General features: G+C 37.7%; 5 protein-coding genes and 1 pseudogene across 6 annotated transcripts; 1 reads left to right on the forward strand and 5 right to left on the reverse strand.

Moving 5' to 3' along the window:
• Window positions 1–5,499: 5,499 nt before the first annotated feature.
• LOC113648751 (interferon-induced GTP-binding protein Mx2-like) lies at window positions 5,500–21,500 on the reverse strand. Its single transcript, XM_047803128.1, has 15 exons — window positions 20,889–21,500; window positions 18,670–18,738; window positions 18,498–18,553; window positions 18,225–18,421; window positions 16,864–17,001; window positions 16,419–16,573; window positions 16,185–16,323; window positions 15,851–16,049; window positions 15,686–15,764; window positions 14,262–14,384; window positions 14,055–14,187; window positions 13,249–13,407; window positions 12,492–12,568; window positions 6,526–6,744; window positions 5,500–6,188 (listed from the first exon to the last, which is right to left on the reverse strand). Exons 3-15 carry the CDS (start codon window positions 18,551–18,553, stop codon window positions 5,964–5,966), a joined length of 1,899 nt encoding a protein of 632 aa, XP_047659084.1. The 5' UTR covers window positions 18,670–18,738; window positions 20,889–21,500; the 3' UTR covers window positions 5,500–5,963.
• Window positions 21,501–33,660: 12,160 nt separating this feature from the next.
• Window positions 33,661–41,603, reverse strand: LOC113648750 (annotated as a pseudogene).
• A 10,748-nt stretch (window positions 41,604–52,351) lies between these two features.
• On the reverse strand, window positions 52,352–61,726 carry LOC113648748 (interferon-induced GTP-binding protein Mx2-like). Of its 2 annotated transcripts, XM_027156083.2 has the most exons (14): window positions 61,635–61,726; window positions 61,463–61,518; window positions 60,598–60,794; window positions 60,030–60,167; window positions 59,581–59,735; window positions 59,352–59,490; window positions 59,026–59,224; window positions 58,861–58,939; window positions 55,189–55,311; window positions 54,978–55,110; window positions 54,558–54,716; window positions 54,150–54,226; window positions 53,812–54,030; window positions 52,352–53,429 (listed from the first exon to the last, which is right to left on the reverse strand). In XM_027156083.2, the coding sequence occupies exons 2-14, from the start codon at window positions 61,516–61,518 to the stop codon at window positions 53,205–53,207; spliced, it is 1,899 nt and encodes a 632-aa protein (XP_027011884.2). In that variant the 5' UTR covers window positions 61,635–61,726; the 3' UTR covers window positions 52,352–53,204. The 2 variants fall into 2 exon arrangements, with proteins under 2 accessions (XP_027011884.2, XP_027011885.2); XM_027156084.2 differs by lacking the exon at window positions 61,463–61,518 and having other exon boundaries at window positions 61,635–61,701.
• Window positions 61,727–64,631: 2,905 nt separating this feature from the next.
• Window positions 64,632–70,420, reverse strand: LOC113648747 (interferon-induced GTP-binding protein Mx1-like). Its single transcript, XM_027156082.2, has 14 exons — window positions 70,108–70,420; window positions 69,893–69,961; window positions 69,564–69,778; window positions 68,732–68,869; window positions 68,497–68,651; window positions 68,263–68,401; window positions 67,974–68,172; window positions 67,799–67,877; window positions 67,577–67,699; window positions 67,360–67,492; window positions 66,516–66,671; window positions 65,855–65,931; window positions 65,440–65,697; window positions 64,632–65,246 (listed from the first exon to the last, which is right to left on the reverse strand). The coding sequence occupies exons 2-14, from the start codon at window positions 69,952–69,954 to the stop codon at window positions 65,022–65,024; spliced, it is 1,959 nt and encodes a 652-aa protein (XP_027011883.2). The 5' UTR covers window positions 69,955–69,961; window positions 70,108–70,420; the 3' UTR covers window positions 64,632–65,021.
• Window positions 70,421–81,522: 11,102 nt separating this feature from the next.
• On the forward strand, window positions 81,523–87,989 carry fdx1 (ferredoxin 1). Its single transcript, XM_027156521.2, has 4 exons — window positions 81,523–82,070; window positions 84,330–84,454; window positions 84,648–84,777; window positions 86,924–87,989. Exons 1-4 carry the CDS (start codon window positions 81,901–81,903, stop codon window positions 87,027–87,029), a joined length of 531 nt encoding a protein of 176 aa, XP_027012322.1. The 5' UTR covers window positions 81,523–81,900; the 3' UTR covers window positions 87,030–87,989.
• A 596-nt stretch (window positions 87,990–88,585) lies between these two features.
• Window positions 88,586–114,824, reverse strand: arhgap20 (Rho GTPase activating protein 20). The gene is made up of 15 exons (XM_047803641.1): window positions 114,385–114,824; window positions 110,806–110,891; window positions 106,680–106,850; window positions 104,651–104,800; window positions 103,032–103,073; window positions 102,809–102,893; window positions 102,633–102,707; window positions 100,984–101,050; window positions 99,901–100,089; window positions 99,561–99,742; window positions 98,072–98,236; window positions 96,651–96,766; window positions 96,353–96,542; window positions 94,674–94,779; window positions 88,586–94,582 (listed from the first exon to the last, which is right to left on the reverse strand). The coding sequence occupies exons 1-15, from the start codon at window positions 114,478–114,480 to the stop codon at window positions 92,910–92,912; spliced, it is 3,393 nt and encodes a 1,130-aa protein (XP_047659597.1). The 5' UTR covers window positions 114,481–114,824; the 3' UTR covers window positions 88,586–92,909.
• Window positions 114,825–120,140: the final 5,316 nt, after the last annotated feature.

The raw sequence follows: 120,140 nt of genomic DNA on the forward strand, positions 1-120,140 counted from the left end.
AAGTTACACGCCAAAGTATTGTCCGGAAGAGTATGCAGGATAGTAATAATGTTGCTTTGCAAGCACCATTAATTAAAATTTGATCTATTCTGATTAGCTTTAGTGGCCTTTTTTTTCCCCCTCCTTGAACCGCCACCTTATTGTGGTGGAGGGGTTTCCGTGCCTGAATGATCCTAGGAGCTATGTTGTCTGGGGCTTTTTGCCCCTGGTAGGGTCTCCCAAGGCAAACAGGTTCTGGGTGACAGGCCAGACAAAGAGCGGTTCAAAAAACCCTTATGAGTAAAGCTAAACCAAGATCCGTGACGTCGCCCGGTAAGGGTTGGGGCTTGTATGCGAGCGCCTGGTGGCCGGGTCTTGCCCCACAGGACCCGGCCAGGCTCAGCCCGAAAGAGCGACGTGGGGCCGATCTCCTGTGGGCCCACCACCTGCAGGGGAAACCGTAAGGGGCCGGTGCAATGTGGATTGGGTGGCAGTCGAAGGCGGGGGCCTCGGCGACCCAATCCCCAGACACGGAATCTGGCACTAGGGACATGGAATGTCACCTCGCTGGGGGGGAGCTGGTGCGGGAGGTTGAGAAATACCGACTAGACATAGATGGGCTCACCTCCACACACAGCTTGGGCTCTGGAATCCAACTCCTTGAGAGAGGCTGGACTCTCTACTACTCTGGAGTTGCCCATGGTGAGAGGTGGCGGGCTGGTGTGGGCTTGCTCATAGCCCCCCAGCTCAGCAACCATGTGTTGGAGTTCGAACGAGAGGGTCGTTTCCCTGCTCCTTCGGGTCGGGGATAGGTCTCTCATGGCTATTTGTGCTTATGGGCCAAATGGCAGTGTAGAGTACCCGATCTTCTTGGCATGTCTGGAAGGGGTGCTGGAAAGTGCTTCGACCGGGGACTCCGTCGTTCTACTGGGGGACTTCAACGCTCACGTGGGCAGTGACAGTGACACCTGGAGGGGCGTGATTGGGAGGAACGGCCCCCCCGACCTGAACCCGAGTGGTGTTCTGTTATTGGACTTCTGTGCTAGTCACAGTTTGTCCATAACGAACACCATGTTCAAGCATAAGGGTGTCCATCAGTACACATGGCACCAGGACACCCTAGGTCAGAAGTCGATAATCGACTTTGTGGTTGTTTCATCTGACCTCTGATCACCACCTGGTGGTGAGTTGGATCCGATGGCGGGGGAGGAAGTTGGACAGACTTGGCAGACCCAAACGTACTGTGATGGTCTGCTGGGAACGTTTGACAGAGTCTCCAGTCAGAGAGATCTTCAACTCCCACCTCTGGCAGAGCTTCAACCAGATCCCGAGGGAGGTTGGAGACATTGAGTCCGAGTGGACCATGTTCTCCACCTCCATTGTCGACGCGACCGCTCGGAGCTGTGGCCGTAAGGTCTCCGGTGCCTGTCGTGGTGGCAACCCCTGAACCCGGTGGTGGACCCCGGAAGTAAGGGATGCCGTCAAGCTGAAGAAGGAGTCCTATCGAGCCTGGTTGGCTCAGGGGACTCCGGAGGCAGCTGATAGGTACCGAAGGGCCAAGCGAGCTTCAGCCCAGGTGGTTATGGAGGCAAAAACTTGGGTCTGGGAGGAGTTCGGTGAGGGCATGGAGAAGGACTATCGGTTGGCCTCGAAGAAATTCTGGCAAACTGTCCGGCGCCTCAGGAGGGGGAAGCAGTGCCCTGCTCACACTGTTTACAGTGGGAGTGGGAATCTGCTGACTTCGACTGGGGACATCCTCGGACAGTGGAAGGAATACTTCGAGGTTCTCCTCAACCCCACCGTCATGTCTTCCACTGAGGAAGCAGAGGGCGGGGGCTCAGTTGTGGACTCGTTGATTCCCCAAGCTGAGGTCACTGAGGTAGTTGAGAAGCTCCTCAGTGGCAAGGCACCGGGGGTGGATGAGATCCGCCCTGAGTACCTCAAGTCTCTGGATGCTGTGGGGCTGTCTTGGACACGCCTCTGCTACATCGCGTGGAGGTTGGGGACAGTGCCTCTGGACTGGCAGACTGGGGTGGTGGTCCCTCTGTTTAAAAAGGGGGAACGGAGGATGTGTTCCAACTATAGGGGGATCACACTCCTCAGCCTCCCCGGAAAAGTCTATGCCAGGGTACTGGAGAGGAGAATTGGCCGATAGTCGAACCTCGCATCCAGGAGGAACAATGCGGGTTTCGTCCTGGTCATGGAACACTGGACCATCTCTATACCCTCGCCAGGTTGCTGGAGGGTTCATGGGAGTTTGCCCAACCAGTTCACATGTGTTTTGTGGATCTGGAGAAGGCTTTCGACTGTGTCCCTCGTGGTGACCTGTGGGGGGTGCTCTGGGAGTATGGGGTCTGGGGCCCTCTGTTAAGGACTGTCCGGTCCCTATATGACCGGAGCAGGAGTTTGGTTCGCATTGCCGGCAGTAAGTCAGACTTGTTCCCGGTGCATGTTGGACTCCGGCAGGGCTGCCCTTTGTCACCGGTCCTGTTCATTACTTATATGGACAGGATTTCTAGGCGCATTATGGGGCCGGAGGGGGGCCGGTTTGGGGACCACAGGATTTCATCTCTGCTTTTTGCAGATGATGTTGTCCTGCTGGCTTCCTCAAACCAGGACCTTCAGCGTGCACTGGGACGGTTTGCAGCCGAGTGTGAAGCGGCGGGGATGAGAATCAGCACCTCGAAGTCCGAGGCCATGGTTCTCAGTCGGAAAAGGGTGGCTTGCCCCCTTCAGGTTGGTGGAGAGCTCCTGCCTCAAGTGGAGGAGTTTAAGTATCTTGGGGTCTCGTTTACGAGTGAGGGAAGGATGGAACGGGAGATCGACAGGCGGATTGGTGTATCTTCGGCAGTGATGCGGTCGATATACCGATCTGTTGTGGTGAAGAAAGAGCTGAGCCACAAGGCGAAGCTCTCTATTTACCGGTCGATCTACGTTCCTACCCTCACTTATGGTCATGAGCTTTGGGTCATGACCGAAAGGACGAGATCCCGGATACAGGCGGCCGAAATGAGTTTCCTCCATAGGGTGGCTGGGCGCTCCCTTAGAGATAGGGTGAGGAGCTTGGTCACTTGGGAGGAGCTCAGAGTAGAGCCACTGCTCCTCCACATCGAGAGGAGTCAGCTGAAGTGGCTCGGGCATCTGTTTCGGATGCCTCCTGGACGCCTCCCTGGGGAGGTGTTCCGGGCATGTCCAACCGGGAGGAGGCCCCGGGAAGACCTAGGACACGCTGGAGGGACTATGTCTCTCGGCTGGCCTTTGGAACACCTCGGTATTCCCCCGGAAGAGCTGGAGGAAGTGTCTGGGGAGAGGGAAGTCTGGGAATCCCTGCTTAGACTGCTGCCCCCGCGACCCGGCCCCGGATAAGTGGTAGAAGATGGATGGATGGATGGATGGATGGATGGATGGATGATTTGCTTTATAAAAGAAAATTGGTTCAACCTTCAACATCCCAATTAGACTTTAAAGTGTGGTACAACAGATGCTGGATTTTTATGTATCAAGCAATAAAACGAAAATTTAACTTTAACCTAAAAGGTGCTAAAAATCCATTATAGGATATAATGTTTGATATTGGGTAAAATGTTCTGTTCTGTTTTCTGTATACAGTATACATATACAAAGATATTATTATTTTGTCAGTAGTCTTTGTATTGCTGCACTGCACATCCTATTGTTTTATACAAAGAACAGTTTTATCAACCATCTTTGCAGCATGTTAAGGAATAAAGTTATAATTTTGTAAATCCTTTAAAATGACCAGGCAAAGAATACTGCATAGAAAATTGCTCAAAGTGAACAGAATAACATTTATGTATCAGGATTATTCAAAGAACCAATTAATATTTTAAATATTTACAAATTAATTGATATCCTGAAAAAAATAGCAGACAATTTACACGGTTTGTAGTGTTTTGGTCTTTTGTTTTTGAGGTTGTGGTCCAAGATGGTACTGTTGCTTCTGCCATTACTGTTGCTTCTGCCACATGCAGCATCCCAGATTGCATACATTTGACCTGTTGAATTAAATGCTGCATACCATGAATACTGAGTGTATTTTAATGTTGTTTGTGTATAATTCATCCACAGTAAAAAAAAAAAAGACAGATTTAGAATATAACCACACAAATAAATCTTTCATTTTTTTTATTATTTGAATAATTACAATTCACATTGTCTCAAAGTATAGAAACAGAAAAATATTAATAAAAAAAAGAATAAAAATAAATACAACCATACATACATTCAAGTTTAAAATAATATAAAAATCTCTCTATCACGAATGTGCAAGTTGGAGGTGATGGTGGAAAGAAAAAACTCCCTGAGATGATATGAGAAAGAAACCTTGAGAGGAACCAGACTCAGAAGGGAACCTCATCCTTATTTGGGTGACACTAGACAGAAAAACAGTTCCTTCCTTTATCCATACTCTTTCCATTATTCTGGATTGTTTTCATAGCTATAATCTGGTCTTTTCATTTCAAATCAATTTAATTTAATTTGTGTAGCGCTTTTAACAATGGACACTGTCTCAATGCAACTTTACAGAAAAAAATTATGTGAATAAAAATTATAATTACATTTATCACACATTTACATTTATCATCATATATTTATCACATATCATAAATCCTGAACTTCTTATAAGCTTGACATGAATACAATTAAACATGCATTATAATCCAGAAACTTTCAGATTGCATACATTTGACCTGTTGAATTAAATGCTGCATACCGTGAATACTGAGTGCATGTTAATATTGTCTTTGTATAATGCACCCACAAGAGATCTTCAAGAGATCCAAGATGGCGGCGCAGCAGTAGCACACAGCGGCCACTCTGGATTCAATACTGATCTGTACTGAACACAACACACACGTACATCAACTGTATGGACTGCACAAACCTACACTAAACACACACACACTTCCAATATATATCCTTCAAACTGTTTACATGCTGTTTTTGCACATTAATGAGATTGAACATCCAGATAAATGAGTGAGGAAAAACGAACAGTGAAACCTGGCCATTAACCTTTAATAGCTCTATGAAAATTGTTCTTCCAGTAAACACTACTGCATCTTCCTTAATAACTGAACTGAACTGTACTGAGCACAACACACACATGCACATCAACTGTATGGACTGCACAGACCTACACTAAACACACCTCCAATATATATCCATCAAATTGTTTACATTCTGCTTTTGCACATGCTGTCTCACATTTCACATTTGCCGTTTTGCACAATATACTACAATATCTCATATAACTGCTGCTATAACACTGTGTTCATTCCAGTATTTCTGAACATACAGTAATTACACTGGTCTTCGCTGCTTCTATTTATTGTCTTTTGTGTATTGCCTTGTAATTTTTTGTTTGCACTGTTTTTTGTCCTGCACTGTCTTGTTTGTCTTTTTTTGTCCTGCACTGTCTTGTTTGTCTTGTCCTGTACTGTGTACACCAGGTTGCACAGCTGCACTTTATGTGACTAGGACTAACTTACTAAGTCCTTATAGCCCTGTTTTTGTTTTATGTAGCACCATGATCCTGGAGAAACGTTGTCTCATTTCACTGTGTACTGTAACAGCTATATATGCTTGAAATGACAATAAAAGCTTCTTGACTTGACAATAAAAAATTTAGACAGCAAATATTGATTGATCATGTCTTTCTTATCATTTGTTTTCTATGATTGTTCTTCTGTACTGATTCAATATTTAGAATTAGAATTGCCATGTTGCAGTTGTTGTCTAAGTTTAATTTTATATTATACATAAATACATTTCGAGTTCTTTATGGTTATTATCAGAACAGCTATAATATTTGGATTCCTTTAAAATCAGTGGTGACAGTCAGTGGGTCTACAAGCCAACAGATCTGTAGTATTTAAAATCATATTTATTAATTGAAAGGTTAATCAGGTGCTAACCTTCAAAAAAGATGCAAAACTCTGATCTACAGCAGCCCTGTAGCTTCAAATAAAGTTGCTGAGTTTCCCTTGAGCAATGTTAAGACGTTCCAAACGGTTCTGCAGCTCAATGCGGTGTCTGCTGATATTCGACTCTTCACGCAAGACATCGGACACGTTGGCACCATCAATTAAACCCAACATCTCGGTGCGCAGCAACTGAGCAGATTCCTTCAGCATGAAGTATCTGATCAACATGGGTACCTGATCAGCCAAGCGCTGCACCACGATCTGTCAGGAGACGGAAAAATCTCTAACTCGTACAATTTCAAGGTTTGAAAGTAAATGTTTAATAGATATTTTTCTCTATATTTATACTGTATTTAGTAGATATCTAGTTTACTTTATCAGTAGATCTTTAGTAGATCATCATTTACTCACAATGACACACAGCATTATTGCACACAATGAATGCAATAAGTATTTGTAAGAATTTTCTTAATAATTACAAATGATCTTAATACTTATATATAAATAGAATAATCATCATTATCATCATCATCATTTTGAATGAAGCCAAAATAAAATTTACTTTTGGTTCCTTAACAAATTAACTACTAAACTCTACCTCGTAATAAGCCTGCAGCATTTCAGGATATTTGCTTCTGCTATCAAATCCAGCAAAGTTTTCTTCTGAAGCTGTCTGTTCCTCAGTACAATGAATCTCATTCAAGGTTTTGAAGTAGATGCCATCTTGAGTGTAGACCAGTTGCTCCATCTCAAACTGCTCCGTGATCCTCTTCTTCACCTTGGATTCCTGCTTTGACTGAATGTTGTCTATCTTGTTCTGGAATGTTGATTTGAAGTATGATATTACACCACGACTGGATTTAACTACACTCTAAAACCTGCTGGGTAAAAAACAACCCAATTTGGGTTATTTTGGCAACCCAGTGCTGGGTCAAAAAGGGACGAACCCAACGCTGGGTTATTTTAACCCAACTTGTTGGGTTATCATGTTTAACCCAGCATGCTGGGTTGTGACTTTTAACCCAACTATTAGTTAAACATGACTACACTGCTGAGCTGAATTTAACCCAAAATGGGTCAGAAATTTATGTCATAATAATAATGAATGTACAGCAATACTTACTTTGGTAATCCAAACCCCCCAAATCCAAGAGTGACGTCAGAAGTCACGTCCATATCAAATACGTCACCTTGTGATTCACCATATGGAACCATGGAAGTATGTGGAAGCAATTTAGGTGATCTAAATACAATGTCGTCCTTCGTTTTATTAATACACGTTTTCTTATTTTTGTAAAGAATGTATAGGATAAAATAGCAAACCCTCTAATATATAATGTCTAATATACGGAGCTGATTTCGTCATAACAGCATGTAAAACGCTTGCATTGATAACAAAAATACCTTTAAAGCTTACCTTGTTCATTTATGTAATGAGATAAATTCACAATTTTTATTATGATCGATTTTGCCCTGACTAAGACAAATTTTGAATGCATCAAATTTAAAAGGGACAATTTTGAAAAAATAATGAATAGTATAAATGTCACACACATTTGGACACATTTTTGCCCATCTCAGCATTAAGACAATTTCTATGAAAATGTATCAATAAGAATCATCAGTAAGAATCATCAATTGCAATGAAATTGCAGAGTAGAAAAGTATGTAGATGTAATAAGGAAACAGCATAAAACTGACTTAATCAGAATAATTAACTTTAAGAAAATACAAATTTGAAATATGAAAACATTTCATAACATTTACACAAACAATCATAAAAGTCAATATCCGAAGATATAAGAATCATCAGTAAGAATCATCAATTGCAATGTAATTGCAGTGTTGTATAAGAAAAATAGAAGAATTTAGAATAATGAACATGCATCAAACTGACTGCAGTCAGGAAAATTTACTTCCAATTATATATGTATGTGAAATATGAATATGAAACATTTCATGTAACAGTGTACAAGTTAAAGAACACAGAATCCAATGAAGCAGTCAGGTCACAGAAATAATAATAAAAAAACAAAAAAATAACTTACAGTTTGTCTGCAAAAATGAATGCTTGTAGAACTCTTACTGCCGGTGTCTCCTCCCCAGGAAGTCCATACACCACAGTCTGTGGAAACTGCCACACCAGGGAACACTGCTTGGGGCAAATTGGCATTTGTTCTCTAATCTCTCAGTTTAAAGTGTTTAAGTGGCTAATGGCCATTACAATGAACAGAGTAAAATATTACTACATACCTTCAAATATGGGAATTAACTCTTTGAGATTCCATTCTCTTAGCTTGGTTTTCACATATTCATCCATCTGGAATAAAATAACAGAAAATACATTTTAGCATTATGATCTAATTTTAATTTATATTCCAATTACAAAGAGTTTAAAAGATTAGCAGTCTGACATTACCCTGGTGAACCTTAATTGAACAAGGTTTGATGTCTTAATGTCTTAAAGTTTAGTCAGGTATAGATATACAAGTTACATGAAAATCAGCAAAACATCTCATTGCTCTCCACTAATCATGAAATCAGAGTTGATATCATCAAACATAAGACTTAAAAAGTTAAAAAGAGTTAAAAAATTACATCTGAATGAAAAGCAGGAAACACTTCGAAACACCTAGACATAACTACATTTATACTTCAGAGAAAACACAATGCTTGCTACTATTACATTATGTAAACAGATCATGTCAGTCAAAAGGAATTTTATAACAGAAAAAACTCCTAAATTATCCTAATTATCCTGGGTGTGTCACGAATAAAATGGCGGTTGAACATTAGTTTCAAACCTTAATTAGCCTGAGCTGACCTCAGACATTCCCGCCTGTTTCAAACTAACCATAGGCTGTACAGGAGTATCTTCTTCTTCTTTGGGCTTTTCCCTTCAGGGGTTGCCACAGCGAATCATCTCTCTCCACCTACAGTATCCCTATCTTCTGCATCCTCACCACTTGCACCTACTAGCTTCATATCCTCATTAATTACATCCATATACAATACCTCCTCTTTGGCCTTCCACTTTGCCTCATGCCTGGCAGCTCCATGTCTAACATTCTCCTACCAATATACTTACTCTACCTCCTCTGAACATGTCCAAACCATCTTAATCTGGCCTCCCTAACTTTTGTCCCCCAAACGTCCAACATGAGCTGTCCCTCTGATGTACTCGTTCCTAATCCTGTCCAATCTTGTCACTCCCAAAGAGAACCTCAACATCTTCAGTTAGGCTACCTCTAGCTCTGACTCCTGTCTCTTCTTCAATGACTCTAAATCATACAGAATGGCCGGTCTCACCTCTGTCCTCTACACCTTCCCCTTGATTCTTTCTGATATTTTCCTATCACACAGAACTCCTGACACCTTTCTCCACCCACTCCAACCTGCGTGCACTCGCTTCCTTACTTCTTTCCCACTTTCTCCATTACTCTGGACTGTTGACCCCAAGTACTTAAACTCCTTTACCTTCTGCACCTCTTCCCCATGTAACCTTACTGTTCCACTTCCCTCCCTTTCATTCACACACATGTACTCAGTCTTGCTATGACAGACTTTCATTCCTCTTCTCTCCAGCGCAAACCTCCACCTCTCCAGGATTTCCTCCACCTGCTCCCTGCTCTCACTACAGATCACAATGTCATCTGCAAACATCATCGTCCAAGGAGACTCCTGTCTGACCTTCTCTGACAACTGGTCCATCACTATAGCAAACAGGAAGGGGCTCAGAGCTGATCCCTGATGCAGTCCCACCTCCACTTTGAACTCCTCTGTCTGACCTACAGCACACCTCACCATTGTCCTGCTCCTCTCATACATGTCCTGCACCACTCTAAAATACGTCTCTGCTACTCCTGACTTCCTCATACAGTACCACAGCTCTTCTCTTGGCACCCTGTCATACGCTTTCTGTAAGTCTACAAACACACAGTGCAACTCCCTCTGACCATCCCTATACTTCTCCATCAACATTCTCAGAGCAAAAATTGCATCTGTTGTGCTCTTTCTGGGCATGAAGCCATACTGCTGTTCACAAATTTCCACCATCTTCCTTAACCTAGCTTTCACTACTCTTTCCCACAGCTTCATTGTATGGCTCATCAACTTTATCCCCCTATAGTTGCTGCAACTCTGCACGTTATCCTTATTCTTAAAGATCGGCACTAACACACCCCTTCTCCATTCCTCAGGCATCCTCTCACTCTCTAAAACCCTGTTGAACAAACTAGTTAAAAATTCCTCTGCTGCCTCTCCTAGACATTCCAGACCTCTACCAGGATGTCGTCAGGACCAACTGCCTTTCCACTTTTCATCCTCTTCAAAGCCTTTCTGATTTTATCCTTTCTGACTTCCTGTTCCACAGAGTTCACCCCTTTCTACTCGTTTTTCCCACTCATTTTCCTCATTCATCAGCTTCTCAAAGTATTCCTTCCATCTCCTCTGTATACTCTCCTCACTTGTGAGCACCCTTCCATCTCTATCATTAATAATTCTAACTTGCTGCACATCCTTCCCATCTCGATCCCTCTGCCTAGCTAACCTGTACAAGTCCTTCTCTCCTTCAATAGTGTCTAACCTAGTGTACAACTCGTCATATGCCTTCTACTTGGCCTTAGACACCTCCCTCTTCACTCTGCGCTGTAACTCCTTGTATTCCTGTCTATTCTCTTCAGTGCTGTCCATATCCCACTTCTTCTTGGCTAATCTCTTCCGCTGGATACTATCCTAAACTTCCTCATTCCACCACCAAGTCTCCTTATCTCCTTTCTTCCTTCCAGTTGACACACCCAGCACCTTTCTCCCTGTCTCCCTGATCACTTCTGCTGTAGTTTCCCAGTCATCTGGCAGCACTACCTGACCACCCAGAGCCTGTCTCTTCTTCGGTCTAAATTCCTCATAACATTCCTCCTTTTTCAGCTTCCACCACTTAGTTTTCTTCTCTATCTTTGACCTCTTCCTCTTACGGACCTTCAGAGTCATCCTACACACCACCATCCTATGCTGTCTGTCTACACTCTCTCCCACTACCACTTTACAGTCACTGATCTCTTTCAGATTGCCTCTTCTACATAGGATGTAGTCTATCTGTGTTCTCCTACCTCCACTCTTGTAAGTCACTCTATGTTCCTCCCTCTTCTGAAAATAAGTGTTAACCACAGCCATGTCCATCCTCTTAGCAAAGTCCACTACCATCTGTCCTTCAAGATTCCTTTCCTTAACTCCAAACTTGCCCATCACCTCCTCGTCACCTGTGTTCCCCTCACCAACATGTCCATTAAAATCTGCTCCTATCACCACTCTCTCACCCGTGGGAATACTCTCCATCACCTCATCTACTTCACTCCAGAATCTCTCTTTCTCCTCTAACTCACAACCTACCTGCAGGGCATAACCACTAACAACATTCAACATCACCCCTTCAATCTCTAACTTTAGACTCATCACCCTGTCTGACACTCTCTTCACCTCCGTAACATTCCTCACAAACTCCACCTTCAGGACCACACCTACCCCATTTCTCTTACTATCCACACCATAATAAAACAGCTTGAATCCTGCTCCTATACTACGAGCCTTGCTACCCTTCCACTTGGTCTCCTGTACACACAGTATATCCACCTTCCTTGTTAACCCAGGCCTCGACCAATCCGGGATGAAATTCGTGCTGACGATTCGCATGGTTACATTTGGCAATGTTTTATGCCGGATGCCCTTCCTGACGCAACCCTCTCTATTTATCCAGGCTTGGGACCGGCACAGAAGTCACTGGACTGTGACCCCCATGGCTAGATTCTGTACAGGAGTATAGGAATTTAAATTTAATCCTGAAATCCTGTATGCTCGTAGTGAATGAAGCTCATTTGCTGTTGAATGTACCTTACAATGAAGTTAAACAAAATGTAGAAGCAGAGTGGGAAATTGGATGTCCTAACAAAATACATTACCATCAAGTAAACTCTGCCGTATCAAAAATGTATCTAACACAGAAATAATTTATAATAAAGTATATTTAACATGTACAAAAGTAATATTTAAAAAGCATTTACCCTATTCCTTCCAAGCTCCAATGAAGATACCACGCGTGCTCTCCTGTTCACTGAACAAGGAATCTGTCGTGAGTCGGATCACGGCTGTCACTCGGCCGTGAGGTAAGGTAACCGACTAAAAGCCTAAATTGTGCATATAACATTAGTTTATACAGTAAAGCAGATTTTTTTATGGCTATGAACATTGTTAAATACATATTGAATAACTTACGTTTCAGACAGAATTTCACTCGCTTTCATCTGAAGACGCAAAGAAAATTGCGGCTTCTCGCACAGGTGTCGTCCGATTTTCACGTTGACGTGCATACTCTCACGTTTGTGTTCCCAACCCGGTGCCACTGGATTATAGCTCAAGACAATTTTCAACCCAAACTTGGGTTAAAACAACCCAAATACCCAGCGGCCTCAACCCAGCATTTGGGTTCAAAAAACAACCCAGCATTTTTTAGAGTGTATTTCTGAAACATTTCACACTTTCAAGATAAAAATTAAAACTTAATATATTTACCACTGCAACAGAGTGGAGGTAAGGGTAGTGGAGAAAGCAGGTTTTGGACACATCTGAAAACTGTTGCTGAATGGTGTCTGAAACACACATGTTTATACATTATATATACAAAAGTACTACATTTATGAATGCCTTCTGTAAAGCTGTGGTATAATAGTAATAAAACACTTCGGGTTGAAGACTTTTTATTTCAATGGTGGTAACAGTAGCTTTGCTTTGTATCAGACCGCATTAGAAGCGTACATTTGATTACTTTTCTATAATAACAATATTCTGTCTTTCATTTCTTTACATAATATACACCATTGTGGTGAATGTTTTAAAGCTCTTCAGAAGCATGTTGTATATGTAATTATTGAATCCTTGTGTACATGCCATAAATGCCTACATATTCCAGTGTGGGATGGTAAAGATTATATTATTTATTATTTAGTATAAATTATTCTCAAACTTCTTGACAGCTCTTCTACCAGCATATTGTACATTAGTCAAGTGCTAATTACCTGGCTCATATAATTTAGAATTTTTTCTATCATACAGCAAGCCACTGTATGATAAATTCCTAATTTGCAAATATGACTGGTCTTATTAACGAGCTGTCAGTTACTTTTCTTTGGTTGTGGTATGTTCCATGTACCTTTCAGATAAATGCTGATAAATGAACTGAGTTAACTTCAGTTGTTTATGTTATTGGTTTAATAAACTTCTTAAAAGTTGTTAAAATGGATGTTCTGAAGGTTAAATAGTGAACGCCTACCTCTGATGACCCTGAGTGTGTCAATCGCTGGTTCTGTTAGCTGGATCACAAGGTTCTGCACCACAATCTCAAACACCTTGTAGTCACTGAAGCCGGGCAACTCTCGTCCTCTGTGTTTCAGGTCATATTCATTCACCACTTCCTGGACCGTTTTGTGAACTGTATTGGTTGTAAAATATGTCCAAAATTCATTTTACCCATGAGTTCCCACCAAAAGGCTTCATTTAATTGGCTAATTTTAGCTGCCCTAGACTAATAATACTGTAGCTAAGTAGCATTAGAAGCACTTGTTCCTCTACACCAGGGGTGTCAAACTCAAATTCACAGTGGGCCAAAATATAAAACTGAGATAAAGTCACGGGCCAAACTGAATATTTATTGAAAAATTAACTGCAACTGCAAATTAACTGCAACTGATATGTAATGTTCACCCTTTTTCACCCTTTTGTGGAGGGTGGAATTAACTTGCCCGATGTGACTGTAACATGGTTGTTAACGACTGTCAACAGAGAATGAGGGGCGCTTGCTGTTCGTGACTAGTCATCAATACAGTGGCAAGGCATTCTGGGATTTGTAGTATTAGCGGAGCATGCGGCTAGCCAGCTGTAATGCACATTTGATATGATCTCGCGGGCCAAATATACAGTAATTACACCAGTTTGACACCCCTGCTCTACACCAATGGTCTGTGTATGGAGGCAGTGTACTTTCAAACAAAATATATCTTGGCATTTAAACATTACTGAAATGATTTGACATGGCTATGTACTCAGCTGTGTACTTTGACATATGGATCGTGTACTCACATGATGGCTTTGTGTTGTCAAGATGCTCTTTCCACTTTCTGAATTCAGACCGAAGCTTCACAAACAAGTTATCATTGTTGATCACTTCCCCAGATGCCAAGCGATTGATCTTATCACTAAATTTCATCAAGGTCTGAAAGAAAAAAGTGACCATGAACATGGTTTAGGCAGGCTGCTATTGGGAAATTAAAAAATAATGTTACCAACATCAATAAAGAAGGTCTTCCTCTTCTGTGGATCCAGTGGTGGTCCAGCTTCACACTGACTAAGCTCTTTTCTCAACCACCACAGCTGCTTCTTGATCTCTTCAGAGATCAGTGGTAATGATTTCTAAAAATAAAATCAAACAAAGAAAAACAACAACAACAACCAAAAACAGTGAAATTAGATCAGAAACACTACAATTAATTAACTAATATTTTGTAACACTACCTTTGACAAATATGTCCATTGACAACCAGAATTCTGTAAAAGTTGGGACATTTTTTAAAATCTGAATAAAATGAAAACTAAAACATCCATGCTGTTGTAATAGCTGCAGTATGTGGTATTGCATAGTCCCGCTGAAATTCTTTCAGAGCATATGTTGCTCTAAAACCTTTATATACCTTTGAGAAATCATAGTGCCTTCCAAACATGCAAGCTGATTATACCGTATGCACCATACCATCAGAGATGCTGGCTTTTGAACGCTTATAACACGATGGAAGGCCTCCCTCCTTTTTAGCCCGGAGGACATGGTGTCAGTGATTTCAAACAAGACTGGTAAATTTATACTCGTCTGACCATAGAACACTTCTCCACTTTGAAACAGTCCAAAAAATCAGCCCTGGCCCACAGGACATGACAGCACTTTTTGACCATGTTCACATATGGCTTCCTTTTTGCATGATAGAGCTATAGTTAGCATCTGCAGATGGCATGGTGTATTGCGTTTACCAACAGTGGTTTCTGGAAGTATTCCTGGGCCCATTTAATAATGTTGCAATGATTGACACAATCATGCCGATGAGTGATGCAGTGTCATCTGATGGTCAGAAGACCACAAACATCCAATAAAGGTCTTTTTTCTTGTCCCTTAAGAACAGAGATTTTTCCAGTTTCTCTGAATCTTTTGATGATGTTATACACCGCAGATGATGAGATTTTACATTGAGGAACATTGTTTCTAGTCTTTAAGTTTTCATATTTTTCAAATCTAAAAACGTCGCAACATTTCCGAAATTCAGGTTGAAATTATATAAAGCTTTCTTGTTTCCAAGTCTGCATTTTCACCTAAATTAATTTAAACTCAGACCACAGAGTCATGCAGTTTCACGTGTTTATGTCTGTCAAATGATTGCAGTTAATGTATTAACTCCCCATAATTGAGTTGCATTTGGCTTCTATGTTTCAGTCAAATTCACAGACACATACTCAGCAATAAATGAATGAATGGTATAATGAACATGAATGAACATGAATATTAAATTTTCACCCTTCCATATACTACATGAGCAGCTGGTATAATGGATTACTTTTGTGTCATCTACCAACCGCCCTTGTGATTTTCTGAGCATAATACTACACCACTCCTAAGTATGCTGAAAAATAATATTAAATAACAAATTGTAAAAAGACTGGAAACATACTTTGATGTGATCAACCAGGTCTTGAGTCAGTTTGGTAGCAAGACACTGAATCGTTGCTTTCTCCTCACTCAACAGGCAACTGGCAGTAAGACAATTACAGTAAGTTCCCAGTTACATCTAGTGGGTCATAAATTACAAATGAGGGTCATATGTTAGAAATAATACCTGAAGTATTCATGACGTCTGAAGAATTCCCTTTCTACTCGAGTGGCCTCAGTCAGAGAGATCTTATCATCAATTTGCTTTTGGCTACGACACTTAACAATGACATAGCCTTTGCTTAAAGGAATGACCTGATTTCTGACAATATCCATGATGTTCTTTTCTGTTCCCTTGTCTATAAGGTCTGGCTTTGTAAGAATCGCTGTTAGAATAAAAAGTATAATAATAATAATAATAATAATAATAATAATAATAATAATAATAATAATAATAATAATAATAATAATAATAATAATAATGTTATTGTTTTTGTTAATGAACTTAGCTGATTCTTTACCAAGAGTCCTTTTTCCTTCAGGATCCACTTCCTGTGCCATTTTTAGAGCTTCTGTTGTTGCTATGTCAACATTACATGGGACTACGACCAAATTTATTGTTTGATCCTTCTCTATATAGTTCAGAATAAGTTTTTTGATCTAGAGAAATATAAGATAAGCAATGTTACAATTTCAATTAACGGATGTACAGTAGTCTGGTTAGCGAAAAGAGTCAAGCTACAGTTTACACTCACTTGATGTCCAATGTCTTCAGGTTGACCTTTTACAGGAACTCGCGCAATCCCAGGGAGATCGATCAGTGTGAGGTCACATACATCAGGAGCCATGATCTCCAAAGTGATGAGATCATCACAAATTCCAACTCCGTCTCCAGCCAGATCATTCTGGGCTGTTACAGTGATGGAGTAAGTGTTATAAAAATTAAACATATATCCTTTCTTTTAGACAAGGCATTATTAGGACTGTTAAATGTTTAGTTGCAAGATTATAAAAAAATATACACATAGTTCTAATAATCTATGATAATGATGCAATACATTTTTGGTTAACAAAGAAGTTTTTGTTAAAACACACAAATTCTAAAGCAGAACCTGAAAGCAAGATTCACCTTTCAGAACCATGAGAAATAAAGTTTATGCTTTATCTTTTTATTTTATTATAAAAAGGAATGTTACAAACCTTTCTTAACGAAACCCTCAACCTCTGATGGGTCAGTGAAGGCAGCACACTCATCTTTGTAATAAATTACGGCTCGCCATTGAACACCACATTTTATCTTCCTCAGCTTCAGCTCCAGTGGACATCTTGTCACAATACCTGAAGTTGAAAAAGCACATTATACATCAGCTTCTCTTAATGTCATACAGTGAAAAATCACTAACTTTGTGTGTGTGTTTGTGTGTGTAAGAAGTTAGATGTTTAAATTGGAATTGAATTGATTACATTTTTTAACTGTTATATCCCATAAAATCCTAAAATACAAGTGATAATCTCTGTAAACTGTTATACAGTGGTCTGAAAAAGTGTTGGCCCCTTTCCTGATTTTTTATTTTTTTGCATGTTTGTCACACTTTAATGTTTCGAATCATCAAACAAATGTAAATATTAGTCAAAGATAACACAAGTAAACACAACATGCAGTTTTTAAATGAAGGGTTTTTTTATTATTAAAGGAAAACAAAATCCAAACCTACATGTTCCTGTGTGAAAAAGTGCTAGCCCTCTAAACCTAATAACTGGTTGGACCAACCTTAGCAGTGTTGAAATGCAGTCCTGAAATGCAGTCCTGAAATGCAGTGTTACTTTTATGCCAGATGTAATGGGACATATACTGGGGATAATCAAGATGTTTTCTGGCTAATCTGAGACGTGCCTTTATGTTTTTTTGCTCAGCAGTTGTTTTTGTCTTGGAACTCTAACTGAGGCAAGTGAGGCCTGCAGTTCTTTGGATATTGTTGTGGGGTCTTTTGTGACATCTTGGATAAGTGGTCGCTGCGCTCTTGGAGTATTTTTGGTAAGCCAGCCACTCCTGGGAAGGTTCACCACTGTTCCATGTTTCTGGCATTTGTGGATAATTGCTCTCACTGTGGTTTGCTGGAGTCCCAAAGAAATGGCTCTCAATTACTTTCTTTCTCATTTGTTCCTGAATTTCTTTGGATCTCGGCATGATGTGTAGCTTTTGAAGATCTTTAGGTCTACTTCACTTTGTTGGTCAGGTCTTTAAGTGATTTCTTGATTTACCAACTGTTGTGGCAGCAATCAGGCCTTGGTATGGCAAGAGAAATTGAACTCAGGTGTGATAAACCACAGTTAAGTTTGGTTTTTATGGGGTGGGGGGCTGGCAAACACACTTTCACACAGGGCCATGTTGGTTTGGATTTTGTTTTCTTTACTTGTGTTGTCTTTGACTAATATTTAAATTTGTTTGATGATCTGAAACATTAAAGTGTAAAAAATGTGCAAAATAAAAAAACAGGAAGGGGGCAAACACTTTAACAACATTGTATTTATTGTTTGTGATAGAAATAGGAAACACTCACCACTCCCTCTGGGCAATGCCACCCCAGATAGTGCTTCCAACACAGAGCTTTTACCAGAACTCTGATCTCCAATTACAGCAATAGTTGGCAAAGCCAAATCTTTTTCAATACCAATCAACCTCAAAGAGTCAATCAGATCAATATAAGGACGAACTCTCTCCTCTAAATGGCTGTGGAAAACTCCTTCCATTGGCTTACTGTGAATAAAAAAGGCAGTGAGTTTTACATATGACACTCACACAACTGATGACTGATCATTCAATTTATACTGACCTGTTCTGACCATTGTGAGCAGTGTCTTTATAACTACTTTTTTCACTCTCCATCATCTAGGAAACAAATTCCATTTGTGTTGCTATTGTAGCTTTTCTTTATTGCTTCTTCACATGTAAAAATATTTACTTTTAGTATTTTCACATCATAGAAATAAAGGTATTTTACTTACCTGGCTGGAAAGATCAACTTAACGTCACAAGGGAAGGGATGTGCATAACCGAAAGTGATTCACGTGGCTCTATTTAAGCACACATACACACACACACACACACACACACACACACACACACACACAGATGGAAAACAACAATAAATATGCACACGTGTGCAATAAAATAAGAAACTGAAGGGGAAACATTGTTTTTCCATGTGCATTTACTTATGCCTCTTTTAAAGCCTCTCAGTAATCTGAGGCCACATGTCAAAAACAGGCCAATTTTATTTAATCTTTGTTCAAAACCTATGACTAACTCAGTTATACAAACAATAAGACCCCTAACAGTAACACTTTATAATAACTTTCAGCACAGTTGAATTGAAATAGCATTTTGATTTACATTATCTAATGATCTTTTAATAATTTTATGATGTACTGTTAATGAGTTAATTGAGTCTATGCTAGTAATGTACAGTAAATATTTTGAAATATGATAATGTGCTCATTAATGTTTAATAATTAATTTTTTGAACATATAATTATTAACAGATATTTATATAACGTAAATTAAAATGCTTACACGTGTGATTTTACTTTCAATTCATCCATCACTCATGCATCACGCACTTAAAAAAATAAAAAATAAAAGAAACATCAACCCAGTAACCTAATTAATAACAATGTATCTGGCATGTGTAATCTGGCATGGAAATATTGCCTTTCCAATCATTTTAAATGTTATTAAACTGTTATGAATTATAATTCATAGATCATTTTAATTTCCTTAAATATGTACTAACATCTTGATTCCACTCCAGCCCAAAACTTTACCCACATTAACAGCAAATTAAAATATCTCTGTAGTCTAAGTAAGTGCTTTAAATTGTAAATAAAATGGGTAACATTTATGAATAATGAAACATTTCCTAGATGATAATTCTGAACCTTCAAATTTTAGTTAGTTACAGTGCAGTATGTAACAAGCTATTGTAAGCAAGCTAACGCTAGATAAGTAATATTTTAATCGCTAATATAGCAGATTCATGGAACATTACATCGGTAATCAGCATTTTTGCCGCAACTAATTTATGAATGTATCTGCATCAACTACATTAAAGAGAATCGCTTAATTTAAAGTGAATAAAATCCCCTACTTAATGGAGTTCAACATTAATTGAGCCGCAGCCACACACCTGACTCGTGTGTGTAGAGTAGGTGAGATGAACTGGGAAAGCAGGCAGTGGGTCAAACCACTGTGAGGAAGAGGAAGGGGGACTCAAAGCATTTTTTGTTATTTTTGAAAAGCATCTAAATGCATTTTTTGCGTATTTTCTTTCTACGTACACAATTATTTAGGTATACATACATATATTTTGCACAATAGAGAGTGCGATATTTTTTAAATAATCTTTTTGGGGTGGACAATCCTCGGATGGTGGAGGTGGTGGTGGTGGGGGCGGCGCTGCATTGGGGATTTGGGGGGGTGGGGAGACATGTCCACTCCGTCCCCCCCCCCGTCCCCCCCCGTCCCCCTGGGATTTACGCCCATGGGTATCTTACTAGCGGAAATTAAATTCAGCAAAACTGGACTGCTGGTCATCTCAGGTGATTAATTCCCATGTCTTGCGATTTCAGTAACTGGGGGCAACCTTGGACAATCAACTATCTTTTTCCTCACACATTACTAATTTAACAACCTCATGTCAATTTTTACAGTCTCCTTTACAAAATCAGACAGATTCAGGTATTTTTATCCACACAAGGTCCTCAGGTGCTTGTTCAGTCTGTTGTCATTTTAAAACTGGACTATTGCAACTCTCTGCTGGCATGTCTGCAATGATCTGAAATCCAGCTGTATGACATAATTTCAACCTTCCAAATTTCTCACACACCACCTCATTTCTGAACACCCCGCAACCTCAAAGATCTCATCACTCCTGCATTATTCTCCCTAAGATCCTCTAGCATTGCTTGACTTGTCCCACCATCTGCCAGTGTACAATGTAGGTATGTGTTGCAGTAATGTCCCTCTAGAGAAATGATGGGGTGTGGTTTTAATTTGGGATCTTGTTCTGAGGCTATAAAAATATATAGTGTTGTCAATGCCGACAAACTCTTTAACTAGTGGAAATCGACAGCTAACTGGTGTCATTCTTAATATGTATTTTTTTTAACTAGAATATTTAATATTAAATATTTAATCTATATTAAAATCTGTAATTGGTACTTACCCAGTTAACGTGTGGCTAAGAGACGTTTTGCATTTTGTACGACCATTTCGGACGTTTACGACTGACTTCGTCTTGAAGGAAGAATTCACAGGACATCGGAGACTTTGATCCGTTCTTCAGTGACTGATTTTTCTGTTTTAATCCCTCCGATTTGCGGAACTGGACTGACCAATCCTGATGCTTGGTGCATTAAGATCCTCCAAATACATCAATGAACGGTAATCTGGAAGCGGCACGTGCCGCTTAGTTAATGTTTATTATTGCTGTGTACCTGCTGTTGTTGGCTGAGGCGATTCCAGCGTCTGTATATGATCCCGTGTATTTGTTTTTGCTGTGCTGATTAACGTGATGTTTTTGTTTGTATGAGATTTTTATTTACTCTTTAACACCTATTAATTTAGTAAAGATGTTATATAATGATATACATTAATAGCTATGTACCTCTAGGTCATAAAATCTGTCCAATAATTCAAGGGTGTGGTAGCTCATGACTATCATTTTTAATGGTTGCAGAAACTCTATCCATACTGAAAAAATAATTGTATTGAAGGGCTAAATGTGTTCCATAGGCAAATAATAATAATAATGCAGTTTGAAGATGACAACTTTATTTCTAGAAAATGAACGTCAAATATTATTAGCCCTGTATTCTGTTAAACAATTTCCTAAAGCTTCAGGTTTAATGTTGAATCTAATCAAATATGAAATGTTAACTCTACATAACTACCCACTAATGTCTTTATGTAAGAGGATCGGATTTAAAAAAATATGAAGATGGGAGTATAAATGCAATTGATTTCAATATTATAAATGGTGTTTTAACATGTAAATGCCTTCATCCAAAATAGTCATTCTTTTTGGTATGTTGTCACCAGTGCAGATTTTTAAAAAAATAGGAGGAATACATTTTTTGTTATGATGTAATTTTGATTGCTCTTTTTTTTTTCTTTTTTTTTTTTAACCAGTAAAGCTTTCAGCTTTCCAAAAGCAGGTACCTCTTTTTCTGGAAAAGGTTGTTTTAAGCATAATTTATACCTCATAACACTCCAGTTTGGAATAATAGATATATAAAGTTTACGGTAAACATGGATAGCAGAATGGTAAGAGCAGTACCAATAGTTTTGAGACTACTGGATAAAGAAGATATTATGTACTCCTAGGCCTTCCTAGTACTTAGACAGCTCTCCATAGAAGGTATTGATCTCATTTACAAGAATTTCACCCAAACCCTATTTGATATGTTAGAAATTACAGAAATTAGGAACATGTATCTATTTTTTCCTCTTCCTCTGTAGGCTAAGAAATTATATGAAATAATAAGTTAATTTTAAATTAGATTTATCCCACAAACGAGAGTTTTTTCTGAATTGGTGCAACCCTTTTGGAGAGATATACAAAACTGATTGCAATTCAGAGAGATTATACTTCCACCCCTTACAGTGCAGCTAATCATGTTTGAGATTTTTTTGGTGAACAAACATTTAGATTTTGTTATTAACTTTTTGATTTGAATGGCAAAGTTTTTTTTCCCCATTCATACTGTAACTGTAAAGTTTAGCTTTGATTTAAATCACCTAATCAGTGGTTGAATGAGATAAAACAGATGTATAAAACATTAAAATGTGTTAATAATACAAAATACCTTACTTTTATTTTATTTTTTATTTGTCTTTCTGATTGTTTGTTAATTATTGGTATGCTCAACCAAAGATGTTAATTTGTTTATATTTTGAAATAAGATTGTATGCCTATTTTGTTTGTACATTTGATACAGAAGAAATTAAATAAATAAATAAATAAACTCTTTAACATAGTGTAATGACAGTCAATCTCCCAGCTGCTCTGAGAGGCTGCTGTAGCTCTGGGACAGATGTCTCAAAATACAGACAGGAAGCCTTTTATTCAATTCACATCCCAACATCCCATTGATTATTTTCCTATAATAGCAATTTCTAGTGTGTTATGCCTTATGACAAAAAACGCCATTATATAAATAGCACTGCCTGATCTGCTGTCATTTTGCCACATTCTTCAGATGTCGTATATATAATTATTGAATCTTTGTGTACATGCCATAGATGTGTACACATGCTGTGTGTGTGGTGGTACTCTACTATAATAGTACAATATTATAGTAACACTACAATATTCTAAATGGTTTTTGGTCTAAATCAGATATTCCTATTCCCACACCTGTTCTTGACGACCCTTGTTCCATACAGTACATTAGTCAGAAAAAACATAATGGGCTTTGGGCTATATCTGGACTGAAAGGTTGTAATGCAGTAAACCAAATGAATCCATGAATGTAATAAGGCATGTTAATGAGTCTTCTTTCCTAAAGACATTTTGGTGTCACAAGAACTAAAGTAATGGCTTTTACTAAATACTGACACTGAAGATGTTTCACTCATAGGAAATTTCACCATATGATTGATTACACCTGTTTATTTATGAAGGTTTATATGAAATGTTCATCATACTATCTAGAACTACTCCATTCCTCCTTTACACACCACAGTTTCAGCTCTTATCTTAGCATACAGCATACTCTTATCAAGCAGATATATGATTATAGATGTATCCATGGGTGTAAATTTCATTTACCAGTGGGGTGGGGGGCAATAACTATGAAATTTCTCATGAGCAATTTTTGAAGGGGGACACAAATAATAGCCTAATTGTACTTATAAAGATATGTCCCCACAGTGAAAAAATTTGCTTTTATCATTATTATTGTAGCATGGAGACTGCGTCATTATGGTTATTTTCAAAGTTTTTCTTCAAAGAAAGTAAAACTATCAAAAAAATAATCACAACAATAAAAACAAGGAATTAAAAAAAGTTTAAAATGTTATTTAAAATTAATTAAGACACTTAACAACAATAGAAATTGATTATACAAAAAAAATACAATGGGGTCAGTACGGACGTAGCACAGTGCTCATTTAGTAAATGCACAGCTAAACAATATGCTAATTGTGGCCGTTAATGTTAACATTATACCAAGTCGTCCCAAATAAAACAATGTATGGGAAACGGTTTTGGCGTGTTAGTTACAGTGCAGTATGTAACAAGCTATTGTAAACAAGCTAACGCTAGATAAGTAATATTTTAATCGCTAATATAGCAGATTCATGGAACATTACATCGGTAATCAGCATTTTTGCCGCAACTAATTTATGAATGTATCTGCATCAACTACATTAAAGAGAATCGCTTAATTTAAAGTGAATAAAATCCCCTACTTAATGGAGTTCAACATTAATTGAGCCGCAGCCACACACCTGACTCGTGTGTGTAGAGTAGGTGAGATGAACTGGGAAAGCAGGCAGTGGGTCAAACCACTGTGAGGAAGAGGAAGGGGGACTCAACTGTTTCTAAATGCATTTTTTGCGTATTTTCTTTCTACGTACACAATTATTTAGGTATACATACATATATTTTGCACAATAGAGAGTGCGATATTTTTTAAATAATCTTTTTGGGGTGGACAATCCTCGGATGGTGGAGGTGGTGGTGGTGGTGGCGGCGCTGCATTGGGGATTTGGGGGGGTGGGGAGACATGTCCACTCCGTCCCCACTCCGGGATTTACGCCCATGAGTATCTTACTAGCGGAAATTAAATTCAGCAAAACTGGACTGCTGGTAATCTCAGGTGATTAATTCCCATGTCTTGCGATTTCAGTAACCGGGGGCAACCTTGGACAATCAACTATCTTTTTCCTCACACATTACTAATTTAACAACCTCATGTCAATTTTTACAGTCTCCTTTACAAAATCAGACAGATTCAGGTATTTTTATCCACACAAGGCACTCAGGTGCTTGTTCGGTCTGTTGTCATTTTAAAACTGTACTATTGCAACTCTCTGCTGGCATGTCTGCAATGATCTGAAATCCAGCTGTATGACATAATTTCAACCTTCCAAATTTCTCACACACCACCTCATTTCTGAACACCCCGCAACCTCAAAGATCTCATCACTCCTGCATTATTCTCCCTAAGATCCTCTAGCATTGCTTGACTTGTCCCACCATCTGCCAGTGTACAATGTAGGTATGTGTTGCAGTAATGTCCCTCTAGAGAAATGATGGGGTGTGGTTTTAATTTGGGATCTTGTTCTGAGGCTATAAAAATATATAGTGTTGTCAATGCCGACAAACTCTTTAACTAGTGGAAATCGACAGCTAACTGGTGTCATTCTTAATATGTATTTTTTTAACTAGAATATTTAATATTAAATATTTAATCTATATTAAAATCTGTAATTGGTACTTACCCAGTTAACGTGTGGCTAAGAGACGTTTTGCATTTTGTACGACCATTTCGGACGTTTACGACTGACTTCGTCTTGAAGGAAGAATTCACAGGACATCGGAGACTTTGATCCGTTCTTCAGTGACTGATTTTTCTGTTTTAATCCCTCCGATTTGCGGAACTGGACTGACCAATCCTGATGCTTGGTGCATTAAGATCCTCCAAATATATCAATGAACGGTAATCTGGAAGCGGCACGTGCTGCTTAGTTAATGTTTATTATTGCTGTGTACCTGCTGTTGTTGTTGACTGAGGCGATCCCAGCGTCTGTATATGATCCCGTGTATTTGTTTTTGCTGTGCTGATTAACGTGATGTCTTTCTTTGTATGAGATTTTTATTTACTCTTTAACACCTATTAATTTAGTAAAGATGTTATATAATGATATACATTAATAGCTATGTACCTCTAGGTCATAAAATCTGTCCAATAATTCAAGGGTGTGGTAGCTCATGACTATCATTTTTAATGGTTGCAGAAACTCTATCCATACTGAAAAAAATAATTGTATTGAAGGGCTAAATGTGTTCCATAGACAAATAATAATAATAATAATAATGCAGTTTGAAGATGACAACTTTATTTCTAGAAAATGAACGTCAAATATTATTAGCCCTGTATTCTGTTAAACAATTTCCTAAAGCTTCAGGTTTAATGTTGAATCTAATCAAATATGAAATGTTAACTCTACATAACTACCCACTAATGTCTTTATGTAAGAGGATCAGATTTAAAAAAATATGAAGATGGGAGTATAAATGCAATTGATTTCAATATTATAAAACGGTGTTTTAACATGTAAATGCCATCATCCAAAATAGTCATTCTTTTTGGTATGTTGTCCCCAGTGCAGATTTTTTTTAAAAAATAGGAGGAATACATTTTTTGTTATGATGTTGCTTTGATTGCTTTTTTTTTTTTTTTTCTTTTTTTTTTTTACTAGTAAAGCTCTCAGCTTTCCAAAAGCAGGTACCTCTTTTTCTGGAAAAGGTTGTTTTAAGCGAGTGAATGAGAGTGTGTGTGCGCTGGGTTGGCACTCCGTCCAGGGTGTATCCTGCCTTGATGCCCGACGACGCCTGAGATAGGCACAGGCTCCCCGTGACCCGAGGTAGTCCGGATAAAGCGGTAGAAAATGAGAGAATGAGGTTGTTTTAAGCATAATTTACACCTCATAACACTCCAGTTTGGAATAATAAATATATAAAGTTCGGTCAAAAGTCTGATTATTGGGTGAATTGCAAAACAAAATTGCTTTGGGTTGTTGCCCTTTTTTAAAAAATTATAATAGGAATCTGTATTGCTTCAGTTTACGGTAAACATGTATAACAGAATGGTAAGAGCAATACCAATTGTTTTGAGACTACTGGATAAAGAAGATATTATGTACTCCTATGCCTTCCCAGTACTTAGACAGCTCATGGATTTTTGTGACGAATGTACAAATAGAGTTGTAAGAAATCTCATTTACAAGAATTTTACAGAACCCCTATTTGATTTGTTAGAAATTACAGAAATTAGGAACATGTATGTATTTTCACCTGTTTTTTTATGTAGGTTTATATGAAGTGTTCACCATAGAACTACTGTCTAATGCTCATCTCATCTTCTCCTTTCCTCCTTTACACACCACAGTTTCAGCTCTTAGCATACAGCATACTCTTATCAAGCAGATATATTATTATAGATGTATCTTACTAGCGGAAATTAAATTCAGCAAAACTGGACTGCTGGTCATCTCAGGTGATTAATTCCCATGTCTTGCGATTTCAGTAACTGGGGGCAACCTTGGACAATCAACTATCTTTTTCCTCACACATTACTAATTTAACAACCTCATGTCAATTTTTACAGTCTCCTTTACAAAATCAGACAGATTCAGGTATTTTTATCCACACAAGGCACTCAGGTGCTTGTTCAGTCTGTTGTCATTTTAAAACTAGACAATTGCAACTCTCTGTCTGCAAATGATCTGAAATCCAGCTGTATGACCTGTTTTCAACCTTCCAAATTACTCACACACCACCTCATTTCTGAACTCTTCCACTGGCTTTCTCTTCCTGTATCAGATATAAAATACTGATTTATTATTGCTGTGTACCTGCTGTTGTTGTTGGCTGAGGCGATTCCAGAGACTGTATATGTTCGTGTGTGTTTGTTTTTGCTGTGCTGATTAACGTGATGTTTTTGTTTGTATGAGATTTTTATCTACTCTTTAACACCTATCAATTTATTAAAGATGTTATATAATGATATATATCAATGTAGCTCTAGGTCAGTGGTCCCAAACCCCCGGGCTGCGGACCGGTACCGATCCGTGGACCAAATGGTACCGGGCCGCCAAAAGGAACAATAAATTATTTCCATTTTATTTACTGTGGTGTATTTCTCTGGTGTTTGTGCGACTTTCCACGGACAAGAGGTTAACCGAGAGCTGAGAGACGTCACCTAAAGCCGCACCAATACCACGCATGCGCAAAATATCATGATATCGGGCCGGGTTTAGGTGACGTCTGGAGCTGAGCGGCTGACAGCGGAAGTGGCGTTGTATTAATTATTAATTTTAATTTAATTGTATAGCCGCCGCCCACGTAAATGTAAATGCCTTCATCCAAAATAGTCATTTTTGGAATGTTGTCCCCAGTGCAGTTTTTTAAAAAATAGGGGGAATGCATTTTTTGTTATGATGTCATTTTGATTGCTCTATTTTTTTCTTCTTTTTTTTTTTAACCAGTAAAGCTTTCAGCTTTCCAAAAGCAGGTACCTCTTTTTCTGGAAAAGGTTGTTTTAAGCATAATTTACACCTCATAACACTCCAGTTTGGAATAATAGATAAAGTTCGGTCAAAAGTCTGATTTTTGGGTGAATTGGAAAACAAAATTGCTTTAGGTTGTTGCACTTTAAAAAAAAAAAATTAATAGGAACCTGTATTGCTTCAGTTTACGGTAAACATGTATAACAGAATGGTAAGAGCAGTACCAAATGTTTTGAGACTTCTGGATAAAGAAGATATTATGTACTCCTATGCCTTCCCAGTACTTAGACAGCTCTCCATAGAAGGTATTGATTTTTGTGATGAATGTACAAATAGAGTTGTAAGAAATCTCATTTACAAGAATTTTACCCAAACCATAAAACATTAGGAACATGTATCTATTTTCTGCTTTCTCTGTAGGCTAAGAAATTATATGAAATAATAAGTTAATTTTAAATTAGATCTATCCCACAAATGAGATTTATTTCTGAATTGGTGCAACCCTTTTGGAGAGATGTACAGAACTGATTGCAATCCAGAGAGATTATACTTCCACCCCTTACAGTGCAGCTAATCATTTTTGAGATTTTTTGGAGAACAAACATTTAGATTTTATTAACTTTTTGATTTGTATGGCAAAGTTATTTTTTCCATTCATACTGTAACTGTAAAGTTTGGCTTTGATTTAAATCACCTAATCAGTGGTTGAATGAGATAAAACAGATGTATAAAAACGTGTTAATAATACAAAATACCTTTTATTTTATTTTATTTTTCTTTCTGATTGTTTGTTAATTATTGGTATGCTCAACCAAAGATGTTAATTTGTTTATATTTTGACATAAGATTGTATGCCTATTTTGTTTGTACATTTGATACAGAAGAAATTAAATAAATATATAAACTCTTTAACATAGTGTAATGACAGTCAATCTCCCAGCTGCTGCGAGAGGCTGCTGTAGCTCTGGGACAGACGTCTCAAAATACAGACAGGAAGCCTTTTATTCAATTCACATCCCACCATCCCATTGATTTTTTTCCTATAATAGCAATTTCTAGTGTGTTATGCCTCATGTAAAATACACCATTGTATAAATAGCAATTTCTAGTGTGTTATGCCTTATGTAAAATACACCATTGTATAAATAGCACTGCCTGATTTGCTGTCATCTTGCCATCATGGGCATAAATTTCATTTAACAGTGGGGACGCAATTTTTGAAGGGGGACACAAATAATACAGTCAAATTGTACTTATAAAGATATGTCCACACAGTGAAAAACTTTGCTTTTATCATTATTATTGTAGCATGGAGACTGCGTCATTACGATTATTTTCAAAGTTTTTCTAAGGTTGAAATTTTCCTTTTCTCCGTCATTTGATCTAGTCTATGACACTGCAAGGCAAGGCAAGTTTATTTATACTGTAGCACATTTCATACACAATGGTAATTCAAAGTGCTTTACATAAAGTAAAACTATCATAAGAAAATCACAACAATAAAAACAAGGAATTAAAAAAGGTTTAAAATTTTATTTAAAATTAATTGACACTTAAGAACAGAATAGAAATTGATCATACAAAAAAATACAATGAGGTCGGTTCGGACGTTGCACAGTGCTCATTGAGTAAATGCACAGCTAAGCAATATGCTAATTGTGGCCGTTAATGTTAAGTTAACATTATGCCAAGTCGTCCCAAATAAAGCAATGCATGGGAAATGGCTTTGGCGTGTTAGTTATGCAACAAGCTATTGTAAACAAGCTAACGTTAACTAGATTCAGGAACAAATCCAAAGGGGCCAGACACGGGCCTGCAACACCCCCTGCGGACAGGAAGTGGGGCGGCGTCCTCCACGGAAACTGGATGTGAATCGACAATCCTCGGATTTGGGGGGTGGGGGTTTGGGAGACAATCCTCGGATGGGGGGGCACAATCCTCGGATGTCCCCCACGTCCCCCCCGGGATTTACGCCCATGCTTGCCATATTCTTCAGATGTGGTATATATAATTATTGAATCTTTGTGTACATGCCATAGATGTGTACACATGCTGTGTGTGTGGTGGTACTCTACTATAATAGTACAATATTATAGTAACACTACAATATTCTAATTGGTTTTTGGTCTAAATCAGATATTCCTATTCCCACACCTGTTCTTGACAGCCCTTGTTCCATACAGTACATTAGTCAGAAAAAAGGGCTATATCTGGATTGAAAGGTTGTAATGCAGTAAACCAAATGAATTCAAATGTAATCTGAAATCATCTTGTTCACTTTAACTGAATTAAAAGATTCTGAAAACAAATGTCTGTTATTTCATAACACATTTAAATCGAGTTGTTTATTGGTCTACAAACTTATTGAAAGTTGTTCAATGGATGTTGTGATGGTAAAATTGTGAAAGCCTACCTCAGATGACCCTGAGTGTGTCAATTGATGGTTCTGTTAGCTGGATCACAAGCTTCTGCACAACCATCTCAAACACCTTGTAGTCACTAAAGCTGGCCAACTCTCGTCCTCTGTGCTTCAGGTCATATTCACTCACCACTTCCTGGACCATTTTGTGAAAGTTTGACCAAAAATCAGTTTTCCCATGAAAACCTATAAAAAGGCATTATTAATTGGATTTTTGACAAGACAAATATTAGCTGCTAAGGACTAATACTAGCTAAATTTTATTAGATGATGCCTGAGATAAGCTCCAAGTGACCCGAGAATTTCGGATAAGCGGTAGAAAATGAATGAATGAATGAATGGATCTTACTCAACATGATTGAGTGATGAAGATTGGGTGTCCAATCTTATCCAGAAATAGCCGGTGTGGTTGCAGGTTTTCATTCCAACAAAGCAGAAGCCACACCAGAGTCTATTGAAAGTCAAGAACAACTGATTAAACAGGATTAATCATGTGTGGCTCCTGCTTGATTGATATGAAAATCTGCACAGACACAAGCCCTTTGTGAGTAACACAAAAGAAGAGGTCTAAAAGAAAAAGTGAACATGATTTATTCAGGTTGCTAAGGATTAACATAATAATGAGAAAGTTACATTAATAAATCAGAATCAGAATCAGATTTATTGGCCAAGTGTGTTGACACACACAAGGAGTTTGGTTCCAGCAGTTTGTGACTCTCAAAAGTACAGACATAAATAACACAATACTATACAAACTACAGTATACAAGAAAACAATGCAGACAATGAGATACAATATAGACAGAATGAGTATACATTATGAATATAGATTGAATAAAATCTATAAAATATGAATATAGAATATGAATGATCAGTAATGTACATGTAGTGTGGGAGTGCAAATAATATTTTCCAATAAAATTTGTTTTTTAAGCTCAGACCTTGTGCCCCTCAGTGCCCCCTTTTGTGTACTTCAGTTCACAGTGATATATGTTTGTGTTGAAGTATAGAAAAGAAAGTTGCTGATAAGTGAAAGTAAAGAAAAAGGAAAATAAAGGATCTGTTTGTTTTCTCAAGCCTGTTCCTTCTCCTCATTCCCCATTCATTGTAAGAAAAGTGTTACATGAGTCATTTGCAACCCTCTGTAGTCTCAACCTTCCGGAGTGAATTTCATGGCTGCTTTTTATCATTTTTCTGATTATAAAACCACACTGTTATTACATAGGGTAAAAATAATAACAACTAATATATAAAAAGAGTGGAAACATACTTTGATGTGATCAATCAGGTCTTGAATCAGTTTGGTGGCAAGGAACTGGATAGTTACTTTCTAGTCACGCAACAGGCGATTAGCAATAAGAAAATTACAGTAAATTCCAGTTACCACTAGTGGGTCATAAATAGAAGGACATATGTTAGAAATAATACCTGAAAAATTCATGATGTCTAAAGATTTCTCTTTCTACCTGAGTGACCTCAGTTAGAGAAATCTTATCAATTTGCTTTTGGTATCAATTTGTATTATAATAAAATGAAACATATGTCCTTTAAGCATGACAAGGATTTGGACAAGTTTTTTTTTAAAACACATAACCACTGGATAGACATTTTCCTTTAGAATCATAAGAATGGAATATTAAATCAAGTGCAAGTTTTGTAATATGCAACAGCTGTGAAGCAGTCTTTGTATATGACCACCACATGACAGGTACTGTACCTCAAATGTGGTACATCATGTGTGTGTTTAACCGAAAGGTGAGTCAAATCAGATAAACACCTTAAGTAATTTCATCTGTCGGGACAGCAGAAATTACCATTAGTAGAGCCTGCCTAGAGAGGGTTTCATCATGAAGGGCATCCTGTGTAAAACGTGCCAAATTTAAACATGCAAGTCGTCAGTGTGGATTCCATACTGGATCGGTCGAGGCCCAGGTTAACAACGACCACCAACGGTGCTGTCAACCTACAGGGTGCCAGTGGAAATTGGGCTACTGTTGGTCGAGGAAGGAAAGGAGGGAGAAGGGTTCATAGACAGAGAGAGAAGAGGAAAGGTAAGAGTATAGGTCGGGCTCTAAATAGAGACTCTTAACGTTGGTACAATGACAGGGAAAGGTAGGTGGCCATGATGGAGGGAAGAAAGGTACTGTAGATATACTGTGTGTGCTGGAGTCCAGGTGGAAGAGGAGCAAATTACGTAGTATTGGATGGGGATACAAACTGTTGTCATGGATAGGAAAATGTAGGAATGACATGGAGTGATCTTGAAGGATGAGTTTGTGAGGAATGTTTTAGAGGTGAAAATAGCATAAGACAGGGTAATCAATTAAAAATTAGACAGTGAAGGGGTAATGTTGAATGTCGTCAGTGTGTGGGTGGAAAAAAGTGTCAAGAGTGACAGAAGAGTGTCAGCAAGTATCAACGGAAAGGTGTAAAAGACAGTATTAAGACCAGCTATGCTGTAGGGGTTAGAGACTGTAGCAGTGAGGAAAAAACATGAGGCAGAGATGGAGGTAGCAGAGATGAGGATGTTGAGGTTCTCTTCAGGAGTGAGGAGGATGTACAGGATTAGGAATGAGCACATCAGAGGGACAGCTCAGGTTGGCTGTTTTGAGGACAAGGTCAGAGAGAATAGATTGAGATGTTTTGGACATGTGCAGAGGAGGGAGAGTGGTTATAATGGTAGAAGGATGTTGGAGATGGAGCTGCTAGGTAAGAGGTTAAGAGGAAAGAGAAAGAGGAGATCTTTATATGTGTAAAACGAGGAAGTTAAATGGTGCGACAGTAGAGGATGCCGGGGAGAGAGCTAGGTGAAAACTGATGATTTGCTGTGGCGACCACTAACGGGAAAAGCTAAAAGTGGAGTAGAGTATAGAGTACAGTAGAGTGAATTTGTGTTCGTGTATGTGCATTCGCCTGTTCAGGAACATAAATGGTGGCATTACAGCTAAAGTCTGAAACGAAGCAAAGCCTGTGTTTATGCTATTAATAAAATGTAGCTTAATCTGGCCAAAAAATAACATTTTGTTTCATTAAGAAATGAATAAATAATGTTAATTTAAAAGCAGCATCCGTTCAGCATATTATCAATCGCATATAGAACTGCACCAAATGAGTTGTTAATAAAAGAATCATCCAATGACTATCATCACATGAAAACTAATAATGAGAATAATTGTAATGTGACTATTGTTTGCGGATATCTTGTGAAATATCAGTGAAATTTATTTTGCGGGTGGGTGGTGGGTAGATGAATGATCAATCCACAGAAATAAATCCTCTAGTCATGAATAGTTCCATTCTTTATTCATAATTTGCCCATTATTTTGATGAAATGTGTCTCATCTTTCCATAAATTTTGCGAATATGGGATTTTTTTTTTTTTTTTTAAGATTTTTCTATTTTTTTAAGCTATAATCCGGTCTTTTTAATTCAATTAATTTTAAATCACTTTATTTGTATATCACATGTAACAATGGACATTGTCCCAAAGCAGCTTTACAGAACATAGAATACAAAATTATAATTAGATTCATTACATCATCATCCTAAGCTAAATATGACAGTATTCCACATTTTCTTGTATTTCTTGTAAGTTATCGTGCATCATCATAAATCCAAAACTCTTAGAAACTCCTGAACTTCCTATAAGCTTGACATGAATACAAAACATGGATTACTATCCAAAAAAGCACTAGATTGCATACATTTGACCTGTTGAATTAAATGCTGAATATTGTGAATATTGAGTATATTTTAATACTGTCTATGTATAATGCATTCACAATAAATGTATTTTGTATAATTTGTATTCTGATTGTTCTTCTTTACTTATTTAATATATGTTACAATTTTAAATTGCCATGTTGCACTTGTTGTCTAAGTTAAATTTAAGATTACACATAAATATATAATTAAACTGATAAGAAAAAAGACATAAAACATTTGTGAGAACTCAACTATTTTGTTGAGTTCTTTATGGAAAACTTGATGGAGTTTGTAAAACCCTGATCTACAGCAGCCCTGTAGCTTCAAACAAAGTTGCTGAGTTTCCCTTGAGCAATGGTAAGACGTTCCACACGGTTTTGCAGCTCAATGCGGTGTCTGCTGATATCCGTATCTTCACGCAAGGCATCGGCCACGTTGGCACCATCCATTAAAGCCAACATCTCGGTGCACAGCAGCTGAGCAGATGTCTTTAGCATTAAGTATCTGATCAACATGGGCACCTGATCAGCCAAGCGCTGCACCACGATCTGTCAGGAGATGGAAAAATCTCTAACTCATACAATTTCCAGGTTTGAATGTAAATGTCTAATAGATATATTTTTCTCTATATTTATATTTAATAGATATCTAGTTTACTTTATCAGTAGATCTTTAGTAGATCATCATTTACTCACAATGACACACAGCATTATTGCAGACCATGAATGCAAAAAGTATTTGTAAGAATTTTCTTAATAATGCCAGAATATTTTAGACAACAAACTTGATTTGCATATTACTCACACTATATGGTTTAAATATAATAATGAAAATAATAATTATAATAATCATCCTCACCATCATCATCATCAAAATTTTGAATAAAGCCAAAGTAAAATGTACATTTAGTTCATGAAACAATTACTGTAACTAATAAGCCCTACCTCGTAATAAGCCTGCAACATTTCAGGATATTTGCTTCTGCTGTCAAAACCAGCAAAGTTGTCTTCTGAAGCTTTCAGCCCATCAGTACAGTGAGTCTCATTCAAGGTTTTGAAGTAGATGCTGTCTTGAGTGTAGACCAGTTGCTCCATCTCAAACTGCTCCACGATCCTCTTCTTCACCTTAGCTTCCTGCTTTGACTGAATGTTGTCTATCTTGTTCTGGGATGTTGATTTGAAGTATGTTATTACACGATGACTGGATTGAACTATTTCTGATTTCACACTTTTAGGATATAAATTCTTCAAAACTTAGAAATAACTACAAAATATTTACCATTGCAACAGACTGGAGGTAAGGGTAGTGGGGAAAGCAGGATCTGGACACATCTAAAAACTGTTCCTGAATAGTGTCTGAAACACACAGGATTAATCACCGAATTACTACATTTATGAATGCCTTGTTTTTTTATGGTCCCTAAATTGACTTCATATTTTTCTCGTTCAGCTGAAGAGAATAAAAAAAGGGTGTTTCAATAAATATATATTATGATTGCTAATAAAATACTTTGTGTGTGTGTTTTTCTTTGGTTGTGGTATGTTCCATGTACCTTTCAGATAAATGCTGATAAATATAATTAGTTAACTTTAGTTGTTTATGTTATTTTTCTACTAAATGTATTAAAAGTTGTTAAATAGATGTTGTGAAGGTTAAATAGTGAAATCCTACCTCTGATGACCCTGAGTGTGTCAATGGCTGGTTCTTTTAGCTGGATCACAAGCTTCTGCACCACCATCTCAAACACCTTGTAGTCACTGAATCCAGGCAACTCTTGTCCTCTGTGTTTCAGGTCATATTCATTCACCACTTCCTGGACCGTTTTGTGAACTGTATTGGGTGTAAAATTTGTCCAAAAATCATTTTGCCCATGAGTTCCCATCAAAAGGCTTCATTTAACTGGAGTTTCCACAAGATTAATAATTGCCAAGTTGCATTAGAAACACTCGTTCCTCTACACCAAAGTTCTATGCATGGAGACAGTGTGATTTTAAAGAAAATATAAGGCATTGGCCTTTATAAATTGCTGCAATGACATGGCATGGCATCTGCATATGGACTGTGTACTCACATGATGGCTTCATGTTGTCAAGATGCTCTTTCCACTTTCTGAATTCAGATCGAAGCATCACAAACAAGTTATCTTTGTTGATCACTTCCCCAGATGCCAAGCGATTAATCTTATCATTAAATTTTGTCAAGGTCTGAAAGAAAAAGTGATCATGATTTATTCAGGTTGCTATAGGACTATGGATAAACGTAATAATTAGAAAGTTACAAACCATAATAAAGAAGGTCTTCCTCTTCTGTGGATCCAGTGGTGGTCCAGCTTCACACTGACTCAGATCTTTTCTCAAGCTCCACAGCTGCTTCTTGATTTCTTCTGAGATCAGCGGTAATGATTTCTAAAAATAAAATCAAACAATTGGAAAACAACAAACTTCTTAAGATCAGATCACAGAGTCTGCAATGTCACATGTTCATGTCCGTCAAATGATTGCAGTGAACAGTGGCGTGCGTTGGGGCGGGAGGGGAGGGTCTTTTGTCTAAAAGTGTAAAGTTCCCCTCTCTTATTAGTAGTAGTATTATTATAAATAACAATACACTTCTATACCATTTGCCAGTAACAATAATAATTAACACACAAAACAAACAAACAAACAAACAAACAAATAAATAAATAGAATTTAGGCGGACGTATTTACGCGGAGGTGGAGCGGACTTACCTTTACAGCGCTTTGCAGCCGCATTAGCCACGAGTCTTAAAAAAATTGCAGCAGACAGGTAACGTGGAAAATGGACATTCATCCTACCATAATGTTATTGTAAACTTAGCAAATGAATAAACTTTTTTTTTATCTAAGGCCATTAATAGGCGCTAGCATAGTTTAGAATGCGCTCATGTCATTAGCTTGAGGAAATGCATTTAGTGACATTAAATCTAATTCCACGTCCAACTCTAACGTAAAACACATTTATATCTTTGACCACATTGAGCGTATTTCCCAAACTGCTTCTCGATTGGTCAGAATAAACGTGCGGGAATTTCCAACGAAACTCCGGAGGTAAACAAAAAGAGGAAAATACAGCATACGGTCCACCATGGAGAGACGTCTGCACGCTGCAATTATGTTCGTGGTTGTAATCTACTACATCGCTTGTATACAGCATTCTATGCAAAGTCTTGATTTTCAGAATGAAGCGCGGATGCGGCTTGAAAATATCATTTTAATGCACTGCAAACGGCGAAGACGCATCGCAAGACACTTCAGGAGGCGGCGAGCATTACTTTTGCGAAACTGTGACATGCTCATCTTCCGAAAATATTGCCAACGACCCACTACGGCAGCTGGTTTAGTCCAAAATGCGCAATACTTTTTGCAGTTAGGTCTATTCGATCTTGGATCTTGTTCTCACCACAAACGAACCGTACCAGAGTTTGTTTGAAAGCGTACAGAGACCACCTATTCAAGGAGGTCTCGGTACGCTCGTTTGGTCCGCTTTTGGTGCGCACCAGATTTCGATTGCTGCATTCTCACCTGCCCAAGGGAACCGCACCAAATGAGCAATCCAACTTTGGTACGATTCAACCGAACTAAACAAGGCAGGTGTGAAAGCACCCTAACTTATTGATTCTCACTGTTATCATCATCTCCTTATTTTGGAAGAGAGATGGAGATGTAAAGGGAGGTACAAGAAGAGATGAGTCAAGAAAAGCATAGAGAGATAACAGCAAGGAGCTGCAGGAGCAGATATTGATTACCAGATTCAGGGTACAAGTGAACAAGACATTAACCAATCCTTGTTGGCCTTACAGTTTCCAACAGACCAAGCTCATGTTGATAAGCTTAAAATACAGGTTAATAGCGACTACATACAGTTCTGCTGCTCTCTTGGGCCATGTCAGCCAGTAGCTGTCTTTCCAAAAAATCCACAAGGATGGTCAACTGCTAGAACAGTTAGTAAGTTTTACGGGATTGAGGAAGAGAAGATCTTCACAGAACCTAAAGTGTTTCATGATCACTCAATCCCAAAAAAATAAGGCACAGGTGACACTATCCTAAACATTTATGCAACATTGCCTGTCTCCACGTCTACAGTTGAGAGGTCATTTTCTAAGTTAAAACTTGTGAAATGCAGTCTTCAATGTCTGTGTAATGAAGAGAGGCTTTCTGACCTACTGCTGCTCTCCATTGAGCGAGACATTCCAATAAATCGTAATGAAGTCATTCAAATATTTAAAGACAGCAGATAGACGAATACCGATTTAAATAAAGGCAATTTCATAAATAAGTTAAAATCTGTACAAAAATACATTTGGTTATGTTTATTGAAGTAATATTTTTGTCTTTTTTTTTTTTTTTGTGCCCTTTTTGGTCCTTCCGCCACTGCCCCACTGCAGGTCTGTGCACCCCACTGGTAGTTAACAACCCCTAATTTGGAGATGCCTTTGGGCTTATATTTTTCAGCCACCTTCACTGAAACATACATAACTTATCTTTGCCAATAAATGAATGAATGGGTGTAATGAACATGAATGTTGATTAGTTACTCTGTCATCCTAGCTATTGATATTAAATTTTAGCCCTTCCATGTACTACAGTGACCAGCTGGTACAAGGGATTACTTTTGTGTCATCTACTGTAGATGTGTTCATCTGTGTGATTTTCTGAGCATAATACTACACCACTCCTAAGTACACTAAAAAATAATATTAAATAAAAAATTGTAAAAAGACTGGAAACATACTTTGATGTGATCAACCAGGTCTTGAGTCAGTTTGGTAGCAAGACACAGAATCGTTGCTTTCTCCTCACTCAACAGGCAACTGGCAATAAGACAATTACAGTAAGTTCCCAGTTACAACTACAGTAGTGGGTCATAAATTACAAATGAGGGTCATATGTTAGAAATAATACCTGAAGTATTCATGACGTTTGAAGAAGTCCCTTTCTACTCAAGTGGCCTCAGTCAGAGAGATCTTATCATCAATTTGCTTTTGGCTACGACATTTAACAATGACATAGCCTTTGCTTAAAGGAATGACCTGATTTCGGATTATATCCATGATGTTCTTTTCTGTTCCCTTGTCTATAAGGTCTGGCTTTGTAAGAATTGCTGTTAGAATAAAAAAATATAATAATAATAATAATAATAATAATAATAATAATAATAATAATAATAATAATAATAATAATAATAATAACAACAACAACAATAATAATGTTATTGTTTTTGTTAATGAACTTGATTCTTTACCCAGAGTCCTTTTTCCTTCAGGATCCACTTCCTGTGCCATTTTCAGGGCTTCTGTTGTTGCTATGTCAACGTTACATGGGACCACCACCAAATTTATTGTTTGATCCTTCTTTACATATTTCCAAATGAGATTTTTGATCTAGACAAAAATATGAGAAACAATGTTACAATTTCAGTAAAAGGCTGTAATCTGGTCAAGTTACAGTATACACTCACTTGATGTCCAATGTCTTCAGGTTGATCTTTTACAGGAACTCGTGCAATCCCAGGGAGATCGATCGAAGTGTGAGGTCACATATATCAGGAGCCATGATCTCCAAAGTGATGAGATCATCACAAATTCCAACTCCGTCTCCAGCCAGATCATTCTGGGCTGTCACAGTGATGGAGTAAGTGTTATAAAAATTCAAATGAAACATATGTCTTTTAAGCATTACAAGGCTTTGAACAAATTTTTGTTAAAACACATTACCACTGGATAGACATTCCTCTTTTTAGAATCATAAGAAAGGGGTATTATCTGCTTGTCTTTATCTGTACAGTTATTTTTACTCACAAATTTTACCAACCTTCCTTAACGTAATTCTCAACCAGTGAAGGGTCATCAAACTCAATGAACTGTTCTTTGTAAGACATTACAGCTTGCCATTGAACACCATATTTTATCTTCCTCAGCTTGAGCTCCAGTGGACATCTTGTCACAATACCTGAAGTTGAAAAAGCACATTATACATCAGTTTTTGTTTCCCTACTTCTCTCTAAATACATCACATAATTGTAAAAAACTGATCACTCATAATGCACGCTAAGTGATGATGATGTAGGAGAACTTATGGATGTAACGAGAGCCACGCTAGATGTTATGTTTGCTCTGCCTTCTTGCTATAGTTTTGTTTCTTCATCTCTATATTTGTGACGCTTAGAGCTAAACCCCTCATGTGTGAAGCGAGTTTCCTGTAACTCTTCCTCTTAGAGCTCTTTCATTTCCTGCAAATAGTGAGTTATCTTGGTCAAAGAGTTACAGTGTGTGTAAAATGTGAAAATTGAGATTTAAATTTGAATTAAATTGAATAAATTTAATTCATTCTATAACCTATGTAAAAGTGTTATACTTATTATATTCTCTGTACTAGAAATAGGAAACACTCACCACTCCCTCTGGGCAATGCCACCCCAGATAGTGCTTCCAACACAGAGCTTTTACCAGAACTCTGATCTCCAATTACAGCAATAGTTGGCAAAGCCAAATCTTTTTCAATGCCAATCAGCCTCAAAGAGTCAATCAGATCAATATATGGACGAACTCTCTCCTCTAAAGGGGTGTGGAAAACCCCTTCCATTGGCTTACTGTGAATAAAAAAAGGCATTGAGTTTTACATATGACACTCACACAACCGATGACTGTTTGATACCTGCACAACGATCTGATTTCCCCTTCAGTCACAGCTCGCAACCTTGGAGTAACCATGAACAATCAACTGTCCTTTTCCTCGCATATTGCTAATGTGACACGCTCATGTCGGTTCCTTCTCTACAACATCAGAAGGATTCTGTCATTTTTTTCCACACAGGCTGCTCAGGTTTTGTTCAGTCTCTTGTCATTTCAAGACTGGACTACTGTAACTCACTGCTGGCAGGTCTACCTATGAATGCAATTTTTTTTCACACACCATCCTGTGTCTGCGCTCCCTCCACTGGTTTCCTGTAGCTGCACACATCAGATTTAATACACTGTTGCTTGCCTACAAAGACAGAAATGGACCATCTCCCTCTTATCTCAAAGCCCTTACTTAAAATACTTAAACTAGCACTTTCTCCTCTGTTTGTTGTATTTAAAAAAAAAAAAAAAAAAAAAAAAAAAAAAACTTTTTCTGAAACTTTGAACAGTTTTAGGCTCATTGTATATTGTATATTAAGTCTGTAACCTAGTAACCTAGTGATAGAGACTTAAAAGCACTTTTGTATGTTGTTCTGGATAAGGGCATATGCCAAATGCTGTAAAAGTAAATGATCATTCAATTTATACTGACCTGTTCTGACCATCATAAGCAATATCTTCATATTTACATTTTACACTCTCCATCATCTAGGAAACAAATTCCATTTGTGTTGCTACTGTAGCTTTCAGTTAATGCTTCTGCACATGTAGAAATATTTACTTTTAGTATTCTCACATCATAGAAATAAAGGTATTTTTCTTACCTGGCAGGGAAGAGCAACTCAGTATCACAATTGAGGATGTGAATAAACTGAAAGTAATTCACTTGCTTCTATTTAAGCACACACACACACACACACACACACACACACACACACACACACACACACACACACACACACACACACACACACACACACACACACACACACAAACAGGATGGAACAATGACGATAAATAATGAAACCAAAAGTTAAAGATGCTCCATTTGCTCTGTTTCACCTTTCAAAATTGTACTTATGCCTCTGTAAAGCCTCATTAATCTTAGGCCACATGTGAGAGACAAACACTTTATAATAACTTTCAGTACACTTGAATTTAAAGTATAATAACATTCTGTAACCATTTCACTTTACTGATGTCATGTTAATGAGTTTAATTTTATGATGTTCTGTTAATGAGTTAAATGAGTTTATGAGCAAATAGCTAGAAATATGATAATGTGCTCATTAATGTTTAATAACTAATTTGTTAAACATCATATAATGATTAAAATATTGTTAGATAATGTCAATTAAAATGCTTAAAAATGCGACTTTACTTTAAATTCATCTATCACTCATGTACTTAATAATAATAATAATAAATAATAAAAGAAAAATTGCCCAGTAACCTAAAGAATTCCAGCTCAAAACCTGATGAAATAGTCATGTTAATTACACCTTCACTATCTCTGTGGTCTAAGCAAGTGCTTTAAATTGTAAATAAAATGGGTAGCATTTATGAAACATTTCTTAGATTATAATACTGAAACTTATGATTTACCTTGTGATTTTTTCTAGTTGTTCCCATTTCCTTTTGTTCTTAATCTGAGATAGATGAGGAAGAATAATTTGAGGTATAACTTGAGGTGCTGGAACTGTACTGATGCCTGCATTTTTTTGACTGAAACATAACATACATACATCCATCCATCCATCCATCCATCCAGCAGCGATGCCCAGACTTCCCTCTCCCCAGACACTTCCTTCAGCTCTTCCGGGGGAATACCCAGGCGTTCCCTGGCCAGCCGAGAGACATAGTCCATCCAGCGTGTCCTAGGTCCTCCCCGGGGCCTCCTCCCGGTTGGACATGCCCGGAACACCTCCCCTGGGAGGCGTTCAGGAGGCATCCCGAACAGATGCCCGAGCCACCTCAGCTGACTCCTCTCGATGTAGAGGACAAGCGGCTCTACTCTGAGCTCTTCCTGAGTGACCGAGCTCCTCACCCTATCTCTAAGGGAGCGCCCAGCCACCCTACGGAGGAAACTCTTTTCGGCCGCCTGTATCCGGGATCTTGTCCTTTCAGTCATGACCCAAAGCTTACATAACACAGTTCACCAAATTGTACGAATACATAGTGTGTTATTTGCAGTGTAACTCTGAAATAAAGGTCATGTAACTAAATTATTTAACTCTTAGGTTTATCTAATGAAGTGTTGAAGTAATTCTTTGTGTAATTAGTAATATTTAATTCTATCAATAGGTTCCTATTTTTTTCTTGGTGAAACATTTAAAGTGCCTGAAAAACATAAAAAGTAATGAAATCAGCCCCCCTGTCTGTGATCTCAGCCACCTTAAAACTAAAAGAATAATGTTTACTTTCATAAATAAACAATAAAAAATATGTTAAAATGCAGAACATGTCATCGATGGGAAAGAAAATAATTTATCAGTTTGATCCAAGAGCGTTTTTTTTTACGTGCTTTGTAGTCTTTCAGAAGTGTGTCATCAGCTATCGGCAAATACGGCAACCAAAAGCAGTGAAATTTCACTATTCTTATACCAGAGTTGATAGCACAAACAAAATATTATTGCAAACAATCTATTCAATACTAAATAAAAATAAAAATTTTTGATTTGGTTTTGTGAATTTTTTTTTATTAATGACTGCATTCATTGGACACACTGTTTGTAGAGAATGCACACATACATGAAGTGATTTGATTTAAGACTAGCATCATTACATCATGCATAAAATTTTGGTGTCCACTTTTGCCATTTTAAATAATACCATAACTTTTTGCCTACTATGTAGTTATATAATATATAATATAAAACTCTTCATGTTTTAAATTCTCACTGAGGGCTAAAACCCCTAAAGATGAAATCCTAGAACCGCCCCTGCATAAGAAGCACTTCATCCGGTAGGAAGAATCTTTCATTTCAATGTACAGAAACTTTTCTTGCAAATACGGCCACGGATGTATAACGTTATCTTCTTCATCGAGTTCACCTCTATCGTCGGGCTGGTCGTCTACAACAGTTGTGGCCAACCCGCGGCTTTGTAAGATTTATAATATAGATATTTATAATATATATTTATATATAGATTTATTTTCTTTCTTTCTTTCTTTCTTTCTTTCTTTCTTTCTTTCTTTCTTTCTTTCTTTCTTTCTTTCTTTCTTTTATTATTAACAAAAAGCATCAACATACAAAACTCTCGTTGGGGAACAGGATATACATGTGTATATACAATACAAATATTGTCACTATACAAAAAGAATTTCTTAAAAAAAGACAATAACAAAAAATAATACAAAAACAAAAAAGGGGGAGACGCTTAAATACACAAGTCAAAAAAGGCTAAAGAAGGCTAAAGACAATTTTGATGAGTCTCTACAGAAAACAAATATTTAGAACAGTACATAAGGAGAGACTCATCAAAATAGTAGTTTCCTAGATACAGTATGGCACTATATGATTTGATCTTTTTCAGTGACGAAAAAAACAGTTTAAAGTCATTCATAAACCAAACAAAAGAAGGCTTAGAACACCTCCACTTACTGCAATGAATATGATATTTACCCATCATAATAATCATATTGAGTAAATCAGATACTGATGAATCTATATGGTCCATATAAAAGAGTATGTGTGACAGGTTGAAAGTAGGGATATTATCCATCTTAATGACAGCCAATTCCAATGTATCTCAGCCAATGTATCTCAGATGTATCTTGAGAGCCAATGTATCTTAATAGCCAATGTATCTCAGACCAGAAGCTGTTAGATACGGGCAAAAAAAGAACATGTGTTCGAGAGTCTCATCAGCCACCTCACAAAAAACACAAAGGTCTACATCAAATTTAAATCTTCTTCTAAGAAAGTCAGCAACCTGATATATTTTATAGATTTTTTTAAAAGTGGGTCTCTTTAACTTTTGGGCAAATGGGCCATTTAATGAAATTAAAATGTGATTTTTCTATGGACAATGTATCCATGTTCAGGATCTGTACACACAATCCTCTGTTGTAACCAAAGAACAATATAGATTTCAAAGCATCACTAATAAATGTATTATTACATTTATTGTGAAATAAAATGTGATCATTAATAACTAAATTTGGTAGTGTTGGTAAGGGTCCTGTACATGCATTAAACAATGTGTTTTGAATGAACTGTAATAATGGTGCAGGTATTGCTTTACAGATCATATTGTATTTTCTATATGTACAGTTCAAATTATATTTGTCTAGGAAGGCTTTGTATTCCAATAGGTTATCCTTGTCATCTATAATATCATTCACAAAACAATTCCCTTTTCATACCAATCATACCTGAACAGTGATTTCCTATAAATCCCAATTATAATGACCCCATTGTTCCATAATCATTTCAGTCAGGACCACTTGAGTCAAGACAATTCTTTGACATATTTAAATTTTTATTTGCAAGCTTATGAAATTTACACATTTAGCGGTATGCCTCTGTTCTGAATTCCCCATCCTTTTCATGAGCTCCATGAAAGCTAGTCAGGGAACAGTAGCAGCTTCGTGGGGGGGCAATCTCCCATTTAACTCCCATTCATTCTCCAATAGTCTATTAGATTTGCCTTTGTGATCAAGTCAAGTATTATTTCATTATGTGTGTTGTAACGTCGCCTTGACAGTAAGTGGTCTAACCAAAGACCAGGGCTAGGTTGAAATCTCCTCCAATTACTACTCTATTCGTTGAAAAATGCATTTTCCATTCCTCAAAGTACTCGCTTAAGGATGAAAAGAGATTTTTGTTCTGTGCTCTCATTATAGCCATACACACATAAATGTAGTTTACACCGTTAACTTCTGTCACAACCATTAACCAATAGCCGGTAGAGTCACTTTTATGGTCAATAATTTTCCCAGGAAATCTATTAAATAAAATCTTGACTCCAGCAGAGTGTGACATACCATGACTGAAAAGGATGGAGTCTCCCCATTGCAATTTCCAAAATTTTGTATCAGCCTCAGCTTTTTTTTTTCTTGTAAAAATACACAATTAGCCTTTTGTTCCTTGTCATGCACGTGAAACAGGTTAGATCCAAATGCTGGTTTATTAGGCAATATCCCAAGACAGGCATGTGTCAAACATCAGGCAAACCACAACATCAAATGCAATCCAAAAACAGTAAATATATAATCCAGGCATAGGTCAGGGCAGGTAGCAAACATTCATAAACACAATAAACAAGCAGGGTCAAAACTAGGCAAAGCACGGAACAGAATGACAGCTACTACGCTCAGAATGCAGACAGTGCTTAACAATACTTCACGAGTTCTGAGTGAGCTTAAATAGACCAGGTGATTGCAAACAGGAAACAGGTGTGCTGAGCTGGTGGTGCAATGGATTGTGGGAAGTAGAGTCCTGATGATAAAGTGCAGCAAAGTCCTCGGCCAGCAGAGGGAGCCATCATGGCTCTCACAACAGTTACAGAAAAGAAAAATATCCTTACGATTTGCATTATCTTTCATCCCCCTAGTATTTAAAGAAATACAGGAAAACATTTAAGTAATAAATATATAATCTACGAACAATGCACAAGGAATGTAACGATGCACAGGAATGAGTATTTAGTCCTTAAACAGTATGTTTTATGTAACTAACCTTCTAAAACTATTTGTGGTCGGACATGAAAACCACAAAACCTCCCGGACTGATGTAGTATCTTACTTTTGTCACTTAACTTTGATCCTACATATAATAGCTGTTTAATAGAGGGGTGTTACACTAGTTTATCGTAATTCTAGGACTAAAAAAAACTTTTTACCAGAGCCTGCATTCACCCACTCACCCCGCCATCTTGAAAATCCCCCTGGAGCAAGATCATTTGAGTAAACAATTTGTGTTAAGTTCGCTCTCAAAATGGCAGGGAAAAAAAAGGTGATGATCATGTGTGCCCATGTGTATGATGTGGCCCTTTGCGGTAACACAGTAAAAAATGTGGCTCTTGGTCTCTGACTGGTTGGCCACTCCTGGTCTATGATAACGGGAGGTTCTCCAGTAGGTGCTTCCATGGAGGTTTCAGTTGTGCTTCCACCTCCTTTTGGCAACATTACGCTGAAATAGAGCGTGCGGAGCTGCGTAATGCAATCTAGATTCGCCAAACCTCCCTTATTGCAGTCACACACATTTCTTCTGATTTTATTTTATAGTAACGAGTAGAGAAAATGCCTAGTGGAAATATAACGGAGTAAAAGTGTCTAGTAAATGTAGTGGAGTAAAAGTGAAAGTTGACATAAATTTAAATAGCGAAGTAAAGTACAGATACATGAAATTTCTACTTAAGTACAGTAACGAAGTATTTGTACTCTGTTACATTACAACACTGCTTTGGGCTTATATTTTTCAGCCAACTTCACTGACACATACATAACATATCTGTTCTGTCATTTAATAGGTACAACATAAACCTTTCATAAATGGACCACGCGACAGCCAGCCATGACTTCTTACCAGAACTTTTATTCTTTCTCCTAACAGTACCGTAACACCCCAATATGGGTTCCTAAGCATACTGTATATGCCTCATAACATTACCGTAAGTACCATAATACTACAATATCTTTGACAATAAATGAATGGGTGTAATGAACATGATAGTTACTCTATCATCCTAGCTATTGATGTTAACATGTGTCCATGTGGGTTTCCTGAGTTCCCTGGTTTTCTACCACATCCCAAAACATCCCAGTAGATGGAGTGACTAGCCTAAAGTGTCCCTAGGTGTTATTGGCATCCCACCCCGCTTCATGCCATGTGACCCTGATTAGGATAAAGTGCTCACTGAAGTTGAATTAATGAATATTGTCAACTGTATAACATATGTGTGTAACATTGTTGTGAATAAAATATTTCTTTTACCTATAGAACTTATAAAAAATACACACTTTTTATTTTAGTTTATTTAGTAAAAAACAAAAAAAAAGCATATTTATCCATTCACTAATGTAACTTGCAGTATTTGTGTAATGTTACATGAGAGTTGATTCCAAGTGTAGCTGAAGACTCTTACCAACTTCAAGTATGTCAAACCTTTCTAACTTTATATGATTTTTTTTTTGTAGATGAGAAACAGCTTTCTAGTAATAAAGCATATGTGTAGCAGTATGTTGTGCATGGTTAATCAACAGCCTACATAAACATTGCCGTCCATATTTGAAATATTATTTTTATTTTGATGGGATGAACTATACTACTATAACAGAGGAATATTAAAAAATGCTCTAAAAGGTTTTTGGCATACAAACGCATCAGCGAGGGTTACTTTGGAGGTGTGAACCTCGGATATCACAGCCTATTCCCCTCTCTAGTGTCGTCATGGCCCAGCTGTATTATAGTGCATCTGGGAGAATATCAGAGTGTGTCTGTGGAGCAGAGAAAGTGCTGCTATTAGGCATATGCTACTGTTCATTTAGTCCAACTCAATGAGTCTAGGTGTTCTTGGCAGAAAACATTAAACAATATCTGAGCAGTCTGGTTGGCATTTTTTTCTGGATGCAAACAGAACAAACCCAAATGCAAAAACTAAGGTATTTTTTCACTACATAAGAGAAATATTTGCCTGAAATTGTAAAAATGCCTGCAGATCTTATTGTCATTGTCTACAGAGGGTGTGACTGTGTGTGAGTGTAAAAGAAAGAATACTGCTGCAGAATGAATGAAGCACTGTCGTAATGGAAAATATATTGTGCTGTATGCAGATGATTGATTCAGAATTGGCAAAACCCTTAGATAAACTATTATTGATTACACTTTTACTGCATCATTTAGCTCTTATTTAATAGTATCAGGCTTATGGGATGCAGCGTGTTTTTACAGTGTTATTGGTCAGACTTTTCTTGCCTTCAGACTAATACTTATTTTGGAAACACATCAGGGTAAAATTGTTAAATTCATTCAGTTAACAGTCATTTGTATTTACGACTAGAAAATTGGATTATATGTATGGTTTGTATTAAAAGCAAATGTTAGATTAAATCTACATACAGTATAATAGAAAATCAATGTAAACAAACATGCTAAATCAATACATTGGGAGTGTGATATTGATTTCACCTTGAGTTGTTTGCTTTAAGTTAAGCGTGAAAAAATGTCTCCAGGTGCTTGGTAAAACACTATTATTTCTTCCCTTTGAAAACAAGTGCCTCAGTTTAAAACTGCGCCCTCCAAAAATTCTATTTTAGTTTTGCTTATAGCAGAAATCAAAAAACAGTATCGTAAAGTGAGCTGTCCAGTCCTATCATGTAGCTAGACAACAGGAGCTTGCTGTTCTGCCTCCTGATACGAGTGCCTGAGATGAAAAAACACACTGCTGGTGCTGTCAGTTTTCCCTGTGGACAAAAAACAAGCCCAGGAACAGAGTATTTGTGCTCTCCAAGGCCTGCATAATACTCAAGGGACCTTGCCACTGATTTATACCGCTCTCCTCTCCAAATCTTCTCTGGGGAACGATACAGTTTATGCGTCCTGGAATGTTCTTTAGTTTACAATCTAGATTGATTGGTGCCGGCCAGTGTAAATGTAAATGAGGGAGACACGTTAAATGATTGGGTAACTGGTCTCTTGAGTTTGACTGATAACAGAGCAGGGTATCTGGCTTTTGCCCAATAATTCATCTGACTTCTGCCCAATAATTTATAAATACATTCAATAAATAAAGTTAAAAGCATCCTTCTTTTCATCAGCTGTGCAAGCAGTGTTTACTCTTGTGCTTTTCAAAACTAATAGTCCTCAATTGATGACAAGTCAAAACAGTTATACCACCGACATTAATACTGATATTTATTCAGAAATCATCCAGCGTAAAAACAAGAGATCAGAGATCAGCCAGTCTAACATAGCCTAGCATAACATAACAGCCTAGCGAGGCATAACAGCGCAAAGTAACCTAACCTGGACTAGCGAGGCATAGCATAACGTAACATAGCCTAGCAAGGCAAGCCTAACCTAGCATAATGCAACATACCCTAGCAAGGCGTAGCCTACCTAGCATAACATAACCTAGCATACCATAACGAGCTGGCATAGCAATGCATATCGAGGCATGGCATTACCTAGCATAAGGTAATCTAGCCTAGTATAGCAAGCATGGCATGACCTTATCTTATAACATAGCGTAACATACAATAATATAAACTCGCATAGCATAACCTGCATAGCATAGCAAAACATAGCCTAACGTAGAGTAGCATAACGGACTGTACAACATGCCAGCCCTAAGGACACTTCCGGCTAAACAAACGCACCATTATACACGAACATGCAGGTCGTATCAATTTAGCATAAGTTCAAAGCGTCTTCAAAACTTCCCTTTCGGCTAAATATACTAAAAGTAATCACGACCTCTTATAGTTCCATATCGTGAACACAAAAGGAGATATCTTGTTTTTTAAACTCCATATAGCCGCAGAGTTTAAATCGCAGTTGCAGCAATGCCGAGGAAACAGCCAAGCAGACAGACTGGGGGAAAAAAAAGGCATTTAAATAGGGCGCCCTGTTTGAAAGGGACCAATAGCGAGCTTAGGAATCAGATCAGCTGATGGGCGGGGTTAGAAAATTTACATCAGCTGATAGCCGAGCTTGACTATGTGGCCTGCCTGAACTGATGCTGAACGCTATATAAAATAAAAAAAATAAAGACTGTTGCCCTTGGGTGTTTATTCACACGAATGTTCACGCAATAAATTGTTGTGTGACAGACAGACAGGCCAAGAGATGCACTGGCAGCACTGCACAGCTAATTTATCTAGTCAGATAGAGACTAGAGAAAGAATCACATCAACTTAACTTTACTGTTATTTGCTCTTGCTGACATCAAACTTGAAGAGAACAAAAGTTTACCTGATTGCTGTTCTGACATTTCAGTCTCATTTTGTTTCTTTTTTCACTTTTCATGGCCAGATGGATAGCTCTGCTTCAGGGGCAATTCTAGGGCAATGCTAAGGTCCTTTTTAGGGGTGCTGAAGCTAAGGATATGATCAAAAGGCACACAGAGGCGTGTCATTTTAAATGTCTTTAGTATTATTATTATTATTATTATTATTATTGGGCTTTTAACTTTTTATAAAGCCTGGTTCAGGTTAAATCCTCTGTGTGTGAGGATTGAATAAATAAATACAGCAAAAGAAAAACATTAAACTTTCTTTTATTGTCTAGTTTCATAGTCAGCCACAACTGAAAAATAACAGATATAAATCTAGGAATGAATAACAATTCATTTAAAAAGCCACAGTGAGTGTTTTCACACATACTGGTGGTATACAGTGATATGGCGTTTATTTTCACTCTGGTCCAAGCGCCAGGGCTTCATGTTTCCATGACGACTGACCAGAAAAGACGCATGTGGCCTCACGTTTACATGACTCCCTATTGTTAAGATGAGTATCAAATTAACGGTAAACTTTAACAACAGAGACACACGTAAGCACTACACAGGCACACAGTTTATTGTCACGCTGCTGTTTTTGATTCACGCTCTAGCAGTTATTAAACAGAACTGCATGCGCCTTGCGGAAGAACATTGTAACCGGCACTTCTCTCCGTTTATGACTATGGACGAGTCACTCAGGTCCTGTGCTACTCCACAGCGGCGGCGACTCCCTGGACTAAAATATTAATAAAAATTTTAGGGGTGCTGAGCTCCTTTTTAGGGGTGCTAGCTTTGCCCATGCTACACAGTAAACATTAACACGCACTGTAAAATGAGGCAGGGGGAGGCAAGGCCTTGCGTAATTTGCGGGGCCCTACACAACTTGCGTAGTGTGCGTATAGGGCTGATCGGCTCTGATCAGTTATGTACATAAAGTGTGGGAGTGCAAATAATATTGTGCAATATCATGCTTTTTGTACAATGTACAGCAGCAGTAGTGTGTAATATATACAGATGATGTGATGGCTGACAGTCCTGATAATGAAATGTTGGAGATGGAGCTGCTAGGTAAGAGGTCAAGAGGAATGAGAAAGAGGAGATCTATATATGTGTAAAACAAGGACATGAAGATAATTGGTGCGACAGTAGAGGATGCCGAGGAGAGAGCTAGGTGAAAACTGATGATTTGCTGTGGAGACCCCTAACGGGAAAGGCTAAAAGTGGAGTAGAGTAAAGTAGAGTAGAGTAGAGTACAGTAGAGAGTACAGTAGAGCGAATTTGTGTTCATGTATGTGCATTCGCCTGTTCGGGAACATACTGTAAATGGTGACATTACAGCTGAAGTCTGAAAGGAAGCTGAGCCTGTATTTATGCTATTAATAAAAAGTAGCTTAATCTGGCCAAAAAAGAACCTTTTGTTTCATTAAGAAATGAATAAATAAATGTTAATTTTAAAGCGGCATCCATTCAGCATATTATCAATCGCATCTAGAACTGCACCAAATGAGTTGTTAATAAAAGAGTCATCCAATGACTATCATCATGCTGAAAACTAATAATTTCAATAATTGTAATGTGACTATTGTTTGCTGATATTTTGTGAAATATCAGTGAAAATGATTGTGCGGTTGGGTGGTGGGTAGATGAATGATAAATCCACACAAATAAATCTTCTAGTCATGAATAGTTCCATTCTTTATTCATAATTTGCCCATTATTTTGATGAAATGTGTCTCATCTTTCCATAAATTTTGCGAATATGGGATTTTCTATTTTTATTTTTTAAGATTGATTTTTTTAAAGATTTTTTTAAAGATTTTTTAAGATTCTTTTTTATAGCTATAATGTGATCTTTTTAATTCAATTCATTTTAAATCACTTTATTTGTATATCGCATGTAACAATGGACATTGTCCCAAAGCAGCTTTACAGAACATAGAATACAAAATTCTAATTAGATTCATTACATCATCATCCTAAGCTAAAGATGACAGTATTCCACATTTCCTTATATTTCTTGTAAGTTATCGTGCATCATCATAATTCCAAAACTCTTAGAAACTCCTGAACTTCTTATAAACTTGACATGAATACAAAACATGGATTACTATCCAAAAAAGCACTAGATTGCATACATTTGACCTGTTGAATTAAATGCTGAATATTGTGAATTTTGAGTATATTTTAATACTGTCTATGTATAATGCATTCACAATAAAAAAAAATTTAGACAGCAAGTATTGATTTGAAATTGATTTGAAATGACTACACTGTAGTTAAATCAAGTCTTTTGTATAATTTGTATTCTGATTGTTCTTCTGTACTGATTTAATATGTATTACAATTTTAAATTGCCATGTTGCACTTGTTGTCTAAGTTAAATTTTAGATTATACATAAATATATAATTAAACTGATAAGAAAAAGACATAAAACATTTATGAGAACTCAACTATTTTGTTGAGTTCTTTATGGAAAACTTTAAATAAAACTTGATGGAGTTTGTAAAACCCTGATCTACAGCAGCCCTGTAGCTTCAAACAAAGTTGCTGAGTTTCCCTTGAGCAATGGTAAGACGTTCCACACGGTTTTGCAGCTCAATGCGGTGTCTGCTGATATCCGTATCTTCACGCAAGGCATCGGCCACGTTGGCACCATCCATTAAAGCCAACATCTCGGTGCACAGCAGCTGAGCAGATGTCTTTAGCATTAAGTATCTGATCAACATGGGCACCTGATCAGCCAAGCGCTGCACCACGATCTGTCAGGAGACAGAGAAATCTCTAACTCATACAATTTCCAGGTTTGAAGATAAATGTCTCATAGTTATATTTTTCTCTATATTTATATTTAGTAGATATCTAGTTTACTTTATTAGTAGATCTTTAGTAGATCATCATTTACTCACAATGACACACAGCATTATTAAGACAATGAATGCAAAAAGTATTTGTAAGGATTTTCTTAATAATACCAGCATACTTGTTTTGCATATTAGCATATTGCCCACACTGATTTTTTTTAAATATAATAATGAAAATAAAAATTATAATAATCATCATCACCATCATCATCAAAATTTTGAATAAAGCCAAAGTAAAATGTACATTTAGTTCATTAAACAATTAACTAATAAGCCCTACCTCGTAATAAGCCTGCAACATTTCAGGATATTTGCTTCTGCTGTCAAATCCAGCAAAGTTGTCTTCTGAAGCTTTCAGCCCATCAGTACAGTGAGTCTCATTCAAGGTTTTGAAGTAGATGCTGTCTTGAGTGTAGACCAGTTGCTCCATCTCAAACTGCTCCACGATCCTCTTCTTCACCTTGGCTTCCTGCTTTGACTGAATGTTGTCTATCTTGTTCTGGGATGTTGATTTGAAGTATGTTATTACACGATGACTGGATTGAACTATTTCTGAAACATTTCACACTTTTAGGATATAAATTCTTCAAAACTTAGAAATAACTACAAAATATTTACCATTGCAACAGACTGGAGGTAAGGGTAGTGGGGAAAGCAGGATCTGGACACATCTAAAAACTGTTCCTGAATAGTGTCTGAAACACACAGGATTAATCACCGATTACTACATTTATGAATGCCGTGTTTTTTGTTGGTCCCCAAATTGACTTCATATTTTTCTCGTTCAGCTGAAGAGAATAAAAAAAGGGTGTTTCAATAAAAATATATTATGTATTGCTGTGGTATAATAGTAATAAAATACTTTGTGTGTGTGTTTTTCTTTGGTTGTGGTACTGTATGTTCCATGTACCTTTCAGATAAATGCTGATAAATAAAATTAGTTAAATTTAGTTGTTTATGTTATTTTTCTACTAAATGTATTCAAAGTTAAATAGATGTTGTGAAGGTTAAATAGTGAAATCCTACCTCTGATGACCCTGAGTGTGTCAATGGCCGGTTCTTTTAGCTGGCTCACAAGCTTCTGCACCACAATCTGAAACACCTTGTAGTCACTGAATCCAGGCAACTCTTGTCCTCTGTGTTTCAGGTCATACTCACTCACCACTTCCTGAACCATATTGTGAACTGTATTGGGTGTAAAATTTGTCCAAAAATCATTTTGCCCATGAGTTCCCATCAAAAGGCTTCATTTAATTGGAGTTTCCACAAGGCTAATTGTAGCTGCTCTGGATTAATAATTGCTAAGTTACATTAGAAACACTTGTTCCTCTACACCAAAGTTCTGTGCATGGAGACAGTGTGATTTAAAAAAAAAAAAATGCCTTTGGCCTTTATAAATTGCTGCAATGGTATGGCATGGCATCTGCATATGGAGTGTGTACTCACATGATGGCTTTGTACTGTCAAGATGCTCTTTCCACTTTCTGAATTCAGATCGAAGCATCACAAACAAGTTATCTTTGTTGATCACTTCCCCAGATGCCAAGCGATTAATCTTATCATTAAATTTTGTCAAGGTCTGAAAGAAAAAGTGATCATGATTTATTCAGGTTGCTATAGGACTATGGATAAACGTAATAATATGAAAGTTACAAACCATAATAAAGAAGGTCTTCCTCTTCTGTGTATCCAGTGGTGGTCCAGCTTCACACTGACTCAGATCTTTTCTCAAGCTCCAAAGCTGCTTCTTGATTTCTTCTGAGATCAGCGGTAATGATTTCTAAAAATAAAATCAAACAATTGGAAAACAACAAACTTCTTAAGATCAGATCACAGAGTCTGAAATGTCACATCTGTCAAATGATTGCAGGTAATATATCAACCCCAATTTGGAGATGCCTTTGGGCTTATATTTTTCAGCCACCTTCACTGACACATACATAACATATTGTCAAGGAGCTCTCTGACTCTTCTCCTGTGCGTGCCCCGCCTGCAAGGAGCGGCTCGCCGGCTTACTAATTACACACACCTGACTCTCATTTCACTCTCATCACTCACTATATATAATCCCCTCTCTCACCCCCACTCACCGTCAATTATTATCTATGGTTTGGCTGTTCATTCCTCGACACTCCCGTGTTCGTGTTCGTGTTCGTGTTCGTGTTCGTGTTCGTGTTCGTGTTCGTGTTCGTGCTTCTCCTAAGCGCTCCCCTGGGTATTACACCGACTGCCTTTCTTCCCATACCTCTGGACTTTGTGAGCCGCGCTTCCACCGCGCACCACCGTATTACACAGAATGCCTTCTTAACTCTGGACCTTTGTGGGCCGCGCTTCCACCGCGCACCACCGGATTTCTCTACTTCCGTGTTTTTGGCAAATAAACTCTGTTTGCTTTCACTCCGGCTTCCTCCTCTGTGTCTCGCATAACAGAATAACTGACCTTCAAAAATTAAAGGTAGGGACCTTTCCGCTCTTAGCTGACAATGGAGAACCGACCCAGCACCTCCTCAGACCCGGTTTGGGATCTCATCACCGCGCTTCGAGCCACCTTTCCCTCCACCGTGGTTCATCCTGACCCCCCTGCTATCACCGGAAGCCCCATGGCGCTCCCGGGAACTTTTTCAGGAGAAGCTTCAGCATGCCGCGGGTTTCTATTCCAGGTAAATTTCTATATAGAGATGCAGCCGCAGCGCTTTCCGTCCGAGCGGTCCAAGGTAGCATTCCTCTTCTCACTCCTGTCCGGGAGAGCGCTAGCTTGGGCTCAATCATTGTGGGACTCGGCCAGCCCGATGATAACTGTGTATGCTCATTTCACCACGCACTTTATCTAGGTTTTCAGCGCCGCTTCCGGGGTCCTATCCACGGCCGACCAGCTGCTTAGCTTGAGTCAGGGAAATGCTGCATCGACCTGCTTCCCGGGGCTAAGCTGCCCAAGGGCCGGATCTACCCCCTTTCTGCTCCAGAACATCGAGTGATGGAGGAGTATGTCCAGCAGGCTCTCCAGCAGGGGTTCATCACCAAGTCATCCTCTCCAGCTGCTTCGAGCTTTTTCTTTGTGGGGAAGAAATACGGGGGCCTGCGTCCCTGCATAGACTACCGACAGCTGAACGCCCAGATCTCTCCTCTCCCTTACCCTCTCCCGCTTGTTCCAGCAGCTCTCGAGGCCCTAAGGGAGGCACGCGTGTTCACCAAGCTCGATCTCCAGAGCGCTTATAACCAGGTGCGCATCAGGTGGGGAGATGAGTGGAAAACAGCCTTCATCACGCCTTCAGGACACTACCAATATCGGGTCATGCCGTACGGCCTATCCATCGCTCCAGCTGTGTTCCAGGGGTTCATGAACGAAGTGCTCTGACCCTACCTACAAAGGTTCATCATGGTGTACATTGATGACATCCTGATCTACTCAAAGAACCTGGAGGAGCACCATACCCACGTACGTAAGGTCCTAGGGGCACTTCGTTCCCAACAGCTCTACCGTAACCTTTCAAAGTGTGAGTTCCACCTTGAGGAGGTGCAGTTTCTGGGCCATCAGTGCATGGGGAATACAGATGGACAAGAGAGTCATCAGTGCATGGGGAATACAGATGGACAAGAGAAAGGTTAGAGCAGTAAGGAACTGGCCCGTCCCGGAGACGATTAAGGAGCTCCAATGCTTCCTGGGCTTCGCAAACTTTTATTGGCGGTTCATCGAGGGGTACAGCCAGATCACCGCTCCCCTCACTTCTCTCCACAGGGGAAAGGCATGGACCCTGAGGGAGACCAAGGAGGCCCAGGGGGCATTCAAGGTGCTCCGCCAGTGCTTCTGCTCCGCCCCCATGTTACGTCATCCAGACCCCCGGAGGCCCTTTGTGGTTGAGGTAGACGCCTCCTCGACGGGGGTGGGGGCCGCTCTCTCTCAGCGGTCAGGCACCCCACCACAGCTCCATCCATGCACCTTCTTCTTACACAAGTTCTCAGCGGCGGAACAGAACTATGACATCGGAAACCGTGAGTTACTGGCGATAAAACTTGCCCTGGAAGAGTGGAGGCACTGGTTAGAGGGTGCAGAGCACCAGTTTACCGTGGTCACTGACCACAAGAATCTCCAGTACTTGTGGGAGGCCCGGAGACTCAATCCCAGGCAGGCTCGCTGGGCCCTTTTCTTTACTCGCTTCCAGTTCCAAGTCACCTACCGAGCGGGGGCGCTTAATGGTAAGGCCGACACCCTGTCCCGGGTATTCGGGCCTGAGGAACCCAGCGATCCAGACCCCATCCTTTCTCCTTCGATCGTCGTGGGGCCTATTGTCTGGGACGTGGACAGCGAAATCCGGGCTACCTCCATCCAGGAGCCCGCCCTCGGAGGGTGCCCCGAGGGACATGTCTTTGTCCCCACCTTCTGCTGTCATGGGTTAATCCAGTCAGTCCACAAGGGACCGGGCACGGGCCACCAGGGAGAGAGGAGGACAGCCCAGCTCCTTCAGGCGCGTTACTGGTGGCCGAGGATGGCAGAGGAGGTGACCCGCTACGTCCAGGTGTGTGCCACCTGCGCCATGGCAAAGTTACCACGCCACCTGCCCGTCGGCAAGTTGGTACCGCTTCCCGTCCCTCAGCGCCCCTGGTCACACCTAGTGATCGACTTTGTGACCGACCTGCCACGATCAGGAGGTAACACATGCATCTTGGTAGCGGTGGACCGCTTCTCATCGGCCTGCCGCTTTGTGCCTCTGAAAGGTCTGCCCACAGCCCTCGAAACTGCCGAGACCCTGTTCCACCATGTGTTCAGGAACTTCGGTCTCCCGGAGGAAATAGTTTCAGACCGTGGTCTCCAGTTCACATCTCGGGTTTGGCGGGCCTTCTTCCAGCTCTTAGGGGTGTCGGTGAATCTGACATAAGGGTACCACCCGCAGTCTAACGGCGAAGCAGAATGTAAGATTCAGGAGCTGAGGGATTGGGCTCGTTTCGTGCCCTGGGCAGAATATGCTCAGAACTCACTCCGCCAGGACGCCACAGGCCTCACCCCTTTCCAATGCGTGCTGGGGTTCCAGCCGCCCCTGTTCCCATGGTCGGACGAGCCTAGCGACGTACCCTCGGTGGATGCCTGGTACCGGGAGAGCCGCCGGGTCTGGTAGTCAGCACACACCCAGCTGTGCCGGGCTCTCCGCAACACTCCACAACAAATGAATGAATAGGTGTAATGAACATGTACTACAATGACCAGCTGGTACGAGAGATTACTTTTGTGTCATCTAGCAACCATCTGTGATTTTCTGAGCATAATACTACACCACTCCTAAGTACACTGAAAAATAATATTAAATAAAAAATTGTAAAAAGACTGGAAACATACTTTGATGTGATCAACCAGGTCTTGAGTCAGTTTGGTAGCAAGACACTGAATCGTTGCTCTCTCCTCACTCAACAGGCAACTGGCAGTAAGACAATTACAGTAAGTTCCTAGTTACAACTAGTGGGTCATAAATTACAAATGAGGGACATATGTTAGAAATAATACCTGAAGTATTCATGACGTCTGAAGAATTCCCTTTCTACTCGAGTGGCCTCAGTCAGAGAGATCTTATCATCAATTTGCTTTTGACTACGACATTTAACAATGACATAGCCTTTGCTTAAAGGAATGACCTGATTTCGGATTATATCCATGATGTTCTTTTCTGTTCCCTTGTCTATAAGGTCTGGCTTTGTAAGAATCGCTGTTAGAATAAAAAAGTAGAATAATTAATAATAATAATAATAATAATAATAATAATAATAATAATAATAATAATAATAATAATAATAATAATGTTATTGTTTTTGTTAATGAACTTGATTCTTTACCCAGAGTCCTTTTTCCTTCAGGATCCACTTCCTGTGCCATTTTCAGAGCTTCTGTTGTTGCTATGTCAACGTTACATGGGACCACGACCAAATTTATAGTTTGATCCTTCTTTACATATTTCCAAATGAGATTTTTGATCTAGACAAAAATAAGACAAACAATGTTACAATTGAAATAAAAGGCTGTAATCTGGTTAGCAAAAAGAGTCAAGTTACAGTTTACACTCACTTGATGTCCAATGTCTTCAGGTTGATCTTTTACAGGAACTCGGGCAATCCCAGGGAGATCGATCAGAGTGAGGTCACATACATCAGGAGCCGTGATCTCCAAAGTGATGAGATCATCACAAATTCCAACTCCGTCTCCAGCCAGATCATTCTGGGCTGTTACAGTGATGGAGTAAGAGTTATAAAAATTAAACATATAACCTTTAAGTGTTACAAGGCTTTATTAGGACTGTTAAATGTTTTGTTCCAAGATTATGCAAAAGTATACACACAGTTCTATTAATTTATGATAATGATAGCAATAACTTTTTGGTTAATAGACATTAGACTATTAGATAAAAACTCTAAAGCAGAACCTGAAAGCAAGGTTCACCTTTCAGAACCATAACAAATGAAAATTAATGTTTGTCTTTATCTTTTTATTTTATTATTCCCAGAAATGTTACAAACCTTTCTTAACAAAATCCTCAACCTCTGATGGGTCATTAAACTCAAAACACTTTTCTTTGAAAGATATTACAGCTTTCCATTGAACACCACATTTCATCTTCCTCAGCTTGAGCTCCAGTGGACATCTTGTCACAATACCTAAAGTTGAAAAAGCACATTATACATCAGTTTTTGTTTCCCTACTTCTCTCTACATACATCACATAATGGTAAAAAACTGATCACTCATAATGCACGCTAAGTGATGATGATGTAGGAGAACTTATGAATGTAACGAGAGCCACGGTAGATGTTATGTTTGCTCTGCCTTCTTGTTATAGATTTGCTTCTTTATCTCTCACTTAGAGCTAAACCCCTCATGTGTGAAGCGAGTTTCCTGTAACTCTTCCTCTTAGAGCTCTTTCATTTCCTGGAAATGAGTTATCTTGGTCAAAGAGATACAGTGTGTGTAAAATGTGAAAATTGAGATTTAAATTTGAATTAAATTGAATAAATTGAATTCATTCTATAACCTATGTAAAAGTGTTATACTTATTATATTCTCTGTACTAGAAATAGGAAACACTCACCACTCCCTCTGGGCAATGCCACCCCAGATAGTGCTTCCAACACAGAGCTTTTACCAGAACTCTGATCTCCAATTACAGCAATAGTTGGCAAAGCCAAATCTTTTTCAATACCAATCAGCCTCAAAGAGTCAATCAGATCGATATAAGGACGAACTCTCTCCTCTAAAGGGGTGTGGAAAACCCCTTCCATTGGCTTACTGTGAATAAAAAAAGACATTGAGTTTTACATATGACACTCACACAACCGATGACTGTTTGATACCTGCACAACGATCTGATTTCCCCTTCAGTCACAGCTCGCAACCTTGTGGTAACCATGAACAAACAACTGTCCTTTTCCTCGCATATTGCTAATGTGACACGCTCATGTCGGTTCCTTCTCTACAACATCAGAAGGATTCTGTAATTTTTTCCACACAGGCTGCTCAGGTTTTTGTTCAGTCTCTTGTCATTTCAAGACTGTACTACTGTAACTCACTGCTGGCAGGTCTACCTATGAATGCAATTTTTTTTCACACACCACTGGTTTCCGGTAGCTGCACACATCAGATTTAATACACTGTTGCTTGCCTACAAAGACAGAAATGGACCAGCTCCCTCTTATCTCAAAGCCCTTACTTAAAATACTTAAACTAGCACTTTCTCCTCTGTTTGTTGTACGTGTGTATTTATTTAAAAAAAAAACCTGAATCTTTGAACAGTTTTAGGCTCATTGTATATTGTATATTAAGTCTGTAACCTAGTGAACAAGAGTTAATGTATTCAATGATAGAGACTTTAAAGCACTTTTGTATGTTGTTCTGGATAAGGGCATATGCCAAAAGCTGTGAATGTAAATGTAAATGATCATTCAATTTATACTGACCTGTTCTGACCATCATAAGCAATATCTTCATATTTACATTTTACACTCTCCATCATCTAGGAAACAAATTCCATTTGTGTTGCTATTGTAGCTTTCAGTTAATGCTTCTGCACATGTAGAAATATTTACTTTTAGTATTCTCACATCATAGAAATAAAGGTATTTTTCTTACCTGGCAGGGAAGAGCAAATCAGTATCACAATTGAGGATGTGAATAAACTGAAAGTAATTCACTTGCTTCTATTTATGCACTCACACACACACACACACACACACACACACACACACACACACACACACACACACACACACACACACACACACACACACACACACACACACAAACACAAGCAGGATGGATGGAACAATGACGATAAATAATGAAACCAAAAGTTAAACCTGCTCCATTTGCTCTGTTTCAACTTTCAAAATTTTACTTATGCCTCTGTAAAGCCTCATTAATCTTAGGCCACATGTGAGAGACAAACACTTTATAATAACTTTCAGCACAGTTTAATTTAAAGTATAATAACATTCTGTAAACATTTTACTTTACTGATGTCATGTTAATTTGTTTAATTTTATGATGTTCTGTTAATGAGTTAAATGAGTTTATGAGCAAATAGCTAGAAATATGATAATGTGCTCATTAATGTTTAATAACTAATTTGTTAAACATCATATAATGATTAAAATATTGTTAGATAATGTCAATTAAAATGCTTACAAATGCAACTTTACTTTAAACACTTTAGACACTTTAGACACTTCCTTCAGCTCTTCCGGGGGAATACCGAGGCGTTCCCTGGCCAGCCGAGAGACATAGTCCCTCCAGCGTGTCCTAGGTCTTTCCCGGGCCCTCCTCCCGATTGGACATGCCCAGAACACCTCCCCATGGAGGCGTCCAGGAGGTATCTGGAACAGATGTGCGAGCATGTGGAGGACCAGCGGCTCTACTAAAAATACATACAGGGAAGTAGGAAGGAAGCTGCCAGAAATGCTGAGATCTAATCAAAAGCTGTGGTATCTAAGGGTGGGAAAGAGAATAGATGTTTATCATCAGCATAGCAGTGGTAAGACAACCCATGTGAAGAAATAATTTCACCAAGAGAGTAAGTATACTGTACAGGGACTAAAGATCAGAGTTCATAGAAGAGGCCCACTGAACCTTTAAGATTTGAAGAATGGGCCAAAATCACACCTGAGCCATTGCTAGTTTCTTCATACAGGAGGAATCTTGAAGCTCTCATTACCAACAAAGGCTTTTGTACGAAGTATTAAATACATTTCAGTATTATGAAAATATATTTTCATATATTATGTCAGATAATTTACTTATTTGTTTATTAGACATCTGGTGAAAATTTCATGTCAACAGCATCATTAGAAATATATTTACTGAGAAAAATGCTTATTTTATTTGCTCTATATAAAATATCTCCTGTTGTCCTGGTCTGAAAGAGCTTGTTGATTTGTTCACAGAACTCCATGATTCCCGGTCACATAAAATGTGGGATTTTACAATTTCTTATGAAATAAGATGTTTATCCCATACCAAATACCTGAAGGACTTATTTTAATCAGGTTAGCCAGAATCTTTTCTGGCTCCAGTAGAGGCCTTGGACAGTAGTTTGTAAGATCTGTCCTAAAAGCAGATAAACTTTAAATATGCTCTTTAATGGATGTCAGTATTAATTGTGAATAAAGAGGAACATTTGATAAACCTTGGCCTATATTTTCATGTAAACCTTTCACTGGGGTTTAAAAACATGCTGCATTATATCCTTAGGAAAACATTATATTGCCTACAAAACAAATGGAGGGTTTGTTTCTTCAAAATGCACTTCACAATAAGCCATCAATCCTGAAATCAAACTGTGGCTCAATTTTTTTTCTCTGTCTTGAATGTAATGAGACATGTTAATGAGTCTTCTTTTCTAAAGACATTTGGTGTCACAAGAACTAAAGTAATGGCTTCTACTAAAGACTGACACTGAAGATGTTTCACTCATAGGAAATTTCACCATATGATTGATTACACCTGTTTATGTATGTATGTTTATATGAAGTGTTCACCATACTATCTAGAACTACTGTCTAATGCTCAACTCTGTTTTTCCTTTCCTCCTTTACACACCACAGTTTCGGCTCTTAGCATGTCAATCAGTCATCACTATAGATGGTATCTTGTCAGCTGAAATTAAATCCAGCAAAACTAGACTGCTGGTAATCCCGGGTGATTTATTTCCATGTCAGGATCTCACTGGACAACTCACTGATCTCTCCTTCAGCCACTTTGTACAGTACATCCAATCAACTGTCCTTTTCCTCACACATTACTATTTAACTTGCTCATACCGATGATTACAGTCTCCTTTACAAAATCAGAAAGATTAAGATATTTTTATCCATACAAGCCACTCATGTGCTTGTTCAGTCTGTTGTCATTTTAAAACTGGGCTATCTTTGCTGTCGTGTCTAAATTTTGGGCCCAATTCCACCTCTGCAAATGATCCAAAATGCAGATGCATGACTTGTATTCAGCATCTCACAGACCACCCCATTGCTGCACTATTCCATTGGCTTCCATTAGCGTCTTCTTCCAGTGGCTCCTGTATCAGATTTAAAACACAGATGCTTGCCTACAAAGCCTAAAAAATGGACCAGCACCCTGCAACCACAAAGATCATATTGCTGTGGTTGAAGCTCTATTTGTATAACACATCATTCCTGAACCATGCTCCCTAAGATCCTCTAGCACTGCTTGACTGGTCCCACCATCTCTCAGGGTACAAGGTAGGTATGCATCAGGACACAACCGACAAAAATGTTATATAGTACAATGATGTATTCTGTTTATATTTTTATTTATTCTTTTGCACATTTTAATTAATTTTACTTCACTTTATTGAATTAATTCAATTAAAATTTTGCACTCCTTTTAAAATTGTATAAGCATTTCACTACATTTTAATATTTTTTATATAAAAATCTTAGAGCATTTTCTCAGAATTATATTATATAATCACCTATAATATTGTGTTGGAATGAAAAAGCATGCTAATAAATTCTAATCATTTGAGTCACATGTCCACAATGTTTTTTAGTCTCATTTTGGCTTACAGCTCTCCCTACATCTGATATAATCTTTACTAGTACATTGTAAATAAATAATAAGTAAACCAGTTTGTGATTGCTTAAGACTTTTTTTTATTTGTCTTGCAACATGAGAGCAATGTCAATGAAAACATTCAGATAAAACCACTGCATCTGGTTAATGTCATGTCAGACAGTGCTTCAGAAACCGAGCTCTTCCCACAAACCCACAAATTTAAAAAATAGAAAGACCCTGGAGATCACAGCTCCCAAGATTTACAACTCAATACTTTTTATTGTCATGAAGGGCAACTGGGCACATATAGTTTGTGTTCGGTTTCTGTTGTGTTTTTGTTTATGTGGCCGTGTGAGTTTTGGTTTATTCATGTATTGTCTCTGCCCCTGTCCTGCAATTGGTTAATATCTATATATCATTTGAATAGGAGGAAAAAAATGCAATATTTTAGATGTTAATGCTGATCCTCTCCTGGGCCATCCGTAGTCGTTCCATACGCTGATGTAACTCTATTCTCTTTCGTCCAGACTCAGAGTCTTCACTGAGCAGTTTGGGTATGTCAACCACATTACGCAGGTCCATGGATTCTGAACGCAATATCACGACAGCTTCCTTCAGCATAAACAGTAGGATTAACATGGGAACAAAATCTGCCAAACGCTGGTAGACGATCTGTTAGAAATAGGAAGAAGAGCTAGGTTTAGTGGTTATGGATCCCATTCAGTACTGTGAGAAGCTGGAAAGCTAAAAAAGACATTGAGAGAGTTCAACTAATTACTGCCTTTTCCATTTTTAGCTTCAAGGGTAAATCAACAGCAACACAATCATATATCTAGGAAACACCATTAGCTTTTTTGCCACCTACCTCATAGTAGATTATCCATTTGTCAGGTGTTAACTTCCTGGTGTCAAAAACAGCACAGTTGTTGGGAGAGGTTGCATTCTCTCCAGTATCTAAGCATACAGACTCATACTCCTGCCTCTTCTCAACAAACCGGAAGTCAACCATCTTTTGGGTGAAAATGGGGTCCTGGGTGTAGACAAGTTTCTCCATGCTGATGAACTCCATGATCCTTTTCTCTACTTTTGCCTCCTGTTGTGACTGAATTTCATCAATCTGATTCTGACGACAGGAACAATGTTGAATTTTAAAGTTGATATATATATATATGTTAAGTATATATACGTAAAGTTCCATTATTTAAATTAATTTCAGATAGATACTATATGAACAGATAGCAGGGAATGTTTTATAGTAGACAAGTCCAGATTTTTCTTACTATTATCATAAATCTCAGATGAGGGTAATTTGGGAAGCAGAACTCACACTGAGCTCTGAACTCACTTTGCACGATACCTGTAACAAAAAAAAAAGAATTTTGATAAATTATGATTAAATTTACAAAACTTAGATAAATAAAGATAATCAAGTGGTTACCTTATGTCCACCATTTTTTAGGATATGCACTTGAGTGGGATAATATACTGTATACAGAATTATTTTTTAAAAATCTGTTGCCACCAAAATACACACTGTACTCACATAAAAGAATGTAGTCAGCAGTAATGTAGTAATGTGTAATGTGATTGCAAAGCTAAAATGCCAATGCATGAACATTTCTATAGGTGTGAAGTTTCAGTTTCAAACAGGATGCTAAGCACACTGCCAAAGCTACACTGGTGAGGCTCAAAACCAAGAACCATAATGTGTTATACATTAAATAAAGGGGGTAAAAGTTTGCTTATTTAGCTGAATTTACCTTGGTGTCACAATAATGCATAGTTTTAACATAATGTTTCTCCATAATCATCTATTATACTTGCAAACAGGTAAACTAATCAGTTTCAATAATATATGTTACTCTTCAAAATAAGACAATGTTGGGGGTAGGTGTGTGAATATTTATGCATTGTGTACATTTATGACAGACTTGGTATTACCTCTAACAGACTTCAGGGTGTCTAAAGCTGGCAGTTTGAGGTTGTTGACATGCTTCTGAATCAGTGCTTCATATATACAGTAGTCACTGAATGTTATCAGCTCTCTCCCACGATGGGCCTCGTAGTTTTCGGTCATATCCTGCACTTCATCCTTAACTTCATTTAGACAGACAGAATAGAAGACAGAATATATTTTTCCAAGTTTAAATTCAATTTCTCATAAACGATATAAAACTTATACAAATTATTTTCAGTATTCAAGCTTAATTAGGATTTTCTTAACTCCTAGAGATAGTGATCAAAGAAATCAAGAGAAACATACAGATAGTTTATTCCTAGTTATCTTGCTGATATACCGTACTAGAATTACCAATCATGTGAAATGGATCATGTGTGTGTTTCAGCAGATATTTTTTACACTCCTATTTACATCCCATTTAATAATCTCCATAGTATTCATTCTAATTGTTTTTGTTTCTTGAGATGGAAAGAATGAAAGTTAAAGAGGAGTTTCAAAAACAGAAAAAATCTTCAAGATAGGAACTGATTACTGATTCTGAAAGATTAAGATCTCTCTCTCTCTCTCTCTCTCTCTCTCTCTCTCTCTCTCTCTCTCTCTCTCTCACACACACACACACACACACACACACACACACACACACACACACACACACACACACACACACACACACAAACAAATTTTGTTCTGTTACTATTATTATAGTCCCTATTTTTGTATACAGTACTCACTTTATTCTGTATTACTACATAGAACCTTATTCTTTTTTTTTTTTTTTTTTACATATTTATATTTTTATGAAAACAGAAAAAAATACTGCTGTACATATTGCTTTGGAGTCTCTCAGTTGGCATTCCCATTGCTTGAACACAGGTCGCAGGAGAGAATAGATGTTTCCAACTCCAGATGCCCCGGTGCGACAGAGCTCGGTGATTTGATCGCTGAACTCCAAGATTCTCTACTCAAATAGAACAAGAAATGTTACAATTCAGCATCGGACAAGAGTTTACCCCATCCTCTGCTAAATATCCGAAGGACTTACCTTGCTCAGATAAGCCGACATCTTCTCCGGCTCTAACGGTGGCCCTTGGCCATATTTCCTGAGTTCCAGCCTAACAGCAGACAAGCGGATTTGAATCTGCTCTGTGAGGGAAGGCAGTGACGCCTATAAATAAGGAAGAACATCTGATAAGGATTCAGCCACAATGTTAAGTGACAGTGTATAAATATTTTTAACTCTTTTTAAAAATCTTTTAAGACTTGCCCTGATATGTTCAACCAGTTCTTTGGTGAGCCTTGTAGCAAGGCAGCGTGTTGTAACTTTCTGTTCTTCCAGAAGATAGCTGTTGAAGATAGAACAATCTTATTAGTGTTCCATTATGTTGTGTATGTTTTGGCTTTAATGTTCTGTATATTTTTGTGTGAAGGAAATCATTTACCTAAAGTGACAGTGGTTCTTGAAGAACTCTGTCTCCTGTCTTGTGGCCTCACTCAAGGGGATGTTTTCATTAATGTCACTCTGACCCCTGCAACGTACCATTATATAACCTTTTTTCAGAGGGACAACTTTACCCTGCATAACCTGCAAAATGTCTGCTTCTGCCCCTTTGTCCACCAAATCTGGCTTTGTAAGAATTGCTGTGGACATAAAAAAGAGTAATTTGCAAAATTCTTGAACTGAATTGCTTTTGAAAAATAAGGCGTTTAATGTTTATCTGATCTTTGTACCTAATGTTCTTGTTCCATTGGGATCCACACCCTGGGCCATACGCAGTGCCTCAGTTGTTGCTATGTCCACATTGCAGGGTACAACAACCAAATTAATGGTTTCTTTCTTCTCAACGAATTTCAATATAAGACGTCTAATCTGTAAAAAAAAAAAAAAAAGAATAGGTGAACAATTTTTTAAAAAATTTCAGAAATTCTATGGCTATTTGTTAATCATGTAAATTGTCTATACACCTGATCTCCAATATCTTCAGGTTGGCCTTTCACTGGTACTCTAGTTATACCCGGTAAATCAATCAGGGTGAGGTCACATACATCAGGAGATGTGATCTCTAAACTGATGAGTTCATCGCAGATCCCAACACCATCTCCAGCAAGAACATTCTGGGCTATACACACAAATAAAGTTAATTAAAATATAACAGATTAGTCAGATTTAAAAAAAATACATTTCTGAGCTATTTTTTACCTCTTCTGACATGACCCTCAACTTGCGAAGGATCCGTGAATGTTTCATGAACGTCTCCGTAAGAAATGTTAGCCGTCCAAGCAGAGCCAGCACTCAGCTTCCGCAGCTTCAGCTCCAGTGGACAACGGGTGACGATGCCTGATATGGAACCAAATCTTTAATTCTTCTTTTATCAGCCGTTTACTGTTATATGTAAAATTTATATTGACTATGAAACAAATATGTTCCTGTTCGGGTACAAGAAATAAACAAGGTATAGCTTTACCTCTGACTAAAAAGTAATGACAGTAAATACACTGAATAAATGGCTGTTTACAGAAAATTAACAACAATAATTACATCGGTCCATTTATACTGAGTGTGAACCATACGTACCCTCTCTATGCAAGTTTTTAGCACAAAAGCAATAAAGTATACAAAGTAGAAAGTACATTTATATACACCTTGCAACAGGAACTACAGTCAGAGATGCTGTTTTAGAAAATCAATCGTTCATTGTTCACTATTCTTCATATATTCAGTGGATTTACGCTGTCAATCTTCACACCTTGTTAAATCCGTCAGCTGTGCACTTTATAGCTGTGTCATTTTGATTTAGAAATGAAAAACCCCCAGACAACTCCATTAAGCTTCCTAAGAGCTTGAGCTAGATTTTCTTATTACACTTGGTCATTTAAAATACAAAATAAATACTAAATTAACCTTTTCCTTTGTCTTGAGTTATTTGTTTTCGATTTAATGCTGCGTCATTAGGTTTAGTTTCTCTTGATCAAACTTTGGAGTAGTTCTGAAAAACTCAACATGTAGAAATAAACAGACTGCCATCTCTTACCACTGCCTCTGGGTAAAGCCACACCAGATAGTGCTTCCAGAACAGAGCTCTTCCCAGAACTCTGGTCTCCAACAACTGCAATCGAGGGCAAGGCAAGATCCTTCTCGATGCCGATGCGCCGTAGGTAGTCAATCATTTCAATATAAGGGCGCACTTGGGATTCCCATTGTTTAAGGAACAGTCCAGTCTTGGCTTCATCTGGCTGATTTTCCATTCTTTAAAAAAAAAAGATTGAAATGGAATATTATAATTCTATTAAAATCAGAGCCAATCAGACAAAATTATGTATTTTACAGGCTGTACAGTGGGACTCATATTTGTGTACATACCTATTTTTCTCTTGAGAGTCATACTCCAATACTTCAAGTGAAGACTCCACGGAAGACTCCATTTACTTACTGTATTAATGAAAAAGATATAAACTGAATAAAAATGAATTTAATTATAGAATTAGCTTTAAAAATAAAATCAAATTCAAAATATAATTGAAACAATTGGGTTTGTATTTCCGGTTGTAGTGAAAGCCAAGTTTAATGCCACCTACCTCTTGTGTATGATTAGCCAACAGAACACTACACACTGCTCTAGTTTTTATCTCTAATGATTTATGAACAGACAAATACAAAGTTTTGGAGCTTTAAACATTTACATGTCTTCTTTTTATAGAATCCAACGTGGTTCCTGTAACCCAGGGGATTTCCACGTGTAAGAATAATAGGTTCTGTATTCATGTAACACAAGTATAGATAACAGCACACATGTCTGTGATTTGAATAAAATTTAAGGAAGTCTCAGATGATAATTTAATGGTTTAGGAGAAAATTGCAGTGAAAATTGCTTGCATTTAAATTTGTTCTAGTTTTTTATAACATACACTTAGGCATTTTTGGGAAATTAAATGGAAGCGGTACACGTTTGCATCTGTTTTACATTTCAAAATCCTTTTTATAAACATTTTATTAACCATAAAGCACAATCATCTAAAAAAATTGCATTTGTAGCATTATGCAGCTATTTTCAGTTTTGCATTCTTTGCTATTTAAAATTTTAATTATTTCATTTAATCAAACAGAATTAGTCAATTCAGTCATGGATTGATGAAATAGTTCTTGATCACAAATGGGAAAATCGAAGACCTAATGCTCAGGATTTATAGTAGATCATTTCTTGCATGAGTGAACTGTGACCTGAGTCCTACTTTGTTTTATGGCACCTGCACAACATGGGCAAAAGTATATAATCTCTTCAAAATGTATTGGAATGTACAGGCCCATTCTTTTGTTTTTGCCATACACTTTTGCCATTTGGGTTTGAGTACAAATGATGAATATGAAGTGAGGTTGGGATTTCAGATTTCAGATTTTTTTTTTACTTAACTTTGACTCATGTAGGGTTTTATTTTCCTTACCCTGTTGTAGTGTCAATGTACTTTCAGTGGAAATTATTAAAACTAATTGAAGAAGAAAATTATAAGCATGTTAAAAACTTGTAAAGTGTAATGCATGCATACACATAGACTCTGTAACCAACTCTTGTCTTAATAATTTCAAACAAACTAATCCTTTGTTATTTAAACTGTCTAAATGCTCAGGCAGTCTGATGTGATATGATAAGAGTTGGGGAAATCTGCTTCATAAATGATGGGGGGGGGGATATAAAATTTCTAATGAGCAATTTTTGAAGGGGGGACACACACAAATAATACAGCCAAATTCTACTTATAAAGACATGTCCCCACAGTGAAAAACTTTGCTTTTGTCATTGTTATTGTAGCATGGAGATTGCGTCATTATGGTTATTTTCAAAGTTTTTCTCAGGTTCAAATTTTCCTTTTCTCCGTAATTTTATCTAGTCTGCAAGGCACGTTTATACTGTAGCACATTTCATACACAGTGGTAATTCAATGTGCTTTCCATAAAGAAAGTAAATCTATAATAAAAAAAATCATAACAATAAAAACAAGGAATTAAAAAAGGTTTAAAATTTTACTTAAAATTAATTAAGACACTTAATAACAATAGAAATTGATTATACAAAAAAATACAGTGGGGTCAGTTCGGACGTAGCACAGTGCTCATTTAGTAAATGCACAGCTAAACAATATGCTAATTGTGGCCGTTAATGTTCAGTTATACATTATGCCAAGTCGTCCCAAATAAAAAATGCATGAGAATCGCTTTATTTAAAGTGAATAAAATCCCCTACTTAATGGAGTTTAACATTATTTGAACCGCAGCCACACACCTGACTCGTGTGTGCAGAGTAGGTGAGATGAGATGAACTGGGAAAGCAGGCGGTGGGGGTCAAACCACTGTGAGGAAGGGGAGGGGGGACTCAACTGTGTCTACATGCATTTTTTGCGGGGTTTTTTTCTACTTACACAATTATTTAGGTATACATACATATATCTTTCACAATAGAGAGTGCGTTATTTTTTTTTAATTTTTTTTGGGGGGAGGGACAACCCTCGGATGGGGGGGGGGGGGTCCCCTGTGATTTACGCCCATGGATGGCGCTTATTATTATATTTGTGAAATATACATACATTAGGCATTCAAGAACATTTTGAGTGATGGTGGACCTCAGTAGAAATGTACGCCTAATAATGCCCCTGGCATTATCACAATCCACTGATAAATGAAAATCACGAAAAGATACAGAAATTACTCACAAAACTTCTGGAGTTAAGATTAACCTCTACCAAAGTAATGGAAAGTGAAAATATGGAGAGAGAAAAAAGGATCTGCTCATGATCAAAATCATATGAGCTCATCGGTAAAGTACGCTGGACTTTCATGGTTGCTTCTAGAACTGGCTAATCTTTATTGATGGTGTAAACTCATAATGGTATCAGTAGCAAATACGTCTAATGTACTGTACTTAGGACAAACTTCATCATGCATCAAGACAATGAACTAAAACACACTGCCAACACAACAAAGAATTTCATCAGGGTAAAAGGTAGACTGACCAAGACGGTTGAGTATGTATTTAACTTTCTAGAATGGAAACTGTACAAACAAACTGAATGAAGTTGTAGTACAGGCATCCAAAAGAAGAAACAAATCATTCCTGTTCCCTTATATGTACTTACTCTTATATTTTGTTCATTTAACTGAGATATAAAACATGATTGCTTTGTTTTGATGCTTTTTCCCCTGCATTATCATTGTTTAGACCAGGGGTGTCAAACTCTGGCCCGTATTTGGCCCGCGAGATCATATCAAATGTGCATTACAGCTGACTAGCCGCATGAACCGCTAATACTACAAATCCCAGAATGCCTTGCCACTGTATTGACGCGTAGTCACGAACAGCAAGCGCCCCTCATTCTCTGTTGACAGTCGTTAACAACCATGCTACAGTCACATCGGGCAAGTTAATTCCACCCTCCACAAAAATGGCCAAACGAAAGATGGACAATAGGAGCTTTCAGGACAGGTGGGAGGCAGATTATCTGTTCACTAACGTGTCTGTAACGAAAGAATATAACATAAAAAGACACTATGAAACGAAACATTATGAGAAGTATAAGGACCTGGACGTAAAGCAGAAGCTCCAGAAGGCAGAGGAGGATGAAAAAAGTCTGGTTTCCCGGCAGACTATGTTCATGAAAGTAAAATCAAAAAGTGAAGCTGCTGTAAAGGCTGTAAAGCTTTATTGTGGCAGCAGACTGCAAAATCTGCCCTTTAATGAGAGAGTTTGTCAAAAAGTGTATGGTCAAAGTTTGCGAAATGAACACCACTGATGTGTCTTTTATTTCAAATGTAATTTCTTATGTGTTTGTAATATCAAGCTCTGGTTGTTCCAAATCCTGTATTTAAGCAAAACTAAAGTTTGTTTCCATATGAAAAAGGTTAAACATTACATATCAGTTGCAGTAAATTTTTCAATAAATATTCAGTTTGGCCCGTGACTTCATCTCAGTTTTATATTTTGGCCCACTGTGAATTTGAGTTTGACTCCCCTGGTTTACACGTAATGAACGAATAAACCCTCTATTGTTAGTCTGAACTACAGTGATAGACCTACTGATTCTAAATGAACTGGTACTTGACATTAGTGCAGAAGAAATTCTGAGAAATTGAATTAAAGATTTGTATTTGTGCTGTTTTAAACCTCAACATCCCATATATTATGTTTTTTTTCTTTTACCTCAAACCCCAATCATCAATTTTACAATTATAAAATTATTTTATTTTAATTAAACACAATTTGTAGACTATACCATTATAAACTTGATCAGGTGCAACCAATCAAATCCCAGGTTATAAAAATAGAAGATTGTATGAGTGAACTGTGATCTGAGTCCTAATTTGTTTTATGGCACCTACACAACATGGGCAAAGTATAGTATAAGCACTAGGCTAAAGTATTAAATCTGGGGTCTGATGACTTTTTCAACCCTGGTATTCTACTTTTTCAGTTTTCTATTAATTTTCTGAACTGTTGCCTTTTACTTTAAATAGTTTGATATTGTAAGACAAAATTTGTAAATACAGCTGGAAAAGGATTTTTTTAATGGCATTGATTCGAGCATATATGACAAATAAAGTAACTATTTCAAAGAGTTATGCTGACGTTCTATAGGCACTGTATATATATTTTAAACCTCAACTACAGACCTTTACCTACAGCACAATATTATATAATTTTTGCATAATCTATTTCCCTTTCTTTCGTTTTTATTGAATTTATTATATTTACTATATAATGTGCATATATCCGGGGAGCACGGTGGCTTAGTGGTTAGCATGTTTGCCTCACACCTCCAGGGTTGGGGGTTCGATTCCCGCCTCCGTCTTGTGTGTGTGGGGTTTGCATGTTCTCCCCGTGCCTCGGGGGTTTCCTCCGGGTACTCCAAAGACATACATGGTAGGTTGATTGGCATCTCTGGAAAATTGCCCGTAGTGTGTTATTGCGTGAGTGAATGAGAGAGAGAGAGAGTGTGTGTGTGCCCTGCGATGGGTTGGCACTCCGTCCAGGGTGTATCCTGCCTTGATGCCCGATGACGCCTGAGATAGGCACAGGTACCCCGTGAGTCAAGAATTTCGGATATGCGGTAGAAAAATTAGTGTGTGCATATATCACAGAAAAGTAAGTGGTGTAGAGTTACATCATTGCTTAGTAGTGATGTTACCAGTGACACGGAAGTTCCGATGCGTGTGTCAAAAAATGAACCGATTTTCATTGAAGCTTTGTATCGAAGCTTGATTCGTTCTGGCAAAATCACGTGACCAATGACGCCCGAAGCTTCGTTTCACACACACCCACGTGACTGCTTCGTTATCTGATTCAAAGGTTTAAAATTGTGCGCGACACGCGGCGGCGCGCCCTCGTGTGTTGTATTGGAGTATTACATGGAATCTATTACTGTGTAGCGAGTTTAGGAGAGTTTATTGTTGCGAGTTGTCAATGGAGCCTGTTACAAAATGATCGCGTTCTGAAATGTGGGAACACTTTCATTTGATTTCGCCCAATAAGGTGGATATATATGGTTTTGTTGTGAAGCCTATATTTATAACTTAACTCATCATTGGGCAATATATTTAATGTCGTATATTTTGTCATATATATTTATTGGATTGTAGTAATAAGTTGAAAAATGAAAAGGAGTGCAAGAAAAGCCTTTTGTGCACCGCTTAATAGCATGATCTTTTTTTAAATGGTTCACACTTTATACTTTGGAGACAAGATCTGTCCTTAATCTGTTTTTAGATCCAGTGTTTGATTTGCTCCCAGCAGCTGGTCTATAATAATAATAATAATAATAATAATAATAATAATAATAATAATAATAATAATAATAATAATAATACATCATCCATGTTGAGGCATTTTCGTGCAAAGCATGACAGAGTCAGATCCTCTGGCCAAGATGTAGCCAACAGCCAAGGTTAAAGCCTACTTTTAATTTTATTCACTTGTTTCAGTTTTAATTATTAAAATAATTAAGTGGTTTAAAAGTGCTGCTGTTATTTTATTATTATCAAAATAGGAACAAAGTCGCTCTCTCTCTCTCTCTCTCTCTCTCTCTCTCTCTCTCTCTCTCTCTCTCTCTCTCTCTCTCTCTCTCTCTCTCTCTCTTAATTTCAATTTAAGTGTGCTTTATCGGCATGACAAAAACTGTACATTTGTATTACCAAAGCATTTTGCATATAAATAGTACAAAAAGTTAAACTTAAACAAAGTAGATTGTGCATAATTAAAAGTAAAATCGTAAATTATAGAAATACAATAAGAACGTACATTATTGTATTTAATATATTGATTCATTTGTTTATTAATCTATCCTTAATTTGTCAATCCATTAATTTTTGCTTCTAAAATTAATACGTTGTTTGGTTGTGGAACATTTTGTGATAGCACTTTGACCAGCAGAGGTCCTCATTGTGCTCTGATTTGAAAACCTTCGAGTAATTAACCTTTTCCCGATACAATTGGGATGAAAGCTTCACTGCTTCAAGAAAGCTTCACTTCGCCATTACTATTGTTTTGTCTGATATCGTCCCCTGGTGGGACAGTTTGGGATATTTGGTTTATTTGAACACTACTGTAAACTGACTATAAATGTAAGATTAAACACAAATGAGGTGAGATATAAGTGATAATTTTCTCATTATAATAGTGGTGACCCCCTGTGATCTTAGATGTGAGGGATAAAACCTAATCTATCAATATTGTGAGAAACTATCCAGTGGAATCTATACATTATGGAGTTCAGGTTTATGTGAGACCAGTGTGGTGATACATCAGTTTCCCTGTAGAGTTTCTGTGACCGTTGGGAACTGCACTGACTATACAGGATCGGATTATTTTGAGCAGATTGTGGGTTTTATGAATGCCTGGCAAGTGCTAGGAATGTGGAAGCGATTCGAACAATTTATTTCTTGGTCCAGATCTCAGGTTGGTGCACATACAAAGCATGATTTCAGGAAGAATGGGTTACTGGTTGATTGTTAAAGGCATGGTCAGGTGCATGAGAGACAGAGCATTTGTGGTCAATCGTTGAAAGAGTATTGTTCCAATCCCTGTGTCGAAGGTATACACTTTCAGTTAGGTCTTGAGCTGTTATGAAAGCCTCTTTCAGCCGTGCCATTGCATTATTGGCCTTGGAAATCCATTTTTTCATCTAAATGGCTAGACTGCTAGTGATAGAGCTAAATGAATAAGCTAAAAATGAAGCAGAAATTGACAAACTCTAAGAAACATTGTGAATCCTTGACTGTGTTAGGCTTTGACTAATCATTTACAGCTGTGACTTTGCTTAGAATAATGAAAACCCCTTTGGGATAAATGATGCATCCCAAGAATGAAATCTGGATGACATGGAATTCACATTTTCATAGATCTGGTTGTCCTACACACATTGCCTGTGTCTATAAATCATGATGTTTTCCATGTAAGCAACGACAAAGCTTACGTGTTCCTGAGAACATTGTAAAGTACAGTAGGCACTGGAACACTGATGGGGCACAAGAGAGACTATATGATATGATACAATACTTGCAGTGGCCAGAGGTGGTGCTAAAATCTGTTTTCCATTTTTCTTGGCTCAAAAGGGACTAAAGGCAGGGGATATTGATATTGATGGTTATCTGGTCCAGACCACAGTAGTCAGTGCATTGTCTTTTCAAAAATGTAAGCTGGCTCTTTGTGGCTGAGAGAGGGTATATGTGATTCCTTGGGGTGTGGTCCTGGGCATGTGGTTTATGACATAGTCATATGGATGATGAGGTGGTGGGCAACTGGCTTTGCTGAACATGCCTTTATATTATGGTAATCCCTAGGAAAGTTCACATTCTCTAAGTTTTCATGCTCCAGATGATGATCACGGTTGTGAGCAGGTAATAGGAAATGGATGCTTTGTCTATGGCAAGCCCCAGACAAGAAGGATACTCAGATTTGGAGAAATGTTGTCTTCATGATGGAAAGCGAAATTTGAAGTGGAATGTTAATTTGTTAATGTAAACTCTTCCACTGCAACCTATGCCAAGGGTTTGGATAAGCACAGGGTGTTGTAGAGATTAAAAACAGAGCTGGTGTTCTTTTGTTATGACCCTGTTGAAGAAATTTCTAACGGTGCCAGAATCATTTAATGATTTTCGAGTAGAGATATCATCTGAGTGCCTTATCAGAACAGGAATCGAGAAAGCTTGAATGGATTAAAATGTAGACAGACTCAGCAAAGGTGAGCTCTGTGAGGAGGTTTTGGTTCAGCTTCTGGTAATAGGCAACTTTAAGGGCTGGTTCATTCTATCACCCACAGCGAGAATCCTGAACTCCGGGGCATAATCTGCCACCACACTAATTCCTTGGAAAACTGCCATTTCTTTTCCTTCTAGTTAAGGGTGTGACAGAATATTTCAATGTATACTTGTACAGTACAGCTTCAGTTCACAAATAATTGTATAGCCATAGTTGTGTGCAGTGCAAGTACTAGAAAGCAATACTTGAGTAAAAGTACAAGTATCGTACTAGAAAAAGACTTTGTTAGAAGTGAAAGTCACCTTTTAGAATACTACTCAAGTAAAAGTCTTAAAGTATCTGATATTTACTGTACTAAAGTATCAAAAGTAATTTTCCGATATTTAATGTACTTAAGTATTTGAAGTAAAAGTAAAAAGTAAAATTTCAGTGATTTTTGGTAGGCATAAGACCAGGGGCAGTTCTAGGATTTCATCATTAGGGGTTTTAGCTCTCATTGAGAATTTAAAACAAGAAGAGTTTTATATTATATATTAAATGACTACATAGTAAGTAATACAATAGTGGTATTATTGAATGGCAAAAGTAGACACCAAAATTTTATGCATGATGTAATGAGGCCAGTCTTGAATCAAATCAGTTCATGTATGTGGCCAAATCAATAAATGTTATTTTTATTTAGTATTGATGTTGCATTAATATTTTGTGTGTGCTATCAACTCTGGTAATGTAATGATGAGTCGTAAGACTGAGGATCCATTTGCAGCTTTAATATATAATCTCGAAAACAACAGGCAGAGTTCAGTACCGGTAAACACGACAGTGTAGGTAAGGCAAAAACGTAGTCAGAACAACAGGCAAAAGGTCAGGGCAGGCAGAAATCAGTCATGAGGCAAAATACAGAAACAGATCAAAAACCAGAAACAGGAATAATCAGACAACGCTCAGAATGATAGCCGTAGCAAATCAAGACTTCGCAATGGGATCAAGTTCGTTTGCTTATTTAAGTGCGCCAGCTGATAGAGAACAGCTGGTGCACTGATTAGGCTGAGCGGGGTGTAGTGGGAAGTGTAGTCCGGGAGCGCTTAGTACTCCGGAGACGATTCTCTCCGTTGTGGGTGCGGAGGTGAGGCAGGTGTGCTGATCATGACAGGTAATAAGAAAAGTGACATTTCACTGCTTTTGGTTGCTTTTGGTTGCCGCCGTTATAGATAAATGCCTTAAGCTCTGACTGCGCGTGCACGCTGCGGGTGCCTGTGCTTCTCCGTAGAGCGTGCGGACGTGCGTAATGCAATCTAGGAGCAGTGATTCGCCAAACCTCCCTTATTACAGTCACACACATTTCTTCTGATTTTATTTTGTAGTAACGAGTAACGAAGATGCTTCCTGGAAATATAACGGAGTAAAAGTATACAATTTTATCTAGGAAATGTAGTGGAGTAAATGTGAAAGTTGACATAAATTTAAATAGCGAAATAAAGTACAGATACGTGACATTTCTACTTAAGTACAGTAACGAAGTGTTTTTACTTCGTTACATTACAACACTGGTTGTGTGTGACAGATATAATACTTTAAATGTTACTTGGCCTAATTCAGATGTCTGAATGCTAATTAGTTAATGTTTCAACAAAGCAAGGTACGAGACACCATCTTAATAGACATGAACGTGTAAAGGACCTGACACTGGATGCTTATTAACTCACATCTGCTTAATTCGGACAATACAGGTAGATGTACCAGACGACGTGTAGCTAGAAATAAGTTGTCTGATTACATAGTAATTCCGGCTGGCCTTTCACTTTCCTCATGTGCAATGGGGAACAAACCTGGTGTGATTTTTGACTCCAGTGTTTCAATTGAAACTCATTTAGATAACAGTACTTACACAGCCTTCTTTCATCCAAGAAATATTGCTAAAATAAAAAAATAAAAAAACACAATTCAATACATGGATAAAAACTATTTCATGCTTGTGTTATTAGATTGCATTATTGAAATACTATCTGGATTTTGCAGTACAGTAGGTACATAAACAAGATCCAGTTAGTCCAGAATTCAGCAGCCAGATATCTTACTAGAACCAGAAAATATGACCATATTACACACCACATACCATATTCACCACACGATCATATTCACACCGCATTTGCTCCCAAACAAATTTCTCATTGATTAAAAAATATTAATATGAACCTATAAAGTACTCTCATGCGAAAGTGCGTTGTCTTTTATTTTCAGCCATTCCTACCTCGATCAAATGGTGAGGCTCATTTTGAGTACCTTAGAATAGTGAAGGCTACAGAAGGGGGGGAAGAGTTTTTTCTAACAAAGCCTCACAGAAAAGACTTCCAATTTGTTTCTGGCACTTCATCTACACTGAAAACATGATTTGTCTAGGCAGAAAACATTTCTTTACTCAAGCCTTTTGTTAATAGCTTGATATTTTTATGGCTCAAGGCCTCACCATGGGCATCATTCAATCTCCCTGCTCCGCCTCATAACATTACATGTGTGGCTACACTTCAGATGTTGCTCAGCCTACACCATCTACACTACTGATGACTTTATATTGTAGTTTTTAAACAGATACTTAAAAAACTGTGTAGCTTACACTCAATGTGCTGTGGTGATGTGACAATAAAGGTGACTTGACTTGACTTGAAATATTTTGTTTATAAATCTCTCCAGAACAAACATCATTACCGGCTTTTGTCCTGTATAAGTCCCAGTGTGAGCCTTATACAGGGCTTATATAAATTTATTCATTGATTCATTGATTCATTCATTTCTACCACTTATCCGAACTTCTCGGGTCATGGTGAGCCTACCAAAGGCGTCATCAGGCATCAAGGCAGGATACACCCTGGACGGAGTGCCAACCCATCGCAGGGCGCACACACACATTCTCATTCACACACTACGGACAATTTTCCAAAGATGCCAATCAACCTACCATGCATGTCTTTGGACCAGGGGAGGAAACCGGAGTACCCGGAGGAAACCCCAGAGGCACGGGGAGAACATGCAAACTCCACACACACAAGGCAGTGCCGGGAATCGAACCCCCAACCCTGGAGGTGTGAGGCGAACGTGCTAACCACTAAGCCACCGTGCTCCCGGCTTATAAATTGATTAACAAAATAAAATCCAATTAAGATCCAATTAAAAATGTGATTAATTAATTTAGAGGTTCTTAATTGCATCAAGCAAAACAAACACCACATAACAACCACAGTATATACAGATCATTTATTCTGCAGTACATTTACCTAAATGCCTAAATGTGGGATTTAGACATTTTTAAAACGTGTCCTTATTCTACATTTGCAATAATTCCTGTAATCATCCCCTTTAGCTTTATAACCTCTGAATGTAGCCTATTGTACAAGATTCAGGGGTCAATTTCTGCCACTGCATGTTTATAAATCTCAAAAGCCAGATTGGTTTAAAATCCCCGTGAAACTAAATGACCCTCAAGCTTAATTAGCTGGGAGAAAATGTTTAAAAGCTTCGTAACGTGTGCATTTAGTAATATATGATCGATTCAAACACATAGCGTAACATTATAATGACCATTAAAAGTCAACTTAATTACAGTAGTTCAGCATTTAAAATCTTGTATCAGGCAACACAGATTCCCACAGGGGAGGAAGCGTGAGTGCGGATATTCATTGGATGAGCCTGACGTTAATATCGTACTATCGTTTTAAACGCTGCAGAAATTCCGCCTACAAATCTTACATCCATCTCTGATTGGTTGTATCCAACCGTCAATCATCTGTAACAGGAAATACCTTGAAGTTAATTTATTTCACGTCTATAATGTGTTATGAAAAATAGCGACGCTTCTGATGCCAAAGGAAAAACATAAAAAAATCCGAGCACTTCGTGATCTATTTGTTTAGACCCTGTTTTATGGGTGAAAAGAGTCGTCTCTTTGTTGTTATGCAACGGCGTCGTTAGGCAACTCGAGCCGCTCTCTGCACTCTGAGCCCTAACGTTAGCTAGTAGTGCTAACACGTCCAGTGCTAACGAGTTTCTCACATTCGCTCGGGTTTGAATAAAAAAACCGACGCTATCTTTTTGTTTTTAAATCGCACGTATAGCATTTAGTCGTTTAAAAAAGATGTCTTTTTCTACGGCAGCGAGGAGATTAATCGGGTTAAGACTTTCTCACAGCTCATGGATACTTTCAAGGGGTGCCAATACTTCTTCGAAAACTTTGTCGTCCCTGAACAGACTATCTGAGCCGAGTAAAAGAGACATAACATCCTGTAATGTCGTGCAGCCTCTCAGGTAAATGACATTTTTAACGTGTAACTAACTAATATAGACTCTGTTAATTTGGCGGTATCCCAAATGCCCCTTTGGTGCTTCCTAGTGCACTAGATAGGAACTTCCTAGTGCACTCTATAGTTTACTCAGGTAGGGAACGGTTGTCTATTTGAGATACGGCCTTTGACTTTGACTTTGACTGGTAATACTGAGTTAGCAAGACAAATTATTAGCTTTATTATTTATGACTTAAGTTAAGAAACAGCTAGTGAGTAACATATTGAATTGGTAGGTTGAAAGGTGTGCATTTATTTACGTTTTGACCATGATGACCATGGTTTTGTGCTGCAACGTGACTGTATTATCTTTGAACCATAGATAACGTTACAGGAGATAAAGTTGAATGATTGACTACGTGGTTCTTTAAAGCATTTACATGATTTCCTTGGACAACTGTTTCCAGCATAAAATGTCTTAGACTGAGATTAAATAAGATGAACTCAAGCTACTTAATTTACTCTATGTAGTGCACTACAGTATGTCTACAATCCCTCTCAGTTTGGTGTCTCTTCCAGTTTAATCTTCTTCTTCTAATTATTATTAAATTACCTTATTATGGAAAAAAAATCTAAAATCCATTTTTATCTAAACTGGTTATACAGGCATTTTCATGGTGCTACATAGAACAAAGACAGAGCAAAGGACTTAGTAAGTTAGTCCTAGCCACATAAAGTGCGTCTGTGCGACCTGGTGTACACAGTGCAGGACAAGACAAAGAAGACGGTGCAGGACAAGACAAAGAAGACGGTGCAGGACAAGACAAAGAAGAGGGTGCAGGACAAGACAAAGAAGACGGTGCAGGACAAGACAAAGAAGACGGTGCAGGACAAGACAAAGAAGAGGGTGCAGGACAAGACAAAGAAGAGGGTGCAGGACAAGACAAAGAAGAGGGTGCAGGACAAGACAAAGAAGAGGGTGCAGGACAAGACAAAGAAGAGGGTGCAGGACAAGACAAAGAAGACGGTGCAGGACAAGACAAAGAAGACGGTGCAGGACAAAAAATACAAGACAATACACACAAGGCAATAAACAGAAGCAGCATTGACCAGTGTAAAAACAGTTCAGTTATTAAGAAAGATGCAGTAGTGTTTACTGGGAGAACAGATTTCATAGAGCTATTAAAGGGTAATGGCCAGGTTTCACTTTTAGTTTTTCCTCACTCATTTTTTCTGGATGTTCAATCTCCTTAATAAGAAATCCCATGTAAAAGTGCTGACAGTAAACATTAGAATAGAAGTCTCAGAATTCAAATGGAGTCATGAGTCATGTTAGTGATAAGTGACATGACAAGCACAGTAGCATTGATGGCAGTATTAGAATAGAAGACGAAGCTTCGGAAGGATTCATGTTTGAACAGAGTATACAAATGAGGACGTATGAGAGCAGGACACACAGACACACTGAAGGACTAACGTGTGCCCACAGGTGTCATGATAAGCAAGCGGGCAGTCGGCATTGTGGGAATTTTAGGAAACCGTAGACCGACATGTTAACGAATACAGTTTAAACCAACAGAAAATGCACCTTACTATTTAGTCATAATATTTTGCACTGGGGAACTATTATTCAGGGATTGGTCATTCAGGCAGGATTTTTTTTATAAAATATCAACGTGAATTTTTTCTTTTAGAAATTCAGGGAACTGGAAAATTTCTATTCTATAAATTTCTATAATGTTTTATTCGCAACAGCAGTAAAAGGTTTAATGATTTAGTAATGGACAATCATCAATAACTCTTTAAATGTATAACTTTTAATGTTTTATTGTCTGACACATTATGTATTACTTGCTGTTACATGTACAAATATGTAAATTATGTAATCCTGCTTAAGGATACTGGTCTATTCTTCATGAAAGGTGTCACTGATGCCAAGATCACACATGCAGTGAAATGGTTTGCACTGTTTAATGTAAACAAGCATGGGCTTTTGTTAACAGGACATTTAGCAGTCCGCTTTATGCATTTTATGATGCTGTATGAGCAGCAGTTATAAACACTTTGGCGGCTGTCTTGCATGTGTCTCGGACGAGGACTGAAGCTGCTTCCCATCATGCAATGGCTTAAACCAGCAACCCTGTACAGATCATTCAGTTTGTTATGCTTTCACAGCCAGAAGAGGGCAGCATACTGTCAATGTTGGCATGTAGAACCACTAAAGGATCTTTGAGACTGATATGATGGGTAGTGCAGCATGACTTGTTTCTCTTCTTGACACTAGGGCGGAAAACAAGGTGACCGTCAATTTCATCAATCGTGACGGAGAAAAGATTACAGTCAAGGCTTCCCCTGGTGACACGCTATTAGATGTTGTTGTTCAACAAGACCTGGACTTCGATGGTTATGGTGAGTTTAACACATTTTTAGGCACTTGTTTCTATAACCGGGGTGAGTAGAAAATAACCATTTTAAATGAATATGCATTAGCATTTAAATACTTAAAATAGGGGAAGGGAATAAGCAAGAGGAGTACAGAGAACACATCACATCGAGGGCCTTAATAAAGGCGAGTTTCTAATTATGATGTCATTTCTTCCAGGAGCATGTGAGGGAACTCTAGCTTGCTCCACGTGTCATCTCATCTTCGAAGAGGAGACATATAAACAGCTCGGACCAATTAGTGACGAGGAAATGGATATGCTCGATCTTGCCTACGGACTAACAGATACGTACGTTTCCTTCGCTGCTTAGTTGCCTGAAAAGATTGTGATGTCTTAACATTAGAGATACAATCCTCATTTGCCACAGGATCCTTTAACTTTAGGCTAGGTTTATAATTGCTTTTTCACTGTGTGTGTGTATGATGGCTGTAGTTTTCTTGTGACAACAATATGACGTAAACCATAAGTATGCACGTATACAAACACATACACTGTTGGTAAAACTGGCTTTGGAAGATCCTCAGAGTTCAGGAGAATTGACCACTTCAGGCTTTTTGCTAAACGATGATTAATGAAGAAGTCGTGCTCTGGTTAGACCTTATACCTATGTTTCATTGCCCCATAAATTGGTTCAGACTACATTAACTCTTTTGTTAAAGATCATGATAGAGTAAGATTTTTACAGGTTCAACAGGATAGAGGTAGCAGGTAGATTTTGCAGGGCATTACTGGGGTTAGATGCAGAAAGTGAGGGCAGCTGTAGTAGAGCACTGGTCCAGCAGAGAAGTGGGACAGAAGCAACTTGGTGAGCTTCTGAGTTGCACAACCCATTCTCTGGAGACTGCAATTTCAAATCCCGTTGATGCCAAGCATGTTAATCACAGCAACACTCGTCTCAGAGGAAGCATGCGTCGCTTCCCTTCCCAACTGGAGAAACAAGCCACAATTATAAAAGTGTCAGAATTGAGGTGCAGTGTAAGGTCACCGGTTACAGCGAATAAGGGGAATCGTGTAATAAAGCTCTGTTTTATGTCATAGCTCATGGTCAGATGTGTGCTCCTGAGGATCAGCTAAATGCTGGGGTTTTTTAAATGAGTTCACAGTATAGACTCATTAATTAGTTTGCACACAGGTCTGTTTTTGTAGGGACATCGATTTTACTTTTCCATGACCTTAAACATGGCACAAAACAAAACGAACTGTGATTGGTTGCTTTACATGTCAGTCAGATGCCCTCTGGAACAGTCCTTGGTCAATAAAAGCTTCTGCTTTCAGCCTGAAGGTCTGAATATGTGAGAGTAACAGCCCTCTGACTGTCAGAACTACTGTACAAGAAAATATAGAAAGAAATGATAAATACCAAAATGAAGAAGAACTAAATGAATAAAAATAGATTTTACTTCTGTTAACGTCTCATGAAAATGTTTTCTACATTTTTGATTGAGTAAATCTGATCCATATAGAAGCTCTTAAATACACAGTAGTTAATGCTTTTGTGTAAAAATCAGGTCATAGAAATCAGGTCAAGAATAAGGAATAGTCCCAAGTTATTCAGTTCTATAGTAAATGTAACAGCAAACCAAACATCAGGGAAGACCTTTTAAAACCGGAAAACATTTTACAGGCCTCACGTCCAGGCTTTGAGCACATTCACATGATCTGGTCTGTAATGCCATAAGAAGGTCACAGTAAAGCAGAAGGATTAAAGCTTAATGCCAGCTGCTAATATTGGGGATTTTGCCAGGCTGCATTTGTTGTTGTTTTTACTGGTCTTACATTTGGTCTGACGTTTTTCCATAATAATCTGTGATCAGTGCAGATTAAAATTTAGCAAAAGGGCAAATATTCCTGAGGTTAAGAACTTATTGCACTGAATAAGTCTCACTATTACACGAAGCATAAACTAACTTGCCGTAGATATTCGGGATAACGAACAATGGTTGCGAGGATGATGTTGCTTGTATGCAGCAGTTCTATAACCAAGAAATGAATTCATGTAAGCGCTATTTCAGACACAATATGACTGCATTTGTTGGGTTCATTTTTGCTCTACTTACAGAAACAGATCCTGAAGTAGCCACACTCACTTTGTGGCACATTTGACTAGCTGGATATCTAGTTCTCATTTAAGTATTACATTTCTATTAAAGGTGCTTTCACTGAAATCAGTGGAAGTTCTTCTTTTTCATCTTCATCTGACTCCTCTGTACTAATAGATACTTAAGTGTCAGTGTGCTACATATTTGTCTCACTTTAAGACCAGGTTTCTTTGGCATTTGTGCAACACTGGTTGTGTAATGACTGGATAATATAACCATGTGGGTCAAAGTCTTATGTATTTAAACCATTCTAGCTTATAACTCTTATGGTTTAAACCTCAGATCATAACTGGAACGCACAAACGTCCATTACACTTTCTCTCTTTCTTCAACAGGTCTCGACTGGGTTGCCAGATCTTCCTAACAAAAGCTCTGGATGGCATGACCGTGCGTGTTCCGGAGAGCTCTGCAGACATCAGACAGTCCGATGGCTCTGCCTAATTTCTCTATCCACCTTGTGCCTGTCTACCTACCATAAACCGATGTAACCTGATCTTAAGAAAAGGCAAAACTTTTGCGTGATTGTATTGATTGGGGTCCAGAAGAGCATGATTTTGAAATTTGTCCATTTCCTTCATGGCTACAGCACTGGATGTAGTTTAACAGCTCACTTACAGAGCTGCATGGAGACTGTGATCAATTTATCAACGTATTTCTGACAATAACAATGGATCATCAAAATGTGCTATAAATTCTGTGAACGTTTCGTATGTTTACTAAGTAGTTTCGATCCAATCCACAACAAAATACGATCTTTTTAAGATTGTAAAATGAGACATTTTGCTATGGTGCATTGTACAGTAAGTGCAAAGCGTATTAACAAACCAAAACAGAAAATAGACAAAAGTAGAGACTGTGGACACTCTAGAACTGAAGCATCTTTACAGTAAGAGGGAATACGAGCCTCTTTATGAACGACTGATGCTTCTATATGTGCTTCATTTGAGCATTCATATGATGTTACTTTGTGCACACATGAGTATGCGAATGCAGAGAAGGATCCAAAGGTTATGAGTTATTCCAAATGAAGTATTACCTCTTACCAGAATAACATCCGTAGCTTTGTGATAGTGATGGAGAGTGTTTTATCACTAACGATCACTATATGATGATCAATAAGGATCTATTCTTTCTGTTTTGTGTTGAAGTTTTGGTTTGTTAATATTACTCACTTACACGTCACCATAGTTTATAGATTTCAGACTAGATGCTTTGTTATAGCATACAGTGGATTGTCTCATACAAATTATTTTGCCATTGATTCACCACTTTATAGTGTATTAAACAATTAGTGCCCGATTAACCCAAACCGTAAGACGATCAACGATTCAACATCTCGAAACGATCTTATACGAAAGCTATGTTTTAATTAAATATTAAATAAACACCTTTTTTTGTGTCTTTGTGTTTTTACAACACTAATATTTACCCCACCCTATAGGTTGTGAGGCTCACTACTGTATATCTATTCCTGTATTTGCTCACACTTGAACCCTCTGAGCCGGAGAATCTGACTTAAACTAGAAGATGAAAAAGTCTTAAAGACGGCTTGAATGATGTGGGAGTGGAACGATCACTGTCTTCATCCTCTCTCGCTGTCTGCATAGGTCACTTGCCACACACTGAGACTTTCATGAAAGAGGAAGTGACTCTGTGAAGGGAAAATGTCAGCTTTGAAGGCAAGCTTAGATGTTAATGCGTTAACACAGGCAGGTGAACGCTGCTGGATGTTCAGAACAGCTTGGAACCGGAAACTGCTGACAGCTTGAAAAGGGGATTTGCTGATTAGAAATTATTACGTGTTAGGTCCTGTCCTCGTGTTAGGATCACTGTTTGACTTAATATATCTTGAGAACGATCAATATTAAAACACATGTCTGACAGTAATAGGCTAAACAGTGGTACAGAAGATTCCAGTAACTTAATAGAAATGGTATGTATGTTTTTCATGAATGCATACGGCGCTGGGGGTGAAGGAGCTTAGTGGAGCGTTAGCAATTTTCACAAAGGTCTAAATGTTTGACATGAGAAGCAGATATTTTTTAACTCATGTGAGTTTTCAGGATTTCAGAGCAGACCTTGATCAAGACCCTTATTACACTTTGCTCATGAGTCACTTTAGATAAAGGGACGACCCCTAAACATGAAGATTTTTGTAACATGTTCTGACTCTAACGGTTAAACTTAACATCTCGCTCAGCACAGAGACTGCTTCCATGGTGTGAAATGTTCAAGTGGAAAATGTTTAAGGCTTGTTAAGGACATATGTCTACTGCATCACCACAAATATTTTGACAAAGCTTCACGGCGAGTGTCTCATCTGGCCGGTTCAAAGGTTCAGCAGCAGGTTAGTTAGGTAAGATGGAATTTGGCAGAGTCTCAAGTATTCGAGAAGGTTGTTGAAGTGTTTCCTTTAAAGGACAGTTATATCCATTTAAAAAAAAAAAGGAGGGGGGGTAAAGTGTCTAGAAGTAAAAAAAAATTTCTGACAGATTTTCGTGGTACTTTTATATTTCGTTACCATTAGAAATCCATTTTCTTTTAAGGATGGAGTTAATGGGGACTCATCATATACATAATCGAAGCTAATATTTGGAAATATACAAACCACAACACACAAGCACTTTTGTAATAGGAAATGGTTTAAGACAGCAGCAACACAGGCATGTACAAAAATGCATTACGAGCCTTAAGTCACAATTTAACTTATATAAACAAATAAAAACATACACTCACTGTCCAATTTATTTAGAACATCTGTACACCTCCACATTCATGCAGTTAGCTAACCAGTGTGGCAGCAGTGAAAAAAAAAAACAAAAAAAAAAGGACAAAAACACCATATAGATACAGGTCAAGAGTTTCAGTTCACCAAATATCAGTATGAAGAAAAATGCTGGCTGATCTATGTGACTTTGACCCCATAGCATGGATGGGCTGGTTTGAGTAAGAAGAGTTTGAGAAAGAATTTCACACACACACACACACACACACACACACACACACACACACACACACACACACACGCCCACCCTTGAGTTACGCAGGATAATGTTGCCTTGTCGATGCGAGAGATCAGAGGGAAATGGCCTAAATGGTTCAAACCGCCCAGAAGGATCAGTAATATACAATCACTCTGTACAACCGTGTGGAGAAGAAAAGCATCTCTTTCAGGTAGATACTGTAAGCTACAACAGTAGTAGACAGCATTTCAGGGTTTCATTGCTGTGAGCCAAGAAAAAAGATCTAAGGCTAATATAGACACAGGCTTACAGACAAGGGATTTTTTTCCCCACATCTTCAACTTTCCATCTTGAATCTGTACCCATTCTTGTTCTTGGTTGAAATAAATAGAACCTGATGTGGTCTTCTGCTGTTCTAGTTCATTTACCACAAGGTTTGATGTGCTGAAGTACTTTTCTGCTCAATACGGTTGTTAAAACTGATTATTCGAGTTACTATTGACCACTCAGCTCAGACCAGCTTCTCCTCTGTTCTCTCAAATAAAGCCTGCAGACCCTCTATAGGCAAGATATTTATTTGGTTTTTTTTTGCACCATTCTGTATAAACCCGAGATACTTGTTGTGCGTGAAATTGCCTGGAGATCAACAGGGTCTGATGAACGCAAACCAACTCATCTGGCACCAACAACCATCCTTGGAGTCACAGAGATCCCCATTTTCTTCATTCTGATGTTTGATGTAAACATTAACTGACATTCTTGACCTGTATCTGCGTGATTGTATGCATTGTGCTGCTGCGACACGATTGGCCGATTGAAAAGCTCCATAAATAAGCAGGTGTTTCTAATACAGTGGTGTACATAGAGGTACAGTATTTTATGGCTGCTACCACATTCTCTATAATCACCATCCTAAAAGGCAGCAGCTCCAGAAGTGGGCTCTGTGAATCATAGCCCTGTGGTGTCCTCATATTTCTTAGTGGCACAAATTACAATACAAAGCTATCGAATTTTATGGCATTCTTACTCTTGGTTTGTCAGCTCACACAGATTTAATTCAAACCTCAAAAAAATCTGAAATAAGCTGGTCTATATATATAAAACGTAAATTTAAACCTCTGTCTTCTGTCAGGGATAAAAAAAAACAAAAAAAAACTTTAAGGCTCCAACAAACTATCACAATATTACTGTAAATATCTAAATCATTTCCCTTATATAAATAGTTCTATTATGTTTATAAAATAAATGTTTTATGGGGTGTGTGGATTTGAGTTCACAATTTAAAGCATCCCTGATCGCAAAAAGAGCCAAACTCCAGCCATAAGATAATATGAGTATAAAGAACTGGCAGCAACGTCACTGGAAAAAAATATCTGAATATATATATATATCATAAAAGAAAAGAAAATATACTTAAGACATTACTGTTTAGATTCTTAGAAATATACACTATGTCTACAGCATACAAACATGGCTTACAGATGTGCTATTCTCTTACTGCACATAAATAGGCCTTATTTATATTTAAAACAAAAATCCATACAGTAGCAAATTCATATCAGGAATTTGTCCCACTGTCTTAATCTTATTAAATAAGCAAGAATTCTCACTGACACCAAATAAAAAGCACCTACCAAAGCAGAACCTCAGGCGTCAACATTTTTTTTTTGTAGCCAGGAAATTTTCTTACACGTTATTGACAACTAATTACATATCTGCATGTATTTGCGCTTTGCAATAGCAAGCATACTACTTATTTTAATATAATAAAATGATAGAGTAGAGTCAGAGTAGAGTATAATGTAACCTAAATAATCGATTTAATAATTCCCTTTAAAGATCTTTACATACTATTGGTTAAGGTCTTTCTGCCACATAAGTCATCCTATTGTCCCTGTTTACATAATCTATAGATTTATTTTACTTACCTCAACTTAAATCAAATATTTAATTGGTAAGATGATACATAAACCTGATGTCATTGCACTTCACTGCATTTCTTGGATTGATATAATAATCAAAAATCTTATAGGTTTTTACAGAAAATTACAATAGCTTCTAACTAAGCCCTTTTACATTTAATTCAATTTTTAAAGAATTAAATTTACGGCATGATAGACAAAGTAAGCATATACGACAGGCCAGATATTTCAAAGCCTTATTAATACAATCATACCAGAATTATTGGCACCCTTTAGATATGGGTTTTTAAAAAAAGGTAATTGAAAACCCTTGAGATTAAAAAAAAAAATTAAATAAAATAACTTTATCACAGTTATTGTCACCCTGCATTTTGTATTGCGCTCCTTTTTGCCAACAAAACTAAGCACTTAGTCACCTCCTATAAACTTTGGAGAATATACAGAAAGTAATATAAAAAGCTCCCCTCAATAATAAATCTCTCCAGATACTCCTATGGCTCCTTATATTGACTGTCCATTTGACTTGCATTTAGATCTGGTGATTTGTATGGACAAAATAAACGCTTGATTATTTGGCAATTTCACCAGTTTTGTATGGTTTTAGATGCATGTTTCAGATCCTAGTCCTTCACTGTCGGAGATCCAAACAAGACCCAGTTGTAACTTCCGGGGAAAGTCAGTCATATGTTAATTCAAAATCTTTCAATACTTCATGGAGTTTATGAGGCTGAATGCTAATAAGATTCTCAGGGCCTTAGGATGAAAACCAGCTCTAAAACCCCACAGATCGGCCATCATACAGTATCTAACACTGGGGAAACCTCTTTTTACGCAAAACCCACCTTGAATATTAGTTGACAATATATTTTGGCAACATCATAATACATTTTGTCTCATCTTACCCTAGAACATAAGTTCCAGTCAAAGTTCCAGTACCATCCAGAAATCTCCAGGCACTTACTTTTGTGGTCAGATGAAAGAAAAGTTTTTCTGCTGGCACGCCTTCCACAGAGTTTGTTGGCATGGAAGTGGTTTCTAATTGTAGATTTGAAAACGTGGTAACTCCAAAATGCAGCTGTCTTCTGCAGATCTCCAACTGTGATCCATTTTTGCCTCTCTAACCTCTTCACTGTGCTTAGGGGCAAAACATAATTGTGATCCCTTACAGACAAAGTAAAAAGATTAATCTAATTAACCACACAGACCATTTTTCATAACCTTTTATACCCATCTTTACCCAAGGCACCATTAATTCTGGAGCTGACTGTATTTAGAGATGTGTTTTCCTGATCTAGCCGTAAAGTACCCTACACACTTTATGTTCTTATTATTTAGTCTAACACACCAAATGGACAAATATACTGAATCAGATGTTTAGACCAGGGATAACTATACTTGGACTGAACTTGGGAAATACTGCATTAGAACCCAAGAAGTTAGACATAAGACTCCTCTGAAAAAAGCATTTTTTCAAAGTCTTCAAGCTGCGTGTCACTGCACCTCCTCATCCACTCCCGCTTGCCATGGACAACAGCCAATGCTACTTCCTGGCTCTTCTTTAGATTGCTCTCAGTATCTTCACCTCCTTGCCAAAAGAAGTAGTTTCTCACAGCCTTTGTGGCAGCAGGTGACAGGCCAACACGGGGTTTACCAGACTTATCATCTTTCTCCAGGTCAGACACTTCAGGTTTATTAGTATGGGTGTCAGAATATGTGTCTTGTTTTCGTACAGCCTGCCTGTGGATATCTTCCAAATTCTTTACCGTCTCCCTATCCAGCCCGAGACAATTCTCTCCAGGTTCAGATGATCGACGTTGAAGGAAATGAGGGACAGGGGACTTCTCCTCGACAGGAATAAGTGAGTAAGATTTCTTTCTGTACAAGGCCAAGCGACGAACACTTTGGCCATAGAACACAGACTGTGGAAAACTGCTAGTATTACCACCTGGTGTGTTTTTCTTAGAGTACTTCTGTGCCGGAGTTTGTTTACTCTGTGAACATGCCTGGTTGTGAATCTCTCTCAGTTCTTTCACTGTTAGTGTTTTTTCGAATGCAAAGGAAAAAACTGAACTGCAATGCTGTGTTTCGTGCAAGGGTTCTTCAGAGCAATTAGGGCTGGTTGATCTTGACCTAGCAGATGGAACACTTGGTTCTTGAGCTTTCCTCTCCTTGGTATGGAAATTTTCAGAATGGAGTAGTGGATCACCATTGTCCTTGTCATCCATGCTATCTTTGCCTTTAGACAGGGAAAGTCTGTTTTCTTTCCTAAGCCAGGTATTTGGATGTAGCCCATGACTGCTCCTCAGCTGGCTCCAGTCTAATTTCTCTTTAGGCGGATATTCCATTGGAGGTATGATTGAAACCGGAGAACTTTCAGACGCAATGCCAGCGAGCCTGAGAGAAGATTTCACTGATGACTTAAAGCTACCTACTATATGAGGGCAATGCTTGTTGAAGTCAGCAGAGTACTGAGAGGAAGCACTGTCCAGAGAGCTCACTGAAGAATATATTGGTGAAGCCACAAGGGAAGAGGGATTTACGCAGCTGCTATCTAGATGCAGAGGTGATGGTTTCAGTTTCTCTTTCGTTTGTTGAGGGGCATTCGTCTCATTCTGATTCCTCTGAATAGAATCACACTTCTTCTCCAGCCTCAAGGTGTTTAAATCAACAAGATCTACATCTACATCACTTTTGCCTTTGTTTGTCACACATTCGTAACTGCTCTTTCGCCCTTCTAGGTGCTTGATTAAAGATGATGAGGAATTCCAAATGGCAGGCTCAGAGGAACGTCTCAGCTGACGAATACTCTTAGGGAAAGAAGATTCCTTACATGGAGAATGCAGGTGAGGAGTGGATGGACTCACTGCCGTGGATGCTTTTACTGGGCAGGCTACTGACGGGAGTAAAAGGTGTGTGTTTATAGTGATGTCTGGGTCAATATCAGTTTGATCCAGGTCACAGTCACTCAGTGTGAGGACTGAGTCATAGCTGCGACTGTCTGGCTTGCTTCGTGATCTCTGCATGGGCTGGAAAAGCGATCCAGAGTCGTCATTCAGCTCATTCTCAAGGCTGTCATAGGACGAGTCGGTCATCTGATAAGAGGACACATCTGCATGGAAAGGGAAAAGAGTTCAGTTTGAGAAAATCAATTTTGAGTAATATAGATATATATAAATAGCAAAAGAATGAGGATTCATTACCTGATCCATGACTGCAGCTCAGAGGCAATCCATCGAATAGTGTGGTCACATCTTCTTCCATTATCGCCATGCACTTTTCAATCATAACCTTTGCCAAGTCACAGACCTGAAACAAAACAAGAATTGAATGGATGAATTTAATTATTCATTTGTCTACCGTAACTGCTTTATCTCAGGCAGGGTGCCAGTGGACCCAGAGCCTTTTGGGAAAACTGAGCATAAGCTAGGAATATTCCATAGAAGGGACCAGGGAACAACTCACAAACTCATATATTAGGCAATTTAGCGAAGCTAATCCACCAAGCCAAATACTGTAAATTTCCTTTAAAATATCTTTCTGGCAGGGCCACTAAAAATGATTTAAAGTAAAAGTAAGAGTAATCTTTATCTTGTAAAACCAGATCTAGCATACTTTTTTCCTTCTGCAGCAACCCTTCTGCACTTGATCAGCTGTCACCTCAATATCCCTAATCAGAGTGTATAGATATAGATGATTTTTAAACAAAAATGGAAAAAGCAAGAATCTACTGGTATCTACTGGTTAATCCTATTTCTCACTGTAGGAGCTGGTTGTCAATAAAATGTGATTAATAAACTAAGGAATACATTCATTTGGGACAGTTAAATATGGACTTTTTGGACTGTTGACTTTTTATGAACATCATAATAGTGCAATTTTGTGCAGTAACTGCGATTATATTCAAAGACCTACAGTACATGTCTTGCATGTGCCTCACATATGCCACTATGAAACTGAACGTTCTTTTATATATAAATGCCAGCATTGTTTATATATCTGTTATTTACCGGCTCCTCTTTATTAAACAAAATTAAACATACACGGTCATAGCATAGATATACAATACAATGTAACATCTAAACATGACGTTTTATTGGTAGTGATTATGAAATAGACACAATCACTACATTATACGGTATCTTATCCAGTAAAAATATATCTATTTTTGCAAGTGTCAAAAATTTGTTCTAAAAATCTAGGCACAAGTTTAATACTGAGTGTGTAATAGTACACAAGAAAGTGACAGAGACAGAGAAGAACCGCAGGGTAAAATACCAATGTTCTTATGATCCCCTCAGCAAAAAAAAGTCATTACTACTAGTATAAATCCTACACAAACAAATTCTGTTTAGTTTGAGATTGCAGTGGTTTACTTTGGCAGACTTTAAGCCAACATTGACAAGATCAGTGTTGTTAGGGAATGTTGAAATCTACATTTTTGGGGCCAGGATGGCAACACACAGGCTGCCACAAGCATATCCAAACAAGCTGCATGACTCGAGAGCTCCATCATAGCAAGATAATGAGAGAATCACACTGACCTCAAGAATCTAGAGGAAATGCTTGAAATATTTCCCAATGAACTCAAAAACATCTTCAAACCCAAAACAGAACGTGTGAAAGACTACCCTTACGTGAGGTGTAAGAGACTATGAATGTGTATGTTGTGTATGTTATGCCACAGATACAATCCCGTAATAGTTATTAATCCAATAACTAATTGGTCATTCAATAAGAAAAAGATAAGAATATGGGAATTTCAAAGACTATGGAATTCCTCTAAATTTTAAAAATGACACTCACTTTCAGGAATAACGTCTTATGTTAAATAAAATCTTGTGCTGAACGGATCTGAATCGGTGAAATGGGTGAAACCAACCTTTTTGGTACCTTCTCCTTCCATCTCTGGGGTGCTAGGAGCTGGAGACCAGAGCAAGCTGGGAGAAATGCATATGGCCAGATTAATGGCATTCATCTGGTTGTCTTCAGCATGGAGTTGAATGTTGTAGAGTACTGCCAATACGTGCTTTAAGAGTAGGATGTTCTCAGACGGAAGACACATCACCAAACTGAAAAATAGGACAAAAAATAAATAAATCAACAAGCTCTTTCAATAAATTACTGCTGGATTTCTGACTGATATGTTAGATTCCTAATTCAAACGTTGTATAAAGTACCTCTGAATGGCCTTTATTTGACTGTCCTCGGCTTTGTCAGAGAAATCCATGGTGGCCATCCACTTCTCATATAGATCTGACAACAGAAGGCTGCCTGGGATGCTGCGCAGGAAGTCCTAGATTATGTACACATAAAGTTAGATTAGCTTTTGACTTGCAAAGAGGTTACAGATAAACAGATGCAGGTCAATTGAATGTTGTCTACAGTGAAAAGCTGTAGTTTTAGATTGCTTTTATATAAACAAAGTTTATTTATTTAGAGCAAGGGTTAAGGGTCTTGCTCAAGGGCCCAACAGTGACATCTTGGCAATGCCAGGGTTGGAATCCTGATCAACAACCCAGAGACTTTACCGCTTGAGCCACAACCACCCTAATATTATATATAGCATATATAAATGTAGATGCTTAAAAAACATCTAAACATAAAAAATTCTGAAATGAGGCTTCTAGGAATTGGACTTGTTTGTACAGAACATCCACAGATGCTTGATCAGATTTGGAGGCAAAGTTAACAACTTGTACATTTTGTCATGTACCTCAAATTATTCCTTGAACCATGAAGAAGTAAACTTGGTCTGCAACACTTTTTAGGTGGTACATGTCATCACACTGGATCTACTGGCTTGCTTTCTCTGGTGCCATCTCTTTCCCATGAAAGCAACATGGGAAAACACACCCTGCCATCCACATGATATGAAATAAAACATGATTCATCAGACCAGACCACTTTCCTCCACTATACAGTGGTCCAGTTTTGATAGTCATGTGCCCATTGTAGGTGCTTTCAGTGGTGGACAGGGGTCAGGATGGGCACTCTGACCAGTCTATGCAGCCTCATAAACAGGAAGCTGCGATGCACTGTGTGTTTTGAAACCCTACTATCATAACCAGCTTTTGCAGCAGTTAATTTGTGATTTGTGTGCTAGGTGTGTTAAGTTGCAATACTATAGGATTGCACCACACAGGCTAGACTTCACTCCCCAATTGTATCAATGAGCCGGTCACTGTTTCACCATTTGTCCTTCCTTGTAGCTGCCCCTGCACTCTGTGGTTGGGGTACGTGAAGAAAATAATTCCACTGTGCTGTAATGTATATGTGGTGATAATAAAGGCTTCCATGCCCCTGTTCTGTTCTAAATTCAATGTTATTCACTGCATTTTATTTCATAAGTATTATCTGCTTGCTATTACAAGTGACTTTCTACAAAGCCAAAAGAGCTCATCGTTTGGTTAGCATATCTGAGTCTGGCTCACAACAGCTAGCAGACAATTAACTACACAGAAGTGACTTAAAATTAACTAAGAGTGCCATGATTAGCAGCCAAGTTGCAAAATAAAGTGACTCAGTTCTTGAAACCTGGTGAGATCAAGTTTTATATTGTGTTGCATATTGATGCATCACAGCATGCGACAACACTTACCTTCAGTACAGCAGCAATTACAAAGATAGACTGTCGGCTCATCGGGACAACCTGGATTCCTGAGTCCAGTTTGTCTCTCAGCTCCCTGCAGGCTTTGGCCCCAGCAGAGCGTCGGAAAATTCCCCTTGTAAACGGCCCCTCTTGGAACAGAAACACTAGCATGTCCTGTAGAGAGAGAAAATAAAATCTGATATACATTATGGATTGTATTATTTACTGAAAATTCCAGATGTGGAAAGGAATTCCCATTACCTTGTCCTGAGAACTGTCATTCCAACAGCTGTATATCAAATGCTTATCAATGGTCACATTCATGTATTCATGTAATCACATACATTCTAACAGTTCATCAGTGTTAATACACAACCGATTCGACTAATTCAGTAGAGGTACGACTTTTGATAAAAAAATAAAATAAAAAATAGACTCATGTATTTACATTAAAATAGCTTTTAAGAGTTACCGTTATCTTTTAATAATCATTAAACAATCTGTAGCTAAATGTAGTCTTCTTTGTTTGTTTGATTATACCACAGAATCTCTCAATACTCGGATAAACAAAATGACTCAGACAATAACATGTCTCTAACCTTCATGAACTGCATGTTCTAATGCATGATTGTTTCGGCTATTGTTTTATTCAAGTGGAACTTACTCCACCGTGACAAATACTGTATTAAAGTTCAATTAATTTCACTAGTTTTACTCATCATCAGAAATTATTCCTTACAGTTCATGGTATTGTGCTCCACATGCAAGGAACCAGGTCTTCATACACACTGACAGAAATTTCTTATTTGGCAGTCATACAGTATTAAAAAGTGCATTTAAACACATTGTTTTTTTTTCATTTTAGTGCATTTACATATTAATGAATCTATAATTTTATAACTAATAACTATTACATGCAGCAAATATTTTTATTTTTGCACCAACCGTGAAAAGAAAAATGTTAAGGTTGATAATAATAAATAATAATAATAATAATAATAATAATAATAATAATAATAATAATAATAATAATAATAATAATAATAATAATAATAATAATCTGCCAGATTTTTGCCTTTAGTTCACTAGACATTCATTAGTAGGATTTAACATGGAGAAGCTTACTATTTGTCAACAGCAAGGGAATTGTACAATGGGTAAATACTGAAAAGGTACAATAAATACAATACAAATAAAAAATACAATAACTTCTGAAACACTATAGTTTATTATATTACATTATTATAATCTATAGTGTTTCAGAAGGTAGAAAATTATTATTATTATTAGAAAAAGCATTTTTTTCAGTAGGCTTTATAGGTAATTACCCATAGTACAATTCTCTTGCTGTTAATAAATAGTGAGCTTCTACATTTTTAAATTCTACTAATAAATGCCTAGTGAACTATAAATGTATAAATTTGGCAGATTTTCAAAGATTTATTGCATGCCTGGAGTTTGTGTGTCTGAACATTAGGAGTATGATTCCTACACTCACCATTATTGGTTTGGGAAGGCTGTTATCCTTGCATACCATGCTGAGGGGCAAGCCAAAGAGCTTATCAGTTGTGGGTAGTAGAGGTGATAATGGAGGATCATCCAGCTGATTGGACGAACCACGCCAAAAAGCCCAGTTGATGAGTGACCGCCGTCTTTTGAACGGCTTCTGGTCTGGATCAACTTAGGTTTTGAGAAGATAAACGTGGATATTAAGTAGAATTCTTCTATATATCAAGTCATGTATTTATTTAATCACATTTAATATGAAGGTAAAATAAAGCTTTTACTGAACATATTTCCAGTTATCTTTGTATAAAAAAAGTTAGGAAGATATTTACCAACAAAAGAGTGGCCCACAGCGACCCGACTTGGCCTCAGGATGAACTGGCACTGACTGTCTGTCTGCAACTGCTCAAGAAGTAACTCCATTTGTCTTTCAGGTGGAGTTACTTCATCACTATTTTCACCAGTTTCATCTAAAGGCTCTCTTAAATGGCTCATCTGTATACTGAAAGGAAACTCATGACCTGTACACAGAATTGAGAAGGAACAAAGTACTTTAAATTTTTACTCACTACATTTTAGAAGGAATACCTCTACTTTCTACTCACTACAATGACAAACACTGCATCATGACATCTCTCAATAGTCATATATTTGTAAAGCCATTTGTCTCTTTCATAATAATCAATCTCCTCTATACAGTTATTTTACTGTACGCTTGTTTTCTTTTATTGTTTTTGTGGAAAAAAAATATTCTGTTTGTTGTTGTTTGGACTTACTTCAGCAATGCATTATGTATTCAGTAAGGTACGTGAATACTGAACATACTGTACAGTACATGTTTAAGTGTGAATTCATGTATCTACACTGAACAGCCACTAGGAACATCTGTACCCCCGTTCATTCGTGCAATTATGCGATCAGCCAGCCAACCTTGTGGCAGTAGCATGGTGCATAAAATCAGTTAATGTTTACATCAAACATCAGAAAATGGAAAATGATCTGATCGAGTTTACAAAAAAATGATGCAAAAAACAAAGACATCCAATGAGCTGCAGTTCTGTTGCTGAAAATGAGTTGAGTAGCATGGTCAGATTGGTTCAAGCTGACAGAATGCACACCATGCTACCACGCAGGGTTTCAGTCTGAAGCTACAGTAAGTAAAGAAACCAGGCATTAGAAGACCAAACAATGTTCATTTCTATTTTAACTTCTGTAGTGCTACTGTCACATGATTGGCTGATTGAATAATATTACAAATAAGCATGTGAACAGGAATTTTTAAAATGGTCCACCAGTGCATATGAATTATGTAAGTATTGTTTTACAGATGATAAAAAAAAATCATATTACAAATGCTTTTTATGTCTGCAGTTTGACGTTATAATAACAATTTTCATTAGTTATAGAAAACTCACCAATAAGAGGGTAAGGAGCATTGTCTTTTCTGGAACTCACCCACAACTGGAAGTCCTTCACACAACCCTGTAGGCCAAAGATAAATACATAAAAAAACGGTTTCAAATCAAGGAGCTTCTATTGTCATTTTGACCATATATAACTGATAAATGAAACTATGTTCACCCTGGACCCTGGTGCTAAAAAAAACACAGACCTGCACAAAACAATATGAAGCTAAGGGCTAAAAAATAAGTTATCTGCTGCATAAAGTGCATTGTGTGCAACCGTGTGCAAAGAGTGCAAGACAAGACAGTGAAGACAAACAAAACAATACACTGTAGAACAGATACAAAAAAAAAAAAAAAGAACAAGTCAGCATACAACAGGGCTCTCAAGTTTTGAAGACAGGCAAGCGTGACATCTCCAAACCCCCCTCCCCCCACCAAAAAAACAAAACAAACAACCAAACAAACAAAATGAATGAATGAATGAATGCATAAATAAATAAATCACTGACTGCTATTTAACCAGATACAAAGTATTTGTTTAGTTTCCATTTATTAATTTGTGTGTGTGTGTGTGTGTGTGTGTGTGTGTGTGTGTGTGTGTGTGTGTGTGTGTGTGTGTGTGTGTGTGTGTGTGTGAGAGAGAGAGAGAGAGAGAGAGAGAGAGTGAGTGAGAGAGAGAGAGTGAGAGAGAGAGAGAGAGAGAGAGAGAGAGAGAGAGAGAGAGAGAGAGAGAGAGAGAGAGAGAGAGAGAGAGAGAGAGAGAGATTATGACTGGTATTGTTTATTTTAAGTGTTTGTTGCCTTTTTGGACTCCTTTATCATTTGTGATGTTGCTTCCATTTAAAGCAGTTCTGCTCAAGCCCTGACATTTTTAGGGTCACGATTGTTTAGTTTTGAGGTTTTGTTCAAACCGACCATCGAAAATACCCTCGCTAATGAATGTTTTTTTTTCATTGTTTGTTGCTGTAAATCTTACCCAGATAGTGCTATTTTCTGATTGGCTGTTGTGTAGCCTCTTTTTTTGATTGGCTGATAAGTGTCAGACTCGACTAAGAACTGAGACGTGCTTGATTCCTGCCCGGTTCCATAGAGACAGCGGTGCGGACTGGTACATTTTGGGCGCTGCGGCTTATTAAATATATCATAAATAGTCAAAAAGTTTTTCTTTGTGAGAAAAACGATGTGTTTTTTTTTTGTGTGTGGCGGGAGAGCGTGACAAAAGACCGAAATGCGTGACTGTCACTCTCAATGTGTGACTGTCACTCTCAATGCGTGACACTTGACAGCCCTGATACAGTGTTGTGTGGACCATAGGCCATTTGTTAAGAAGTTGTGCCCCAGGTTCCACAACTAACTTATACAAAGAACCAAATGAGGACATGTTTTGTCTTTTGACAGGAACTTTGACTGAATAACTAACTAATGACTAATAGTTAAATAAAGTGCACTGGAATTTTGTGTACTGTTAGAGGTGTCTTGATTTGATTAAGTAGGTGTCTGTGCAGTCACCGTTGCCTAAGGAGAACATAAAAATTCTCTATGCCTCCGTTTCTCAGGATAGCTTTACGCACAGCACGTACGTCCGTATATTAAGAGGAGCTCTGCATGAATTTATGTAAATAACTGAAACTCTGAAGACACAATGTAAAGAAACTTACCACAATCCCAAACTGCTGCAGTGCGAGACGAATAACTTCATTGGCACTGTCAGAATTGCTCACAGCAATGGTTGTCTAAATGATAAGAGCATCAGATTTTGATTAGCAACATACTCAAATACTGAGAAAAAGATATTAAAAAAGATTTATAAAAGAATGTGTGTAAGAGAACTTACATATAAAAAGTTCCCCATGTCCTTGGCATGCACTTTAAGGGGGATTGTTTTTGGATTATCTTTCTCCTTCTCCTCTTTTATTCGACTGTAGAGAATTAAGGGCATAGACATAATGAATTCAATAGAAATGTGTACACTTTCAAGAAAAACAGGGAAACGTTAATCTATTAAAAGACAGAAGGAATGTTGTGGTATTTGCAGATTCCATGTGATTCCACTGTACCTTTTTATAAGGTAAAGCCATCTCTCCTTCTGTTCAACTGAGCTATGGAGCGAAGAACAAACATTTTCATCATCAAAAGCCGCTAGAGAGCCATCACGTAAGGTGCGTCGGTCATGCTTTAAAATGGTCATTGTTCCTATCACCCCACATCCTTCAAGGGTTAATCAGTTGCAGAGTTATTCTGAGAGAAACTCTTCTATATTATATATGTATATATTTCTCTGGAACACTTACTCATCAGAGTATAACACCGTTGATATGTCAATCTGTTTAATGAAGTATAATTGATTGTGAATCTGCCACTTTCACTAGATTACAGTACGTGCAAATACAGTTGCACCTGGGAGGCAACAGCAAAACTACCCCCAAAAAGACATACTAGAGAAGAATTGAATTTTATTGGCCAAGAAACGGATCGCACAAATGTTTGTCATTTGTGGTGTCTAAATACTTTTTACCTTTTTCACTTTGTTTATTCTCATAAATATATACTATATCGCTCAGTAGAAAGCACTGGAAATACATTAACTAAGCTACTTACAGTAATTTTGGCACAGAGAGACAGTAAATAAAAGCTATAGAGTCTATTCCTTGTATCAACACAAAGCCAATTTCTCAGAACGCTCATTCAAAAATGAGTCACAGGACTCACTACCTCACTTTAATTCCCTGAACTTCTAATCACAAATGTTCCCCATAAGCATGCTCCTTATAAATAAACCAGGCTTTCCCGAAAGCTTTGCATTGACTTGATCCTAGCACTTTACTAGTAATGTATATGTTTTGTTACTTTTGTACTTTCTGGTATTAACCCTGTTTGAGATCTGTATTAAATTTCACATAGACTACTTCAACAATGCTTTGCTTGTCTATCGACTTTATTTAAAAATCTGCACTTATATCAAACCTCTGCCCATGCCTGACATCTACTTTTTTGAGTGTAAATCATTTTCATAGTCTTATTCAGACACCTGATCGATATGTTAAACATACATAAATGGATAAAATAAACAGACATAAATAATAAAATAAAAAGTAATAAAACAGACGGATGGCTTACTTTTACAATTCTGGCGTTTGGCAGACAGCCTTATCCAGAGCGACTGACATTATTATCTCATTTTATGCATTCAAGCAATTGAGGGTTAAGTGCCATGCTCAGGTGTCCAGCAGTAGCAGCTTGGCGGACCTGGGATTTGAACTCACAAACGTCTGATCTGTAGTGAGTGGTAGCTTAGTGGTTAAGGTGCTGATCAGAAAGTCGTGAGTTCAAGTTCCCAGGCCATCAAGCTGCCCCTGAGCAAGGCCCTTAACCCTCAGTTGCTCAGCTATATAAATTATATGAATATTCTGGATAAGGATGTCTGCCATTTACATTTACGGCATTTAGTAGACACCCTTATCCAGAGTGACTTACAACTGAGCGTTAAGTGGCAGTGGCAGCTCGGTGGACCTGGGGTTCGAACCCAGACCTTCTGATCAGTGCCCAACACCTTAACCGCTGAACTACCACATCCAAATGCCAGAAACATAAATGTAGTCCAATGCAGGAGATTAGACATAGGCTGTGTGTTCAGTCGATATATTATGAGCGGTAGATAATAAAGTACATGCTGTACCTAAAAGTGGCTACACAGTTGCAGGTTGGCCAACCCATTACAAAGCTTTTGTCAAGACATGTACTCCCTTCGCACACTTCTTCCATGCAGTTTGCTGTCCACATTTCTGAAACTCGTGTCTGTGCCTTCAGCTTAAAGTTGGTTGAAGATCTGTTCATAAAACATCACATATATTCAAATGTTCATAAAACATCACATAATATTTAAAGATAGTATTTAAAGTACCATGCTAGACATTCAGTCATTTATTTATTTATTTATTTATTTATTTATTTATTTTTAAAAAAAGCGGTAACACATAATGCACAAACATTTTCACACACTCATCCACGCTTAGGGGAAATTTACTGTAGCTGATCCGCCTACTGACGATGTTGATAACATTGCTCATGTCGTGTGCAAAAAAAAAAACAACCATTTGTCGTGGGTGTTGGGCAAATGTTATGCACAGTTTGGTAATGACCAATAAAAGCGTATGTCCTAACACATGCTCAGTCAGTTCAAACTTTTAGCTCCCAATTTTAATGCACGCTTAAATTTATACCCACCCTACATGCATATTCAAGTCTATCTTACGCTTAATCATTGTGAAATCATTATTAAAGTCGCTTTAGTTTGACATCTTTCAAGTTAGTAATTACTGTATGAGGCTAGAATAAAAGAAGAATGAGTCAGTACGCTGTGCAAACATTCAAAATGCAATGTCTCGTTCAGCTGCAGTTGCAGTGGCAAAGATGACTGATAATGAAACTTCCTTGCTACCAAATGGGTAAAACCAAACACAAATGGGTTTTACCTCTTTATTTTACAGTCGTTTTTAGTTTTGATTTTGAGCTTGCCTGCATCTGATCTGTCAAATAAAACAATAATAAGGAGAAATAAAATGACTTTGCTTTCAATAGCTTCACGCAAATTTTCTCCCATAAATTCTCACACTGTTCAAATTTGAACCAAACAATAGATGCACTTTGAGAAGGACAGTTTGTATTCAGGAAAGTCTGAAAAAAAGTCTTTACAAAGATGACTAAATTCTGCTATTTCTGCAAATATGAAATAACATATATATTTTTTTTTTTCATTTACAGCATTGATATTAGGACTGACTGGTGTTTGATATTAAATTTCAAAACCTTTGACTTGACTATGAGGAAACTCATTTGTTGTCACCGTGATTATTAATATTACTTACAAGTGTTCACAATCAAACCGAGAACCATTTACTAGCACGTGAAATAGGATTATCCGTGAGGTATTAAATATAAGTCAGAACCGCATGATCCGATCTGACAATAATGATAGGTCAACATTTCGAGAACGTTTGGATTTATACGCTTTTCACTTCCAACACACTGTGGTTATAGTGGCTTTGATGCCAAGCTCTGCCTTAGATCGAATTAATTGGCGCTTTGGGTGGTAATTACTGAGAAGGACCCTCTGGCTATGTGAAACATTACAGGAAAAGGAAGGAGGATGTGGGCCACATGATCCTATGAGACGCAATTAAACAAGGGGAAAAAAGGGTGGAGGAATGGCCCAATTCTTCCCACCATTAAAGCACTCATTGGTAACTCCCATACATGGGTATTTCAGTTAACGCATTTGCTCAAGTGGTCTACTCCCTGTGATATGGAGAGCAATAACTAGGAAAGAAAGATTTTTAAAATAGCAAATAAATGCAAGCTAAGCTGCTGATTAATTGAGTTTTAATTGCTTTTTCAAGATATTTTCTTGCTTTGTTCCTTTTGGTTTGCTTGTTCTATTTTACATAAACATGTCAATGTCAATGTTTCTCTTCTCACTTTCTACAGAGTAAGAACAGGCTCAATATGGGCTAAAGCTGGATGAAAGCTAAGTAACGTTTTTGATCATTCACTTCCTCGATCACATTCTTGTCCTACCCTAAAACACACATTTCCCCATATACAGTATCTTCTTGACTTCCTAAGAATTGAACAAATAAAACACAACAAAAAACAGCACCAACAGTAACAAATGGTACATTGGGATCTTCCCTTCATACATGTCTTACTTGGCTTTGCTGATGAGTATGATGTCAGTGAAAAGGAAAATGTGCCTCTCCTGGGTCTGCAGACCAGTCTTTAGCTGGACGTATGCATGACTAATAAACATCCTTGAAGGATTAAGATACGATTGCACCAGTAGGCATGTCTCCGGGCTGACAGGAGAGAGACTGTTATCCCTGAAAAACAAAGAGAGTAATAAAAATATTTTGGCAAAATATGTAAATTGTGCGTTTCAATTAAGTAAAGTTATGGAAGAGGGCTATAAAGAGGGATAAAATGGTAATGCAATCACACTTGGTTGAAGTCAAAATTTGTTACATCATTTATTTATTTGTTTGTCTGTTGGAATCTAATTATTATTAATAATAATTAAATCTCGATTCAATGGTACGCAAACATTTCTATCTCGATTTAATGTGCTTGAAAACGTATTACACAGATTACAGACTACATTTCTGCTGTCTCGCTCTTTTATGTGCCAGTCGGTTCAACCTACAGGTAATATTGACACATGACTCACTGTATTTCTTTAAAAAAAAAAAAAATCTACATAGAATCTCACTTCCACTTAACGCCGTACCTTGAATCGGATGACTACGGCACAAACGCTTCACTCAAAACATATTTTCATTTACAACAAGCAGAGTATCTAAATAGGGGTTTTAGAAGCAAGCTCATGTGGGTGTAGTTTGTAGCCGGTAAACATGTTTACAAATCCAGATTACAGCTTTGGTCAATCTAAATTAGGAGTCAGTAATCGTCCTCAGTTAATTAATAATTTAGTTCCAGGTCTGTTTTAGAGTTTATCCCACCAGATTCAGAGCACTGGTTTACATGACTCAACCTATAAAAATGGCTATATGAGCTTACACAATTTCCCCCTGCATTGACATCTCAGTAAACAACAACAACAAATGATTCACACCATCAGCAGGGTAAGCGTGTGCTCACGGGGTCATTCGTATGTGTGAACCAGTGACTAAACATCCAGTGCTGCTTTAACAATGTTATTCTCTACCAGTTTGTAAAGGCCTAAGGACTATATTTAGCATTTATATCCTCTAGAATTATCCTTCTGAGGAGCTTAACTACTGCTGAAAATGCTGATCAAGTCATTCTAGGACACGAATGAGAATGTAACTTAGTTTCTTGACAGCAATACTGTTTCAAGTTCATTATCAATAAAGGTTTTTTTTTACCTTGTTTCTGATTTTTTGAAAAAACAAAAAAAAACAAACAAACAAAGGGTTTTCCATACAATATATATATATATATAGCCATAATTCAAACAGAGACTCAAATATGGTACTAATTAAAAAGAATGATTGATATCTCCAAGACCACTATCATGACCCGCACACATCTATGTTCAGTTAACAACCAATGCCTGCTAGTGCTGACTCAGTGAGTCACAAAGATCCTTTCCAGAACCTTCAAACTGACTCGCTTCCAACCTCAATCTGGACAGCAACATCTGTCAAGTCTTCAAAAAGCAGACCTATCTCTTCCATGAACATTTATCTAAGCCTTAACCTTAACTTGTATCCACTCAAAAACAACCACCTCTCTCTCTCACCTCGACACTATGCACTTGTACTGCATAGTAGCACTGCTTGTATCGTCCTGTGTCTGATAGATCGCTTAGCTTGTATTTCCTCATTTGTAAGACACATTGGATAAAAGCATCTGTTCAACGAATAAATGTAAGGTACAGTAGCTGAATAATGTTAGCAACATGTAGTCCATCAATCGACATCTTTCACAAGAGATAACTTCAAAACAATTGGGGAAAAAAATGGAAAGATTTTGGGAAAAAAAAATAGACAAAAAAACCCTACTTATTAAATAAATAATGATTAATAAAAAGTGTTTGTTCATTTGTTTTCCTATAATTTTCTAAACAGTAAAATCAAACGTACTGTTGCTCTAAAGAAGGATGTTCTTATGCAAAGATTAAAATGATATCATTTATACATTCATCATCAGTAAGCACTTTATCCTGATCAGGGTCACAGTGAACTTAGAGCCTAACCCGGGAACACAAGGAGTAAGGTGATGTGATATACTACATTTAGCACAGACAATCAACCTTCTGGCATGTTATAAGGAGGTAGAAGGAGACTAGAGAAACTGCAGGAATCTCAGACAGACATACGGAAGAATATGTTAAACATCACACAGGCAGTAAACTGAACTCAGTGACTGGGGCGCCTGGGGGTAGAAAGAGGCAAAATCTCCCAATGCACCATCATGCTGCATAATCATAATATCGCATTATAAACTATCAAAGCCAAACATGCAAATGAAGGTCATTCAAATCCAGTTTATCATGGATAGCGGTGTGCTAGAATTCAAGGAATCAGATTTTTTGTTTAAATCTTAATGTCGTCTCATGAAATGAACGGCCAGTTCAAGCAACACAAATAGAAAAGACGAAGAAGCACTAAAGAATAAACTTTGTAGACATAATGTAATTTAATGTAATATAGGGGGCAACCTACAGGGCTGAAGGTTCGATTCCCTCTACTGCACTGTGTGGGTGGGGTTTACAGGTTTTCAGTCCAAAAAAGACATTCATTGTAGGCTGACTGCCATCTCTAGGTTGCCTTAGTAGCGTCTGCGTCTGTGTGTGTGATTGTGCCCAGAAATAGTGTTGGCACCCCATCCAAGGAGTCCCCTAACCGAGACTGGAATGTCTTTTTTGGACTGGGGTGGAAACAAGGGGACCTGCAGGAAACCCTCAATGCATGGAGAAAACCTGTAAACCCCACCCACACAGTGCAGTAAAGGGAATCGAACCTTCAGCCCTGTAGGTTGCCTAGAATAGACCAAAAGCACTTAGAAGAGAACCGAAGGTACTGAATTAAGGAGATTATATTAGAACACTGCAAAGTTCTTTTGATTGATTGGATGATATACATTTGGTGAAGACAGTCTTTCGTCTCTGAGGGCAGAAGGGTTTCTGCTATCTCTTCATGGCTTCCTCTGAATGAGACATAACTTCCCATCATCACTATCTCAAATGTCAGTAAGTTTAATATCTGGATTAGGAAATGACTATTGCAAACTGCTATGGTATTTACCATCTACCAACATTAAACGGGATTCCCATTGGCATTTGGATAAAATATTTGCCATATATTTGTCCAAGAAAAAGGTTTTGCCTTTTTTTTTTACACCAAAAAATAACAGCCCCTCATTTTGATGCAGATCAAGGTATCTGGGTCAAACTTATTAACACAGTGAAACATTTTTCCATGGAAAACAAAGATTTCTCAAAACTTCGGTACAAACCTTCATGAAACATGCACTCAGTTGTGGAAATATACCTTGTACCTACTTGTTATATTTTAGCGGAAGATGTTTTACCCAGAAAACTTTATTTATGTATCTTGCATGTTAAGCTGTTTAGCTGTGGTAGATAATGATGATAGTGGGGGTTTAAACTTTGAGCGCATTTCCTTTAACAGGAGAGCACGAAACACTAAAATCAGTTTTAATTCATTTAATGAGTTAAGATATTGAAATAAAATCATCGTCCTGTGCAAACATTAGGATAATACCAGGATCCTCTGGATCAGCTGCTATTGTATAAGCTGCAGAATAATGAGAGTGGAAGGTATATTGTTAAAATATAATGAAATATAGTGATTAATTAGAAATATTTAGGCTGCATTATATCAGCTGCTATTGTATAAGCTGCAGAATAAAATAAAATATAGTGATTAATGAGATAATTAGAAATATTTAGGCTGCAATATAACGGACTCCTATTTGATGTTTATTTGAATGCTTTACAGTATATCTTCCTGTTTATAGACAATCATAATAGTCTATTAAATTTTTTATTTATTTATTTAATTATAATTTTTAAATTGTTGCTTGCTTTTATGTAACTTAGAATCTCATATCAGGCACCTCAACTCTGGCAAGATCAGAAGCATGGACCAGTATCGTGTTATCATGATCGTTAGTATCAAGTCGTGTTAGTAATCTGACTGAACTGCCCAGAAAATCAACTTAAGGACCAACTTAACACGACTGTGAATATGAGAGACTTCCTTGCGTAAATATTGACACAATCTTTGACCTCGAGTTGCCAACTCTGAATACGGCACACAGATTCCATACCTGGATATTGTTCTGGATCTAGTTAGTGCTTTGCTGATGACCAAGGAAGGAGCAGACTGCCTGCGACAAGACAGGGCCTTCGTCCTCTGAGAAGAAGAAAACAAAATCCTGATTGTTACTTTACAGGTCCGCACAATTCATTTTAATTATTTATCAGCAAGTAAATACAATAGAAGTAAAAAATGCACTGCACTTGTCTTTCTTCATCTGAGATCCACCAAAATATCTCTCACTCTTTAGAATTCATACCGATTTAGAATCAAACTAAATCATTAAATGTTTCGAAGGAGTCTATTGCATAACATTCTACAGCAAAACTGCTCTATTTAACTTGACGAACAAATCTATTTGATTAAAGCAAATAAAGATGAATTCCATCTAGTGTTTAGAGAGATTTCTAGAAACATGAACACATCATTATATTTATAGCGATACATGTATTATATGTTATAGCTGGAATACTTCCGATAACTCACAGTGTAGTGAAATTATCTCGACATCAAATATGGCTGACATTAAACTGTACTCGGGTGTGATATTTGGGATAAATAATCATTGACAACATCTGTAACGATGATAAGAATGATAAAATGTAATGTGTTACTAGCATTAATGTGCTTCATGCTGTGTTTCTTATGAAATCCTTTCTTTCTGGAAATAAAAAAAAGTCTTTCTTTTTGTGTAATTTGTGCCTCGATTAGACAATGTGTGTGCTTAGGGTGCTTAGACTTTTTAGCAAAAGCAGTTGTGTGCATGGGTTATCAGGATGACACAGTAAATAAACCACTTTTGGTGTTTCACATCCACTTCCTTAGTCACTGTTGATAGTGAATTACAGATGTCAGTGATACCAAATGGAGATAAAAATCTTGGTTATTGTTTCAATCTATTTAACGTAAGTAGTACATACTGTACAATCGGTAATTTCAGTGCATATTACACAATGTTTTCCATTTAGAGCCCAAATCAACAAACCTATATTTTCTTTTCTGTTTGCACTATTCAGTTTTGCAATATTTTTGTTTAAAAGTTCTGTTATAGGGACCTTGTAATTTATAAATACAAGAACAAATGTAATGTATGTGATGGATTTTGGATCAAAGTGCACAAACCTCATCATAGAATAAGTGTTTCTGGGGGAAAAAACAACTAAAATCCTTCAAGCGGACTCAAGATGAGTAAGAAGCAATTCACTCACTCCAAGTATTGGCAAGACAACAGAGTGTCTTTTGTAAAGTCAAGAGCTCTAATCGTTTCAGAAGGTCAAGGTATAATAGCTATGGAAGCCATAGCCTGAGCAAAGAAATTAGAATAATAACATTTGTAAGAATCTGAAGAACACACACATGAAAAAGGTGCTGACTACAAAAAGCAGTCAAGCAGTTTCCTCTTTTTTAGTTTCATTAGCTTTCGTTACCACTTGCATTACAGCATAGTAATACATCCCCTTTCCTTTCATTAAAAAACTCTGTCATTAAACTGATTCCATTAGTCCCATATGTGCACTTAAATTAATAATTACATACCTGTATTATACATGAGGATGATCTAATAGCTTTAGGGTGATTATTCATTATTCCTGAAATATTTATTTCCTAAAATATTTATAACTTACTTACAAGGATATATGAACTAATCAGCAGCGAACGATCTGATTGATTACGGTTAAAGCAGCATGCCTGGCTGATATGGACATTTGACTAACATACTAAGCATGTCCTAAGCATGCTGGGTTTTGCTGATTTATATCCACAATCTGTTTCCAGATTTTGGGTTTATATTATTAAACGGTTAAATCTTCCGTTCGCTTCCAGCGGTCCAGATAAAAGTGAATCTAAAAAGCGTACTGTAGCTGTCAAATAAAAACATACAAAAAAACTGTACTTAATTTTTACTAAGTAATAAAAATTTTTCCCAGCCGTGTCTTCAAATAAGAGATAAAGTTAGGACAACATTCCATTGAATATGTCAGGAAGTGTACAACGTTCCAGCATCTGATTGTGAGAAACAAACAATTTCCATTATCCACAGGAAACCTGCAGCACATAGAGTTTAAGTGATACACTGTCCAATGCTCAACTTGTCCTTCCAAAAAACCCAAAACAACGCCACCTCACCACACCCCTCCACACCCCTCCACAAATTTACCTTTGTGTTTGTCCACTGCGTCATTTAAGGCAAGGTCTGTCACATGAAGCTGTCAAATCAAACACATCTATCATACTTTGCAAAATTTTATTCTGTGATCCATCAACGCAAACCTGCTAACCTGCTTTCTAAGCAAAGGTCATTTCTAATTGAGACTCACTTTTAGTTGACTTTGGTACAAGTAACTTACATGTGAATTCAAATATAGGTGGAAATATAGGCATATTATATGATGTGTATGATAAGTGAGCCACAACAAACACACACACACACACACACACACACACACACACACACACACACACACAGAGAGAGAGAGAGAGAGAGAGAGAGAGAGAGAGAGAGAGAGAGAGAGAGAGAGAGAGAGAGAGAGAGAGAGAGAGAGAGAGAGAGAGAATGTCAACAAAATCTAAGGGCTTGTGTATGTGCTCATATTCAGAATTGGTACAAACACTAGTCATGAATCTATAAATGTAGAGTCAAGAGATTAACTAAAAATAAAGTATAAAAAAACAATATAATCTAATAAAAAATGGAAAGTTCTTCTTCTAACAACATACATGACACATTGACCTGCTCATATTATAGGGACTTAGCTGTCAAACAAAATGAGGAACAGGAATTTCATGAGTAGACAAACAAAACCAAAGATCTTGGCCAAGCTGAAAAGCAGAAAAAAAAGCTATACATGCTGAAGTGAGACAAATCACATAGGGAAATCCAAACACATGAAACCAGGGATGACAAACAGGATGGTCTAACCACTGGCATCCCAAGCTGGAGAGGGTTCCCTGAAATAACTCCGCATAAACATGGAATTACTGCTAACTTCAGCGCCGTTCAGACGCCAGCTCTCAGACCACGGTGCAAGACTTTTCCACCTCATTCTAAACTGCATTTAAATGCTCCTGTCATCCCGAAAATACAGCAATCACAGTAGTGACTGTTTTTAGGTGTCCAGGCTAATATAAAATTGCAAGTGCATGCAAAATATCCAAAGTATAACGTAATGTATCCTTTATATGTCAAAGCGTCTTATTGGAAAAAAGGATTGAAGAAAAAAAAAATGGGAAAAGGGCTGCTGCGCAAAGTAAAAGCCAAATAAACCGGACAGCTTCTTCCAATGCAGAAACATCTGCAAGCACACAGCAATCCTGAACAAATTGCACATCTGCAGAGCAAGAATTTTCCCTTCCTCACTACCCACTATTAACATAAACACTATTCATTAGAGAGGGAATAACTGTAGGCAACAATCACGGCGAGAAGGTGCGTAATTAGGCACACACTGGTTTATCAACACTGTCGCCTCGTTATCTATAGTTACTCGAAACTAAAAGTATTCTCAGGAAATACAGATTAGTAATAAACAAGATTAAATCCCAGGCTTGTTTGTTTGTATGGAGGAATAAGAGAAATGTTTGCGCGTACCCGCTTGGTATCCAGATGCGCGCACATCTCCTCAGTGAGTGATGAAGAGCGGCTCTGGCTGATGTTTACGTGCTGCTGCGGTGACATACTTTCCATTCAGACGCTTACAGGTGGTTGGACCGATCCAAGACAAGTGAACCCCTGTGCGCAAAGTTGTTCCATGCACTCATATTAGCACGTAACCTAAATTCAGAACATATCTCTCAATCATTTTATAGTGGAAGGGAGAAATGAATAGCGTTAAATGGGTAATGACTATAGTCCAGAGCTTGTAATATCCACTGAAAGGACACACGACCTGAGCTGTGTATTAACAGCCTGAATCCAGCACAACTTTTATTCAGCTCAAAGCAGCACATTGATCTGTACACAAGAGCCGCTGCTCCGGGTCCTAAAGCCCGCTGGCTTAATTCTAAACAGCAGGTGGGCATCAAAAGACACGCTATGTTTCGCTTTTGGAGAACCTCACTCTATCTCTCACTTACTATCACACTCTCACCCACTCACTCACCCACTCACTCACTAAATAACTCAGTCACTATCTCTCACTCACTCACTCACTCACTCACTCACTCACTCACTCACTCACTCACACTCTCACTCACTCACTCACTCACTCACACTCTCACTCAATCACTATCTCTCACTCACTCACTCTCACCCTATCATACACTCACTCACTATCTCTCACTCACTCACTATCTTTCTCACTCAGTCTATCACTATCTCTCACTCACTCACGCTATCACTCACTCACTCAGCCAATCTAACAACTGGAGTGTTTTGAGAGGTTTTGAGAAGAAACCAAATAGAAATGGAGAGAACATGAACAGAAACACTATACAGACAGTCATCCAAGTTCAGGATTGAACCAGTGAACCTGGAGCTACACTGCAAATGCAGTGCCACCCATCTTGCATAAAATAATAATAACAATGTTATTGTTGATCCTCTTTATTTGTATTTTTTGATGTTTGCACTTACTGCAAAGCTTTCTGAGCATTTGAGTCCAGCAATTCAACACGAGACCTCATTTAACACAACACTCTATGCGTCTGGTTATTCACATGCGTAGAGTGTTGGGTTAAATGAGGTCAACACTCACTGTTGCAATTCAGCCAACCAAGACTTATCTGGTGTCATGCACAAATGTTTTAAAGCTTAGTTATGAGCTTTAGAGATTAAAGTAACCATCAAATCAGTCCAAAATTAATACATAAATAAATGTGACACTACAAATTATGTACAGTATACATTTTGGGGTGTGGGATAAAATATGAGAACGTGGAGGAAACCCGTGTGAACACATGAAGAACATGTAGACATGTAGAGAATCTTCATAGAGCTCGGGTTTGAACTGGTGGTGTGATATGGCAGCGAGTCTTTGTACCAAAATACAGTTTTACAAAACGTGACTGTGTCTTAAGAATTTTCTATGTCTGAATTAAAATAAAAATAATTCAAATAAAGAGTAAATCATAGCGTGTGTATTTGTTTCCCAGAGTTTCCACAGTCACATATCACTATCCATGTACAGTATAATGAGCAAATGTAAATCTCGGGAAAAAGGTATTCAAAGATAATTCTTAAAACTATTCAAAACAACAACTAACATTTTGGACTCTACTTGTATTCAGCCTTGTATTGCATGTATAGTAGTCTAAATAATAAAATTCTATAAACAGACAAAAAAAGAGGAAATTGAAAAGTAATATGTAACAAAAGTGGGCCTGTAAATGATGCTAAAGTGTGAGAAAGTAGGGCATGAACAATGATACTCTTAAACCTCAAATAATTAATATGATAAATATAAACTCATTTAACAAATTAAAGAAAGATTATAACAATGGGAACCCAGTGCCTAAGGCAATAAGACATTTCTACCTAAAAAGTGGAGACTCGTTGAAAAAAAAAAAAAAAAAAAAAAAAAGTCATAATTATGCTCTCTCTCTCGGGGATGCAACTGACCCATCAATTCCAGCTCACACAAAATACAAAAACATGCTCAAGTGTGAACTTATTGTGTATGTACATGCCCTGGAATGACTCACCGAATCTATATATTATTATTGATCAATCTGCTTATCTACTGGTGCATACATAAACCTCTCTCTCATTTAAACCTAGTACTAATTATAATTGTACAATATAATTTCCACTCAGTATCTGGCTGCAATCAAAAAAGAAAAGCTAGAAAGCTAGCAATCCTACACTTTATACCCAAGTTCGGACATGCATATTTCCCTGATGGTGTACATGTCCAGCAAATAATAATAAAAAAAGACTTAAAAAGACTTAAAATAAAATAATAGGAAATTTCCTAAATACCTAAAAAAAAAAAACTCCTTAAACCTTTGTAATGTAGTATTTTTCTTTGAGGATATTAAAAAAAGAAAAGAAAAAGAAATTTTTTTTATACATAAAATATACCCAAAAAAACCTTCTTAAATCTGTGTAACAAAGTATTTTTCTCTTCTTTAAGGACTTTTTTCATCTTTGAGAATAAAAAAAAAGTGTGGAAGGAAAAAAAAAGTTTTAGGAGTATGTGAGCTGTCCCCGCCCTCCACAACACGCTGGCAGAGGACAGAAATAGTCCGAGACGGAGTCGTAACCAGCAGTCTCAGCTTCTCTCCACGCACTCCACTCTGTAATTTACTGGATTGGTTAATGGAATGAAACAGAGTCCTTGGGTTAGTGGCAAGAGCTCTCTTTGTTTTTGTCCATACTGTATGTCTCTATCATTATCATTTTTTTCTAGCACGACTGGCACGATGGGAAATACGGCTGCCAAATGGTTTTAAGAAAAGACTTGATCAGCTATTTGATCTCATTGTACAAAAACATGATGCAACAACTGGTATAGGAAAGTTTTCAGTAGGTCTTGAATTAATTTATCCTGTGAATGTTAAAGTTAGCCTTAAAGACCGTTGGATTGTGTCACGTTTGTTTGGCAGAATCAAGTCATGAGCTAAAAGATATAATGAAATATTAGCATGTATAACCAATAGTGTACAGTAAACATATACTTAGTAGTATAGGTCACTTTACAGGTTTAACAAAACAAAATCACACACACACACACACACACACACACACACACACACACACACACACACACACACACACACACACCTTTAACAGTATTGTTCATGCAGGTCAAAGTCATGAATAATGTCGAGTCTCTGTGAAAGGAAAATAAATAACAATACAAATTAAGATTTAATTAGCTAAAATACAAAAACCCGGATACTGTGAATGTAGATGCAGTAGATACTTACCAAATGTTAAGAGCAATAAAAGCAGTGATGCCAAAAAGTTTATTTTCCATCTCGTACCATGTTTCAGTGCATTCACAACACTCACACGAGGTGGTTGATATTTTATGGACATCCATAGACATTAGAGCAAACATCATAGATTCCACAGCAGTGTGAAAGGGAAGTATGTGTAGTAAATGTCTCTCATTACTGGTGTATTGTTTACATTACAGAATAATGATCAAACCCAAATCATTTTACAAAGTTTCTTTGCTGACAGTTGTTCCATTTTGCTCTCAAATGAGTGACAGGGTTAAGATTATCTTCAGCATTAAATTAGCAAACACATGATTAACTAGTATCACTGCTAACGGAACTAAAATTTATTGTTTTATTGATCCTTCATTTCCAAAATAGAATGCGTGGTAGAGTTGTACTTTTAACACGACCTCATCGGTCAACATCAAAATGTTATGGCGTATGAAACTAAAGAGAACTTTGTTTCTTCCCATGATCTTGAGGAAATTTGGATTTCGCAACTTCCGGTTCAACATCATATAGACTTTCACTGACGTGATTGTGGTATGTGAATAAAATGTGTATTTTTATTACTTATAATAGAAAAGGCACGGATAAAGGATGTTTTCAAATATTAGATAAATTGATTTAAAGAATTAAACAACAACAACAAAAAATAAACTTCAATATCAGAATGATTTTAATGATTCTATTTTATGAAACACTGTAGTTATTTTGAGCTGGAAAAGACAGACGAGATGCAGTTTTCTGTGCTACAGATTTTATTCTGTAAAGGTTTTATTCACGTTTTTATTAACTTATCCGTTACATTCTTCATTAGGCCAAAAGAAAAGGTAACATCTGGCAATGCTGGAATCTTTAATTACACAACCGGATTCAAATTTAAACAAAAATGGCCTTGTAAGAAAGGCTATGATTACTAACTCCCCGGTTCACAGCCTTCCTTTAGCATTACTAAGAGAAACTTGCAGAAGTAGTTGGGGTTGATGATCTTCTAGAAGACTGCAGTTCAAACACCATAAAGACATGCTCAGGCTGATGGCAATGCTGTGTTGACATTGTGGCATGGTGTGAACAATCAAGTCAGAGTTATTAACCTCCACTGTGTACACATGACATAATTATTTACATTTCATTTTCACTAACTGCTTCTGCTATCCTGGTTAAGGATGCAGTGGATCCTGAACTTCGGCAAAAAAGCAGAGAAACCTCAAAGCAGCAAAAAGCAAAAATAAAATATCTTACACTGAGCCAAAAACATTTCCCAGGAGAAATATATATATTTTTGTATTTGACAAGTTATCAATTTGTTCCATTCACCTTTGGTATGAAATTATAATAAGGGGAAAACAGTGACCTCACACAATGAGATATTTTCCTCTAGAAACAGATTTTAATATTAGATTCCAACTTGCTCAAGGTTACATTTGTGCTTCCCCTTTTTGTGATTCTCATAAATTATAAAAATTGGAGTTGTTTTTTTTTCCCTTCTGTCCAGTTGCAAAAAGTCTGAAGGGTATACAAACTATTAGCTTGCAGCCTACCCAATTATTTTGTTTTTCCATCTTAAAGGGCTAGGGGGAATGTGTTTATGCACTGGTTCACAAACTGCAGATTAACATTAACTATAGTATTGTTCTTGTAAACAACTACAACACATTAAATTACAAAAAAAGCCAAGTGATTAAAGGATTGAAGTTTTTTAATCCAAGGTTGGAATAATCCATACTAAGCATCTAGAGGAACGCTAGAAATGGCTGTTTAGCTGCATATTATCGAACACAATGACGCGTGTTTCAAAATGAATTCTACCAATAGATACTCACCTGCAAATTAAGTCTACCAGGAAAAAAAATATGTTAATTACAAAATAACTGAATATATAATTATTACAATGTCCACATGTACAGCAGAGTCAGCAGAAGAATGAAAGCATAAACGTTAGTGTTGTGTTAACACAGTTTCAGTTCCAGTTTGTAAATCGATCTATTTTGCTCACATGAATTTGGAAGGATTGCAAAAAATGCATTGCAGGATCTTTTTCATTGCCAAGTATCAGCAAAATGAATAACATGCTGTGGTCAGATACCAAAATAGTACTTTCTGACTATCTGCTCCAATGGCATGCTTACGAGAAAAGGTATTTGATAACCAAAGTTAAATATATTAATCCAAAATATTCTAACCTTTTTGTTGGGAAAACAAAATCACCATATTGGAGAAAATAGGACCGAATGCGTAAAACTGTACTGATGAACACTCAAAAACCAATCAATGTTAAAACAATAAAGCCAAACTTCTATTCTGGGTTCAAAACTTTGCTGCCTGAGGCGTTTTAAAATCGAATAGGTCATTATGACCCACTTACTTTATTTATTACATGTTCTAAATTTCTGAACCCAATAATGACAGAAAAAAATGGGAAAAGCATAGATATTATAAGGAGTGAACACCACCCTC

Source organism: Tachysurus fulvidraco, chromosome 18, assembly GCF_022655615.1.
Source record: "Tachysurus fulvidraco isolate hzauxx_2018 chromosome 18, HZAU_PFXX_2.0, whole genome shotgun sequence".
Taxonomy (NCBI): Eukaryota; Metazoa; Chordata; class Actinopteri; order Siluriformes; family Bagridae; genus Tachysurus; species Tachysurus fulvidraco.

Bases quoted from the DNA above. Each gene is read 5' to 3' on its own strand.
- LOC113648751 (XM_047803128.1), bottom strand. From the start codon at position 18,553: ATGATGGAGAGTGAAAAAAGTAGTTATAAAGACACTGCTCACAATGGT. The intron at 18,422-18,497 runs GTCAGTATAAAT...TTTTATTCACAG, and splicing joins GCTCACAATGGTCAGAACAG to TAAGCCAATGGAAGGAGTTT. The intron at 15,765-15,850 runs GTATTATTTCTA...TCTTACTGCCAG, and splicing joins AGACGTCATGAATACTTCAG to TTGCCTGTTGAGTGAGGAGA.
- LOC113648748 (XM_027156083.2), bottom strand. From the start codon at position 61,518: ATGATGGAGAGTGTAAAATGTAAATATGAAGATATTGCTTATGATGGT. The intron at 55,312-58,860 runs GTATGTTTCCAG...TTTTATTTTTAG, and splicing joins ACCTGGTTGATCACATCAAA to AAATCATTACCGCTGATCTC. The intron at 53,430-53,811 runs GTAGGGCTTATT...GTCTCCTGACAG, and splicing joins TGTTGCAGGCTTATTACGAG to ATCGTGGTGCAGCGCTTGGC.
- LOC113648747 (XM_027156082.2), bottom strand. From the start codon at position 69,954: ATGGAGTCTTCCGTGGAGTCTTCACTTGAAGTATTGGAGTATGACTCT. The intron at 68,402-68,496 runs GTGTATAGACAA...TTTTTTTTACAG, and splicing joins CTGAAGATATTGGAGATCAG to ATTAGACGTCTTATATTGAA. The intron at 66,672-67,359 runs GTACAGCAGTAT...GTCTAAATGAAG, and splicing joins GAGAGACTCCAAAGCAATAT to TTAAGGATGAAGTGCAGGAT.
- fdx1 (XM_027156521.2), top strand. From the start codon at position 81,901: ATGTCTTTTTCTACGGCAGCGAGGAGATTAATCGGGTTAAGACTTTCT. The intron at 82,071-84,329 runs GTAAATGACATT...TCTTGACACTAG, and splicing joins AATGTCGTGCAGCCTCTCAG to GGCGGAAAACAAGGTGACCG. The intron at 84,455-84,647 runs GTGAGTTTAACA...CATTTCTTCCAG, and splicing joins CCTGGACTTCGATGGTTATG to GAGCATGTGAGGGAACTCTA.
- arhgap20 (XM_047803641.1), bottom strand. From the start codon at position 114,480: ATGGAAAGTATGTCACCGCAGCAGCACGTAAACATCAGCCAGAGCCGC. The intron at 99,743-99,900 runs GTAAATATCTTC...TCAAAACCTAAG, and splicing joins TGTGGGCCACTCTTTTGTTG to TTGATCCAGACCAGAAGCCG. The intron at 98,237-99,560 runs GTGAGTGTAGGA...CTCTCTCTACAG, and splicing joins GCCTTCCCAAACCAATAATG to GACATGCTAGTGTTTCTGTT.